The sequence below is a fragment of the Phallusia mammillata genome, chromosome 3, assembly GCF_965637545.1.
Source record: "Phallusia mammillata chromosome 3, kaPhaMamm4.hap1.1, whole genome shotgun sequence".
NCBI classification, from domain to species: domain Eukaryota; kingdom Metazoa; phylum Chordata; class Ascidiacea; order Phlebobranchia; family Ascidiidae; genus Phallusia; species Phallusia mammillata.
Window position 1 is genome coordinate 25028871 of NC_137254.1, and position 120448 is coordinate 25149318.

Sequence of the window (120448 nt, forward strand, 5' to 3'; positions counted from 1 at the left end):
TAGTATACTAACATGGTAGTCCAGCTATTGTTACCGTCACGCTTGATTAACACTGCACGCTTGTCGGATACTTGCATTGAGTTGGGTGATTGAAGAGCAGGAAAATGACAAAACTAAGCGTGTGTGGTCGGTTTTATGCATCTACCATGTGTAATATTACTACGTTTGGTTGAAATTGTGCTGTTGGAGAGTTTTTGTTGCCTTTCAGTCCTTCTTTAAACGCGTTGAAGTGATTTCAGCGTGGTTTTACTTAACATATTCAAGGGTTACTGATTTAATTAAAGTCTGGTGAAAATGGAACTTTCTGACTGCATTTTTAATGAACAGATGTTTAACGACATTGACCCCGACCAGGATTTCCGGACAGACGAAAAGTCAAGCTTAAACGAAGACCCTATTTTTCCAAAGTTAATCATTTTAAACCGTTAACAAAGGGTAGATTTTTAATAAAAGACCGGATTAGATGAGAGACTATGCAAAAGAGTGCTGTGAAATAAATTATGGCACGCTATTTGCCTTCAGTTTAAGTGTTTATTACATGGTTATGATTGCATGTGGTGTTTTATTATGTTTAATATTGTAATTAATTGCATTTAAAATGTACATTTACCCTGGCACAGCGGACTACATGTTATAGAAACATGGAAGTGAGATAAACATGCCATAGATCTTTGCAACAACATCCAGAACAATCTTGTACGATTACCAAGATGCAAAATCATGGTTTAATTTAGATTGAAACAAAGCTTTTTCGATCTAAAATAGGGAACAATAAATTTATGTGCTGGTTAATGGTCATCGACAGTTGGTGTGAGCTAAAAAGACGTATAGTAAAGCGGATGCTTTATTTCAATGCAGTTCGATGATAGAAGAACGCGCAACAACAAAAACGCGCTTATAAGGCAACAACGACAATGCGAGAAAAAGGCAAAACGCACGCTTCGATAAACACGATTGTACACATGCAAGAGAGGTCGCCACAGGACCCCCCTCCAGAAGCGGGCATGCGTCACGCTTGGTAGCGTTGCGGGGGATGCACGTTCCGTCTTGGTCGTCCTCTGGCCGGAGGATGCGCGACTGGTACAGGTGCGGTCAAATCTACGTGGGCGGGCTTTAATCGGTCAATAGAAATCGTCTGCGGACGACCGCCCATGTCTAACGTAAACGTTTTGTCCGACGTATGAAGGACCTTGTACGGACCATCGTACCGTGGGATCAGAGGAGGTCGGTGAGTGTCACGACGGACAAACACATAAGGACTGCCCTTCAGCGTTGAAGGGATGGACACGCGAGGGTTGCAGTGGCGTGACATCGGTTGGGGCAAAAGGCGTTGCAGAGTATCTCGCAACGTTGGCAAAAAAGTTGCAACGGAAGTATCTTCAGTGGCCAGAAAATCACCAGGCACCGTTAAAGGAGTGCCGTAAACCAATTCGGCAGACGAAACATTCAAATCTTCTTTGGGGGCGGTGCGTATCCCAAGCAACACCCACGGCAACTCGTCTAGCCAATTGGATCCCGTTAATCGGGCCATTAATGCACTCTTTAGGTGGCGGTGGAAGCGTTCCATAAGACCATTCGCTTGAGGGTGGAAAGCCGTCGTGCGGTGAAGATGCATACCTAAACGTTGCCCAAGAGAAGTCCATAGATCTGACGTGAATTGAGGGCCACGGTCAGAGGATACATGGAAGGGAATGCCAAATCTAGAAAGCCAATGGAAAGTAAGAGCACATGCGCAAGTGGCGGTTGTAGCATCTTCCATGGGTATGGCTTCGGGCCAGCGGGTAAAACGGTCGACGACGGTTAATAAATACCTATACCCGCGGCAAGGTGGAAGTGGACCTACAATGTCTATGTTCACGTGCTGAAAACGAGAAGTGGGAGGGCTGTACTCGTGAAGTGGGGAATGAACATGCTGTTGAATTTTTGCCCGTTGGCAAGCAAAGCATCGTTTAGCCCACAACGCAACATTCTTTTTCAGCCCATGCCAAACAAACTTGGATGATATAAGCTTCCTCGTGGTACGGATGGAAGGATGTGACAACCCGTGGATGGCGTCAAAAACTTTCCTTTGCAAAGAGCAGGGAACAACAGGACGTGGTCGTCCAAGAGAAACATCACATAGAATAGTAGTCGGCGAACCTTCGATTGGAACATCCCTAAGAAGCAACCCAGTCACTGCAGTGCGGTAAGACTGAACTTCATCGGTCTGTTGTGCTTCAGCAAGAGCCTTATGATCGAAATCGGCCAAAGAACTGTGTAGAGCATTAACAAACGATCTGGAAAGTGCATCTGCGACAGTGTTTGACTTGCCGCTGATGTGTCTGACATCTGTTGTATACTCCGAAATACACGACAGATGACGTTGCTGTCGAGCAGACCATGGTTCAGAAACCTTCTTGAATGCGAAAGTGAGGGGTTTATGATCGGTGAATGCTGCAAACTTGCGCCCTTCAAGAAAATAACGAAAGTGCCTAATGGCCAGGTGAAGTGCTAAAAGTTCGCGATCAAAGGCGCTGTACTTGGTTTCAGGTTTTCGCAGCTGACGGCTGAAAAACGCAAGAGGGGCCCAATGACCTTCTGTAAACTGTTCGAGTACTGCGCCAACAGCTGTTTGAGAAGCATCAACTGTAAGCGCTATGCTGGCTTGCCACTGTGGGTGATGCAACAGGGTTGCACGAGCAAGAGCATTTTTTGCTTGGCAGAAGGCTTCTTTCATCTCAAGAGTCCATGTGAGTTCCTTTGGTTTACCAGATAAGGAACTATACAGTGGCTTCATGATGGTTGCAATGTTGGGCAGGAATCTGTGATAGAAGTTAAGCATACCCGAAAACTCCTGTAAGCCTTTGACCGTTCGTGGCACAGAAAAATTTCGGATGGCATCAATTTTTGCAGGAAGAGGTTTAATGCCATGTTGGTCGACCAAGTGGCCGAGAAACTGTATGCTTCTTTTGCCAAACTCACACTTCTGGGGATTAACAACAAGTCCGTGATTGGAAAGGCATTGAAAAACTTGCTTTAAGTGTTCCATGTGAGCTGTCTGGTCTGGACTTGCAACCAGAATGTCATCAAGATATACATATAGAAACTGCAAACCTTGAAAAATGGAATCCATTAGTCTTTGAAATGTTTGTGCGGCATTCTTCAACCCAAACGGGGTTCGAAGAAATTCAAAGAGACCAAACGGCGTGATGACAGCAGTCTTTGCAATGTCTGCCTCTGCTACCGGAATCTGGTGATAGCCGCGTATTAAATCTATCTTTGAAAAGACAGTACAGCCATCAAGGCGGGCGGTAAAGTCGTGGATATTCGATATAGAATAACGATCAGCCTGCGTGGCCTCATTGAGACGACGGTAATCGCCACATGGGCGCCAACCACCGGCAGATTTTTCTACCATGTGAAGAGGGGAAGACCATGGGCTTGATGACCGACGAACTATACCCAAATCGAGCATCTTCTGAAATTCTGCCTTTGCCAACAACAACTTCTCAGGCGAGAGGCGCCTGACGCGGCAATGCACAGGTTGCCCTGTGGTCACAATGTGATGTTGCACACCGTGTTTGGGCAAGGTATCAGAAAACCGGGGGATTTGGGGAACATCTGCAATAGCTTGTCGTATGGAGAAAGCAAAGAATGAAGAGTGCTAAGCTGTGGCGGTTGACAAAGAGACATTTTCATGGGAAAACTTGTGAACGCTTCGGAGTGCACAAGACGTTTTTTGTCAATGTCGACCGACAAACGATTAGCACGGAGAAAATCTGCACCAAGCAGTGGACGCGATACATCAGCCAACACAAACCTCCATTTGAAAACTCCAGCTGAAAAATGAAGTGTAACAGATTTGTAGCCGTAAGTAGCTATGGAACTTCCATTAGCGGCCTTAAGAAAGAAACCCGTATGGTTGGCACGTCGGGGTCAAAAGTAAAGCGGATGCTTTATTTCAATGCAGTTCGATGATAGAAGAACGCGCAACAACAAAAACGCGCTTATAAGGCAACAACGACAATGCGAGAAAAAGGCAAAACGCACGCTTCGATAAACACGATTGTACACATGCAAGAGAGGTCGCCACAATTAGGGTTCCTTCCCGGGAATGTCTCGACGGGAAATTCCCGGGATTTCCCGGCAAAATTACGTTCCCGAATCCCGGGAAATTTGTTTTCAATTCCCGGGAAACAGACAAACAAGCAAAAACGTGTTAATTTTGTACAAAAATAATGGAAATGTTTACATTTCTGCTAGCTGTTACGAAAATACGGCGTTTTGTAATTTTAATGATAAAGTAAGTAAGCGTTTTTATACGAGGTGGCGAATTATTTTCGCGAAAATGCGCCACCCAGCGGTACTAGAAAAAGCAAATTTATTTTTCGTAATTTCTGAATCTTGTTTACCTTCAAACAAGATTGCAAATATAGTTTAATCGACAAAATCATGGCTAATTAGATGCCTCCAGCGAAAATAAACTAATTTTGCGATTGCAATGACTTAATTACCCACAAAAAATCGGCACATTTTTCAGTCGGGAATCCCGGGAAATGAAAAAATTATTTCCCGATTCCCGGGAATTAAAAAATCCGGGAAATAGAGGAACCCTAGCCACAATAGTATATTATTTAGTACGCTTAGGTACGCACCGATAATCGCAGTGTGAACGGAAGGGGTCGAAGCAACTGTTGGGGAACCAAAGTGATGGCAATATGATTAATAAGCCAATAGATAGATATGCTGCAAATACTGCACACTGTTTTGACCTGTAAGGTCTAATCAGTGCACGTGATGACAAGACACAGGCCATGTTGGCTAGTTATGTAACAGACTGAAAAACCTTGCCTCGCCATTTCGGTTGATTGCCGCAATTTTAAAGCAATTCCTACAAAAAATGCCTGTTTATAAATTTTTAAAAATACACTACAAACAGTTCATACAATTGAAAGCTAAAAACGTTTTAATACCTCTACATACATTAAACAATAAACCCGATAACTAAAAAACTTCAAAACAGACACAGATTTGTCGCCAGCGGCTTTTAAAAACTAGCTATTTACCACGTACCTCATACAAAACTTCAGGCGACGTGCAGTGTTAGTCATGCGTAACCGAAATGCGCAGGATAATAAAAGAAACGAGAGGAAAAGAGGAGCTGGACTACCATGTTAGTATACTATGGTGTCATGTAGTTTAAAGATTCAAAATTTGTGTTTGATTTAACAACAAGAAACAGTGAAGCACAGCCACCAAAACATGCGTTGACACCATAGTTTTTTTACGCTCAATAAAGAATGGTTGTCTTTTTTTGCTAACGACTGTAGCCTTACAATCCAAGGTCCTAATATATGTAATGTTTCTGAATGCAAAAATGCTTGATTTGAACAAATTGTTTGCAAAAACAGAACAGAAGTTAATGTCTCTTCGGCAAGTTGTTTTGGTTGCAGCGAATGTCTAGGCATGGTACTTTTAATTTACGGAAGTTTGGTCTGGGTGCACAGGCCCGATTTTGAAGCCACGATATAGGTTTCTGCGTTTCAAACGTACCATAACTATTGTGGGTACTGTTTCTGCATTGCCCGTTCATCATCGCAAAACACAAACTTGAGCTCCGGGGTGTGCTTAAACCTTCTTTTGTATTACCGCCCCTGAAAGTTTGGATTTGTCTTTGACGAAACCCTAAAAACAAAAAGTTGAATAATTTTTACGTTTGTGTTTTGTTAACGGACATTAGTTGATGATTTGTTTATCATCAAAAAAGGCCTTAAATCGGTGTTACGCAATTGTTTCAGGTCCCTAAGATGTTTTCCTATGCACAAGTATCTTTAGAAATGTAACGTATTTATACAGTACGCTGTTACTTTAAAATATGTGTACGCCTGTTTGAAATTATTGTAACGGTGGTGGACAATTAAAAAACGGACACGTTGTGCGACTTTGTAAACATTGCCTCAAACCATCCCACATTAACCGAAACAAAACCTTTATCGCATTAAAGCTAAATCTGCATTATTTTCTTATAGCACACAAACATAAACTAAAATGTCTGTACTTACTTTCCCTTATGTATGAAAAGTGGCTTTCCGTAATCGACAGCAACTTTTTTCCACTTGGCTCTGCAAGCGACAAACGCATCGTCGTACCCGCAAACCTTCGTTTTCGTGTAGTCCCACAGAATCCAATCCAGTGGCTTATAATTCCAGTATATCTTCAGCATTGCATCAAACTCCCGTAAGGAAGCAGAGTGAAACGCTTTCCCTGCCCCGCCCACTGATGAAAATGAGTAGTAAAGCCAACCTTTCGGTGCTTGTGCTGACTGTACCGTCTGCAAACAAGCAAAGGTTTCGTTGAGCTTGATTATTTACAGCATTTAAATAGAGATTGGGATGCTTTAATGAAAGTGGTTAAAATATGAGTTGATTTTGAACAAGATCCAAGGTATGAGATTGTTGCTCAGAAAACATTGCTGTTCCAGCGTTACTAATTAGGGTTTTGCTATTGTGTTCTGAACAAAACTATTTGTTTTAAACTCTGTTCTGGCTTTTATGGTTAGGTTTTGATCGATTATTGTCTGGGCAAAACCATTTGTGAACCTAATGGAACTGCAAAATAATAGCTTTGTCCTTTTGCAGGAGTTCTTCCTTTACAGGAGTTTTTCCTCTTACTTGTAATATTGTTGTCATGTAATCGTTACTAGCGATGACGTCATCTTCCATTAGTAAAAAGTACTCGGGTTTTATGTTGTGGTCGACGTAGGATACGAGATATTGGGCGTCCAAATTTTGCTTTGATCGCCATGACGACCGCGGATACGAATCTCCAAAGTTGACTTGAACTTTGTCTTGCCAGTTATGATATAGTTCAGTCGGTGGAGATATAACCTGGAAAAGGCGACGTTTCACTTTGTCAATTACACTAAAGATGTCGGTAGAGCTACTAACACAGGAACGTACAAGGCGCCCGGTTTGGGAATTTCCGGTAGGTGGAACAACGGAACATAGGCGTTTATGGTGACAACAGCAATTTGCCACATGCTGACTCAGCAATTATTGTCGCCGTAAACGCCTATGCTTCGTTGCGCCACCCACAGGAAATTTCCAAACCGGGCGTCTTGTGATTTCCTGTGTTTGTAGTTTTACCAAAGATGTCATTGTACAGTGAGGTTTTTCGCTTTAAAATGTTTATTTATTTCTAATGTTCAGTTTTCATAGGATCCCACATGTGTCGTACAGAGCTCCACACACAGGCTGAGAATTTGACAAAACCATTAAGAAACTTGAACCCATAAGGTATATAATAATTCCATACACTGTGTTTAGTGTACATGCTAAAACGACTTGCTACGTGAGTCATCTAATATATTTGTGCTTGCTAGCGGGTGTGTATATTGACGTTAAGGCAACTCGGTATGCAGTTCACCATTGCATCGTTTCAGCGCATTTTCGGCAGTTTGTTATGGGACAGTTCAAACTAGATTTCTCTTGTGGCACTGGTTTAAACTAAAGCAACAAAAATGAAACTAAATTGTTGAATGACACCGACAAATTGAAGTGTCTTTTTCCAAACGATTGCGGTTTTAAGCATTCAGGTATTGCCACCACGCTTTCTATTAGATCTGCAAACGCGGACATTGGTAAATGTTACAAGCTGTTCACTAATGGTGAAACTGTCGGTTTGTAGCCTACATCTGCTCGTTTCAACAACTTCCTTTAGAGTAGCGTTTGCTACGTTAGCAAAACGCGAGCCATTCAAAAAAAATGGAAGTGAGTTATGTTGTAACATAGTCTTTCGGGATAAGTTCCCAGCTTCTTAGACCGCGGTCTGTTTCCTCAGTCTTTAACGCATAGATGCATTCCGGTCTCCAATTACAACCGCACGCCTTTGACCGCGAAGGTCCCAAACAATGCAGCTTTTTCAACCGTGAAAAGCGGCCCCCGTAAAGGTATCTCATTCATTGTCGAACTTAATAAAAACACGACGCTACCCCATTATAACGTCACAACACAGCACAATAGGTACACCTGCAATATATACTTTCAGTCAACAAAATGTGCTGTGTAAAGATACTACGGCCAAGGGTATAATCATTTTTCACCTACATTCGGGGATTAAAAGTGAAATTTCCTGTTAAGTTCGTTGCACTGTGCAGTGTAATAATGATGACGCAGTGCTTCTGCATTAACACGTGTCAACAAATAATTAGTCATATGCCTACTGATTAAGGGACATTCATATGTTATATACTGTTAGTCACCTCACTGTACGTAATGACTATCAACAGTAACAGGGTTAGACTTACCTCTAACAGCTTTGTGTTAATTTCATGCGTAAACTCGTTACAAATGGTATCCGCCACTTTTCGGAAATCGTTCATGTCCTGCTCAGCAATGTACACCACAAACACACAGTTCTCTTTGTGAACGGCTTTCAATTGGCCGATCATAGATCGTAGTGTTTGCAACAGATACGACTCGTTTTGGCGTCTGATAGTTGGTATGCCAACAGCCATTGCAGGTGCTTTTTTAGCGTCCCCATATTTCAGCATTGGTTTTCGTCGTAAATCGAACATGGAAAAGTTTGTTTGGTCTTGGTTTGTCTTATTGGTGGTCGTTACGTTTTTGCAGCCCCACATGATTTCGTTCTTGTTGCGAATGGTCTCATTTGAAACTATTTCAGGAGTGGAATATATCCTCGTTGTTGGCGGTTTTAATCCGTTTTCGAGTTTATTAGCATCTACCTTTTTTAACTCTAAGTTTGTTCTGGTGCCGAGGTCCAAACTCCAAATTTCCAGCAACTGTCCCATACAAATCAGAGAGACCAAAGCTAAGCCAGCAGTTAACCATTTTCGTTTCATCTTGCCTGCGATTATATTAAAACAAAACTTATTTTTGTATGTGCTAAATGCTTCTTTGTTGGGAAGACATTTTTGTGCTTAAATTGCCTTATCTAGTTGTAACACTGCCTTATGTATACCTAAAAAAACACAGTTTACCGCTTTGCAGATTCTGACAAGGAACAGACAAACCAATATATTTCAAATGCAAACGAAACGTAAATTTTTGAAACGTTATGTTTACACATTACGTGTCTGTTTCTCGCCAAAACATTTTAGCTAAATATGAATATGAAACCAGGTTCCAAACAATAATTTAACCTTTAAACTGTTTATCCCTGCATGCTGTGCCGCGGCAAGCAATCTTTAACATTTTCGTTTTAAAATGCGGTCGAAGAAGCAGACTGCAGCGGCATAAACTTTCTTTGCTACCAAAACTGCCTTAAACATTTTTATATAAATCGCGTTTTGATTGCGAAAAATGTCCAGTCAAAATCACGTTAAATAAACTGTCTTTTATTGTTCTCAATACCAAATCTTCCTTAACTGTTAAGTACAGCTTTCTTATGGTAAAAACTCAATCGTAATCACTAATAAGATGAGACCTTTGTTCAAACATGCTGTCCTATAAACAACTACGTTTTCATGTTCTTATTATCTACCGTATAGTGCTGTCAACCATAAAAAGAAAATAATGCCCTGTACTGCAAATGGTTATGTTTTCTCTTGTATAGACTACTGACTTAACAGGTATTGAAGTGTATGGCAGTAGATACCAGTCATTCGTTCAAAAATTGCATCGTTGCAAAACTAATCCCGACGTCTGACACGCAGACGCTAACCTATACCTTGTGCTAAAGAAAACATTTTTGTGCATCAGCCTACGCTTCAATTTCCGACCGTAAACTGTGGAGCCAATGCATTAAGTACGCACTTGCTTATAATTTACAAAAGCATCTCAACCTTGACATAGCCCCTACGCTTCAAATATTTATTTTTACTTACAGGCGTACAAGCTGCAGCTATGTTTTATGTTGCCATTACGTGTAGCCCCGCTTACTGCTCTGTCAAATATGCAAGGGCCGGTGGAAATAATGATTATAGGCTTAAGTACCGTGAATTCATAGAACTGTGCTTAATTCGCCTTTTGTGCATTCACTTCCTGCTGCCTGCACCTTTTTTTAATGACTTGCGCTCTTTCTTACGTTTGGTGAGCACGCGTCGAGAAATAAAACTCTTCGTTTCAAACAACGCATGGGAAACCCCATTTCACGCTACTCCCGTCAAGTTGGCTGCGCCCGAACAATTCTGCTGCCTGCACCTATACGTTTCTTCTGTTGACATGCGCTCTTTCTTACGGTTTATAAGCACGTGTCAAGTAAGCGAGCCTTTTTGTCAAAACTTCCTACGTGAGGTATAGGTTGTCGCATTTTTTTATTCACCACTGTGTTTTATTATTACACAGGCAGTTGAAGTTTCACGTCACTCAGGTTTACTTGTTACACAACGCTTGTATATGCGGAAACAAACGTGCTGTTAACCAACCGAGTGGAACATGTCACAAAGGTTATAGTTCAATTGGACTATACTATATGAATCGCTTGTGGTTTTAGTTCACGCCGTTGATTCAATGTACATTGTATTGTATTAATTTTGAAATCGGGCATGAAAATGGTACATAGCAGTACAGAAACACTACACTATAGTGCCACAGAATCGGGAAACAGTTGCAAAACCGAATGCATATAATGAAACGTTGGTAGAAAAGATGTTAGGAGCAATACTGGAAGCGGATATTGCTATTCTGTGGCCAAAATCTTTGCACGAAGTAAAACTATGAAAACCACAATCAAATATTGGAAATTGACAAAGGCATGATCACCAACGCAAGTTCCTAAATGTTCCCACATAAACTCTGCTGTAATCCACCCTCTGCCCTTAACTATTTGGTGTATGTTGGTTAAGGCGGTATGGTATACAATTTGCTGTCAAGAACACATGCATCAGATGCTGCAGTTTATTTCGACAAATTTGTGAGCTATAGGGCACGCGGGATCAACGCACACATTCTATATGGTACACGCGATCACGGCCAACAAATAATAATCAACAAGAATTAGAAATAAAAGAAAAATCATAGTCCGTTGAAGTTCCAGTACTGACGATGGGTTTAACATCGCTGGTGTGCTTTCACAACTTTGTGGGTTCGGTCGACCATTTGCTCAAATACTGCACGAGTGGATTTGCTCACACACACTCCTGTAGACATAGTAACACCGTTATGGCACAGGTTGTAAAATCAAATGCTTGCTGTTTGTTCGAAGCTTGGATACAAAGGCAATGCAAATCATTATAGGTAGTTTGACCGATACGGCTCAATCAATTTTGTTCGTACTTAATCAACTTGGTCAAATCAACGGTATTTTTGCATTGAACATATTTTGAAAGCTCAAAGTCATTTTCCACATAAGATTGATGTGAATGGCACCGCACAAAGGCATTCTTTGAAAGTAAAATGACATGTTAAACCACCTAGAGAGCCGGTAATCATTCTAATTGTGGTAATTTTGTTTCGCCTCAGCGAAAGGCGCGTTCATTGTGTCGTTACTGTAGTGTGTTAGAACCAATAATTTTGCCCTTTGATTTGCAGGATTATTTCGCATTGTTACGTCTTTGCTCCTCAAAATAAGGGCCCCAGTGTAACTTTTAAATCAGGTGCCTCAAACATTTTGAAAATTTCCAGTTTTGTTGTAGTGGGTTCAAGTAAGTTAGTATCATGAGTTTGTGAAGAGAGTGGTTTTTACTTATACAGCGGCTCTAAACAATCAATCGTATTTGTGCCTATACGAAGGTTTTGTGGTACGATTTTCTTATGTGGGATGGTTTTGGAAACAGTGCAATAAATTGGAATCACATTTCTATGTCGCTTTACTACAACGTTCACTTGCAGTAGACACTGGTAAATCAACATGACGATTGTCACTTTTTGCACATTTGCATTAATCAACTTACCACCAGTGTTAAGGACGACGTCCACATGCATGCTCTTACACTCCCCGTGTGTCAATCCAGAATACATAAACACTGATGTAAGGTCGCCTGATAGACTTTGCACCAAATCGCTCATGTCAGACATCCCGCAGTTCTGTGAAGAAAATTTACATAAATCCCTGCCGTGTACTATTGACAAGTGAATACGGGTTTTTATTACGTTGCCCATGTACAGTGTAAAATTTACAAAAAAGTTTTTGGCCCTCAAAGCAGTTTGAGTTTGAGACCCCTGGTGTAAATGATATTCTGTAAATTTAAAGAGTGGTTAAACGAGACTTTGTTAGCTTGTTTTCCCTCAAGACCAGTGAATTCGTTCCGGGTTAGAATATTCGGCATTGGTAACTTTGCTACTTTTATTAACTTCAACCTGCATATCGCATGGCGTCTTATTTCAGATTGTTGGGAAACCGATGAAAGTTTGTTGTTCACAATACAATGCTGTTACCCCACGCAACACTACCCATTATAACTTCTTACCTCGCTGAGTTTCTCTGGGGCAACCACGACCAGTGATTTTGCGATTACCATCGCGCCAGTAGACTTGTAATGATCGGCAACGTATTGCAGAGCCCGTTCTGTTGATTGGTGGCTGTATCGTGGCCCATTTAGAGACAGATCACGGAAGATCTGACGTATCTCGCTGTCGCTAAGAGTGTTAAGTTCAATGGGCGAGGGATCGTATTTGTCTGAGACACCGCCATAAGTCACAAGAACCATGGAGTCGTAAGCCTGAAAATACATAATTACTGTTAACACCCTTATACTTACTGTTAATATCCTTATACATGGATATTGACGCATACTTTATTAATAAAGTTGCAGACATCAAACTACATTAGAAAAATCCTATAGTTAAGGATTATGCGTTTGAAACCGTGGTTGCGTTCGTTGAGACGTACTTGAGTTTAATTCTTTTTTTCCTTTGTTTGTCGTGCACTGTACTACTACGCGCATTCGGTGTTATTTACCCTGATGAAGGCGACCCGTGTATGGCGTCGAAAATTACCAAAGGGCTCCATTAATTTGATATTATGCCTGGCAGCAACAGCTTATATACTGTGGTTGTGATATTTGTGGAAGTTTTAAATGGTCGATCACAATTTTCAGACAATTGGTTGTTTTTTTAGTTAACACAAAGCTCAAACACATGGTTTGAACGTTTGTATTATTTTATCTCATAAAAATACATCATAAGTGTTTTACTGCAAAAATCACCCGTACACAAGACAAAAATAGAACTTTTTTTCTCACCATATCAGATTTCTTTGCTCTGATCGCGATTTTACGGGCAATTCGAGCCGCCGACATTCGGTTGGAGTCACGACTCAAAGACAGCAAAATGAAGAGAGATTTGTCAACATTTCTAGGGCCTGAAAAAGTATATGCTGTTGGTAAATACATTTCAAATCTACTTTAGTCATAGACTCGTGGTTGACTTAACATTTTTCCTTTTGTGGATGTTTTTTTTTAAACAATAAGCTTGGGTACCTGGGTGGCCGTGTTGTTTTAGTCTTTTAATACAGTATTAATTATATTTTGTTTTTGCTCTGCATATATTGGGCAAAACTCTTGGACTTTTGTAAGGTTTAAAAGGTAATTTGACTTTCTGGTTGGATGACTCGTAATAACAAGATACTTGTCCTTTCGGTTTTTAGCATCAGTTACCTACAAATGTTATCAGAACAAAAGCATAGTGCTTGTATTTCGCGTCCAAGGTAAATGTTACACGACCAACTTACAGCAGTCGACGAATTTGCTTCCCATCAAAGTTTGTTTGACGAGAGCTTGTCGATACCAGCATGCATCAACGGCGTACTCTCCTGCGCTACCTAGCGAGCATGCTCTCTTGAAAGAGTGATAAAAAATCGGGTACATGCTCTTTGCTGAATCAGGAAGTCGCTGGCTGCAATCCATCGCACTTTTTGACTGAATATCCCAGTGTGATGAAATGTGCTAAAACATGTAATACGATTTTGGTTAATTTGTACAAAGCTTGTTAGTTTCTAAAAAAAACTTTAGATGTTGAATGCGATAAATCTCAACCTACTCCAGTGTCTGGCTCCTAAATTTGCACTTACTTTATTTTATTTTTACACATTTGATACTTACGTTCATTGCAACCGGGCAGCTCTCTTGCAAGCGATAAGAGCTGAGCAATTCAGTCGTTGTCTGAGCTTCGTCTCCATTTGGTAAGAAACGTGTTGGCACAGTGATCTCAGCGTATGCTCCCAATGCACCCACCACGAATGGTATGTCGTTATAAAACTATCAACAAAAGCTCTTCTAAGAAACAGCTGGACACGGTGCACAGGTTTTAAGAAAGGTGTAAATTAAAATTTTATCGATATGCGTTTCTTTCACATGCAAGTGGTTAAAAGAATTTTGTCAGGAAAGCTCCAAACTTGATAAACATTCTGGTAACATATTTTTCAGCCTACGAGTCTTGTAGTGTACTGTGTTACACAATAGCTTCTGACTCCTCATACTTATACAAAGCCCTATGTCAGCCTATGAATATATTTTATGGTAAAACTTACCGAGATAGTTCTCATTACTCGGCTGTTTGTGCCAAACTTAACCCTCAGGCTCATGTAGGGGCATTCGCAGTAGGCCACGTCACCGTTGTAACGGCAGATGACGTCATCACTGATGTAGGGGAGTTTGACCAGTTCCCGAGCGTTCGTTGTAACGTAAGCGGTGCGTGCAGATGCTAGTTCAATCAGCTTTCCGGGAAGCGCTAAAACAACAGCAATCAATCCTAAAAAATGTACCTAATACATACATAAATTTTCAACAATTTTTAGCTTTTTCAGTAGTCTTAATATGTCGAGGTTTCGATGTCCCATACGAGACACCTTCAGCAAGGTAATGACATAAATTGAAAACACAAAGTTATTAAACAACAATAACTTCGTGTTTTCAATTAACTTTGTGTTTTCAATTTATGTTATTACCCTGATAAAGGTGTCACGTATGGGACATCGAAACGTCGGCATATTGCAATAAAGACTACAATAAAAAAAGACTGCTGAAAGGGCTAAAAAATTGTTGATATATTATGCCTGGCAGCAACAGTTTATTCACACATAAATTTTCTTTTGCAGTGCTAAAATGCAATAAGCCATGTGCAAGTTAACCAACTTACCAAGGATTAGGCCAGTGCCTTTGGAAATGACGCTAAAGCGGTTTCGGATAGGATCCGTGGCGTAGACGTAACTGCACGTGCTTGTGGACTCGGGAACTGGAAGTTCAAGGTACTCGCCTTTGTTAGTTATAACCTGGTTTATTGTCGGCGTCAGAATGTTGTAATAAGTTGCTTCTGAAAATGTACACGGCGTGTCAAAATTGCGAACTGCTGTTAATATATACCGTCACTTAGATTAGTTAGCTCTAAATATCTTGCAAATTTACCGAGATAAAACTGAATATTCAATTTCAGAGCGTAATGGGGTGTAACGTTCTGTTTACTCAATAATGAATTAGACAGAAAAAAAACTTCGTCTATGTTAAACACCCACCGTTGTAGTCAAGTAGGATTGCCCAAATATATTCAATGAGGCTCGAAGTTTCGTACCAATTGGGTTTAACTGACCATGATTGGTGGAACACTCTCTTTGCGGAGACATAGTGATAATAATGGATGTTCTACGGTCAGGACGAAAAAATTGTTAAAAGCGAGAAAATCTCTTAGTCAATCTAAATTATATCTATGCCAGCAATTGGTTAGCAAAACGTTAAATGCTAAGAATAAAAAATGTATGCGATTGCAATGTTAGGTACTATTCCGATACCTGAATTTGTCGCTGCAGAGAAAGTCCCATAACTATTAGGCAGTGGATAATATTTACGAATATTACATTTTTTGGAAAAATATTACAAACCTCTTCCGTTAAATTTCTTTGCAAAAGCAGATAGTTTACTTTAAACGTCTTATTTTAATATTTTTAATTACTAGCTTAACGAATCTTTGGGCAACTTTACCGTTTTCAAAGTTTTATTCGCAAATGTTGAGTAACAATTTACCTCTGTCGCTTCACGGAAAAATTGGACATAGTCTGTAAGCTCGTAGTCCAATTTCATGTAGGATGGCGTCATGACTTGATACAATCTTCTTGACAGTATTTCGACCTGCGAAGCAAGGAATTTGTTGATGTTAGTTGCATTAATTTCTATTGTAAATGCCCTTTCAAAAAGTAACTTAATAACAAAACTTTATATTGTTAAAAGAGGTTTAGTGGAAACGATTTGCACGGCTTCTAAACATATGGTACAACTACTTTTAACATTACGACAATATAACACAGAAAAAATTATTACAAAGTTTTACGTAAACACGGTCTGTGTTTGTTGTTATGTGAAGTAGTTGCACATGGATGTGCGTCTTCATAGTGTCTATGCGCTTTCGCAACGAGAATGCAAATATTTTGGCACATTTTTATGCTATATCGTAGCAGTTGATAATAATCTGTGTGGTTCGACAGCTTGGGTCAAGACGATTTGTGCTTTATCTTATTTATGTGCGAATGGGAGACTTTTTCACTGATATAGTATGCCTGTGTGATTACGTGACCTTCTTACTGATTCTTTTTTTCGGGTATTTTGTAAAGCTGGACTTGGGTTTACCTTTGAACCGTAGTGGTAGATTTGTTCTGCTCTATCGATGAGCTCTTGGGTGATGTACTCCCCAAAGTAGCTCAGTACGTCTCTTATGTAGTCCTCAAATGATTGGCTGTTGGTAAACCAGTTGGGCGCATCGCTAGATAGCAGAAAACCTTCCAGTATCATCTTTACAAGCTCTGAAATGAAAATTACAGTTAATTAAACTTGTTAAACCATGCCTATCTATGTTTATATGTCAGTTTGCCATATTAGTTAAATGTATACTACACAATTATGTCTCAGCTCATTAGTGTGTATTTTAGGCACTTGAATTCAGAATAACTTGTATTAGTTGTACTAACTTGTAACTGATTTTTTTTTAATTCAAGTAAATTTATTAGGTGCTGGGATGTCGAACCGCCAGTGAGGGTCACATGCGTTGCACTGCACCGAATTTTCAGTCAACTCAGCCCACCTCAATTTCCTTGTGTTATTAGGCGCTAGTCTGTAGGTTTACTTAGCATATTTGACCTGTTACCTTGATTGTAGTATTTTGCCACGTAGTCAACGCTGTATTTCTTGATGTAATGAGCACTCCTTTCGTTCATGTAGTTGATCATTTTGAGGCTCTTCTTGCTAATATAATCACATAGAACATCGCGGGCCTCCAAGTTGGTAAAATTAATCATCTGAAACGAAGCAGGTTGATTAGGTTTGCAGTTTAAAACATGTATGGTAAAGACTTTAAAAATCGAAGATGCTTGTAAGTGCACAAATTGCAGTTATAAACAGTCTTTCACGATGAGGACAACATGGCTTTTTAAAACGCTTACACTTCATAAGTAAGAATGGCCTTTTTCATTTTTATTTTATTGTTTCTCTATCTGTAAAACGCGCTTAAATGTAAAGTGCGTTTGTTTTTTAAAAACGTTTGTATCAATTTTTGAGTTGACTGTCAAACAACAGGATTTTACCTTTGCGATCTCGCGTTTGAATTCGATTGGTCGGTGTGCCGCCTTGTACAACATAGGTGTGGCGAGCATGGAAAGCTTTATCCAGTTCTTTGCGTCGTAAAGTTCTTCTTTGGTCCACTCAGCATTACACACTGGGCCCTGGTATATTTCCGACTAAATGCAATGAAGAAAATATTACTTAAAATTTTGGCTTCTTTTTTTTGTCGAGGCATTTCGAATGTTATCATAACTAAACATCAAGCGCTGTTTTTTGATACGACGCTATTACGGAAGTAGTTTAAGATGTATATGATGAAAAAATTATAATCGACGTGAGGTATAAGGCGTCAAGGTCCTGACGTGTTTAGCCAAGCAAATCGTGTTTTACACAAACCTCCACGTTACAAGTAAATCTGACAGTAGTTTCAAAGCTGAGTGCACAAGTGTATGGTTGAGCGTTCACATCATTAAATCGGAATCTTAGTTCGCGAATCCAGTTGCTGTCGGATGAATGTACGGCGGTGATATTAACACTTTCAGTACTGTCGACCAACGAAAACGAGGCATCAATGAATTCCATAGTCCTGCAAAACGAAGTCCAACTTTTATCAAAAAGTATCCTTATTTGAAATGTTTATCGCAGTAAACAATATATTTTTATTGTTGCTAACTTGGTTATTTTTACAAATCTTTCCCGGGATTCTCATTGAACTTTATTTTGGTAAAATACCGAAAAATCTCTTTCTCGTTCAAAGATTTATAAACTTTACATCAATTTTTCCAGTTGTTGTAGAATGCAGATGATTGAAACCACATAAAGTTAGATTGTGTTTGATTGCGCTAATAACTATCTAAAGTACCTTAGGTTCCACTTGCTACCGACCAAAGAGAATATGTTGCGATTGCGCGTGCATAGAACAGGATTGTTGGCCTCGTCGATAACAGAAATCTCCAATGCCTGATTGAGTTCAGGAATTCTGAAGACAAAAAAGACTACATCAGGAACTCTAAACAGTACAGTTCGAATACATTGTTCACAAACAGCTTTTTCCCGTTTGTTGGTAGCAACTGCTTAATGCAAAGGAAAAAAAACGACAAACTGTTGACATAGCAGGCTTTTTTTGGTTTAGTATGACAAGGCCTAAGTCTTACATCAACATAACAAGCCCTACATTTTCGAGGTTAGACCGATGTTCCAGCCAAACAAAAGGTTGTTGCTTGGGGTCATCATATGGACTTCAACAGCACCGAATGGAATGTACAGTCGACCGTCCAGAATAGATTTGCCATCTGCACAAATCAAAGCAATGTTCTTTATTCATTTTTCTATGCGAACATTTACAGACAGATCTACCTGTGTAGTAAGTGTACAACACATCATAGATATACTTTTTCAGGCTTGTAAGGTAGCTGTCCAGGTCGTGAGATGCTTTCACGGAAAGGCCAAGTTCCTGCAAAAAAATGGATGCTAATTGTGTTTATTTGAACATTGGTTGGCTGTTTGCGGTAATACCGAACTTATGCAAGGGACCGATTCAATTTAAAACAATGCATTTTAAAATAGAGATTACCTGCGACGTTCATTTTGTGGTAAAGTATCAGTCAAATGTTCTGGATTTTAGTGTTTTCCAGCTCAGTTAAGAACAATGCTATACTCGTTCGATAGTGTTGTGGTTTAAAGCAAGTATATGAAAACTGTGTAGCTGTGATGAAAGATGATGGTTCTGCTCTGTCACTTTACCTGCTTAATCAGTGTGGTAATGTTCATTAGTTTAGAGTAGGTCGCCCACTGGTTGATCTTGTTGTAAAACGAATCCATGAAAAGGATGGGAATGTTGAAGCGAGCAATCTCTGGTCCCACAGTTTCACCCTAAAACAAAGGCAATATTTTGTCTACAATCGATAGCACAAAATAATATACCAGTTGTAGAGCATTTTTAGTTGTTTTTCAAATGTCCTACATCAACTCTATGTGTAATTTTACCTCCATCTCGTTGCAAATGCATGGCATTGTCATAGCAGTTGGTGTCGTCCTTTCTGCTTGGCAGCGAACGGTTCGGCCATTTGGCATACCTACGTTGGCGGTCATGCCCATCAAGGCGTTATTGTCGTTCATTTCCATCGTCATGGTGATGTCGTATCCTCCCATCGACCAATGGAAGTGCAACGGGCGCATAGGAAGACTGTCAACCAATACAGAAGTAATGCGTGGTTCAACAGGTTATGCTAAAAACTCTCAGATGGAAGTTCACAATAAATTGCCCTTTTGAACAAATAGAAAGTCATTTATCTGCTGGACTCACCGTGCTGTAAAGGTCAGTGTCGATGTCATGATTGGACTTGTGCATGACAAGGTGGCAATTGATCGGTTTCGTGCGTCTCTTGTCAATCTGAGTTCAAATGTGGCCAGGGGACGATCGCATCTATACAAACCAATTGATGTATTAATGCGATGAAATTTCGATTAGTCAAAGCATAAGACAGGCCTTTTTTGCCAAAATCCCTACAACTTTTTGTTTCAAAGTATTTTAAAGTGTTGACATAATAGATTACATTGACAAGGCACTACTCCTTTTAAATAAAACTTTAACGGGGACGGTTCCGTTGGTACGACTAAGATTAGTTTGACCTGAACTCTTTTAGGTGATGTAAGTGCGTTTCAAATTTCAGCTTAATACCACTGTTATAAATCTCTCTAAATTTTCTGTATTTGATTTGAGAGGTCTTACTTAGGGCATGTAACTTCCACTCTGAATACATCGTCGTGGTTGATACTCTCCATCGAAAATCTTAGGTAGTCTTTGCTCAGATACGTGGCAATATTACTTGTATATGGCTCAATCAAATCGTAGTAGGGCTTCATGTACAAGTTAACGCGATGCATGGCTTGGTTCACTGCAGAGATTACAAGGTTGATGTTAAATGCTTTGTTATAATAGTAGAAAATGTTCAAATAATTAAACATACCTATTTCGGGATCATAACTCTTGTTCCATCTTTCAATCAACTTGTTGTTTTCGGCACACAAGTATGAAGATAGACGGGTACATAAGTCCGGATCATTTACATGGAACCTCTGTTATTAGATAATTTGTTAGTATATCTATAAGATAAGCTTTGGCGCTGTAATATCTATGAAGCAATAAGTTAGGTCCGGCGGTGGGGTATAGCTGGTTCGCACAGGTTCTATAGATCCGTCTCATGAAATTTTATGAGATCAGCGAACCGGTTAGCATTACTGGTTACCATCAATGGACTTTTTGTAAGAGAATTGACTGAAAAATATGACTTTTGTGACAGAACCCACTGGGAAGAAAATTGAATTCCACCACTGGTTAGGTTACTTGTATAAGCTGAAAAATGAAAACGACCTAGGACTAACCGTTCGTAAGGTTTCCGCGATCCAAGTTTCGTCCAGGCAATGACTGTAATTGAATGTGAAAAGGAATCTCATGACTTTCAGCCAGTCAGCATTTGGCATGTCATATCCGATCACATAACTTGCGTCCAACCGCCATTCAGCCACAGTCACTGGTCGTGGTGGTGCCTTACCAGAAGGTGGCTGAAAAATAATATATTACCAACCACCTGATAAACAGGGCCACATAACTTTATGTCGACTTCAACTATATACACACAACGAAACATGCGTTTTATGTAGGGTGTTAATTTAACTGTATCCGTACCTCAGTTCTGATGCAAGTAAAAGCCAAGGTGTTTTCGACCGCTGGAACTGGAGTACCGGTGCACTTGTACAGTGTATCGTTATCGGTATACGTCATCCTCACAGTTCTGACATTTGTAGTTGCGTCTGTTTCGTATCTGATGTCGACACCTTGGGCGTTGTCTGGCAGGCCCACTACCAGTTGATTCAGAAGCGCTGATCTCGGAGTCAGATTCCAGGTGCTCTTTGTCCAGCAGAATATGTTGCTAACCATCAGGTCACATGACCAGGCTTCCCTGGGTACGGTGGTTCGAATAACCACAGAAGTTATGTGGTTTAACATCGGGTACCTGAAAAAAACGTAACCAAAGAAGTTGCTTAAAATCGGCAATGCATACCAGTTGAAACACTCGAAATGGCGGAAAATGTTGATTGTTTTTAAATATATGTTGTCTTTGTTGAAAATTTCAGAAAAAACAATTCTTTTCAAAAGCAAAGCATGGAATGCAATGGTTCCCTTAATGGACCTTGTGGTTTGATAATGCAATATACGAAGGTAAAGGAATTACCTTTCAGTTGTAATCTCCCAACGGAGTCGAACTGGGTTCATGGTGTTGTCCATAATCATTGAAACGTTGAACATCATCACAGAAGGTACACAAACAGCACAGGATCTAACATTGAGCATCCAAGTGTCAGTCGTTGGTTTCCTGTATTCCATATCAATGTCAATGGGAAGGAACTCCCTCATTTCTCCCATCGTTTCAAGCTGGAAGAGAATGTGGTTGACCATGAGGATGCCTGGGAAGTCAGTAATGACGTGGTGTTTGATCCTGTACAATGAGATAAGTTTCATTATGAAATAGGCTATTGCTGCCAGGCATAATGTATAACAAAGTATTGCTCATCCAGCAGTTTTATTATAAATAATCGACGTTTCGACGTCCTATACAAGATGCCTTCATCAGGATAATGACATAACTTGCAGGACAAAATTCGTATATAGCGACAAAGTTTCATTATGTTTTAATCAACTTTGTTCTAAAAGAAGTACAAACACATTGCAAATAACTGTTGCTTCTGTTCATGTATTTTCCATGAACTATTTGGCAGGACAAATTTATCAGTTTTATATTTACTAGTTAAGTAACAAAAACTTGCCATGTAGTTGTAATTGTGTGTTCGCTCGTAAACGCCATGGTGGCAGGTGTCCACTCCCAGTTCATTATAGTGTTCCAGTGATTGAGAGTCATGTGGTAGGAACAGGTTTCGGCTGACATAGTAAGCGTGCTGTGCATTATCAGGTTGTCGGGCATAGAAGGTCCGTTCAGTTGCATATTAGTTGTTATTGTGCAACCCATACCGGCGCAATGAACGATCATGGTCATTTGAGAATGCTCCAAGGTCAGATCAAACATGCCGTTGTCCGGAACAAACCTTTTGAGAAGTGGAATTGCGCGAAGCACAGATGTAAATGGGACGTTAACGTCAACGTTTGATAGCTGCCACGTCGTGGGAATGCAAATCACGCTAACTTCCTCCAGGCAATCGGAAAGTGTAAGATCTCCGTTTAGAATCAATTCGTTCTCTGACGTTACGACTCTTACATTGTTGCTTCCCTTTACAGACGATGGGCTGTAGATTACTTTGAATTGTGGAATGCTTCCTAGGTTCAGCGTTGTGGAAATGATATTTGATGTGCGATCTGCGGTTGGTGTCATTCTGATCCCGACGCTTGTTCTAAGGTCAATCGGCCACATCATTTCTGAGGTAAAGTTGTAAACTCCAGTGACAGCATTTGGATTGGTGTTCCATTCGACGTCCATATGTTCTCTAAACATGTAGATTGGTTCACAGCCGGTTGCTGTGCGGCGGAGGATACTGAAGTCCGTAAGCACTGTCCAGTGGTTATCGTTGAATGTCCACATGGCATTTGACTTCATTAGTGGGAGATCTACTGTTGCATTAAGGATCATGCGCCGTGGGTCACAAATCTGAAGTCCGAATACATCATATGTCGCCAAGCACTCTGTGGATATTAACCAATGTTGCGTAGTCGTCCATCTGTCACCGACTTGCATTGTTGCTGTAATTTCTCTGCCCGCTATTTCATTGTTGGGTCCAAGTGTCAATGAAATGTGGTAAGGCGTCGCATGTTCTGGTGACAAAAAGTACCACCGATATACTGTCAAATCAAAGGCTCCAGTCATGATTTTTGTGGTCGGGTCTGGCGCAAAGTTCGAACGATACCGCGTCTTGATAACAGGCACCATCTTTCCAGTGTTTGGATTGGTCATTTCTATTGCCCAGGTCAGGTTTTCTTTTATTAAGGCAGTGGAATACAACGCATTAAAATCCATGTCCATATATATTGTAGGCATATCCAAGTGTATCAAACTGCCAACAGTGATTTCCGCACCCGGAGTTAGAGCAATTTTTACGGTTATCATCTTTCCGGCGATGTCCCTGATGTCGATGTTCCACTCGCCGCCAATCGAAGCTTCCGCTGATCCGACAATGGTAAAGTCGCACGCACAAGGGGTTGGAGCACCACAGTTGCATGTGCGAGTTAGGCGCATGTTTTGCATGTTGAAGCCTACCAAGCGCTGATCGATGTCGCGCAGTAGCCGTACAGTCATGCCTCGGAGTCTCCAGTCATGCCGCCAGGTAGTAAACTTGACATCGCGAACTGTGAGTTGATCTTTATTTACGTCGAAGTCCGCCATTACAAGCGCGTCCCTCGTGTCTGGGTAGCTATAAATAAAAAAATAGTGAATTGTTTTGGTCAGGGACTTATGCAACAATGTAACATCTTCTGTTCTAATCAATGCAAATAGTAACCGTTTGTTATAGTTTTACTAATTGGCATTTAAAATTCCTACTGTCCGATATTGCTTAATGGATTTACTTGGGGTTTTCTATGAAATTTAAATACTTTTTTAGTTTTACCTGAACGTGAGTCTTGCTCTAGTCGAATCAACTGCCAGGGAATAGCGGAGTGATGTTAGGGCGTTGCGCAATTGCATGCTTGACATAAGGGAAGTCGAAACTCGGTACTCGTTCCGTGTGATAAAGACAATGTTGTTTATCCCACATCCTTCACAATTCGACTGAATGTCAACTTTATAAATCGACGATGGCGCAATGTGGATATCGTTGACCAAGGACCAAACTGGACGAGCGGTTTCATCTCTTCGACCTAGAGTGATTGTCGTTGCTCCTCGGAGAAACAAGGCGGTGTTGCTCTCCCTTGGCCCAGTGGTGTAGTTCATTACGATATCTGCGGCATTAGCAAATCGCGATACAACGTCGATGCGCTCCTCATTGGTTCGGGTTGCGTCGTAATTTGCAAACATCTCAAGTGGGCCCAAGCATGTCCAACAGGTGCGAAGTGGCAAGACAGGCGATACTAATACGTTCCAGGCGCTTCCTTCCACAAATGGCCAGGCGTTGATTGTGGCGTTGATTTTCGTCGATAAAAGTCGTGCACGATCTTCTGTGAAGATGTTTACGTTCTCAAATAAGACCAAGCTGCTACAGGCACGGTAGTTCAAACGTATGATGTTTAGTTGACTAGATGCCGGTGCGGATGGAATGTGGTCTGGAATAACTGGATTGTTTCTGCCCTTGTAGTACCTGTACTTGTACGTTATCTTTCCTATGTTCATCAGCATGTCCAGGTCAGCGGCAACGTCGGGCGAAATGCGGTAGACACAGCGCCATGAACAGGGGTCGACGATTCCTGGGAGGCGAACAGACTCACCCTCCAAGTTCATTGACCTCAGTTCCCCCTCGTAAACCAGTGAGTTGGTAAACCGCGAAGGTGAGTTGAAGGTCACTGTCACGCGAACATTTTCGTTGGGTGCCATATTCAAACTGGTTCTAAACAGAATCAGTGGAGTCTGGACGCCAATAAGCAACTCGTTATTGGCCCATGAGCAGTTGACATTTTTGCTGTAGAAATTGCTGGTGATTACAAAAGTGGATGGTGAAAATGTAGCTCTAATATTACAAGGGGGATTAGGATTGGTCGCACTTCCGCACAGTACCCTTGTACTCAGGGTGCTTTCTGCCATAGCCAATTTTAGCATCAAGAGTGGCTCGCTGCTGGCAAGGCAATTGGCGTTAATGTTCCAGTTTCTGAGGGATGACATGCGTGCAATAACAGTGGTGTTGTATATTGCTTCTCCGGTCAACGGTCTGTATCTTAAAGTGCATCTTGGAATCGACATTGACATGGTGCTAGCGTCAACAGTTGTCCTGTAGGTGCAGTCAACTTCCAAGGGAAGGTTTTTGGTTGCCATAGACACAAAGAATTCTTCGTTAAGCGTGTAGCGAACTGCAAAGTCAACTGTACCTGTGTCTAGATTCACTTCCATGCGCATTGGACTGGGTTCTACCAGCATGCTGAACTCTGTTCTTATGGGAAATAACCTAGTTGGTCGTGGAAGTTCACTCAACCAGGTCATGCGTCTCCTACTTGCTGTTTGTTCATATGTAACCGCCACGTAGTCAATAAAAACCGACGGATCGTGTTTGCCATCGATGACAACGCTTCCTTTTCTTGAGCTGCCCGATTTAATGTAGTCCCATCCAATGAAGGAGCACCGTGTCGACCTGTACACGTTCGCCTCTTCGTGGCCAGCGTAGTACACGCTGAAGTCTGGACAGTTGTTCATCTATTAACAAAGATAAAGAACCATTAAAGGAAATCCATTTCTGAGAGGGTGATCAGCACATGTATTTTTCAAAACTATTTTGAGGTGTTTTAAATTTTATTCAGTTTTAACAGTTATAAATTTTGCGCCGCTCAAATGCATGTGAGAAGGGCAGCTATGTCATGTTTTTATGTGAAATACACATTTACTGAACTTACACAGTAAAAAAGTCTCTTACCTGCCAAAGGCTGAAGTTTCTGTACATACAGGTCTCAGAAGCAGTGCAAATTTCTGGGAATCGAGTAACAGGGACTGGTGCTTGAGTAAACGTTCCTTCCCATAAGGAATTCCGACCGTAGCTTAATGCAACATCATAAGCAAATCCGTTTGCTGGACTATTGGGCCGGGCGGTTACGTTGATGGCGAACGGCAACTCGATCACGTCGGTCCACATTGTTAACAACGAATTGCGGAGGTTCGAGTATTTGAAGTTAAATTTGCTTCGAAGTCGATGGAGCTTGGAGCCGGCGATAATCTCGTGTCTGAGATAAGTGTCAATTACTACCAAACCCTGGTGGTTGTGAACAAGTGACATCTCGTGTAAGTAGCCGCAATCTTGAGGTGCGAATTCAGTTAATTCTGACTTTTCCAGTTCCTTAAATTTATAGCTAAAGTCAGTTGTAAATTGGGACTCCAGCAAGGGCACGCATCGTGTACACAAGATGTTAGACGTAAAAAGGACGTTATTCCACACTTTAGCAGTTGGTGTCGCCAGGTTTGCAGAAATTTCGAATCTTCTTTCGCCCACGTAGTACATTAAATTGACATTCCACTTTTTCTCGGGGACCTGCTCCTCGAAAGACTGCAAGATTCCGAACCTTAGATTTTCGTCGGTATAGAAGTGGTTAAGAAGGTTCACAATCTTGTCTGGTAGGTAAAGGTAGGACATCACTCCTCGGTTTATGTTCACGTCCATTTGCCAGTTAAAGATTCGAGCCTCCGAATCTAATAGACGGCTGTTTATGCGTAAGTTCGGTAGGTTGACATCAAGATGATGGCACTTTGCGCATCGGTTTGGTTTTAGAGTTAGATAAGCGTAGTATGAAAGGCTTGCAGGCAGTGACCAACGCAGTATAGGATGTCGCGATGCCGTTGTAGTTATATCCATTTTGAAGTAGGTCTCATCGTCCACGGTCTTGCAAGCTGATATTGCTAAGGTAACACAAGTGGGGTTGTACTCGGTATTTGTGTCCAAGATTCTCACCTCATTTTGCACGTTGCTCTCCATTAAGGTATTGGGAAACATTTTTTCCGGGACAACGTATCTGGTGGTGGTGATAAGAGTTGTTGTGTTGGGCGACGTTATATCAATTTGCGTTTGCCATATATTGCAAGTAAGTGTAGCCTTCAGTGCAACTGAACTTGGAGCGCTTCTGGCAATGTCGTAGCGAAGGTTAACGAAGGGAACTGGTCGACCGTCACGGCGCAAGGCTTCAGCATGAAGAATGTTGTTACAATTTCCGGCAGTGTCGTTAACAGATCTGTAGTGCATGTTGATTTGGGTGAAAGGTACCATCGGGATGTTTAGAGAATCCACGGTTGCCTCCGTTAGGTATCCGCTCATTGTGCCATCAGTGACAGGCTTTGTTTTGATACTGAAGTGGCCTACTGATGGTCCTGGCGTTTCCAATAGCCCCTTGTTTAACTAAACAATAAAGCTTATTTAGGATTTAAAGTTTAATAATGTGGGTTGTTAATACGGAAAGACACAATTTTCTACTGTTTTCACTCTTTTAACGAAATATTTAACTATTCATTAACGCTTGTTTACATGTCATTAAAAGAGGTTAAAAATCAAACTTGTTTCACAAGGGGTTGGTAATCTTTTGCATAAACTTTAAATTTGCTTTCTCCAACCATTATGGTTTTTTTTAATTTTCAGAGCTGTGGAACCTTCGGCGGTTCAAACGAGCCCAGGTTAGAGAGTGCTCTAATATGTTTTAAGATATACTTTTAATGTGCAACTGACGAGTTATGTGAGGTTACCTGTACTCTAGCAGTGTAGCTGGACAAACTACTGGATTCGCTCTTGACCAAACCTTTTGCTGAGTAGTATCCTATTACCGGGAATTGGAATTTCCCAGTAACTGTGTAGGTGGTAGCTTCAGCTGTGTGCTGTAAATATATCAGAATTCAACAAAAGGTTTGCGTTGTCGCAGGGTTTATAGTGAAGCAAACAGTTTTTTGGTTATGCCACGAACGTTGGAGACTGTAGTTATACTGATAAAACTAAATTCTAGTCATTTATTTCGACAAAATCGTGGAACCGGTTTGTATAAATTGCATTAAGGGTTTTGTACTTAAACTCAATGTTGGTGAAAGATCTAGCTTATCATAGGACGATTACAGGACAAATGACTAAAAAATGTCGTGGTGAATACGGAGAAACCTTGCACTCGCAATATGTCCGTTACAGTAATCTTAGTTCATGCCATACTTACGTGTGAAAAGTAACGGAAGAGTTCCAAAAAGTTGTTGTCCGGTGTAGATTGACGAGCAATCTTAAGCTCATTGTTGTACACGATGCTGCCATCTGGCCTTGTCACTTTTGCAACAGCAAGGTAGTAATCAAGTGGGCTATCGTTTACTTCTTCATCTACAAGCTGAACGGCCGACTTCAGGCTCACTATCCAAGGTTGTCCACTGGAAAATGCGTATTCCCAGCGAACTTCGGACAGGGTTGGGATATATTTAACTGCCATCTTCAGACCATCGGCTATATCTTCCTCAGTTGGGTTGATGCTTCTTCCAAACTGAAATCACAACGTTCAGCTACTAAGTGCCAAAAAAGAAATGTATTTACCCAAAACAGTTCAACAAAGGCCTTTTGTCAAAGGAAATATGGCCATAGGAACAGATTTCAGGGTTTTGAAGATTCTAACGAGAAACAAACCATCAAATACATGCTTGGTTTTTTAATTCACTTCATTTGAAAATGACACAAGTCGTCATGTTCTATACGGCCACTTTAGTTGTATTGCAAATTCAGATTAGCTGATAACTGATACATTAGATGTGTGGGGGGCCACAAAGCCTTTTACCAAATAAATAATAATGTAGTAATTATGAATGAAGTATAAATGTGTCCAAAGCCCTGCTGGCTGTTGGTGTAAAAAAAACTTACCACAAATTCCATTCCTTTGCTTTCCACGTTTTGTTCGTTTATGACTGTGTTGAGAAGTCCTGTGGCGATTCTCATCTTGTAGTAATAGCGCTGGTCACTTCGAAGGTAGAGACCGATGTCCATTGGGTTATTGTAACAGTTCTGCAAAACATGGATTTCTTTATATTCCCATTCTACTGTAAGTTTGAGTTGAATTCAGTTTATTTCGCCTGATAAAAGCACATATCATATAGCGTGTCACAATGTCACCCAACGATCACCAAGCCGGAAATACTGGCGCAAAAATGTGAATTGGTGGATCATGACCAAGCGCGCTGCCGCTACACCGTAATTTCATGCGATAGAAGCCTCAAAAGCATGGTAAGTTATTTACTTCCTCAAAATGCCGAACTTTTCCGATCGGTTTTGGGTTTGGGCTTAAGTTGGAATAAAACAGACTTGATTAGGATCTGACTTCGTACTCGGTCTCTTTTGTTTCGCAATTTTACCAGCTTTTGTGTATAATTGTGCTTTCTGGTTTCGGTCAAGTTTAGGCACCAATTTCAAACCTTCTTGATACTCTGCTTTTGCTGCTATGTTATTGCACAACTTAAGGGATTTTAACCGACATTTTGTAATCGCGTATCGCACTAATTACCTTGTACTGAAGATATGTGCCCCTGTTACAGTTACTGGAAAGGCAAGTTTCTGCACATTCACTGGCCCTTGGAATCACCTTTAAAACACCGTTCTTCACCGCCATTATGTTGGATCTGCAAACAAGATAAAACAAATCCAAAAGCAAACAAATGTTTTTTAAATAACATGTCGATTTAAAGCAATGTTTGTTTCAATCTTTCAACAATTTGAATCATATTATATTTTCAATTTTGAAATGGTGGTCGTACTTACGTAATGCTTAGAAGTTCAGTAGACGCATGCAATGGTGCAACGTTAACCGACACCTGATTTGGTTCCACGTCGATGCTCACGCTGATGTCACTGCTATGGCCCGCGTTAAGCAAGTACCCAGCACCACAGGTTGCGCCTCCAGGGAATTGAATTTTGTGGCTCCATTCCATACTAGATCGTATGCTAAAAAACAAAGAGGCATAAATACTTGTACATTTACACTACGGTTTATGTTGTTGAAAGCGTTTAATAGTCTTTGTTTGTAATGATAATAACGAAAGGCTGTTCTGCGGTTTCTTGGGCTTATGAAATGGTGAGATTATAACAACGTAGGTAACACAAAATCTGGAATTATTGTCAGAATTTAAGACCTTTAGGCGGGTCCGAGGTTACTGCTTGTTTGAAATCAAATAATCTGTACTCACAGTGGTTTGGCCTGAACAGACAAGGTGCCCCGGTTGTAAAGGAAGATGTTCCGAATTTGTGCAGTTACGCTTGAACGGAGATTGTAGTAGTAAGTAAGACTCGTGCTTTGTACATGCGGTAAGCCAATCGAAGTGGGAGAAGCAATGTCCATTCGCAAAGGTTCGTTGGCCTCCAAACTCCGATAGCTTTTGCCACTTTCAAACTCTTGCGATAGCTATAAAAAATCCATCAGTTTTTACTTTGCGACACGACTACCATTAAGCTACATTCCATCACTAACGACATCTTTAAAAGAAAGCAACAATTTCTGGTTTTAAACAAAATGAAGTGTTTGCTTTTTCGACTAAACTAGATAAGGCAAATTTAACTCAATGAAAATCTTTACTTCTCACAGTTAAAATATATTTTTTGAAATAATGTTGCGACAGTATTTTTCATGTTTTAGACACCTGTCATGTTTTTCATGGCTTTAAGTACTGTAAAAAAGGATACGCACCCTTACAGTGTAATTTTACAATCTAACGTTTGTTTGCACTGTTATCCAGGGTTATTTATGTAGTTATCCAGGGTTTATTTATGGGTTGCTGCCTAATGGGATGTCTTTTAAGCTTGTAATAGAGTAAATATTACACACAGCCTACCGTCCATAATTTCATGAGATTCATCTTACGAAGCCAGGGCATCTCAATCAGCCTGTTGAGGTCGATCTCCTTGTTCAGAAGTTTGACGTAGACTGGCATGCTACTTTGCATTTTCAGCATGTTGAACGCGACGTATGCCTGAAACAACAACAAAAATCAACAACAAGTTTTATGTGTTCTAACTCTCGTTAATAACGTCAGAAAGGTATATTGACATTAGAAAATCCTTTTTTGAGCTTGAGTGTTTTCCTACAGGACAGTTGTTTTGCATTATTTTATAAATTTTGTGGGTTTTAATTTGTCTCGGTCGTCGTGCTGGCCTGTAAATGAATTACTGGCCTTTTGACTAAAGTGAACAAAATGGTAACGCCTTAAAAAAGTTACTAGTTGGCGCAGTGTTAGCTTTTGCGCAGTGTAAGGAATTGTGTGATATGCAATTAGATGAAAAAGATACGTTGTCTGCGTAAAATATTCGGTTTCGGCGAAACCAACTCTTTGTAAAGATCTTTGGTTCAGTCAAATAATTTCGTTAAACTGACGTTTCGGTACATCACTACCCGTACCTCATCTTGGATTTGGGCTAAGTTGCGTAGCTCTTCTTCAGTGAGTGGGGGTAGAGCGCTGGTGGCACTGTCCATAAGCTGGTAGAACGGCAAGTTGAGCAGTTGTTCGAGTCTAGGTTCAGCGAAGATTCCTTTGCTTCCGAGCAATGGCCGAACGAGAGAAAGCATGTTGTTCAAATCTGCTGTCAACTCCATAAGTGTGATGTTTCTTGAATCCCACTGCAAATAGTTGCAATTTGACTGGGGGTGCGGAAATTTGATTCTTATCTAGGTATATTACATTACAATGATTTTTGAAAAGGTGGTAATTGGTCTATTTTGTAAACCATTGTTGTTGGTTGTGTATGTTTAGCTACTTTTTGTTTGCTACTATCGAGGTAGAGCAAATGATGTTGTTTTTGGCATATGCAAACGTATGCCTTTAATACAGACAATCTACATAATCAGTTTGGTTACGAAATCTTTGAAAACACGGGTAAAACGTATTTTTACCTCACCAACCATCTTAAGGGAAGCCTGAGTATCTTTGTGGCGTTAAAAGAGCGATGCCAGTTTTTCACAAAAAAACGAAATCGCTTACCTCTCCCATGATTGCAACGTCCGCCAACAGTGGGAAAATGCTATTTTGTGGGAAAACAACATGGGATTTCACGTAGAAATTGACTTCCCGCTCGAGGTACGGCACGAAGATTGATCTTGCAAAATTGTACTCTTTTTCCGTGACTGGTGTCACTTCGTTGTAAAGGTCGATTTCCGCCCAGTTGTTTCGTCTAAGCGACTTCATAACTATATCCGCGAAACTGAGAACCATAACATACAAAAACTTACAGCTAATATTATGAACTGTTACCTGGTTCATTCGATATTAATCGGGAAAACGATTTTAACTGTGTTTACGTGGTCGATTCATGAAACAAATTTGTTCATGCTTGCATTGTAAATCTTAGTTCACGTAATCTTATTTAATTTTTGTGCAATTTAATGGCCATATGAGACAAAGAAGTTGGTTTAAACCTGACTGGTGCGACTGCCATATATACTTATTTATTTTATTGCTTATGCAAAATTCAGTATTATTACCAGTTCTTGGAGCCGCAAACCGTAGCAAAACCCAAGTTAAATGCGACAGCTATGTCGGGTATATACCATATCAAATTATCGGGCCCTGACCTGTTAACACGAAAGGTCGTGTATAACAAACTTTATTTTGACCTTAGATTTAGCCGAAAGTCATACCTTTCGCTAAGCACGCAATAACGAGTTCCTCTGTACTGGATCTGTGCTTTAATATGTTCCTTCACGTAGTGTTTCACTGCTTTTGGTGTAGGGTCCAAACTGACTACATTATGAAAGATTTATGTTTGGTACTGTTTTCGTAGTTAGTGATTAGTAAAACTTTGTAAGGCCTATATGAAAATGCGTTTTATTCAGAAAATCAAATGTTCTTACCAATGTTGGCAATGCTTCGGAATTCCGCTTCTGTTGGGTTGTTGTTGATCAAATATGCGTAACACGACAAACGCAGTGTTACCAGGCGGCTGTTGTCGGTGAAAATCGACAAAATCTTCGTCCGCATCTGGTTTCATACAAGTATTTAAATTACGCAATTTTAGTATATCTTAAATGGTGAAACTAACGGCCCAAATAGACGTAAAAAGCGATATTCTGTATATTCATTATAACGTTTCGGAAAATGCTCATGCCATCATCAGTGATATCAAGGTGGCTTACACCTCCTTCTGCGCATCTTTTATTCTATCGTTTTAAAGCATGACGTTTTTCGGGTCGTTATTTTTACGTCTATTTGGGTCGTTATTTTCACCGTTATACTTATGAACAGATTAGTATAACTGTGTTTGGATTTTTAATTAGACACCTAAACATGTTCGGAAACAACTACTGCTGTAGACTAGGGCTTCACAAACTGGGGTGCGCGATCCTTACATGGTCCCACTGAAAGTTTTGGGGTCGTGGTTACTTTGATTTAACTTAATAAAAAGTCATTTGAAGGTGATTTTTCTAACTTTCAGCAAGCACATTAAAAAACTGATGAAAAAAATCCTAAAGTAGCAGTGTAGCATGCAACTGGCAGTATATGTTACCATAGGGGCATCAGCTAAAACGTTTGTGAAGCTGTAGATCATATTTGGTAATCAGTGAATTTAGTAGCAAAACTTTTAGCTTTATTTGTAGCAATATATATTCGCTGTAGTACGAATTTTAATATTAAACTCACCGCCGGCTCAACAGGAACGTTTTTCAGCGATCTGACAGCTTCCAGTGCCACAGTAACCGGTGCATGCACATTGTACGCGCAGTTGACAAAAATGGCTCCGTTTAGTCCAGCGTTTGTGGGAAGGGCGCTTAATGATTTTATGGCCGCCAACATGATGAGTTCATGTTCTGTAAAGTAGACTTGTGTTACTTTTTTAAACATAATTCTTTGACATAAATTGACTGATTCTCTGTAGAGATTTTATCGTCCGGTTTTACTGTTTTATCGTAAAAAGAGGCAAACACTGATCTTCAGTTTAAGCCTTGCTGTTGATGGTTTTGATCCATAACTGAAGCTATAGTTGGATCATTTTAATCACAAGTAGTTTTAATATGTTGTCAAGTCAGACTTGACGTAGAGCCTTTTATCGTTAAACTTATGTAAAACATTAATAACTAATTATGCCTACAGATCTATTCAATTAGAATTTATTACTTGCTCAACTTAAGAAACCCCTTTTTCAAACCAATAACTGAGGTATATGTGTTGTATTTGTGGCTGATAATGTGCAACATTGATTTTCTAGCTTAAATTATAATTGCAACTATAAAAAGACGTTTTAGTGCGAATTCATACCGTTGTAAGTGATTGAAATTGAACAGTCGGTGTTCAGAAGGGTTTTAAGGTAGTTGATTGCTTCGATGGTCTGAGGTTCGAGCGTATCCAATTCACACGTATCCATGTGTCGAGCAAGGACTTTTCCGAGAGTCAATACCCTCAATGGTGTGGTGCGCTGAGTTGCGAAGTACTGCAAAGGGTTTTGGTGGTTAAGTCTCTTTGAAATTAATCGAAGCGTTGTGACGTACACTGTTTTCCTGATGTAATAAGCTTTAAGACATAATTATGGTAAGGCATGACTTTTTTTCCTTCTCAGGTAAGCCCCTGTGAAGAAGCTCATAATGATAAGTTGGCCTTGAGGGCAGTAACAATTCTTATTCTGAGTAAATTGCTTGTAAACGGTTAATTTCTGATTTTGTTTTCTATACCTTAAAGTGCAAAATGAAACTTACGTGTGCGGCGGCAACCATGTTAACATTTGGTTTCTCAAACGTCGTCATTGCTTTCATCACTCCGCTTTCAATTTCCACTGCGTCGGTTGTTAAGTCAATGTTGCGTAGGAAACGATGGAAACCGTTCTGGCAAGCAAGTGCTTCTTGGCAAGTCGGTAGGTGGCAGCGAAGAGACACAATGCTGCACCTGTAGAGAAGCTGCACCCACAAAATCCTGCGTTCAAAACAGCAGGTGTGTTATTTAGAGTGCCTAACTTCACAGCGCGAGCAACTAAGTCTTACGTGAGAGTTTCACGTTGTTCTCCGGTATAGGCATTAGAAACGTTTTCCCACAAGGACCACATGCCATGGTTCGGTAGTGTAGATATGTACTGAGCAAGTTTTGCGAATTTACCGGCCGTAAACGGACCGTTAGGTGTCGTGATGAGATCTCGCACTACAGCCACGGGGTCAAAGTTCACGAATAACCCGTCGATCGTTTCCTTCCATTGCGCCTCGTACATAACCGAGTGTCGTTCGTATCGCGCCTTGATTTGGTCTCTTTCCACTGAGATAAAAAATATTTGAGTAATTAAACAAAGCAAATTGTTACCGAAATGCTTTTGGTCATTTGCAGACATGTTAAAATGCTTTAACACTATATTTATTTTTTTATTTGCGCTACTGCGTGCATATTAATAGGAAACATGTAGCTTAAAGATAAGTGCCATTTTTGTACACTAAGTCCTAACTGTAAAACCATGTTCTATACTTTAAACCAAACAGCACATGCGTTCGCGCAAGATTGATATCCAATCTCATACACTTACCTGATGTGATTCGATCGCTGGGTTCCATTCTCTCGTCCGCCAATCTGTTCATGTTCAACTGAACTCTTGCCTTCGCATTCGCAGTGTTTCCGTACAGTAAGTCGCTTAGAGCCTGTCATATACAGTAGCATCGTGATGTAACAAAGTATACAAACCCTTGACAAATTAATTCAGCGCAGAGTTGTAAGCCGGACTGGGCCTTTCGGGCCGGGTTTGGGTTTAGGTTTCTTTAAATTTAAAACAAGGGGCTTGATATGGGCCTGACTGTGTCAGTATTTAAAAAAACAGCTTAGTAGCCAGTTGCTGGACCTGACCTAATGTCAAAAACTCTACATCGCCTTGTTTAAGACCAATGGTCCATCATTGTATATGCGGTTTGTTGTCTTGGTTCTTCTGGGGCTTTACTTCTAACGCCTGTCAATCAAACTTTCGGGCCTAAACTCGATTTGATTCGGGACGGGTTTCAGGCGTGTACTTTCGGGTTCGGGCTCCAATTTCAGGCTCCAATTTTTTTGACATAATTATACAAGTTCTAACAACAGGCTAAAACGTTTTCCTATGCCTGAACCATGATCAAAAACGTGGCGATCCATTTTATATAGGTTCAAATGGAACGCGTTCAAATTGCACTTGACTAGCCCTATTTCGCAACTTATAAGTTTGAGTTTGCAAACAAAGGGTATACGTACCTTGAAGTAGGGATTGTTGGTTAAGAATACCGGTTTGGTTTCGACACAACGCACTTCTTCAACCAGTCGTCCTCTCTCCAACATGTAGCTGCATTCTTGTACTGGCGGCTTTTCCAATTTGTGCGCCACACTCACTACCTGCAAAAGTATCAAACGCCTCATATCGAAAATTTGTTAATATCGATTATTTGTTTAGTTTAGCGACTAAATTAATTATGCGCTGGACATGATTAGGTTTTTGGTTACATACACCGAATCAAAAATATTCGTATTTCTTATGGTCATACTGAACCACTTTATTTATTGAGGTTAAAACCATTTCAGTTACTTTTATCTGGGTTCGCCTCCGTGTGATGATGGTTATTAGAATGTAGTTTACCAAAGTAAGACTTGGATTAATGTTTTAGGGGTCTGGAGTGTTAGCAAAAATTTACGAACCACTGCTTTACATTAACAGACGTCCGTCATGTAGAATCACAAGTATTAACTTTATCAAACGTAAACTTGTTTTAACGCACCAAGTCGCTTGCTATGGCCCTTAAATCAGAATTTTCATTGGTGGTATGAATCTCTCCATATTCTTTGATGCTCCACGGGTGTTTGAAGTTAGTTGTGTCTCTTGTTACCGTCACTTGACGTGGTGCACCGACCGCTACTGTGCTGATTCGAGCGCTGACGTTGCCGATTCCAAAGATGTTTTCCTCTTCATACTAAAAATAACACGAAATGTTTTGGATATAAGTCAAGTGGGGGGTTGAATTGTGCAGTAAAACATTGGGCGATAAAGTGTAGTTGCGTTTAAGGGTTAATACAGGGGTGCGCAACCTTTTTGCTCCTTATTTCACCGACGGCCGCAAATTGCTTTTCGATCCTTATTTCACTGACGGCCACCAATTGCTTGCTTGTTTTTGGGTCAAAAAAAAATTATCGTCTATATACGCCATCCATTGGCGCCAAAAAAGCCCAGATTAATTTCTAATTTATACACAGATTTAGCTAAATAGCCTGGTGATCAGTCGTAACTGTGTATGACGTCATAATCTATATTGTGACGCTTGTGGTACCTTTTTTTCACATTGTTTGCACATAGTAAGCGTGCAAAAAGTCTGACGCTTTTGGCTACTAAGCTGAAAGTGCTCTTTCCAGTCCCACAAAATTTGTTTAGAGCAATTTAAAAATATTTAGCAAAAGGGCTTTTTACGTCACGGCCGCCAGTACGTGTATTTGTAAACATGTTCACGGCCGCACAAACTCGTCTCGTCGGCCGCATGTGACCGTACGACCGCAGGTTGTGCACCCCTGGATTAATGTATTATCTTGCAGTCTCATAGCTTTCATAAATTATACATTATTTATCGAAATAGTAATAATACGTGTTTTTTTTCAACTGTTTAAATTACATGGACGCTAAGCGTTGCTTGTTTGAGCATGATGTTGGTGAGTTTTTAGGGCACAACTTTTACGTTGAGTATAGGTCTTGCCTAAATTCGTTTTTCACGGGCCTGGTCATATTGAGACGTTAAATTTTTGTGTGAAAGTAAGGGATCTTCATATAAAGGAGGGCAAAAGCTGACTTATGTAGCGTTTCTTTTGATTGATGTTTTACCTCCACTGGTGCGTTGAGTCCAGCCACCCTAAGAGCAGAGAAGTTGATCTGAAGAACCGAAAGCGCCGCTTTTTTGATGTTGAGAATATCCGACGGTTCGGAGTTATCAGCAAACACTTTGGTTATCTGCAAACGATCAAATTGATTTGTTCTGTCACAGAAAGTCAAAAGCAATAGCACATAGATTAGTACACCTAGTATTTGTCATTACATCTTCAATCAGAAGCTTTTAATACTTCAATAATTAAAAAATGGATTCTGTACCAACATTCAGCAATTTTAAACCCGAAAAAGGGGATTATAGATTTCGATTTGATAAATTGAAAGGAAGAAAGTTTAATTTAATCTTACCCTTCCATCAACAAAATGGAAATACACGCTATTCTGTCTCATCAGCTTAGCGACATTGTCAAGCGGCGACGGGTTGGTGTAGACCAGGGTACCATTCGGAAAGGGAGTCCCCCCAAAAACATGACAATGTTTAAAGGACATTGTCCCCGCACATTGGTAGGGTATCTTGATCTCCACAGAACACCTAGGTATGTTACACAATACCGTTTATTGTTTTTCGGGCAGATTTTCATTGCATAATAACAGACGCGTCGACGTCCCGTACGAGGCGCCTTCATCAGAATAATTGCGTGCGGTAAAACACAACACAATTGTTTATGCAGCATGCCTGGCAGCAGCAGCTTATTCATAGTGATTAGTATCATTTAGAAACGATAAAGGACATTAAGGTGCATTTTGGCAAACGTTTTACAAATTCATTTCAAAATAACATATACGGGCCTTAATCTCTCGTTGTTTAAGAACTCAAAATTGACGCGCACACAAATAAACTTTTTGGTGTAGCCTACTTGTTAGAATTTTTTTTCATTTATGTCAAATTTTATGGAAAACAATACTATTTAAAGTTTGAGCTGTATGAATCGTATTTAGACGTTTTCGTTGTTTTTTGCAATTGACACTCACAAAGGGCATCATTTTTTATTTGCGTTTTTACATTTTTTGGCGCTAATTTGGAAAAAAACGTATTCGGCGCTCATCCAATTCTGTTACTTGCATATTCTATTCGGGGTACGAATGCTGGAAAAAAATCAACTACTCCCTAATTAGGTAATATGCTAAACGCCATATTGACTCACCGTTTCGAAAATTACACCATTGAAAAGTACACAAATACTTCATCCCATATTTACGTTTCCTATATTGATGTAATACTTGCTTTAATATGCGCGGTTTAAAAAAAGTTTGTTATTGGTTTGTCCCGAAGCTAAAAAACATGTGCCGCTTTTTAAATTTCGGTTTAAAATATTTATTTCAAAAGTAGTTTACCTTAACAGTGCACCGTTTCGAATTTCATGTTGTTGACTTTCAATGATTCCTTCATACTGGTAAGTGTACTTTCTTGCGATAATGAAACTCTGTACCGCTAAAACATAAAATAAAAACTTGAAAATGGTAAAATAACGGCAAATTATAACACCCACTTCTTAAACCACACAACTTACGTTTGCATTGTGGAAAGTCAAAAAAGTCTTCTTTGATTTCTGAAAGTAGAGGATCACGTATTTTTATATGTTACGAACTTCCACAAACCAGTCTTTACATGGCGAGGCATTTTTTAAATGCGTAAAATAGCAGTTAATTCTGGGCCACAGTACGCCTGCCCCAGGCCCATTGAAGGCGCGACACCGAATCAGTCGGTCACCGAGCATTCACCACCATACGGCAAGGCGTAGGCTAGAAAAATCTAGCCTGCGATGGGATTCGAACCCACGACAGGAGCCTTTCCGGACTCGCGCTCTACTAATTGAGCTACGCGGGCTCAGTGGAGAATCCGCCGAAAGTTGTTGAAAAAGTTGAATCACAAGCACCGTATGTTCATCCTAACTAATTCTGGGCCAGGTTGTTTTAGTTAGGTTTAATGTATTTTAAAAAAATCCCTATTTATAATTTTTAAACACAAAATTTGGTTTATTCAAGTGCCATAAGTGCCATTGAGAACGAAATAGTTATTATTACAAAATGCGTAGTATTTTTAGCAAGAAAGAACTGTTGTTATTGCTTATATGAAACATCAAAAAATATCCATAGTAACTAGCTGTTTTGGTAATTCATGGCGAACAAGCGATTTCTTGTACGGGCAAAATGCGATGCACTAATTTGTATGTAGCCTACTCACGTGCTACTGGCTCCTCCAATTGCGCCTCAGTTGCCACAAAACAGATGAGCATCAAAAGCAGCAGGGCAAATGCCTGTCGCCCCATTTTCGCCGACTTGGATCTTCGTATAACAGGTTTCTTGAAATGCCTACGTTGAACAAATCAAACGCAGAATGCTCCAAGGCATCGGGGTTGATTGCTTTTATTCCCCGGGGCCAGAATCGTACCTTGACCCGCGTAAGAGGAAATAATGTCGCGGTGGCCAAATCGACGCCAATGCTTGTTCGCGCGCCAGCGTCGGCGCCAGAAAAGGAGAGCGGCTTGCCCACATGAAAATGCAAGGTAAACAAATGCTGCAATTATTGCAATATCGCGACCGTTGGTTGCAATGCAGCGTCGATTTTTATTGCTTATTTTCTCAGTCGATCCTGTTGGCGGTGTGTTACGAGTTATATACCTACTTTCACAAAATCCACCTAAAAAGAGGGCATGCCGAAATCACCTTTATATTTCATTTTCCAAAAAGCAAACCGTGGTGCAAAATAGGTAAAAGCATTTGGGTCTTGTATTTGTGCCACTTGGGATCAAAAGAATGCAGACATGCATAAAAACTATTCCAGATTTGGTAAATGTTCGCAACCAAAAATCGTGTGAATTACGTTTTAGGGACACTGAAATTAAACGTATCAGCGAAAGAACATAACACTAAGCCGGCAAAAGAGTATTTTTGAAGGTTTTTGTACGCAATATGTTTCAGTTGAGTTTATTTCGCTAGGTGAACGTCAACACAATTGCACTAAAACAATCACCAAGCCGGATTTAGCACATTTAAAGTTCCGTTTGGAGAACAAAGGTTATACGAACTCGCACAATTGGACCAAGTGTTTTTCACACTCTGTATCAAGTGCGCCTTAAATGTTTGCTGTCTGGTGCCAAGAGTCTGCCCACCTGTGCACCGCACCTGGTTTTATAACTCGTAAAAGCGTCACTTTCAACTGTGAATTTGCGACTTTACGGCTCCGCCAAAGCTGCTTGTAAACAGCAAACAAGTCGACTGTCAACCTTGCTGGAGCAAATTCATCAACAAAACGTGACTTTTAAAATTCAGCTGCATTAATAACATGATCTGCGGTTCGTTGACCCATTTGTAAACGAGTTGTAAAAAAATGCTCTAACAGGGGTAATTTGTTATTTAAGTGTAAATTTAAGCAAGAATAAATTGATTGCCGAATACTATGTAGGAAACTTGGGGTAAATTATATCATTCAAATCTATACTAAAAAATGAAAGAGAATTAAAATTGGTATCTATAAGCAGGGTTTATTCATTTTTCGTTGCGTTCACTATACACATTTTAGTGTTTTCGCCAGCCAGTACGACAAAAAAACTTATATTGTTGTGGACTTTTCGAATGAGTTAAACCCAACCGAAAATAATAACTTTTGCACATCAATGTTTTTCTTGGCTGTAAGGTTTGACATATAAGGTAGTGAATTATACATTTTGGGAATTGGTCTTGTCCCTTCCACTAAATCGTGTTCCGCTTGATTTCTAAGAAGAGTTATTTGATCGAAGTCCAATCTGCGTTCCCATACCTTGGAGAACAACAACGTTTTAACATCTTAAAGCAATAGCAAGAATATTGCCGAAACGTTTTTGTTGCAACGGACTAATATTTTTTGGTCACACAAAACACCTAAGATTTAGAAGCAAAAAACACAGGCTTGTAAATTCATGTTCTAAATACCAAAATGATATAGGAATCTGATTTAGGAGCCCTTTTTAGATACGTACAAACTAATTTTGCAGTTTTTTACTTGAGATCCAAAACCCCAATTTGTACCTTTGTACACGGTGAACCACTTCTTTGAATATCATGGCTTTTGTGTTGAGGGATATACAGCATATCGGTAGGGAAATCGGCGAAAACGAATTCGAATAACACAGTACAGTCCAAAGGTTCGTTCACAGATACTTCAACGGGTAATTTAGTCAGTTAAGGTTGAAATAGGCCGAAATTCATTTTGTTGTAGGCTATAAGGGTAACGGACAAAGTCCCTTGTCCAAACTTTTCGTATAAATTTGTGATCATCTGAAAAGGCCCTTCTAGTCAAATACAGGAAGTTTACATGATATCTTTAACTCAAATCAAATGTTATGCGTTGGTACAAAGGTCGCAGTCCGGTTTTGGGAAAGCGAAAACGGCTGCAATTTTTCATGCAAATTTAAACCTAAATCTGCTCCGACCCAGTAAAAATGCAGAAAAAAAGTGAACGCCGCACGGAGTTTCAAACCAGACGAATAATAATGTATCGCGCAGTGCACGGCCAAACTCTTTGAGAATAATAGCCGTGAAGATAATGAGAAGCCATACAAGTAAACCGGTTTAAAACGTAGACCTAACCTGAACCCGAAATTAGTTTGTTTGAAAAAATAAGAACCTAAGCCATAAAAACAATAAATAGGGAGCCTGAACCCATCCAACAACTTTTTGACTCCCACACCAATTAAAAAAAAACTCGACAGGGCGTACCATTTGCAAGGATTTTCATTGGTAGATTAGTGCCAACATTTCCATTGCAAATGTAAGATTTAGGCACAAATAACAACAATTACTTCTCAAAGTATGCATAACATCAATGTGGAAAACAAATATAAATGTGTTTGGTCCACGTATGGGTTTTAAACTAGCTGCAGTGTTATCAATTTTTTTCCCAAATCAAGATTTTAAAATCAGTTTTACCGTTTTTTTTACTTCAGTCGTGTTTTTAAACTTCAGCTATATTTTTTGTCCACCACTATTTCCTTCTCTCTGCCGAAAAACTATAGAGAAAGGAAATAAGGCAATGTCATAGCTTCCTATAGGCCTACCACGTTTAATTTGTCTCAAACAGACTACATGAGAATGAAAAAACGTACTTTAATTTTTCCGGAATAGAAATCTAAAAAAAGAATGTCGATTTAAATCATGTCGGTTTAGGGAAAGCACGCAAAACGCGGGAACGTGCTTCAAGCTTTTGTTTTCAGGAAAAAAACGCTCAAATTGCGCTCGTTGATTGTTTTTGCGCCTCCAGAAATGTCCAAGAGGCAACTTCCAAAACTTAGCCGCATCTCTGTGCTTCGGGAAATGCAATCAATGACACGTGATGTATTGGAGACCTCACCACCTCCGCCGAAGTTGCGCATTATTGGTAGTGCGACGGACATGAGGAAGGCCGATCAGGACTTGAGAAATAACAACTATTTAACAGGTCTGTTTACGAATTTATTACTGTGTTTCTGTTGTTTCAAAATTTTTGTAATGCAGATACAACAATGAAGACCAGAAAGCAAGTTAATAACAAAAGTAAAAAAGAAGCAAACCGTATTAACAACAATAAAGTTGAAAGTATTGAAGATGTAAGTTTCAGCATGCTAGTTTTATATTTGTTAAGCTTGTTTATTCATACAATAACTTTGCTTTGTTTTGGTGTTGAAGTTGTTTTTGTATATTTTGTATGTAGGTTGCTGAACATCAAGTTGCATATATTTTACACTGATGTTATAGTAGTTTGCATTTTGACAGTGGGAATATTATATATGTAGAAACAAATTGTGAAATAACATGTAAAAATCTTTTAAAAGTTGGATTTATCAGCATTGAGGCTCCTTCATGGTTATTATAGTTATGAAATTATCCACACATCTTATTTTAGAGTTGCATTGTACCTATAACCAGCAAGCTGATTTTACATGATCCATCGTAAAGATTTATATTTTTAATCAGGTTTTAATATTTGCTTGTTTACTACTTTGCTTATTCAAAAGAACAGTTTCACTGTTGTGTGTGGACCTGCTATTGCAACAAGCCCTGTTGTAAATTGAACAATGCTAATGTTATTGTCAATTGCAGGACACTAAACTAATTTTCAGCTGGGAAAAGAGATCTTGTATAAAACAACATGAAGAATTAGAAAGGTTAAGAAAGTTAACTGGACAGAGAAAGTCAGAGTAAGTTTTGCCATTTTGACACTTTGTATTCTTGTTACCTTATCTATAAATATATTTAATAGGGATGATTTGATTTCTTGAATTAGTGGACTAAGCTTTGTAGGAACAATTTAAATCTGAAGCATTTTGTTATGTACAGAAACAGTTAAAGCAAGAATAGTTTTTGGAAATAAACGATAAATGATAGAACATATGTTACCAGGGCTAGAAAAAATGCAAATTTCCCGGGAAGCCACCAAAATTTCCCGCCATTTTTCCGTAAATCCCCCAAGTTGTTATACGCAACAGGAATACTTAACTAATGCAGCTCATTTCACGTTTCCAACGTTGTAATTTTCGCACACAAAGAGTCATCCAAACTTATTTATGCGCTTTCGTTGCTTTCTACTACGCTGTTCGGAAACACTGAGATGCAGTATATTTTTAAACTCAATAATTAGTCTGTCAAGTTCTAAAAATAACTCCAGCTGATTAGTAAAGATTAAAAATCGTAACAACGATGTGTACTATTACTACTGTTCGTCCGGATTTAACTCTGTTTTTTCATTCATGTACTTGTTTTTGTTTCGCGCCATTGCTATACTTGTCGTGAAACAAATGCGTATTGTTGTGCTTGTGCACACACACACACACACGCAATGCGAACAAAGTCACTCAGCACCTTGTGTGTTGACCTATGTGTCGCAGCGTTTTAGTTACGTGACGTTTCGGTGCATCGCCGGTTGTAACCAGAAGTAAAATCTGGCGGTGTTGCGTTATTCCACCGCAAAACTTTTCGACTTTTGTGTTCGCTTTTACACAAAGAGCTAAAAATGAGTGTGACCGATTTCCCGGGATGGAGCATCCCCATTTCCCCACTTTTTCCCGCCATGTATGTTACTTTTTAACATAAGGAGAACATTATAATTTTGTAAGTGATGATGAGTATGTGACACACAAAGATTAGCCAACCCCGCGCTAATGTTTTTGTTCAAGACAACCAAGCTACCAATTGTTAAATTGTCTTCAAAATTAAGCTGGTATATTCATGAATTGTTGAATGTCATACTAACTTACCAACGCAAATCAGATTGGTCTAATATTGAACATAAACAAAAAGCTGTTAAATACGCCATCACATGTGAAAAAGGTTAATTAGAATGCTTTGAAATATGAATTTGCCCTCGTTATAATACCTAAGTATAGATAGATACTTAATTAAGGTGTTTTACCATGGAGTAATAATAACTATAACATAGTTTTGATTTGTCTTCTTAACATGTATTATGTACTTAACATACAAAACTCCTTATTTCCACTTCCCCACATCACATGTTTCAGTGTTTGTGTATTGTTTTTTATACAGGTTCTACAAGACCCTTGTAATTACTGATGCATTAACTTCTAAATATGAAAGAGTTTCTGTTGGAGATGGAGCCATCGTTGCCAGTGGAGAGGAAGGGAAAGACGATTACATTGCAAGGATAGAAGCATTTTATGACATAGGTAGGATTAAGTGTCAACAAAGTTTAACATGGTGCATATTGTATTATTTTATACTATTAATAATTCATTCAGTGTGTTTTAGGTTATGATTTTTTTGTGATATTTGAGTCATGCTGAAAGGTATTGGGTTTAAAATGTCCCAACCTGGTAGGCACAAAAGTAGTGGTGCTAACCCCTGAACTGCCTTGGCCGCAAATTAATTGCTTATTACTAAGAGTTGTTTACTGTTTTAGGTGCAACAATTGACAGCAAATATGCCTGTGTCACTTGGTTCTTTAAGCAGGATGAAATGCCCAAAACCAGATTGCCAGCAAACTGTTTTTCAAATGAGGTACATAAACGTGACATTTATCTCCTAAAAAGCTGATCACAGTGAAAACGTTTTTTTGTACTAACAGATATTTCTATGTGTTGCTGAATCTGATAAAATCATAGATGCCGAGACCATTACCAAGTCATGTAGGATTACATGGGTTCAAGAGCCCCCAGCACGATCCACTGGTAATTTGTTGTTATAACATGGCTTTAATGAAAATGTAAAGACAATAAACACATTTTTAGTGAAACACGAAAAAACACTCAACTATTACTACAGGAAAAGTTTTAATGGAAGGCATGTCAGAGTTGCTGACCCACCAATGGATAAAGGTACTGCTCACTAACAAGATATATAGCTCATTACCCACCTAAAACAATCTAACCTGATTTGTAAAAATATTAGACTGCATAAGCTTGGTGATACGCCTGAAAATTATTAAGGGTGTTTTAATTAGGACTCACTTGTCAAAATCTATTGTTTTAGTTGTCAATGGAAAAAATGAAAACAAACCCAAAGAAAAATCTGTGCAAGATCTAGCGAAAAATAAAAAAGCCAAAGAAAGTAAAAGGAAAAACCAAACAACCACCATCTCTGGTAAAACACCACTGAAGCCAACTGAAAACTCTATGGACACTAAACAAAGCAAAGGTAAATCATGCATAATACTTCAAAAACAGGGTTGTGCAACCAGTTTAAGACCTGCAGAATAGGTTATGCACCCCAAGATAATATTTTTTTAGCGAATTAGTGTGTCCAGTGCCATTTTTCTGCGACCCAACAATATGACTTGTAGCTGTACACTCAATAAGAGTGTTTGGTACGCAACAAAGTAAAGGTGCAGCTATGGTTTGATCCTGGTAAATAGTATTTCTTGCCCATAGGTTACAAAGTTACGTACTTCTACCTAACAGTATTAATTCCCTAGATAATTATGGGTTCCCTTCCCTGAAGGGGACACATATTGATTTTACTCAAAATGTTTGTTTGTTTTTCTTCTTTTTTTTTCTTCCCAAAGTTTGTCCGACTCGTTTTTCCATCAAATCCTTGATGGATTTGGCTGAAATTTACACAGATGGTAGATGTAGTTATGTAGATGTGCATCCCACTTTGTTTTTGTTGATAACCCCAGTATTTACCCCGCTAGCCCCCTAAAATGTTTTTTTCCCCCGAAGTTTGTCTGACTCGTTTTGCCATCAAATGCTTGATGGATGTGGCTGAAACTTATACAGATGGTAGATATAGTTATGTAGATGTGCATCCCACTTTGTTTGTCCGGATAACCCTAGTATTTACCCCGCTAGCCCCCTAAAAGGGGTGAGTTTGTAAACAATTTTAGAATTGGCTAAAATTTGGATAGCTTGTAAAGTATGCCAATTATCATTATTGCGCCATTGCAGTTCGGGGGTTGTTAACAGCCCTTTGATGTCAGAAACATTAACAGTTGTTGCTCAAAACACCTCTAGTGGTTGAAATTTTTAACGTTGGCAGATTGGACTGAAATTTTGCTGTACTATTGATTGAGTCATTGTGGTTTCCTACTTTTAAGTTTGTGTGTGTTGAACCTCAATTAGTTATCCTACTAGCCCCCTAAAATGAGTTTTTTAATTATTCCTTCCTTGAAGGGGACACATCTTGATTTTACTCGATTTCTTTTTTTCTTTTTTCTTTTTTTTTCTTTTTTTTTTTTTTTCTTCCCTGAAGTTTGTCCACCCCTTTTTACCCTGAAATGTTTGATGGATTTGGATGAAACTTTCACATATGGTAGATGTAGTTGTGTAGATGTGCCATCTGCTTCGTTTGTCATGATAACCCCAGTATTTACCCCGCTAGCCCCCCAAATGTAAAATGTGGTTTGTGCGCACCACAAACGTTAGTTTTGTGTGATGTTATAAAGGCAACTACATATGGTACTTATGTTTGAGGATTGCTTGGTGAACGTGTTTGCGGATAGCAGTCAAGGGGGTTGTTCACAGCCTTGTGACGTCACAAGTCATTACGGTTGTTGGTTAAAACGCCCCCTAGTGGTCAAATTGAAACATTGGCCGATTTGGACAAAATTTTACAGGATTGTTGTTTGGGTCATTGCAGATTCATATTTTCAACATTAGGGTGAAGAACCCCATCAGTTACCCCACTAGCCCCCTAAAATGGGTGAATTTTTTAAACAGGGTCGGAATTGGCTGAAATTTGGATAGCTTGTACAATTTGCCATTTACAAATGACGATTGTTGTGTTAAACCCTGTAGCCCCAATAGTCACCCTACTAGCCCCCTAAAATGGGTGAGTTTTTAAACAGTGCGCAATTGTTGGAAATGTTATGCCATTTATAGGTATCGATTGTTGTGTTTTACTTCTTTGTTTTAAACTAAACAAACTTTAAACAATGCTTGAATTGAGTCGATTTGTATAGTTTGAACTTTGCATAGCATGACTATTTAATCCTAGTACCAATCACAGTGTTTTACTTTACAACACCAATGTTTCTTATGGTTATCTCTTGAAATGCAGTATTTACAACTTTGCATGTGTGGGGACCCATGAGTTTCTGCCTGCAGAAACAACTAACGTTTTAAAAGACGGTGGCTAATATGGGACCCAATATAAAATAAGTGAAGGAATTATATTGCCGTTTTAGAATACGATTTAGTGTATGGACAATGGCAAAATGTGCTAAGCCACCCTTCTAGTTTAAATAGTTTTTACTCCATATAGCATATTTAGATATGCACAGTACCAATCACTGTGTTTGTCTTCACAATACCAAACTTACTCATTGTTATCTATTGAATTGCATTATTTTCAACTTTGCATGTGTGGGGACTCATGAGTTTTTGCCTGCAGAAACAACCAAGGTTATAAAAGATGATGGCTAATATGGGACCCAATACAAAATAAGCATAGGAAATATATTTATGTTTGAAAATAGATCATAGTGTATGTGCAAGGGCAATATGTGCTAAGCCACCCTTCTAGTTTTGAAACTATATTTTATCAATATATCTTGCCCACACCTCATAATGATATATTGATATTTGACATATATTTATCGTTATCAGCCTTTTTGTTATCAGGTAGACATTAAACAACACAAATGTTGTTTTTTTCTTGGTGCAACTGTGTCTCTGTCTTAAGCATTGGCTATTCGCTGATCAGTATCAAGGCAAATCAGCATCAAAAGCTTTGATGTTCTGACTTCGCTTTGTTAGTTTCATTGTTGGTTACAATCGCTTATACTTATAATTAGCAAGGCATAGCAAAGCACAACCTTGTGAAAACCATATCAGTCTATCTCCAATTTCTTATCTCTTGAAACAGGGGCAAGTACACCAGTTAAGTCTAATTCAGACTTCGTAAAACAAACAACCTTAACCTCTCCGCTGTCAGCTTCCAAGATGCGAATGGTTGATGTTAGTGTGGCAGCTTTGGACATTCTTGACAGCGCCAATGACAGTGACAGTTCATTGTCTACTCACAGCAGCAAAGGTAACATGTTAACATTATCAAACATGTAAGCAATGGGGCACAAATCACTTTATTTGTCTGTGTGAAAATTGCCAAAGTTATATCAATTCTATCGTGTAATGTGTATGTATATAATGTATTTGGTAAGTCTATTCCCATGTTGCATATATTACTTTTTCATCAATGCTTACAATATGTGTGTTTTTGACTCCTTATTTGTTTACTTTCAGCCAGCACTCGATCATCAAGGAAGTCTAAATCTAATCAAACTGCACAGGTGTGTTTAGGAACTCTGTGACTATTTGTAGGGCCTGGGTAAGCTTTTTTAACCAGACATTTGTAGTCATTTCTCTTGTGGACACCCATTGGAAGTCACCAGTCCCTTCTTGCAGTACACATTGTATTTTTCCTGGAAAGCAGATGTTATTATTTGTATCCAATGGTTAAGCTTTCTTTTATCCCTTGTTAACAACTTTGTTTCTCGCTGATTACATTTAAAAGTGTTGCATCACAAAAATTAGGGTCACATATTAAAAAGTTATTATTTAATTTATAGATCAAACCCAACAAGTCTACTGTAAAAAGCCTTAAAGCTCAAGAGACATCCAAGAAAGTGACTCCGATTCGAATTGACAAAAATGCAATGCTTGTAGTCCCAAAAAACAAGCAGCTTTCAAAGACTGTTACAAAACCGAAAGCCAATGACAGGGATTTAGATTCCAGTACCAAAAGACTCACTAGAACAGTGGAAAAAACAGTATCAAAACCATCTAAATCAAGAAGATCTCTTCGCCTTTATGTTGCGAAAGAAGGTACAATTTTCGTTTTTTAATCAGACCTTTATGGAACACAGTTTACAAATATATTCGAGTAAACGGTTTGATTTTAGCCCCACCAGTTTGTAATTGGTATAACAGTGTAAGGAATGCTTAAATATACCTCAGACCCCAAACAAGGTCCAAGTGCTGTCCAGTAAAAGTTAGTAAGTTTGCTGATGACTGTTCTTCCCCGTGTATGAAAACTGTTACATGCAGTATTTTTTGTTTATTTGATCAATGACTTTTTTCCAGATGTTGAAAATCAGAAGCCACTTAGCAACAAAGCAAGAAGAAAGCTGGTTGATGATGCTGAACCTAACACAGAAAAAACAGATATTGTACCAACTTTAAGTCGCCACAAGTCACTGAGGATTGCAACACCTCTTCCAAGTATGTTAAGGTCGACTCTGTCCTTGTTTGATATCAAAATATCTGCACTTTTCATAGTAAATTGATCATTTTTATCTTAAAACTTGTTCACCATGGTCTGTAAAAAAATATTTTAGTTTTTTTTCCATTTAATACAAACAAACATTTGCTTTCATTTATTTCAGGGGAGTAAATATAATGGTGTGATGATGAGTGCTTATTTGCCATTTCTAACTTTTTTAAATCTTTGTTGTTTGAACCATTTGTAAAAGAAGAATATATACTTTTTAACTTTCCTTTTTTCAGATTCCAGAAAACAGAACATAAATGGTTCTAAAGATGAGGACAATAGCACTGAAGATGACAGCAGTGAAGATGACAGCAGTGAAAAAGAATCAGATTATGATGATTTATTTGTGGCAAAGATTGACTCAGCTTCAAGGAAAAAGAAACGGCGCTCTGTAAGGTTATCTTGCAAAAAGCCAGGTTAGTGTGACTTTAGTGTTTAATAGTGATTGGACGAGTACCCGGTACTCGGTATCGAACGATTTCAGTGGTATCGATACTCGTACTTGGTATCGAAATATTTTGTCTCAGTTTTCGATACCAACGTGTGAGTACCGAAGACCAATTTACACCATAAGAATACGGGCAACTTTTGGCCAATATTTGCTTCGGACAGCACAAAATCGGGAAAAAGTTCTGCCAGGTTATACATATATTTCTTTCGCTACCACGTGGTGATTACATTTTTCGGCATGTGTGTGTGCACGCATAAGATTGGTTAAGAATAGCCTGAGCTTTAAGAAAATAGAGTATCTTGTTTTAATGCTCATTATAAGACTTAATTATTTTGTAAAATCATCCAGGTTGAAATGTGGTGGCAATTCGTGAATAAAAATAATGAAAGATGGGGCAAAAACTTTTACCATGTCATGTGTGCAGTAATACTAATCTTGAACGTGTTAACTGATAAGATGTATGTGGCATAACACTATTTGTGTTCTAACATATATAAAATTGTAGAGCAGTTTTTAAGAATAAGACATAACATGAGGTCTTTTTTAGACTTACCCAAATCTGAAGCTAAGTCGAATAAAGCAAGACGACAGCTCTTACCCAAAAGTGAAAAAACTGTTGAAAACACAACAGATGAAGATTCAAGTGGGAGTGACGAGGATATTAGTGATGAAGACAAAGATTTCAATGCAAGTGGATCAGATCACTCTAGCAGTGATGGTCAAGATGATGGTGTGGACTCTGAGGAAGATTTTAGTAAGATATGATCAATACAGTGTTGAAGAAATTAGGCTAATGTATAGATTTACTGTATATGTACACCAGGGGTTGGCTATCTCTTAGGCATGTTTTGTGCATGTAAGGCTGAATTTTAAGACTATGACATGATAAAAACTGAAAACAAGCAGTGTAACAGGTTAAATTGTTTCTTCAATATAAACACACAAATCGGTTGGCCATCTATTTAGCCATCTATTTAGTTCTTTATATTATAGTATTTTAATTAAGATGACATGTTTTCAAAATACTCGGTAAACAGGCATTAGTTTATATTAGTGATGCACTGAAGTTTCGGTTGGCCGAAACATTTCGGCCGAATACACTGTTTTCCGAACTTTTTAATTGCATGGAATTAATGCCCAAACTATCATTTTCACCAATACAAAACATCATAAATCAACTAATTGTTGTATCTATAAAATACGAGCCACGTTGTGTGCAAAATATTACAAGTTTAGTAAAGCTTCTGCATTGTGGTAATTATGGGTCCCCTTCCCTGAAGGGGACACATATTGTTTTTGTCCGTATTTTTTTTTCTTTTTTTCCGTCTAACGCGGATTTGTTCCCACGTTTTGGTCAAGAAAGAATGGTTCAAACTTTTTCAAATTTACACACATTACAGATATTGGTCTAAAGATGGTCCATGTGAATTTTGACCCCGTTTGACCCCTCGGTTCACCCACAGCCCCCCAAAACGTGAAATTTTTAGCGCAGATTTGTTCCCACGTTTTGGTCAAGAAAGAATGGTTCAAACTTTTTCAAATTTACATACATTACAGATATTGGTCTAAAGATGGTCCATGTGAATTTTTACCCCGTATGACCCAGAGGTTCACCCACAGGCCCCCGAAACGTAAATGTGTCTAACCCTCGTTTGGTCAAGAAAGACACTGTAGGCAGAAGTACCAAGAGAGTAACTCACTGGTTTACGATAGCGGGAGGGCTCAGCTTGACGTCGGACAGACGTTTTACGAGACGTCGTTTCAGTGATTAGATATCAGCTGTTTTGCACAGCAATGCTATGTCGTTTTATTCAGTTATCACTCACATTTTTAGTTTTGGCGAAGGTTTTACACCTATGACGTGATTTAAACCTAATAACCGTGCTTCGGTTTTGTATATGTGAAGAAAAACTTTGTTAATAAAAGTTAAGATGAAAAAATTAACTTGACTTTTTTGCCAAATAAATGTTTTTTTAAATGCTCGTTGTCACGTTGGCCGCCGCATGATCACGGGTTATTAAAGGTCAACTAGTCGGTATTACAAACACAGCTCAGAACTTTCTTCATAACGTAGCGTTTTTTGACAATCAATTTAGGAATCAATACTCAAGGCATGTATAAATTAGGCTTAACAGTATTGTTGAACACGAATGACGGCGTGCTATTGAAAACGGTGTCAAAAGGTCAAACAGTCGTTTGGCGTGTGCACCCTGAGAGGTTACTACAGGTCAATGGTACTCGTTTTGCGAAACAAAGTTAAATGAAAAACAATTTGTTATGTATACACTTGTAGCAAATTGCTTTTTAATTTAAAGTGTCTGTAACACAACTGTTACAGCTTTCTAAAAAAAATTGTGTTCAAAACCCGACCTTGGAGGACTATATCTCGGTCAAAGCAAGAGATTAGATTTAAGTCTTTGTTACGTTTTTTTAATGTTTTTGTAATTACATGACAATAATAGTGCAAAAAGAATATGAACAATTTTTTTTATTGTTGGGTTAAAGCTTTCTAAAAATTTGTCCTTAAGAATCTAAAAATCACCGCAACATTTGTTTACTGTAAATCCGCACAAACGGGCGTAAGGGGACCCATTTGTTTTTGTTTACAAAAACAATCATATGTGTAGATCAAATGATGTGTATAGTAAATTGGTAAATATCGTATAGAATATATAAAATGGAAGTATATCAGAAAGCCACTCTTCTAGTTTTGATTTGTCATAATTCAGTTCACTCGCATTAACGACACAAGGTTCAGTTGAAAACATCCATAAGAACAAGACTCTAGGTTCGGCCTGATTCGGCCGAAATTATTCGGCCTCATGGCCGAATATTCGGTTGCGGCCTGAACCTTTTTAGGCGGGTTCGGTGCATCACTAGTTTATATATCTTCTAATATTACTGAAGAAATTTAATTAGAGTCATTGGAATTAGACATATCATTTGCAATAAGTCCTTGTCGCATATTATAGAAGCAATTGCTTTTTTGTTTAGGTACAAAGTTAAAACTTAAGACACCTCGCCGTGTTCGCATACTCACTCCTCGTCTCACCAAGTCAGTGAAAAAAGGAAATGCAGTTACTCCAATAGTGATTAAAACACCGAAGGTAAGATTTTGTTGTTCTAAAAATTGATATAATACTGTATTGTTTTGCTTGTAACTTTCAAAAGGTAACCAAATATGGAAAAGATCCAGCCCACAGAACTAACTTAACACTTGTTCTGTTTAAACTTTAAATCATGATTTTTAATTCTGAACTAAAAGGTCAACTTTTGGTTGTTTTTGTAATATTAGATAGGCACTAGGCAGCATAAACATTAGTCATACAATTCATCACCTTATGTTTGTGGGCAATAAGGTTAGTTTTTTTACTGCATAAAATTGGTGGAAAATTTTGCAAGGCTCTAAAAAGTTCAAGAGGCTCTGGTTTAAATTCGTGATTTTATTACGTACTTTGTCTGTAGCAAATAGATGTTTTCCTCACAGAATCGAAAGCCATTTATTCCACAACGAAAAACACCCCTGCGGGCATCAAGCAATGTTTTTGATCAAGCCAGGGAAAGACTTCATGTTTCTGCAACACCAGATTCCCTACCTTGTCGAGAAGAGGAATTTCAATCTATTTATTCTTTTGTGGAGGGTAAAATATTATCAGGCACCGGAGGGTAAGTGTAAATTTTTCATATCAAAACATCTTTATGATATGTTTGTTTTGTTGTTGTTTTTTAACAATGATTTTGCTGAGCTTCCGCTTGTTCAGTATCAGCTTCCCTCTTACCAACTTTTTTGTAGTTGACTACATGTATCTTAATCTTACAATAAATTAAGACATATACATAAAGATACAAACACTAAGACAATAAACATTCTGATTTTAACAGCAGTAGAATTACTTGTGTGTTGTTTATAAACACGGTCAAAAGGGATAGGTTTGTACAGACTGTTAATGCTATTTCTGGAAAAATCAACAACCACTTCAATTTTGTGTGCTACAAATAAATTAACGGAAATTTTCATAATGGTTTAAATCTAACCTGCTCATTGTAGTGCAAACTATTCAGCACATACTAAATCAACTGTTAGAGATAAGCACTTTTTCATATATTTACTATCGTAGTGATACACCAGTGAACTACGAAACATAATGACATTTAGAAACACTCATGGACTTGAAAAGTAACCCAATCAAAAACATAACTTTCGGAGTTCTTGTGTATATAGCATACTCCATGCAGATGTTTCAACAATGTAATGACACTTAATTTTGGAATCTTCAAACAAAACTCTTAATATCCTTGTTCTTGTGAAAATACAATGTATCTGATATGAGCAGTCTGATCATTTAAGCTACACTTTTAACGTTCCTTTGTTTAATTACAGCTGCATGTACATCAGTGGTGTGCCAGGAACTGGAAAAACAGCCACAGTTATGGAAGTTCTCTCTAACCTTAGAAGTTGTGTTGATGACGGAAATTTAGAAGTTTTTAAATATGTTGAAATTAATGGTATGCGTTTAACTGAACCACACCAAGCATATGTCCAAATATTAAAGGTATGTGCATAAAAAGTAATCAGTTTGCAGATAGATTCTTAACCCCTTATAAAAGTGCAATTTCTAAATGACAACTATTTTTGAATTGTGTAAAATCAGAAGCAGTACATCCGGGGTGTCCAAAGTGTGGCCCGCAGGCCAAATGCGGCCCCCGGCGACATTTCACGTGGCCCACAGCTCTTTAAATTGTGTCGCAAAAGTTTTTGGGTTTTGCGACTTCACGCAAAAGCTTTCCATGGAACTTTATTTATCGGTAAACGGGAAGTGTGCAGCGTGCTGACGCAACAAAATTCCACAATTTCATTAAATCCCTTATATTTGTGTTCTAATTCTAAAAAAACGTTGGCCAGCGGGCGTCTTCACCTGGTAAAAATTGGCCCTACTAAAAAAAGTTTGGACACCCCTGCATTACATGATCTTTTTGTCTTTTATACTGTATAGTTTTTTGAAAGAAAAGTAACCGTTCCTTTTTTATGTAGCAACTGAAAGACATGAAAGCTACTCCAGAGCATGCTTCCCAACTTCTTACTAAACATTTTGACCAACGAGGAAAGAAGACCACTGTTCTTCTTGTTGATGAACTAGACCTGTTGTGGACTAAAAAGCAGGTGCCTTGAAAATGTTGTCATTTTTCAGTTAAGTTTCTTTTTACAACAAACAAGTAATGAACTTTTCTCTGTCTACATTTTTTGGATGAAATGTACCTCATTCTGTTCAGTAACTCTTCATTATACTTTTATAAAACAACGTGTTCTTGTTTCAGTAGCATGTATTGTGCTCAGAAAAAACTATAGCTTGAATGCTTGGCCACAAGTTATTTGGTGTCACTTGTATTCCAGTCATGCAGTACTGCTAGAATTTGGAAAAAATGCATATTTTAGAAAATACAGAATAACAGGCAACTTACAAAAAAAACATGTTGTACTGTCATGTACTGCAACATAGTTGTTTTATTGTCAGGATGTTATGTACCATATTTTCGATTGGCCTTCACATCGCCATGCAAGACTGGTTGTGGTTGCTATCGCCAACACAATGGATTTGCCTGAGCGAATAATGATGAACAGAGTGTCAAGTCGCCTTGGTCTAACAAGACTTTCCTTTCTTCCTTACAACTTCAGACAGGTTACCCAGATACACATTTCATTTTTATGATGCACTAGCTAGTTTTTAATAAACAATCAATATATTCTAAAACCTTGTTTCTGCTTACTTATTGATAAATAATGTTTGCCAAACACTCATTAAATGATGTTGTTTTGTAATGTTGTACAATGATAAAACAACCTCACAAATAATTTAAGTTTTATTTTAGTACCTGTTAATTACATATTATATTAAATTGCAAGAGGATATAAAATTAAATTTATCGGAGACTAAAAATCCAGTTTAGCTTTAAATAATAAGGTTTCAAGTGTCTGTTTTATTTTTATGTGCAGTTGCAAGCGATTGTCAGTTCCAGATTAAGTGGTCTTGATGCATTTGATTCTGATGCCATCCAACTAGTTTCTCGCAAGGTGGCTGCTGTATCGGGTGATGCCAGAAGGTGTCTTGACATCTGTCGAAGAGCTGTGGAGATTGCAGCAAGAGAAAAGAGGTCTGTTAATTTTGGGATTTTGTGTATGTGTTTTTTGTATAGGCTTTGGGTACTTTGGTGACTGTAAATTTTGTTACCTTGTGTACCCGTCTGAATTATATGATTACAAGCTGCTGCTTTTACGGTTTTTTCCCAAATCATTTGTGCAGCTTTCAATCAAGTCCAAATTACATATTTAATGTCATGCCAATATTTTTTCACTGCCTACATTTTGATAGAATTTTAATTAGTTATTATTTGCATGTAGACATAAGTTACAATGATTTATTAGTTCACAACACGCAGCTTACAATCAAGGAAATACAGCAGTTGTTAAGCTTTTAATTTATCAATTTCTGATATAGTAGTGCAATGATTGTATCTGAATGCTTGCTTGCATGTGTGACTTAATCAAAATATATTTCTACTCTTCTATGTTACACAATGATTGATGAAGATATCTTTTATTGTGCAGAAAAAACAAGAACATACAAACTGTGGGAATCGAGCATGTACATGAGGCATTGCAGGAAATGTTTGCTTCACCTATGGTCATGTTTATTAGGTAAACGTTTTTTCGTTGCAGAGTAAAAAAATCCTATTTTCTTGTGGTTGGTGTTACATAGCGCAACATATTCTGATATTGTAACTTATTTCATGTGCAAATGTTGACTGCTTCCTCAATTTTAAACTGTGAGACAGATCTAGCAAAACATTTGTAGCAAAGAACTAGTTTGACGAGCAATTGACGAACTACAGGTGTCTTTTGTATTGTTTGAATGTGTCTTTGTAATCGTGTGAAGAGTTGTTGTATGAAAAGCATGATATCATGTAGCATTTAAATAGTAATATTGCTTTGTAATGTTTTTGAGTAGTAAACCAATGTAGCACAATTATTGGTTAACTTTTTCCTTTAACTGAGTGGCTTATTAGGGCTGGACATTGTTTTATCCTGCAGGAGATGAAACGCAAACTTTTCGAAGTCAAAAAACATATATCAACTCACTTAAAATTTGCTTGAAGAAAGTTGAAAACCTAACTATGGTGTCTAAACTTAACTTTGCTTATCAAATTTAATTCTCAAGCAAGAAGTCAATCTTCTACATCATCAGTAACTGTGAAAAGCATAAAAAAACATATCGCAATAAATACCAATGTCCTATTGTTTTCTATTAGTTTAAATTTACAGACATGACAATGGACTGCATGATTCTATTTTTTACCTTGGAACTATGAGTAACGACTGGACTTATATTTAGGAATTGCTCAACCCAAGAAAAGCTTTTCCTGAGGGCTACAGTGTCGGAGTTTAGAAGATCAGGATTGGAGGAAGCCACTGTGGGTCAAATCCTTCAGCATCATGTGACACTTGCAAAACTTGACAATCTTCCCCCTGCCACAGTGACATCCTTAATAAAGGTAATAGTTGATATATTTATGGGCATTTTTTCAATCGCAGCCAACGAAGCTTGTTTACCTAGGGTTTCTTGTTGAACTATTCAATTTGTTTTGAACCAATTTTGATCTGTGCAATTTAGACTTGACTAATTTGAAAATATCTCATTTAACTGAATGTGATAAAACCCTTTGCTACAGTTCATTTATAACCCAAAATGCACATCAGTTGTCTGTTTGTTGAACAATATGTAAATAATGCTAAGTTAAAAAAATGATCTTGCTTGTGGTAAGTGAACCTGGGCTGTACTTCTATTTAAATTTACTTTTGTTTGAATAATTTTGAGCACATTTTATGTTGGCATGAGTTTTTATAAGGTTCCTGCTTAATCAAAGGAAAAAATGGGTGTTTTAAAAAATATAATTGGTTTGGTATTTGCTACTTTATACCTTAAGAATCAGTAAACTCTCAAATTGCATGCTTTGAAATACTTGAAACGTTTTTCAGGTTTGCAATCAACTTGCTGCTTCACATGTCCTGCTGATGGAGATGGGTCGTCATGATTTGTATGCTCGTGTTCGATTAAATGTCAGCATTGACGATGTTTTGTTTGCGCTCAATGCTGATTCTTAAACTGCTCTTGCTTGCTATGAAGGTGACATTTTTAGCAAAATATCATGTGCTACGTTGTTGCTTACTGCTGTGTAAGCGTATTTTTAGACAAGTGCTTTTCCTAATATCACAAAATATGCATGTTATCTGCAGTTAGTGTTATATTGCTTTGGGTTCGTTATACAGTTCTATGATATTAGGCAATAAAAAATATGTTTTGTGTTAAGTTCGAAATACATTTTTACAGCTTTAATTTGCAAGGTGGAGACTAAAGAGTCAAGATAGAATAGCCTGAGCATCGTTTACAAGTAAGCCAGTTTATTACTTTCATAAACAGGGCAATTTTGACATACAAACATGGGTTTAGTTACAACAAAGGCCTTTTTTGTTGCTCTGTTTCACCTAGCCCACCTTATCCTAATTATTTTGCTTGTTTGCATAGAGGTATTTTGAAATGGCAGTACCATTCATCAGAAAGGTTTTTGTAATGTATGACAAAATAATGTGACTGCTTTCTTTAAACCAATGAGTCCCAAAACTGGTACAGCGAGATATTCCATAACAAGTTCAAAAAGTCAAAACAACATGTGATCGATCTGTTAAAAACAAGTGGGACCCATCCAATGGAGGGAACGGGAGCTTTTCTCCACATCCATAAAAGCGATATCTAGTTAAGCTTATTATCCGTGAGAAAACAGCGATATAGGCTACAAACAGACTCGCAATGTAATTTTAGAAACAAGCTTCTTAATAAACTGGATTTATTTGGAACAACCTTGAAATGAATGACAATCATACTTGCATCAGAAAAACATCAATGGACCAAAAAGATTCCCTGCCCAATATTGTCAATACAGTAAGAATGACCACTGCATGCACATAAGTTCAATCTTACTTTGCACATATACACACAATTCATGCTTCTGAGGTCTTTTCGAAATGTATCTTTCAAAATTGCACAGCCTTTTTCAAAAACACAATGTTTTCTACATTTATCAAAGTAGTTGTACAACACCAAGGGTACCACCGTGTGCCAAACAAACCTCAATATAAATTGAAAATTACAACAAATATGAAATTGGGTTAAAGAACACTTTGCAACAAAAAGGAAATCTTATCCTTGTAAGGCATCCTTGACTTCCTGAGGAACTAGATTGATGATAGTATTGTGTTCTCTGTATGTTGCTATTACACCACCAAGATTTGGCCATTTTACATCAGCATCATACTGAATTTTCTTTCCTGAAAATATAGGGGAAAACAGGATAAGGAAACAATTACGAGGGGAAATGATCATTCAGGGCTTTTTTGTTGTATGTTTGGGATCAACCAATATCCAATGTTTTGGATGAAAATGATAATGTTGAAACTAACTTGTCTTGTAGTTTTAAACGGACGTCATTAACTAAACACCATTATAATTTTTTTTGAAGTTTGTCTAATTGAAACACTTTGCCAAATTCAATCTTTCTTTTTACTACCGTTTTTAATTATCGAAATACTTTGTATGACAATTTTTCTACTATGAAATGGTCTTGAATCAATTTTCATTCACCATAACTAAAAGTGGGTGAGTGTTTTGATTTGACTTATGACTCTATACCAAAGTCTTGTTAGAACACCAGCATATAGGAAAACAAAATGCCAAATTTGAATTTAACTAATGCTTTATGAGATAAGAAATAGGAAGGGGTGTTACCGTGGACATCAGTAAGCTGTCCGCCAATCGCACACAGTATTGCTTCTGGTGCACAAGTGTCCCATTTTTTGCATCCAGGTGAAGCAAAGACATATGCATCAGCCTCACCTTCAATTACCCTGATGACCTGGTAAAATGTAAAAGCACTTATGTACAGAAAATACTTTTTTTGTATTAAGGTTGGGATTTAATGCTGCTTTGAAAGCAAACACTACAACAATTTATTACTTTTCCTTTTTGCTCAATTGGCAATTGTATGTAACTGAAAGAGACATCATTACATCAGATAATGAAATGTCAAGATGAGTTGCTGGTTGAGCAAATGGAAAAGTTTGTGACATATGCCTGGCAACAACACTACACATACTTACCACACAAATTTAGTGCTTTGTACATACATCAAACATTATTTAAACTGACAGCTACGCCAATATTGCCAATGTACAACTTTTTAACTACAATGTGTGTAAATGAAATAAAATATTTTTTTCTGAAAAACATGGGAACCAAGCAAAGACAAACAATAAAATGTCACTATTGTACAAAGGATTCACAACAAGGCATTCTCAGGTTACCAGGTGTGTCCAGTGTAAAAGCCAGTGGTCACATCAACATGTTTATGGTGATTACAGAGTCTTATTTTTATCACTGGTCATTTGTTTATCTCTCACTTTTACTACTGTGTACCAAGTAATCTTTTCAAAGCCCAATTGCTTGACATATGTTTGCCCACCTAAACTTATGAGATGCTTGTGAAAGTTTTAGTATGACTTTTGTTTATTTTCTCTATTAACTCTGCCAAAATTTCATATGGCCATACACCTATAACCAACAATGCCTGGACAAAGCACTTCTTGTGCTTTATATTGGACACAGCCATATTGCAATGAGCCTGGCATTAACTTACCTTGTTGCCGGCACCTCCTTGTCTTTCTACAGCAGTTGGTGACATACTTTCCAAGCAGAGGTTAACTAGTTTGTTGGAGTGGGATCTTGTGGTAATTAGAATTCTTCTGCCAGTTGGAGGCTCCGCCCGGTTCCAACCAAATGCCCCAAGACCCATTAGGCCCCAAATCGACCGGCCGAGCTGGGACTAAAATTTATTATTAAATGTTTATTGTAATTTCATATACAAATAAACATCAGTAGTTGACAATTTCGTACCAAATCTAAGCTTTATTTTCACTTACATGGGAATTAACTAAGTAAATATGTGCTTTGAAATTACTATGTAGCATGTTGGACTTGGGGCACCTGTATGTCACAGACTAGCACACAATCTCATAAAGTAAACACAAGTTAATATTTTACTAACATCCTTGGCACACCTGAGATCCGGATTGGTAATTGTAAAATGGTTGGTTAACAACCCCACCCACAGCCTTTCCATTGACAGCCAACCCAATCAGGATTGTAACATGATCAAGAAGACCTGCATACATGTAAATGTTTTTAAGTTCCATCAACAAAGGCATACATGTTTTAGGTCAGCGTGGTCCAACTGCAGGCCCGCGGGCCAATTGTGGCCTGCGAGATCTTTTTGTTGGCCCGCGAACGTCCAACGTTTTAATGACAACTATAATTTTTGTTTTCAATTTTTTAAAATGTGATAATTAAGCAACACAAAATGCTGTAAAATATCCTATTGTGACGCATGACCGGACATTGTTATGTGTAATAAAGGGTTCTTGCATCAACAAACCGTTTGGGCATATTTTGCACCAGAGTAGAAACTGAATGTTTGTAACGGCTGCTACTTGGTATATAACTATAAAAGATACAAAATAAAATTATCCATTGATTAAAAACAGTGTATAGTCACCCTGGTGTTTGTGCCAGAAAACAAGTTTTACCTGCGAAAATTTCAGACCTTGGCATGCGAAGTAAGTTAACGATTTTTAATGGCCCGCAACAAAATAAAGTTGGACCACACTGTTTTAGGTAATGCTTGATATCTTATGGCAGTGGTTTCCAACCTTTATCGACAAGTTCCTTACTTAACAATCCAAAACACTTTCACTTACTCCCAAAGCAATGTGTCTATTTACAAAGCACATGTGCAAGCTTAGTAAATTTGTTCCTCAAGTTTTAAAATTCCTTTTTGGTTGCGACGTTTTAACTTGTCAACTAAATCATGCTTGTTTGCATTTTAAAGATTTGCAATATTTTTTGGGAGATGACAAGAATCCTTGTCTGTTTATGTTCAAACTACATACACCTATTGAAACCTGCATTCACACACATTTCGCATGTTTGTTTTTTCTATCACATTTATAAAAATGGCATACCACATACCTTCAGTAAATTCTGCAGTCCCATCCAATGGATCAACCCATACTACGATCTATGCAAAAGAAATCAGTTTCGATACAAATCACATATGGTGTTTAGCAAAAGCTTACATTTTCTTCATTAACAGTGGAATAGTTGGCTGGGCATTCCATCTTCATGACCTCTGGGTCCAAGTCCACTTTCGCATCCGCACTTGGGTCCAAGCCCTCATCTTCTTCACCAATAATGACAAGTTTAGGGAATTTGGAGATCAGAGAAGCCCTGATTAATTTCTCGACAGAGCGGTCGGCTTTTGTTTGCAAATTCTTTTGACCACCCTACATAAAAAACAGCAGATTACACCAAACAGTTTGAAGATCACTCTTAAGAAGTTATAGTTCAAATGGCTTTATATTCAAGTTTGTAACTGGCTTTATATTTCTTGTAATTGAACCTGAATTGCTATAATCAGGGATAATTAGTGGTCTATAACTGAACAATGAAGAACTAAACATATGTCAGTAAATGAAATCTTACAATATCAATTCTCATACCTTGTCGACAATTCCCAAATCACCAGATGTCATAATTTGTCTAACAAGCTCTGCAGCTTTGTCAGCAATTCGCACAGATGCAGCCAGCACTCTATGTATTACAGGTCCACTTGCCATCTTTTATCACTTATGTACAGTGTAATTAACACAAAACCTGCAACGAATCTCATGGTATTGATTGTAACCAGTAAAATTACACAAATCTAATGGAACATTTTAACAAAAGAAAATATTACAAGAGGTATCAGTTAGGAATTGCAAGCCAGTAATTCACAAACTATGTGCAATAATATACAGTACTGATGCACTAAGAGATCATTAAGGGTGCCCACTTGCACGGTAAAAATCTTTATAGGGCTGTACAGAAAATGCGATTGTGCAAGGCTAGAGCCATATTTTGATCTGTTTCGTTACCAAAACAGCCCCGCCCCCAACTATATATTTCGTGAAACATAAAGATCTTTTTTTTAAGAAACATTAGTCTTTTACTAAGTTTTCCACTAAAGATATATAAAGAGATAGTGTGCCACAAAATCAAAACTTAAACACTCCACAAAGTTGTCTACAAACAACACAAAACAACATCTTTATCATTGACTGTCAGTTCCAAAACCCCTATTGTATTGTATTAATTTTAAAACCGGGCATGAAAATGGTACTTAACAGAACAGAAACACTACACTAGTGGCACAGAATCTGGAAACGCCTGCAAAATCTCGTATTTAGTTACACTTATAGATCTTTTTCACAACTAAGTTGCCTACAAACAACACAAAACAACAACTTTATTATCGACTGGCAGATCAATTGACTGGACACTGGGCAGTAAGAAGGTCTACGTGACCACTTCAGCAACACAATGAGCATTGATTTCGCAACCAAATGAAGTTAGTGAAGTTCCAACGTGTATCTTTATTTTCCAGGTGGGGCTTTCACTTTTAAATCGCTGCCTCAGCATGACGCTAACAAATCCCTTGAGCATTGCGGTGAACGTTCGCTCGAGCACGTGCACAAACCACTCATGCGTGCAATGACCGGTCAACTGTGACGTCAGATTGTTATCGCTGATTTAAAGGTATGTTTTTGCTTTTCTAAGATTTATAGTACAAAGGCTAGCCACTAAACTTGTAGACTTTTGTTTTCATTGATGACCAAGTAAATACAAAGTAAACTGGGCACGTTCAGCTGCTTTTCGTGATTGTGGTAACGTAATGTCGTGATAGACCTCATAAGGCCTTCACGGCATATTTGGCATGGGTTGCTGGTTTAGTTTATTTTTTGTGTTGTTTTGTAAACTTAATCTGCTATCTGTTCTACTAAACTTAACCCACACTTTGTGCCAACAATCCCCAACCATAGGCAGATGCAATCGTAAAAAAACATCCTTAGCGTTTTACTTAGATTATTAACTTACTGCTAATCAGTAAAATCTATTGGTGTATTTCCTGGCTACTGTAAAACGGAAAAGCCGCGTAAAATTAACTTTGACTTTAGGTAACAACAGTTTTCAGAAACTTCCAAAATAACACTGGCATACTGATCATTTTAGTGTGTGTTCTAGTTGTTGAAAGCAGTCGTTTATGATTGCATTTTCCTCGGACCTAAATAACTTACTAAGTATGTATTCAAATCTTGCTGACAAAACATATCATATGTACGTTATTTTAATACGCCAATCTCCGTATATGCGGGTAACACAAAGTTTAACCAGTCAAATGGAACAATTGAACAGGCAGCGCATAAATAAAGGCCGACGTTGTTAGGGGTTAAATAAAAGACAAGGATGAATACAATTTGTGCAGACTAGAATGTATGTACAATATTTACACAGAAAAATGAGAAATTGCAATTACATACAAAGCGCAACTCTAAGCAAAAAACAACAACACTGCTTAATTTAGAACATAATTTACGTCACTAAAATTTTATATTTTTTGCATATTGTTTGTATCTTTTACAATGTTTATTGCACATTTGTTGCATATATTGCAGAAAAACTTCCCCTATCTTGAAGTATGCAGAAAAAGTTCACCTATTCTTGAAGATAGCGGTGTGAAAATGTAAATTAGTCTTAAAATAGCTTTTTCTCTACATCTACACCGCCAGTATAGTCTTTCAAAATGTTGAAAAAGTGATGCTTAGATTTCGATGTTGATAGATGGTATGGTAACAACAGTTTGGTATAATGATGAGACTTTGCAGTCCATTACATAGAACTGTTCCTAACTGTAGATGAACCTCTTTGTTATTAGTATTCGAAATCTTCTTCATTTTCCCCTGCTTCGTCTTGAGTCTCAGTTCCCACCTCTTCGTAATCTTTCTCCAACGCGTCGAGATCTTCTTTGGCTTCACTAAATTCTCCCTCCTCCATTCCTTCGCCGACATACCTGTGTTATTGACGAAATGGTTAATGTGTTTTCCGCAAATAGGTGCGTTAAGGTGAAGCTTGACGGTTTCAAATGTGTTACAGACTTCTTAGATCGTATCCATTTTGACCACAATATCTTATGAGTGGTTATGACAAATGACAGAGCTGGTTATAAACATTATAAGCTTGTAGTGGTGTAATGGTACGTACCAATAGAAATCCTTAACAATTTTATGCTTGTCTGAATTCAAGACATGGCAATATATTGCAACGGTGTAGGTCAGTATACGGTTGAGAAACAGGCGATGTAAGTGTAGACGATATTGATTAGCTCATTTTGCTGTCAAACTTATTGGCTCTGGGACAAGCTTTTTGGAAAACTTGCCACAACATTTTTGGCGTGTTTTGTTTTTAGCGTCCAATAGACTGGCAATCTCCAAACTTTTCCAGTTTGTTTTTATGTTTTTCATTGATTGGTCTTTGCATATACCGGACAGTGGCTTTTAGGTTTAAAAGGTAAATAACGCCGCATGAACTGACAATAGGATGACGAGCTTCCTTTCGAACTAAACAATACTGTCCCAAATGAGTCATATAACTTTTTGCGTTCGGTTTAATCGGTTAGAAATTCTGTGATCACATCGTTTTACTAACCAGCAAAATTTAAAGCTTTGAAATTAGTTTAATTTGCGGGACATCCGCATTCTGCATGAATCACAGTCAGAATTTTAGCAGGGCTGTTTGTATCCAAATTAATTTTGCGCAAATATAGGGTTTGCGTTTATACGGGATTTTGCGTTTTATAGGGTCTTGTCTTTTTGTTAAGTCAACCAAATGCAAAATAGCGTTCTATTAAGTTGACTTCTAAACCGCCAAAATTTACTTTAAAATGTTTACAAGAAAAGGCTTGATTCGGTCATTCTGTGTCTGTATTTTTTTTATCTAAGATATAGATTACCAAACTAAGTAGCTAGTTGCTGGATATAACCTAATGCCCATCGTCTTGTTTAGGCCATTGTTTATTTTTGACTTATTGTCTATTGTGTATGTATGCTTTGCTATAGGCCTGTCAATCAAACTTACGGGCCTAAACGGGCTTCTCAAAAACGATTCGAGTTAGGCCCGGGCTTCTTGTTTATTGTTTCTTGTTTGGGCCCGGTTAAAACTCTGGTTTGCACAAAAGAGATTGAAACTGTTTGATTCCTTAAAGTCTTTACTTACCAATGGACGAAAGCTCTCTTGTCGTACATCAGTTGAAATTTATGGTTGAGTCTCGACCAGGCTTCCGCAATGGCAGTTGTGTTGCTGAGCATGCACAGAGCGCGTGGCACAGCAGTCATGTCGCTACCCGGAACCATGGTGGGTGGCTGAGAGTTTATTCCAACTTTAAAACCGGTCGGGCACCAGTCTACGAACTGCGAGTAAAAACAGAATGTTATGCTACTAAAATTACAATCGAACTCAATTTAAACTTTATGTGTGCAAACAGTGGAGCCATCTATAGACTTGTACAAGCTGGAACAGTTAACTTATTAAGGCTTTTAATAAAAGCATAATGGCTGTTTAAAAGTAACACTCTTAAAGGCTATTTTACAGTTAGTGGAAGGTGGCAGCGCTACGTTTATAGAGTAAACTTAGTATTATTTTTAGGATTTCGTAGTTGGTTTTGGTTACCAAGAAAGGTTAACGTTTCTTAATTAACGGACATACTACTAAGTGTTCGTGACTACCCAAAACATGCGAAAACTGCAAAAATAGCAGAAACACAAGCAAATCATCGAACTACAGTTTTTTCATCGTTTAAGCACTGTGTTTGAACCAGTTTTCCCCCTTTTGCATCCTGTATGGTCTAATAAGAACGTTTGTGTTAATAGTGTGTCATTAGCCTGATGTAGACGCCCCAATTGAGACATATTTGTACGTTTGTGTAATAATTCTGGAAGAAAACTCGGCGGATCGCAGTACTACTTTAGAGGACCATGCCTATTTTTTCCTTTTACCTGAATGGTTCGTTTGTTTTTTATGTTGGAAATAGCCACATTCACATCCTTCGGCACAACATCACCTCTGTACAACATACAGCAAGCCATATATTTTCCAGTACGTGGGTCGCACTTTACCATCTGGTTTTCTGGCTCGAAACACGCGCTCGTGATATCGCTCACGGTGAATTGCTCGTGATAGGCTTTCTCGGCTGATATCACGGGAGCGTACGTCGTGAGAGGAAAATGGATTCTAGGATACGGAACCAAGTTGGTTTGGAACTCAGTGAGATCGACGTTAAGAGAGCCTGAGAAGCGTAAAGACGCGGTAATGGATGAAACGACTTGGGCAATTAGATGGTTAAGGTTGGAGTAGTTGGGTCGTTCTACGCCAAGTTTCTTCATGCAAATTTCGTAGATTGCTTCGTTGTCAACCATAAATGCACAGTCTGTGTGCTCGAGGGTTGTGTGAGTTGTGAGAACTGAGTTGTAAGGCTCTACAACTGCTGTTGAGATCTGCAGAGAAGGAATAATGCATTAGGGTTAATGCTGCTTTGATAAAACCCTTTCTACGCTTCTAAATGTGCTGTAATGTCACATTTTTTTTGCTTTAGTTGTTTTTGTTTGGGTAAAAGCTAGCTTTTTAGTGCTTGAGTTGTGTTTGTATGAGAAGCCAGTTTTTTTCATGACCAGATAAATAGTCTGACAAATGTATTCAAACATTGGTCATTTGGATGCAACTATTATATAAGCGAGGAAAAAATGGCCAAAATTAACTTGACTAACTCTTCAACCTACCCTTGGTGCTGGGTACACTGCAAATTCCAGCTTTGATTTCTTCCCATACTCAATGGAAAGTCGTTCCAGGAGCAAAGATGCGAATCCTGATCCGGTTCCTCCTCCGAATGAGTGGAAAATAAGGAAACCTTGCAAACTGGTACACTGGTCGGCGAGCTTCCTGATTCTGTCCACAGTTTGGTCAATTTGCTCCTTTCCTGCCAAAGAAATGTCGATTTATACTGGGATCAGCCCCGAGGCGTTCATGCAGACCAGAGATCAGGGCATGCAACGATGCTTGTGATTCGACTTTCGGCGGGCTCACCTCAGAGCCTGTGTATCCCAGTTAGTAGTGCTTGAGTCCCTAAAAAGGCTCTTGTCGTAGGTTCGAATCCCACCGCAGTCTAGATTTTTCTAGTCTTCACCTTGCCATATGGGAATGCTTGCAAAACCGGCTTGATTCGGTATAATGCCCTCAATGGGCTTGACGTACTGTGTATTTAATTTGCGTCCTATTTGTCTCATAATCCTATAAGCCAACAACCACTTACCGACGGTATAATGTCCCCTGGCGTAATTATTAGCCGCATCTTCCTTTCCTGTTATCATTTGCTCCGGATGGAAGAGAGCCCGAAATTCCCCGGTCCGTATCTCATCTGTGAAGGGGATTATGTTGGATTATTTATTTGGACTGTTAGTATAGCTGTTGCAGAAATACATAACAACCTGACAAGGCTAATTGATGTCTTTTTGACAGTATAAGGTTGTCATAAAGACCTAAATGTAACTACAATGCATATTAAACGGTTCAATTATCCGCACGAACTTTAGATAAGTTACTATGACTTTAGCTTCGAAGAAGCAGGTTCTAATATTCTTTGTGTATTGAAGACTACAGCTTCACAGTGTGAAGAGTTCCACAGACTATTACCATGGAATGTAGTAAAGCCACGTTTAAACAAATATATGCGTACTGGTTTAGAAATGTATTAAAGAAAAAATTCAAAAAAGGGGGGTGGGGGGTTAAAGACTACCAAATAACACCTTCTGCCATTGTTCCAAACCAATTTTGATACTCTTTTATACAGTAAATTTCCGTTTGAACTCAAAAAATTGTCCAGTTTAAGCGAAGGACCGGATTAACCAATGTCGATTGGTTGAAGCTTTACCACATTACAAATCATTTGTACCTCAAGTTTTTGTCCGAATTAGGCGAAGAACCGGATTAACCGAATCCTGTTTACTGTATTATATTTTTCGGTTTGTATGTTGCATCCCACTTACCCACTACGGTTGGCTCCAGATCGACGAATATGGTTCTGGGAACGTGTTTTCCAGAACCAGTTTCGCTGAAGAAAGTGCTGAATGAGTCGTCCTTTTTGTTCGATTGGGCCGTTTCCATCATCCCACTTTTGTCAATTCCATGTTCCAGACAGTAGAGTTCCCAGCAAGCACTGCCGATCTGGGTCCCGGCTTGACCAACGTGAAGTGAAATGCATTCGCGCTGCGTTAAAAATGGTTGGTTTTGTAACTTCATGAAGGCATCTTATGTAGAGTTTCACAGGCAGAAAACGGGATATATGGAACGTTAACTTCACAGATAGATTTTAATTGGCTTTTTTGGTTGATGACGTGGCCCTCTCTGTAGCTTGTGCAACAAAAGGTTATGCGCAGAAATGATAAGGAAATGCTTTCAAGTGCAATACCGGTCATTTACTAGTTAAAAAAATAACTGTCCAATTTCTAGTTGCAAATTAAACAACTGCGACATTTTGGGTCAGTTTTTCAGGTTGTTCCCTTGAAATGTTTATCTTATGACCTGATACACATTAGGTAGCAATTCCTGTTTTGCATTTTTTAAATAGTAAATCTTTACAACACTAAGTTTTATGTACTTCTAACCTCATGTACTGACATAATGTTGCCCTGATGAAATAAACCTATATCTTAGCTGGATCGTAATTCTCCCAGAATGCATTTACAGCTTAGAATAAACCGTTAGAAATGTAGCTAGTTTAATGTATTGGGTTTGCCGGTTCGCAGAATTGAGACCGTTTTTGGCATTTAATTCCAACACGTTGGCAAAACACGAAGCGGTAACGCCCAGTAGCTCTTTGTCTGAAGCTAGTCTCATCCTGCCTAAGACCATCCTTGTAAATACCAGTTAAAGCGTGACAAGGCCAAGCTTTAAAGTTATAATAAACAATACCTTTCCAAACATATTATGAAAACACCTACCATGATTTTAGCTCGAAGTTGCTTTTTCTGTCTTGCAAAGTGTTGAAGCCTGTTTAAAGTACCTAAAACTCCGCACAGTAATAGCGTTACGGCTTACCGGCAGACTGTAACAATTAACACAGCGTTTGCCCGCACACACTGCAGTCACACCACAACCGGAAATGACGTCACTTCTGTCGTGCTCTCGACTTCGCCGTCCTTCCTCGTGCAGCCGCCACGAATGCAAGTCTGATGCCAAAGCATTTCATCCTCAAAAAACGTGCAATGAAAATAGTACTTAACCGCGCGACCTAGCGTTATTGATTGTCCTGACTTTGGTCACTGTTGGTTTGATTAATTGATTTGGCTTGCAAAGTTTCGATTTTTGGGTAACTTCTCATTGTGTTGGGAAAAAGTTAACCTGGGTTGTGTATACACTCATTTTTTTATGCCTACAATAGAGTTTTTACCGTTAGGTGGTGCCGGTATTTGAGTTTATATTTGGTATCGACATTTGTTTAATCCCACACCTGATTTGATGCCATTTTGAATCGGGTTTATTTTTTACCTATTTATTGTGACTTGTTTATGGGGCAATATTGCATCCTTGTTAAAACTAACGGGAATTAAACGAAGCGTCTTTTATATCTTCAAGGGGGAGATCGAATGGTTATTTTGGATAAATCGAAAGGTGTTTTTACGTCGATCGGATGGTGTTTTTTAGGTAATGCAAATTCTACACGTGATTGAAGGACTTAAAACGCTTCCCGCAGACGTTTTCGCCTTTTTTACAGACGTTTTTTCGCTTCTTTCTAACAATACACACCATTCATTGTTCTGAACTCTAAATTTATTGATCGTGAAAATAACGTATTTATATATTTTAAAACTCGTATTCATATGAATGATGCGTATCCAGTTATAAAGGGTAACATCAAAAGGTCGCGTACACGCTGTTGTTGGTCGATGACGTCGGTTGACCTCATCAAACACATACTACAATTATGATGACGCAGCCATAAATCTTAAAACGGTTGTGACGATTAGATAGCATTGAGAAATGCTAGGCTGCCACCTGAAGTTTATCAACGTGATCTCATGAATTATCCCCTCGTAGAGATCATTCCTCAAGCGTTTGTGACGGGCTCTTGGCTCATTTCCTTTTCTGGTTATTTTTGAAACCTATACCTTACGATGCAAATCGGATGTGAGGTGTTGTATCACTTGGGCGGCGCAGCACGCGAGAACATCAGAAACTAGTGCACTTTATTTTGTGAAAAGAAAACTCTGTGTTTTAACTTTTAAGATGCATGTTAGGTTTTTTATTGCAAATGTTATACTTTTCGGTTTTGCGGAGAAGCGGTTGCCAGATTTTAAAAGTAGTTGCACTGCCGTTCTGTTTTAGACTGCTTAATAAGATTGGTTTTTTTAGACCACTTAGTTGTATTAAATTAGGACCTTTCTTTCACGCTGCAATGGCTGTGAACGTGTCTGATCTCCCAGCAACAAGCAATCTTCTGAATGACTCGTTGTCTTACCCGGTAAAAATCGGATGTAGTGTGGCAACTGGATTGAGCCTTGTTATTTCAGCTTTTGTCGCTGTCTCCTTAGTCTGCTATGGACTGACACACAGGAAGTTTACGAAGGGAATTGTGAGCGGCCGTATTTTGTATATTCTGGCGTGTTTGGCCAGCTTTATCAATTGCATATTTCCTGCCCTTACCCTGGCCGTGTACGAAATTCCTAATACTAGTCACTCAACAGTCCAATGTGCTATTCTGGTAAAGCTCATTCTTGGGATCCTGGGGATAAACGTCTTGACAATCTATACGTTCCTGTGGTTGAAACAACGCTGTCTCTACACAAGTGCTCTGCTTATTCACGCCAGAAAACCATGGATAAAAGTTCTTAGTTACTTGAGCATCGTTGGTATGGTAGCGGGCTTTCTGACCGCCACTGTATTATACAACATTTTCCAGGATTATGACTACATTGGAAACGGTTGTATTTATGCAAACGAAGCCTTCATTTTACCATTGCTGGTGGCTTCGTCAGTGGACGCAATCGGCCAGTCTGTGTTGTTGTTTCTGTTTATTTACCCCTTCCAGTGCGCTCATATCGAAATCGAGGCGCGTTGTGGCATGAAATTTCTAAAACGAACCGCGTTTATGTCCCTTGCGTGCGTTGTTACTGATCAAGCTGTGGCCGCCATGTCGGTGTTAATGAAAGCCCGCTATGTAAACATCCCCCTAGCTGCTTATACGTGCGGTGTAACGTTCAACGTAGTAGCTGTTTTGTTAACATTTGAGACCTGGCGAGATATTATCGCCAGTCCGCTGAGATGTGTGTCAAAGCGTATAACAGACCAAGGTTAACCTGCCTTACTGCGCGTTTTTTATGTGCCGTTTTGTAACCTACGTAGTTAGTGTGTGGCTCAGAGTTGTAAGTCGGGCCGGGTTCGGGCGTAGGTTTTTTTTTAAAAAAAAAACAGGGTTGATTTGGGCCTGACTTTACACTCAGTGTCAGTACAAATTTAAGTAGCCAGTTGCTGGACCTGACCTAATGTCAAACAGGCCTAAAACACAATGTTTAAGACCAATAGTCTGTTGTATCTTTCGTGAGGCTTTAATGTATAGGCCTGTCAATTAAATTTTCGGGCCTAAACGGGCTTCTCAAAAACGTTTCGGTTTTGGGCTTGTACTTTCGGGTTCGGGCTCCAATTTCAGGCCCGTTTACAACTCTGGTGTTGCTGCGTTTTTAAAAAAAAAAAAAACTTGTAAAATTATTTTCCTGTGTGCCACATTAAAACTTCAAACAATTCCATCTTTGTTGATGTTTAAACACCTTTTTCTTATTGCATTGTTGGCGTAAAAGATTTTTGTACAGTTAAAAAATAAATAAATAAATGAAAATAATACAGTGTTTGACAACGCTGTACAAGCAGTTGATGTTTAATTTTTTCCTGGTATGTATTCTAAACACGCGATCCAACCAGAAGCAGCTACCAATTTTTTTTTGTTAAAAAGTTTTGTAAAAAAATCATAAAAAGTAGACATGGTACCAATAAAAAATTGTTGTTGTTATTGTAAATCCAACTTAATAATTTTCATTCGGAGAAGCATTTACAGTAAACTCTACTAACAAATAAAACGATGATTCATACAGTGTTTGAAAAATAGTTTGCTGTATTTAGCAGGTTTAATAGTTCGTAACATTTGTTAACACTGCAGATCGAGCCATGTGTAGTTCATGGCTCTTTATGAGTAATTTATATCCATTGGTGGTATAGGTAAGTGCGAACAGTGAAGTCGACATGAACTTCCCATGTATTGCGCTCATTTATGTCCGTGGAAGTGTCCTTCCTATGAATTGCGCTCTGAATTATCATGCTTCTGCTGTCAGAGCCTTCAGGACACTTGACATTTTTTGAAAAGGATGTCAATATCAATTTGAAATGCTTCGGAAGATTATATTGTGAAATTGATCTTTGATATTTGAAACGCAGATCAGTATAGAGCACTTTGCAAATGTCAAACGCTTTGTTTTGCAAAATATGGAAATGCTTCTGTAATAGGCTACCTAATTAGTCCAGAGGTTCTTAACCTTTTTATCATGGCCGAACCCATATGATATTCTTTAGCCTTTAGTCGAACCCCAACAAGTTACATCCTAGGTTTCTAGCTCATTTTGTGCTTTTGACCATGCGTTTTTGCCCCCAACAAGGAATCATTGTTTTTCTGCTTACCAACAATGCGCACAGTGTTCTTTGTTACGTCAAATAGAACACAGATACAACCTTTCAAAGTTTTGCCATCTATAGCAAATAAAATTGCTATTTTTAGCGACTTAATACTTCTATAGTTTGATTAAAACGCTTAAGTATTTGTTGTTCAAAATACCTTCGTCGAACCCCTGAATCAGCGTTACCGAAACCCTGGGGTTCGATCGAACCCAGGTTAAGAACCACTGCCTTAGTCCGATACACGGACAAGGAAATTTGATGTCTGGTTTATCATCAATACACTCCAAAAGGTTGATTAAATGCCCTTAAAACCAGTGGTTTTCAAACACAGGTCCTAAAGCTATTGTTGGATTGTTTTGTAGCGTCTGTCAATGCAAATATTGATTTCAAATAGTTTTTCAAAAAATTTTTTAAATACCACCCTACAAATGTTAACTTTTAATCCAAAATGCTTGACAACTTTTGATTTCTGATTTCTTACCTTCTTTTTTATAAAAAATGCATAAATTACTTTTTTCATAACAGGAAATTTGACGCAAGGGACGAGTTTAAAAAAGTGGTTCATTGCAACAAAACTCTTTGAAACCTCCGCTTTAAAACAAATATTTCAAAACGTATATCTTTTGAATGCGTGGCACCGAATTTTTAATGTTTTCACTAAGCAATTTGTTTTTCAGATGCCTGGAGTGGTTTAGATGTGCATTCACGACTCCTGGTTAAAGAAGGGTTTTCCTGGGACAGGATCTCTAGTTCTGGCGACAATCCCTGTGACTCTGGAAAAGTCTTGAATGGAAAATGATATGGTATGCAAACTTGTCGGTCACTTCCCCAAAAGCAACGTATTTTTGACTAACAAGGGGTTGTTATTCCCTTTTGGTTGGAAAGGAGTCTCAAAGCCTAAATCTACACACGGGATAGAAAGGTGTCTGAAATTGGCGTTGTAGATTTTAAATTCGATTCACCCTTAGACCATAAAAATTGTAAAGGTAATGTTATCCAGAGTTGTAAACGGGCCGGGTTCTGGCTTAGGCTTTTTCAAAAAAAACGGCTTGTTTCGGGCCTGACTTTACATTCTGTGTCAGTATTTCTTTTAATTATGTAACTAGCTAAGTAGCCAGTTGCTGGACCTGACCTAATGTTAAACAGCTTTAAAACTCTGTGTTCAAGAACGTTTGTTTATTGTGTTTGTTGTCTTGGTATTCCCAAGGCTTCAATGTATAGGCCTGTCAATCAAACTTTCGGGTCTGAACGAGCTTTTTAAAAACCATTCGGGATAGGGCCGGGTTCGGGCTCCAATTTTTAGCCGGTTCACAACTCTGATGTAAACTTCAGGGAGCTCTCCAGTCAAGGGAGCTTAGCGTATTGGCGTCAAATGACGAGTAGAATGGCAAGTCAAATGAATACAGGTTCTGGACCTCAAACGCCCTTGTTTTAGTTCGTTTTCATATGGAACAACAGGAATATGTGGTCTGGCCAATGGGTCGATGACAGCGTGAGCTGAGATAACGCTTGTCAGTCCAGGAAGTACCTGGTAACTAGGTGAATAAAGTAGATAACATGGCGGATAAAAAAGTTAATACGTTCGCACCGAACGCGAAGGCAATAATTCAGTTTGTGTAAATTCCTATCTAAGGAATAATTAAATTTCACCTAAGAGTTCAAAAAGGTTGCGAATGTGGCCATTAACTTTAGTTGGCGTTGTATGAGAATTTAGCCTTCTTAACAAACACTTAGCGTTGCTGTAATGAAACAACATTGTACAAATACACAGTACAACTTAGTTGTGACCGCTCAAAGACTATTTCACAACCTCGAACAACTAGAATAAAAAAACACATTTGCAACAAAGTTAAAACTTGAGCTTGCACACAAAAGCCTATTTGGCAGAGAATATTGCTAAACCAACTTTTGGCTTTTTTATAGTTTCTCTGTTTAAAAATATTTTGGCTTTTTTATAGTTTCTCTGTTTACAAATATTTGTCCAATTCTGACATTTAAAACCCTTGTTACTTTGATTTCAGCTCTGATGAATAATGTTTCCACCACCGCGTATGGATGACAGTGTCCATGGGCAAAAAATCGAAACACCTGCCCTCTAGCGCTTTACTCGGCAGACCTAATAGATTAGGTTGTTCTCAAGAGGAATATTCGAAAAGGTAACGTGACATATGCAGTTGATATTAAAACGCGAACGATGCGCAACTTTTAGCGATCACAAATCGAAATGTTAATAGTAAACCCACGGTGTAAAAACAATGGTACGAATACAATGTTAGCTTATAGCAGTGGTGTTCAATCTTATACGGATCGCGTACCACTTGACAACTTTTCCTATTGCTGTGTACCACCTAAACCAGTGGTTTTCAACCATTTTGTAGCCCCGGACCCGCTTTATAAACTGTGTAGGTCTCTGGCCTCCAACGTAATTTAGCGCAGGTTTTTGGTAAACATATTTGCCTCCATGAACCCCCTGAACCATCTCACGGACCCCTTTGATTCCGCAAACCCCAGGTTGGGAACCACTGACCTAAACCCTGTTTGAATAGGTGGACCAAGAAATAGATCTATTTTCTCGACCTGGCTAGCATATTAGCAGTTTCAAAAGATTGTCTAAAACACGACCCAAATCAGGGCTTGTCAGTTGGGTCAGTTGACTTGCAATTTTAGATCGGACTTTCATTGAGTATCACACAAAGCTACTCGCGTACGACCTGAAAAGTTCCGTCGTACCACTAGTGGTACGCGTACCACAGTTTGAGAACTACTGGCTTAAAGTGACCGATGAACTACAATACGAAAAAAGTATTTAACACCCAATATGAAAATATGGGCGTTGAGAAACCGTGCTATCTAATAACCACACAACTGAGTTAACTGTGAAAACGCTTTGTTATAATATTGATGATCGTGTCGCTACATACATAAGATGCGTTCTAATCGTGCGCATTTGCGGCTTAGGACATTACACGCCTTGAGAAGAAAAGAAATAAATCAGAGTATGAACACCTTCGAAAATCAAATGTAAAACAGCAATGTACCAATACACCTTAATTTAAAATGTTTTTTAAAATGATTAATTGTGCACAAAGTACAAATTGTCTAAGAAAAAGGGTTATCCTTTTTGAATGTGCTCGACTTATTTAACGCCTATGTAAGTGCAACTGCTCTTGGAAACTGCATGTAGAAAAGAAAACTTTCCATGTTTTAATCTGGGAAACAACCCATGAAAATAGATAACGCCGGCCTAAATCGGCATGTTGCTCTTTCCATATCACATTTCGCATGTATGCTTTTATTTCAGCTTTGTGTATGCGTTGTGTGACGGGTTAAACCACCGTAAAATATTGTTTTAGTTAAAAGTCTAAGCATTGCCATAAAGTAACATTAACTTGTTGTTTAAAAGCCATCCTGTAAGTTAAAAGGCAATTTACCGCAGGCTCAATTGCAACACCATTTTCAGTTCCAGAGCACACCGACGCAGGTTGCCTCTCGAAATCTTTGAGCATTCCGGTTCAAGACCTGATGATTGACTCACTCGGCACTGTCATTGGACGGTTTGTGCGCGCTAGTGACGTTGGAAAATCCAGCATTCTGATTGGCTAAGAAAAAAAGAAAAAAATGAAACGGTTGTGCCTGGACTCGTGGTTTCTTTCATTTGACTTTGGACGCCAGTGAGGGAGGCTGTGTTTTTTTGTAGTCGTCATTTATTCAAGGACTTCCGAGTTTGCAGGTAATAGCTTTGAAGCATTTAGAGGTGTAATCGCTTTTATGTTTTCAAGATAGTGTGAAGTATATTGTGCGTTAACTTTACTAAGTTTAACGATCCTAAGTAGTTTCTGTTCTATGCTGCGATGAGATTCAGTGCTGATCAAGTTCATAATTTTAAATTTTAGTTTATTGGTTTAGTTATGTAAGATAGTTCATCTGCCATTTATTCTGTGGTGACCGCCGCGCCGCACAAACGTAAAATGTCTGCTCATATTGTATGACTGATCGTTGAAATCAAAATGCCAGTAAAGACTCCTTTAGTTTATAGTTTTATTAGACAGTATGTTTAGTTATTATTTTATTTTTGCTAATTATTATATATTTTTCAGAACAAAAATAAAGCGGCGCTTTGTGGATGGAACTGGACCATGAAGTAAGTTATCGATGATTTACTTTTTTATTTATTTGCTTTTTTAATAATTTTGTTGCGCTCTATTATATAGTACTTTCGCTGAAGCCTGCTTTCTCCGTCAATGTTGTTTTTCCAATAGACTTCTTGTAATACTATATGTAATGGATGTCACTTGCATTACTCCATGTTTATTTTAAAGTTCTTTCGTTTATTGTATCAGTATGTAAACAGTTCAGCTATAACTTATATATATGGGTTGTGTGGTGAAGGCCGCGCACCACAAACAATAAGTTTCTGCTATTGTTTAATAACTTACCGTTGCAATTAAGTCAACAAAATAGTATCATTATAGTATTACGTAGACAGCTTTTTGTTTGTTTGTTTTTTTTATGTTTTTTTATTTTTGTTTGTTTTTTGCTGATGATTTTGTAATATATTTTAGAACAAGAAGAAATAAAACAGGACATCGAATGTCAGTTCAACTACAATAAAGTAAGTAATTGTTTTATTGCGTTGTGTTAAAAGCTACTTTTTCTGTATTTTAAACACTGTGTAATGCATGTCACTTGTGCTATGATATCATACTTTACTAATGTTCGTATTATTATTTTAGAACAACAATCTATTTGTGCTTTAGATGGAACTCGACAATGTCTTCCAGTTCTACTACAATGAAGTAAGTAACCCATTGTTTTTTTACCATGTATTAAAAGACACTTTTGGTAGATCATGCGTCATCAATTATGATTTTTTAATTTAGTTTTCAATTAAATTAGTGAGACACCTAGTGTGTTGGGACATATTGCGATACTATGTAATGGTTGTCACTTGGCGCTAAACGTTAGGGTCTTTGAACTACTTAACGTATCCACTTCGTATTAAACAAGTTATGATAGCGTTGCTTTGTTCTGTGCAAGCAAGTTTATGTCGTCGTTACCGAAGTCTGACTTTTTATCTCATATTTTGTACAAATTGTAATTCTTACTTGACTTGCAATCGTAGCATGACTTAAGTGGTGCGCTATAGATAATAAGTGTTGTATTAAACTTTGCTTTGTAGCAACTACCATACGAGTGGACAATAATAGTCAACGCTTTTAAATCAATACTTTACACGAGCAATACTGGAGCTAATTTTTAGTTATTCTTCTACATTAAACTTTAATTGTGCTTTAGTTTATCGTAGTTCCGAATTCACGCTACAATCCATCTAGGAACGAACGGGTGAAACACTCTTCAGAAAACGAAATGACATCCAAGCCATCAAAGCCAACTGTAAGCAAAATAAACAGCATACTTTATTGTTACTTATGTTTTATACTGTTGGTAATCCTATGCCTCGAAATAGCATGAAAACCACGTTAATGGCGCTTTATGTTAAATAAATGTTAAGTTTGATTACCTTGCCATTCATTGATTATAATTGTAATGTCGTTAACATTAGTATATTACATCAAGTAAATTGTACAATAAGTAATGTCACATCCTAGCTTGCTATGTTATTCACATTGGTATATAGCATTAAGTCAATTATAATTGTGTTTAGTTTAATAAGTGATTTTTAACTGGATGTTTGAGTGTTTTGCAGGTGCTGATGAAGACAAGGCACTATTCAATCTCTGTCGTGAAGCTTGCAACAACACTGTTTTCGTTTAACACCGCAATTGATAAGTTCATGCATATATGTAAACTTCAAATAGGACTTATTTTTTGCATAATAATTAAGGATATAATTACAAGGGTGGTTTTCCAAGTTACCACATATTGTAGTTTACACACATTGTAGTTCATGCTTCCTACAATAAATGCTTTATAATTCCAACATTGGAGCGTTTATGGTTCCGCCTTTACTGAAACCTACTGCACTCCCGTGAAAAAGAAAACAAGCTTTTGCCATGTACCGATTTGAAACTTATAGTGTTAATTAAGTCCATTAAGGAATTGGTTTGCGCGTAAATGGTCGGTTTAATACGTAGGTATATATTTTACATCTTTATATTTAAAGATTTCCTTCTCAATTTTTTATATAACAAATATTATTAACATAATGTCCTGGGGGGATTGTTAGTAATTAAACAGATTTTGAAACAAGTAGTGTTCTTCTATTGGGTTGTAAACTGTCCCAAGGAGTTGCACCGATATTCGATGTCCCGACGGATCTTGGAACACATGAACAAGTGTGGAAATGAACCATTATGTAATAAAGTTTGTTTAATAACGTATAAATTGAATTGAGATTATAATTCAAAACTATGTTTCCTTAAATACCCTTATGGTGTAAAAATAAACGCCTAAATATATGCAAAATTTAAAGGTAAGTAATGTAGAACGTTTTTTAGTGTACTGGTCATACCGATCGTCTCTGAGAAGGTATTCTGCATGGTACTGGAGAAGAGTGAAGTATTCAATCGATGAATCGAAACGGACACCATGATCGTACGCCCAAACTTCAGCACTCCTTCTGGCCCAACGTCGGGTGTTTTTGTTTCGTAACACTGTTTTCGTTTTAATGCTTCGTCGTTCATATCGCACACACATGGAAGTCACGGAACCTAGCTCTCTCTCACATATGGACAATGGATCGCGGTGAGGAAGTACGCCCAATCGTACAAATCGGAAGAAGACCCCCTGGATCACAACATATCACACACAAGGAGCAATCAACTGGACCACAACATATTATATATGGAACGTCTTACTGGAGCGCAAACATAACACACAACATACCCAAATTTTTGACTGGTGCTCATTCGCCCTGCACAATAAAATTATGGAATTTACACATTGTGGTGAATTGCAGTTATTCCAGAAACTGAGAATTACGCATTTTATGAGTTTTTCAAAAAATTTGCAAATAATCTGTAAACGGAAAATACGTATTTTATGTATTTTTAAAAAAATTTGCAAATAATCTGTAAACGGAAGATACGTATTTTATGTATTTTTTATAAATAATCTGTAACCGTAAAAAACATATTTTAGTTAAATGAAATAATGCCTATGCTGCACTTCTTTTTAAATTGTTCGTAAATACGTATTTTAGTGTTTTTATAACTCTGAAAAGGTAAAATACATATTTTAGTGTTTCTTATAACTTCAATCTGGAAAAGTAAAATTCTGAAAAACGTAAAATACGTTTTTTATATGTTAATGTAAATTTGCGTATTGGTGTTTTTTGTTTTGCAAATGTAAAAAAAATCTGTAGGCCTAACCGTAATAATACATCCAGACTGGCTGATAAGGTGGCTTTAGGGTCTTTTGCCACCCTCCAGCGCAAATAAACTTACTATCCTACTTCTGTCTTTCTTTACATTTGTAGATAGGTTAAGCTGTAGTTACGTAAATACGTATTTTTGTGTTTCTTATAAATTGGTAGTTAGGTTAAGCTGTAGGTACGTAAATACGTATTTTTGTGTTTCTTGCAAATAATCCACAAAATACGTATTTTGCATTTTTTAAATAACAGGCATTTTTTGTATATTTTCCATTTTTTGTATATTTTCCCAGTACCGGTAAAATGCAAATTCTACATATAATGTCTAAAACTGTAAAACATTCACAACCGTCTTTTGTAGTTAATGCATTTATTGCACCCGAGCAAGTGTTCAACGTTCATGTGATATCATGACCGTGGAAGTATGTGTTAAATATGGTGTTTGTTTGCGAAATCCAATGTGTAATATGTGTTCCATTGTTCCCGCGTAATGTGTGTGTCTTGTTCCATGTCCAAGCTGTTCCCCGGCGACACTCCATGATCGGGAGGTTTCCGTCTGTCCGGTAGGTGTGTGTGAAATAATAAAGACTTAAAATACACAACGAAGCGAAAATATTCAACACAAGAAAAATAAGACTAAACCGATCATTTGGTTCAATTTAGCTTAGCTAAGGATTAAAGGTCCAAGATTAGTATTAGCATTAGACTTACCGTCGTTAGCATTAATTCACAATTGCCAAACGATATCCATATAGGCCTACAAAGTGGGTATTGACAAAAAGCCTTTTTATTTGTGGCCGTCATACCCATAAAGACACTTCTATTATCGTTTATGCAAAGGTTCCCAACTAAATACCCTAAATACGTTGAAAGTTATTGATAATTCTATATTATCCAAAATAAATTAACAGAAGAGAACATTACATCACTGGTTCCCATTGAAGTTATTTTTCGTTAAAAGTTAGGGGAATTATTAATAATTCTATATTATCCAAAATAAATTAACACAAGATATCATTACAGCAGTGGTTCCCAACTACATAACGTTTAGTTTGAAATAAAGTCGCATTTCAAACACAGAACTCTTCATTTATCATATTAACGTTGAAATATTTTTATTGTAGGCTACATCGCAGTTCTTTAAACGATTGAAGAAAGTTGGGAACCACTGCACTTGGCATTAAAGACTGCTGATCAACTAAGGTACACAGAGCATCTTGTCCAGGTAGTGTTGAGTGACGCCTTCTTCCACGAACCTTAAGAACAAAGCAACGTTAAGTATTGGATATAAAATGGTGAGCAAGATTTGTTTAACTTATCTTTTTTCGTTTCTTGGACACGCTTTTCCTGCAAAATAAAGGAAATAAAATCAGTTTACGACGGCAGAAGGATTATTGTTCAATGTAACATCTATCAAAGTTATGACACGCGCTGTGGCTCTTGTGCTCGCGCCGGTGTTGCGCTGTGGTCCTCTGTTTCCGTGGCCCCAAGTTGTCTGCGAAGTGGTGCTGGTATGTACCAGCTGTGGTCCTGTTTACGCGCCGCGGTGATGCGCTATGGTCCTCTGTTACCGTGGTCCTTGTTTTAACTTACACACTTTATCACGACTACATTTTAAAAATATACAACAAGAACTTATCTTAGTCATGTCTTGGGGTGGTGTCTGCATGATGCTGCTCGATGTTTCTGTACAATAAAATACTAAGTGTCAGTCATTTGCGACTAAAGGAATAATTTTCAACCAATAACTAATAAAGTTATGACAGGCGCCGTGGCTCTTGTGCTCGCGCCGGTGCTGCGCTGTGGTCCTTTGTTTCCGTGGATCCAGTTGTCTGCGAAGTGATGCTGGTAATGTACCAGCTGTGGTCCTGTTTACGCGCCGCGGTGATGCGCTGTGGTCCTCTGTTACCGTGGTACTTGTTTTAACTTACACACTTTATAACGACTAAAGCAAGTTAAATATGTACAACAATAACTTATCTTTGTAAATTCTTGGGACGATGCCTTACTGCGGGTTTCTTCAGCACCAGGTTGTCGAACACGATGTGCCTGTACAATAAAACAAGTAAAATTAATTATTTACGGCTAAAGAAATAACATTCAGCAAAGCAATAAACAAAGTTATCTAATGCGCCGTGGATCTTGTGCTCGCGCCGGTGCTGCGCTGTGGTCCTCTGTTTCCGTGGCCCCAAGTTGTCTGTGAAGTGGTGCTGGTAATGTACCAGCTGTGGTCCTGTTTACGCGCCGCAGTGATGCGCTGAGGTCCTCTGTTACAGTGGTCCTTGTTTTAACTTACAACACTTTATCACGACTATAGCAGGTCAAATGTACAACGGTAACTTATCTTTAAAAAGGTTTTCCATCAAGATGTCTTTTTCGAATCTCCATCAAGATGTCTTCCTATTCGATGATATGAGTATACGATGTCCCTGTGTAGTGATAAAACAATAATAGCTTTAGGCTTCGAGTAAATAGGTTATACTACAAAGTAGCTATGTATCCCGTGCTAAGTGGTTAAGGTGAATATTAAAATCTTATGAAATTAGTAACAAAGGGGCAGTGCACCATGTTCATAAATGACTAGCCAATATATTTAACACATATCATTAGCACAAATGCGAATTAAAACCGAATAAACGATAACTTTGCACGTAGTATGTATGTATTTAGTATACCGCTTAACAAGTAAACTAAATGCGTACCGAAACATCGAAAAAATGCCTTGTTTAACCTTCATTAATATACAAATGTTTTTATAGTTTACTTACATTTGTGTTTGATAAACTGAAACCTGTCCAACCACCACCTGCCAAAAAGAACAAAAAATGGCGATAAATTACCAGCTTAATGTACGCGTTAACATAAGAATTACAATAAATCCTTGCTCAATTTACTTACTCTAGGCATCGTTGGCTTCTAATACATCCATATTTCTTTGGTTAAGGCCGGGTATAATGCTGTTGGATAATTCAATCAATCTATCGTGTTAAAATAATTTTGTTTAATAACTTAAATAAAAAATTAGGTATGCTATATTTCTAAGTAGTCTGTATGTAATTTAATCTTTAAAGAAAATTATATGTAGACGATTAACAATCATAACGAAACATAACACAAGTTTCAACACTAAAAAGTACAAACCTTCCATATTACAAGTTATAAAACATTATGAATGAACAAGATCAACGTATCTAATGTTATGCTTTTAACTAAATGAGAATAATTAGTAACATTTACTTACCCTTATATTCTGAGAAATGTATGTTCAAATTCTTTTTCCAGAGGAGGGGTTACTGTTGGAAAACATATAACAAAACCTCAGTTTCAAACTTAAATCATGAAATTCATTAACAATGTGATACAGATATGCCTACCTAAGTTAAACGGTGAATCTTTCCTACAAGCTTGTTCGCATAAGCCACGTCCGACCTTCGCAGCGACTGTAAAGAAATGAGGAAAAACGTTGGTCAAGGCACGTGGTGTTCATTTTTTTCTTTTTTTGTTCGACTAATCACAACGCTTGCTAGTGCAACGTCACAGGCGCGGTTCAAAACCAGCCAATCACAGGGCTCATTGCACCAATCAGCGGGTTTTGCCTTGGAATTTGCGTTCGAAGGAAGTTTAAGGTCTGCGGAAAGTAAAATAAATGTGAAATTGAATTGAATTTTACTTGTTCTTTAACAAAAAAAGTTAAAAGCAGCGAAATAGTCGTATAATATCTGCAAAAACAGTGACCTATTTTTAAAAAATTTAGGCTCGCGCCTGATTTTGGCGAAAATATTAATGTATAACCAGCTATTTTGCTCATGTAAATTAAAATGCATTTACTAATTGTGCCCTAGTATGTTAATGAACCTGAGAATAAAAGTCACTGCCTTAAAATGGGTCGAAATGTTGCGGTTTTATTTAAAGTAGGCCTACAAAGTGTTAGAAACCCTGTTTGTGACACCAAACCCAAATACTTTATTAATATACTGGGTAACGTTTAGGCCTATACTTTTTAAATACTTGGTAAATATCTTAGGAGAGAGTTTAATCGGCAATAAAAGATTAAATATAATTATTTCTTAACTAACAGTTTCTACGTAGTGTTGAAAATGGCTGAAATCAAACTAAGCGGCAAGTGATAACTTATGCTATTATTACCCAACATACCCTCGTATTAATTGCAATAAAACTCAAAACCTAAGCATCTTTTACTTACATTGAACATGTATATTCCAATCACGTTGCCTTCATTTAAGATTCATGTCCAACAAACCTCAATAACCAGGTAAGTGTTTTACTATGGCATTTTTTGGGTAATTTTCGGCAAAGGAGCTGTCACAAAGCTCAATATTCAAAATGGGCCAATGACGTAACGCCACGCCGTGTATGACGCAACAAAGCAGGTATGTGTTGGACAAAAAGTAGTGGCGACGTCACAATCACCAATAAAAATTTATTCGCCAAGTGGCAGCAAAGTTTTAAGTTATAACTTGACCATGTTTTTATTTGAAACGCTTCCAAGAAGAAAAAAACACAAACAAAGGAACTATCCTACGAGCTGGTTTTTCTGTGCATTAAGTTAGGAAGACAAATCAACAAGTATCAAATGCGTCGAAAGTAAGATGTTACTGTGTGCAGTAAGACGTATATTGAAGAAAACGTTTGGGCCCACTGCAAAACACTTTTTTGCTTACTTCAACAACAACAACAAAATGCATCTTCAGAAATGTTCAAATAAATAAAATTGTACTAATGTGCAAGACAAAACAAATGCAGGACTTGGGGGCTGTGGTGTGTTTCATCTAATTACAGGTAAGAAAACCCTGAAGTATTGTAAGAGCACCTAACCCTTTATCTTAGAATACAGTACAAAAGCACGGCAGGTTTGCTATTTAACATGACTACACACAAGACAATAGCTTGAAAATGTGCTTAATTAAGAACAACATTGCCATTAATGTAGCATACAGTAAAATGACTACATTATGTAACATCAGTAGCAACTTTGTTCTTAGTTAATATTTGCAAATAAGGGGATGTAAAAAAATAAAATTTATCAGGACGATTGTTTGTTTGATAAGTGACACAACAAACTTTTGAGTAAGGTTACAGACTTTACATAACCAAATCGTATTTGTGAATAATATTTTTTACAAAACGTTCCAAGGTAACAGTCAAAACACGCAGTATCACACCACAGCACACAGTCTTGAATTTCCTAGTTTTTGCATAAAGAAAGTGAAAAAGACAAAAGACAAACAAAGTAAACAAAATACAGTATAAGTACAGAAAAAAGTTCATCAGTTTCTTGCAGGTTCTGTTATTAAACTTGGGTTATTGATAAATTCTTGGAGTTCTTCATGTAGACTTTCCTCCCATTTTTTGCCCATATCGCCAATGCTCTGCTGGACGTTGGTTAAGGTGTTGGTGGCAATTTGTTGCATTTCACCGATTGCTGGAGATGAAGTAAGACGATCGACCTCCTCACGAACTTGATTTATCACAAATTCGATTCCCTGGCGACCCTGTAAAAAGTAAAATTAAGTTCACCGCTCTTACTGATTTGCTTACAAAAATGTGTTGCAATAACTATATTTGATTGATATGATTTGTTTAAATACAATTTTGTAAAACAGATTAAACCAGGGGTGCTAGACCTGTGGTCAAAAGGCTCAAGGAAGCTTAATCGTTATACCTTGACAAAACTGGGTATTTTTTGAGAACTATTAAGCCTAGAGAACTGTTTGGTGATTATATTTTTTATTTTTGGTGAAAGAACACATAGCAACACAATTGCACTAAAAAACATCACCAAGCCAAAAATAGCTGCACAATGTTATTGATGTATAAAACATTATTGGGCATAATTGGTGGATGAGGACTAAACGCAGCTACACAGTCAATACAAGGCACTATGTGACTGGGTCTTGCTAAACCGGAACTGGTACATTGTGAGTAAACATGACTGGGGATGGGCCGTTGGTGGACCATTTAAGAGGGGCCTAAAGGAACATAGGTTAGGAACATAGGGTCGGGGTAATGGAAAAAATAGTACAAATATGCATGTAATTGTTAACCCTTGACAGAGTTCACAAAACAAAGACTCAGAATACATTGCAAAACTATTTAAACAGATTGGACTGCATGGTTTTTCAATGGTAAAAAACTATTTGTTACAGTATAAACATTTTCAAAAGTAGCCAAGCAGTGAGGAAGCACAAACTGTTTTTAAACTGGAAATTTGGTTTCAACTATACTCTATACATATACTATTGCATATGTACTACGGTCTTATATATTACAAGTATTTTAACTTGTTATTTTCAGTGTATTCCATATTTGCCAATAATTTGTTTCATAGCAATGTTATTATTATGGGCAAAGCTTGTGAATGAACCAATAACACAGCATAACAACATTCTTATTTGTAAAAATTGTACCAGGTCGAAAAATGTTTAATTTATAATTATTTACTCCCATTTTGGATACAAGCGAAGTAACTTTTGCAGCTGCAGTAAAACACTTTAATCGACATGACACCATAGCATAAGGGTAATCACTGGGCCCAATTAGGCTAAATTTAAACCACTACGTCAATTTGGGTGAAAATTGACAATGACCAACTTCAGATTGATACCTGTCACATGTGTCCATATAAAAACTTGGACCACTGATTCAAGACCAAACGACCGATTAACAAAGATTTACGCAGTACATACAAAGGAAAAAGGCAACTGATAACCTTTTAAACACATGCTCCACATATCAAATGGTGGATTTTACTATATTAAGCAATAAATCAATGTGTACTTAAGGTTTGGTTTGCTGAATTTGAAGCATTACTTTATTGAAACAATGTAATTTGACTACTTTGCATTTGTTACTTTAAACAGCATTTGGTTAGATCAAATAAATCAAATAGCGGTCATTTGACAAGTTGAGGTCAATACATTTCTGTGCTTGCAGAAGCGGTATACCGAATGAAACGGTCACCCCATAGGCGCCGAATTTAAATTTTTCCCGGGTATGCCATATTGTATGACGTCACGAAATGCCAAATTCAAATCCTGTGGCCATATATGGTGGAATGACGTTAATTCTTGCAGTATACGAGTTTACACAACAACATTCCGTCGCCAAACCATTTTGCTATTATTGCAATTCAACGCATGTTTGTGCACGGTAAAGCGGTAACATTACAAAAAAAATGGGACCCACTTGCCAAAATTACGGGGAGGCGGAACAATTAAGATAAAAAATTTTAGCTCGGACAACACCTTACGTCACAAATTACTGTAATGTTTAACATATATTTTCTCTGTAATAAATATCACAAAAAAGATTTGTTTTCACGCAACAAAGCGCACATACTTTTGGCCTATTCATTATAAAATCGTTTTATACGTTTTAAAGTCGCTTGTTTCGTTTACAACGTGTCGCATATTTAACCAAGTGAGTTGTTTGTGACGCATTATTAAATTTACAGTTTAGTGTACTTCGATCGATGTTCTAAACTGCCAGAAACTTTCGATAAGATAACACGTTAATTTTGGGAAAAGTACCAACCTATACGTTTGTTACGTAACAATAAGCGTTGTTGTTTTTTCGGTTAAAACTAGACAGTTGTTGTGCTGGCGGTAGAACCTGTCAGAACAAAGATTGGACTGTATTCTAAAGTTTTTTATCACATGGTTGTTGACGTTTCACCCGGGACAGTGGCGTTTCCCCTCCTCCTGCAAGCAAACGCCAACCTTTGTTGTGCTTTTTACCACTCTTTAATGTTTAAATTCCAATGCTTTTTGAAGACGTTACAATCGTAATCAATCCGAAAAATTCATGGGCCGTGAAACAATGAACGCGATTGAAATCAATTGTTTATGCTACATATTCGTTCGTATCACAATAATTTCCATAAACGCACGACTAGCGTTGGTCCAATTCTCAGGTATGCGGCATACCCGAGGTTTTTGTCCCGAGGCATACCCGTGTTCGGCGCCTATGGGTCACCCCACATTCCCATATGGCAAGGCGTTGGCTAGAGAATTATAGCCTGCAATGACTAGATGATTTGATGTATTATGTGCCTGGCATACTATAATTTATATGAGTGTGCTGTGATCACTGGTCTGCATGAACGCTTCAGGGCTCATCCCAGTTTTATGTTTATCTTAACTTATATATATATGTTATGATATAAAGCGGCAAGTGCCCACATTTGATTTACTTCAGACTTATATTGCAGACGTTGAAACAAACCGATATTATCAGCACACTGTCATCTAGCTTCTATTGTCATTCTCAAAGGGTGGTTTAGAATTTCATGCTATATCTGGCAGCCATTCTATATGTACCAATGTTCCTAGCAATTGTTCCTTAGAGGGGTTGCTGGGAACAGTACAATCGACAGTGTTAAGCATGTCACAAAAGCATAATGTACCAGTCCTTTCCATAAAATTAATATTTTTCATGTTAATTGCTATACTTGTATATGATGGGAAGATCTTGAGATAAAGCTGATTATCATGGTTATTTACCTTAGAGGCCGTGGACATCATTGTTGTTCCCATCGCATTTTCAAGGAACCCAGTAAAAGAAAGATTTTTACAAGTTACTTTCCATTGTTGCCTTAGAAGCGTTCTGTTAAAAAAACAATCATCTGTGAGCGACAGTCTAAACATTGGATGATTTATTCCTGGCTACAACAAAACACGCTACTTTGACATTTAACACAAATATCAGCAAAAACCAGATATTTTTCCCAAACGTAGAGCAAAAAAAAAATACTTACGAATTTGGGTCTTTTTCATCTGGAGTGTAAGTTAATGTTTCATCCACAACAATATAATCCAAAAAGTTATACTGCAACAAAAATACAGTTAAATTCAATTGAAACTAGAAGAACAGTTTACCAAATGTAAACTAACTTTGTACACACAGTGAACCTCAGCTAATCCGGAACTGTTTAGACTACACAATTTGTCCGGATTAGGCAAAGATCCGGATTAAATGATGTCGATTAGTTCCACGCCTTACCACACTACAAACATTTGTACTTGAGTTTTGTCTAAAATAGGTGCAAATCCGGATTAACTGAACCAAGGTTACTGTATGTTTAACCACAGTTAATGTATGTTATACACCAATACTAAGGCATAGTTCTTAGTCATCTAAACCCAAATTTTGCTTGTGAGATTGCTAACTGTTGCATTTAAATATAATAATCATAAGTTTTGCCATGTTTCATGGTTTTAGAAGTGATTACATAATTTGTTCACAGAAAGCACATAAACAAACTAATATGTAGCCATAAGTTATTACAACGTCTATTAGTTTGTTGCGACGTCGCATATAAAAACACAGTATATAAATGTCATGCCTAATAGTAATAATATTGTCTGTGGTACCCACATGCCATGTCTTGCAGTTAGTTGGCAGTGATATGTCCAAATTACGCAAAGGTTTTTACACAGGTGTTACGAACTACCTATCACCTCTCTGTTATTTTATTGCGGATGGTCTGCAAATTACTTTTGTGTAACAAGCCAATTAAAAAAAATGCAACTAACAGTTATATACTCTTTATTGAGGCCAAGTACATACACTATGGGCTGTTAGTGGCAAGACCAAACAAGATCATAATATGCTGTAGCTTTCAATGAACAAAAATATCTGCACATTTTTAAATTAAAGCATACCTGCAGTCAAGGGTAATTTTACGTGACACAATCTACTTACATTCTTTGATGACAATTTGAAACTCTTTTCTTTTGGGTCTAGCACTGAGCACTCAATGGCATGAACTGTTTTGGTAAAGTCTATTCCCACAAACTGAAAATAAAAACAGATTGTATCAGTTTTATAACATTTGTTTTTATAAGCATAACATATATTCAAAAGTCAAAACTATGCAAATACTAGAAGAGTGGCTTTCTGATATACTTCCATTTTATATATTCTATACGATATTTACCAATTTACTATACACATCATTTGATCTACACGTATGATTGTTTTTGTAAACAAAAACAAATGGGTCCCCAGACGCGTGTTTGTGCGGATTTACAGTAAACAAATGTTGCGGTGATTTTTAGAATCTTAAGGACAAATTTTTAGAAAGCATTAAACCAACAATAAAAAAATTGTTCGTATTCTTTTTGCACTATTATTGTCATATAATTACAAAAACATTAAAAAAAAATGTAACAAATACTTTAATTTAATCTCTTGCTTTGACCCAGATATTGTCGTCCAAGGTCGGGTTTTGAACACAATTTTTTTAGAAAGCTGTAACAGTTGTGTTACAGACACTTTAAATTAAAAAGCAATTTGCTATAAGTGTATACATAACAAATTGTTTTTCATTTAACTTTGTTTCCCAAATTGAGTACCATTGACCTGTAGTAACCTCTCAGGGTGCACACGCCAAACGACTGTTTGACCTTGTGACACGGTTTTCAATAGCACGCCGCACGCGAGTGTTCAACAATACCGTTAAGCGTAATTTTTACATGCCTTGAGCATTGACTCCTAAATAGATTGTCATAAAAAAAACGCTACCTTATGACGAAAGAAAGTTCTGAACAGTGTGAAACGACGTCTCGTAAAACGTCTGTCCGACGTCAAGCTGAGCCCTCCCGCTATCATAAACCAGTGAGTTACTCTCTTGGTACTTGTCTACAGTGTCTTTCTTGACCAAACGAGCGTTAGACACATTTACGTTTCGGGGGCCTGTGGGTGAACCGCTGCGTAATTCGGGGTCAAACTTCTAGAGGATCAAGTTCAGATTGATAACTAACATATGTCCAAATTTAAATAAATTTGAAGCACTCCTTCTTTACCAAACGAGCGTTACAAACCAGCGTTAAAAATTGTACATTTCGGGGGCCTGTGGGTGAATCGCTGGGTGATTCGGGGTTAAACTTCTGGAGGATCACGTTTGGATTAATAAGTAACATATGTCCAAATTTGAATAAATTTGAAGCACTTTTTCTTTACCACATGAGCATTACAAACCAGCGTTAAAAATTTTACGTTTCGGGGGCCTGTGGGTGAACCGAGGGATCAAACGGGGTCAAAATTCACATGAACCATCTTTAGACCAATATCTATAATGTGTGTAAATTTGAAAAAGTTTGAACCATTCTTTCTTGACCAAAACATGGGAACAAATCTGCGTTAGAAAGAAAAAAAAATACGGACAAAAACAATATATATATGTGTCCCCTTCAGGGAAGGGGACCCATAATTACTTAGAATCTCAGCTTTGTTTGTAAATACACATGTGGTGTCAAGTTTTCTTTTATCAAGCTTAGGTACATTTCATAAACAAATAGTGACTAAGCTAAATGGTTAACAGATACACAAAACTAGACGAGTGCTTTTCCTATATATTGCCAGTTTATATATATATCATATTTAACGATGTATCACATATACCACTTACTATATTTATAATGCATATATATTTGGCACCTACATTTCATTGGGCCCTATCTTTTTCCTGGCACTTTATAACATAATTGTTTCTGCAAGCATAATCTAATGGGTCCCCACACAAGTGCATATGCGATTTGGTAACAGTAAAAATAGGACACAATCATAGTTAAACTGGACCATATTTCAAGTTTGCCTATATATTCCATTTTACAGAAACTGTGCCATATTTACGCAACATTCATTATAATTGTAAGGGATATATATTTGATGGTTAGTGTCGATTTTTCACGGTTTTATTTCCGTCAGCGATCATTGTCTCGCTGCGTGCGAAAGTTGTTAGATGAAGAAATGGCACCGATCGCGGCAGGAGGGACCTGTCGTTAACCGCCATAAGACACAAAACTGCATGATACAACAATTGCATAACTAACGTTTTTAAATGATCTACAAACATATCTTAGGACAAAACATGGAAAACAAATCCACGTTAGATGGAAAAAAAGAAAAAAAATACAGACAAAAACAATATGTGTCCCCTTCAGGGAAGGGGACCCATAACTAGTATAATGTACCTTGGCCATAAACTCAGTGTACGAGTTGGACCAAATAGAAGAAATAATTCGTTTGGAATGCAGTTTTCCATCAGCATCTAATTTTCTTTCATAAACATCGGTTCCCAAAACATTTGGTGTTTCTGGATTCGGATATTTTCTTAACGCTGCTTCAACAACTTTTTCCCAAGGATGACTACAAGAAAAAAATGTATGTGTAAAATATGTTTAAAGAAGGGTTTAAGAGTATGACATTATTAAACACAATTGAAATACCATTAAACCTATTGGTATATATAATCATATGCCACATATTTAACATTGTGGCAAGTATAAACATTCTTAAATCAAGCCCTTACTTTAAAAGTGCTTAAATCAAACTGTCACATGTAAACTCTTTTAAACCTTTCGAAACCATGTACGATTAATGTACAATATTAGCCAACAATTTCCTACAACATTCCTGTTACTTAGCCATCATTTTTCTAGTCTACTGTTTCTCACAATGACATAATTCTAACAGCATTTTGTGTTTTTACTTATTTACAAACTTTTCTATGATTAACAGTTTCCAAGTACAGAAACCATACTCTTAAAAGACGAAATAATGTAATATTATAGTTTTAAGAATTACAAGTTTTTTTTTAGGAAAAACAACTTCTGTCTGAACAAGGCTTAATTCAGTTTAATCAGGAGTGAGATTTGTTAAGAGTTTATTTTATTACAAAGCTACAAGTTCACCAAATCAAATGAATTGGCCATTTCACATGCACAAACATGTGAATATATATACAATAGTGTTATAATTTTAATTAGAACAACAAAAGTGTAATACTCACTTGAATAAATGTTCATCGAATGATAAGAAAACCATTTTTTACTTTATTGTTTCAAGTTAACACAGCCCTAATGATAATTTCTTAAAGATGAAAACCTCAGTTGCACCAGCTTTTCTTTTTTCACAGTTCTATGATCAAATTTGGGTTGTTAAATTCTCATAAATTTAAAATGAATGTAGTCTTTTTATCATTCAAAAAACAAACAAAAATACCTCACTCAGAAGACATAGTATTGCAATTGTTATAATGATGTGAATATTAAATAGTCCGCAGTGCCAAAGTTTACAAAATATTCTGAAACAAGTTTTTTATTTCCATTGTACGTCAACAGACAACTGACTAAGCAGTAAGTCTGTCTACTTTTTAGGTCCTGTAACACATAAATTCATTACCCAACCCTTCCCTTACACAAATTGCACACAGACTAACTTAATATTCTTGCTTAACACAGTCAAAACTTTGAATTACTCTCGACGAAATTCGACCTACCCACGTTAAAACCGCGCGGGACTTTGGACTCGCCTCTTCAAGGACGATTTCGCAACAGGACGAATGACGCAAGAGCATGCCTCGTTGCGTAGAGCCGCCACTACGTCACGGTTCAACTAAATCAGATGCTGAGTCATAAAATTAGATCAGTAAGCCGAACATCTATTTACCGAGTAAATAAATGGCGACTGATATTTGCCTTGTTTAACAACAAATGGCTCAAAATTCAATATGTTGGCTTTATACAGATCTTAACAAACAGCTAAGTTGATCGAATGGTTTGCTGTTTGATAAATCAGAGAGACAATAGATTTTCTAATACAGGAGTCCAAACAAACGTCACGTACCGTCAAATGACGCACAACATCGCGCCCTGCCCTGCTTCGTGTTACTTTTTGAATTATATGTGGGAAGTGCAGATGCTAACATAGAGTAACTAGCCTGTCATTAAATCTATTTAATAATAAACCTTGGCGAAGCCCGTTAAATTTAAACGTTCAGCCCACAATAGGCCTACACTATTTTTCAGTCCCCATTACAAAATGATTTGTCCAAACATAATCGATATTAAGACTAATCCGAATGCGGGCCGATACACCCTGAATTATACAAAAATGTATTTCGTAGAAAAATGAAATAATTTGTTTGATTGTCAATAACATGTTTGAGTTTGAAGTAGGCCTACAGTGATCATGCCCCGAAGAGATTTCGAAGTTTGGGAAATTTTGCAATTGTTGCAGTGCTATAGTACGACAGTAGGCGTATACATCATGAGGAAAATCAGAGAACCATTGGGCCCTAAAATCGAAATTAAACTAGAAATGTCGAATGTCGAATGTCGTTTCATGAAGAAGGGTGCTTGATTTCAACTAACATATTTTATGACATTGCGCAGATAAGTCAAAGTGAATTATGTGTAGTGTATACGATGGGATTGCACATTCTATACTTGGCAACAATAAATAGTAAGCAATCTCAGTGAAAATCAACAACTTGAAAAACAATCAACCTAGTTCAACAACCTAAAATGTACTGACGAACATAAATACTGTAGCCAATATGAAGTAGAAGATCATTAACATAAAAATATCGATTTCTCTCAACGCTTCAAGAACAGAAAGGATTCTTTTCCTTGTCGTAAGCTGTTACGTCATTTGCGAATGGGTTTGTTGCGTCATCATAAGCGCCCTCCTCGTCACCAGACTCCAAAAAAGGATTAATCTCTCGTTTTGCCTGCGAATTTAAATCAACTGGACTACCAGTAAGAAACGGGTTATTTGCCTCAACTTCACGCGATTTGGTGACGTCAGGCCGCGATAGTCTCTTGGATGACGTATTCGTGACGTCACTATATTCCAGAAAGTCCGAAAGCGAGGTTGGATTGTTCTGTTCATGTTGGTCAGGCCGTGTCCTTGCGTTTGAACCGAACTGTGATGACGTCGTATGTTGTATGACGTCAGGAGGGGCCTGGGGTTGATAGGTCGGCTTTGTTGACGTCACAGATCGATTAATGTGTAAACCGGTCACTTCTGAATCAATAGAATTGGTTGCTGGAACTCTTTTACCCCATCGCGTGTTGTTATTTACTTGATTAACTGGAGGTTTTGTATCCGACATTTGGCGCCCTTCTGAAGCACGTTGCTTTCCGAGAAGCTGACCTCTTTTACTTGTGTTCAAGTCGTCCATTTTTTTAGTTTGCTGAGATGCAATCCATGAACTGAAAGGCGAAACTATGGGAGTGAATGAGTCCCTTTTCTCTACCCTTGCTTTCATTTGTGTTGCATTTGGTGTTTCATTTTCCTGTTTGTCTGGTGGTTTTATATCTTCTATGTTTCTAGATGCGGAAATTAGGGAAGATGATCTGTTGGGTGCATAAATTAAATCTGTAACTTCCAGTGTGTGAGTGTCCTCATCCGGATATTCTTCATCAGAAGACATGGATATTGAGAAGGATGCGAGTCTTTTGCTTTGTTTTCGTTTGCAGCGAGGACACATGGTGTCAACACAACTAAAACAGTCACTGGAAACAGAAATAGTTTTTTAATATTTGTGAAAAAGTGAAATGCTACCATTAAATCACTCAACCTTAAGATTTTAACAAATATATATTTTGCCCTAACAGCATCTCATTCAAAATATGGTTCTATTTGAATAACACATGGAAGATGCTGTCAACATATACATATATACCGTGAAATTAAGACTGATCGTTTTTTTATAAATTTGGACAAAAGGTTCATTATAGTCTTCATTTACCAAGCATTAAGCTAGGAGATTTTAATTTTAGGTTTAAAGTTGAATTTGGGCTTGAACCTCTAAAAGTAGGAACAACAGAAATAAGGCCCTGTATCAAAACGCTTAAGTTCTAAATCAAATCATAGTAACTACATTGAAAATGCTGCCTTGGACCATAGTAGAACCTTGTTTCATTATATTAACACACACACAAAAAACAATGTTGCAGAAAATTTTTAGCAAAATCTTACAACAACTTACACATGGAACACAGCGGAACAACGAGGACAGATAGACACCATGACATCAAAAGGAAAAAGGGTTTCGCCGGAATTGCATATTTCACAAATAAATCCTTTAGCTTGGCAAAACTAAAAAAATTAAAATGGTTGTCATGTGATGAAATCCTGGCTAAAATGTAAAGTAAAATTATCCAGTTATCCATTTGACAAATAAAAAGCATCTTATACTTACTGGACAATCAAGTTTTATGTGTTTAGCAAATTCTGCATGAATTTCAGCTAATTCAGCACTAAGAGATCCACTTTTGGTTTCCATTAGGTCTCGCATAGAATACATTCGCGACCCATCCACAAAGTGCTGCCTATCATGAAGCTTTAAAGCAAAACAAAATGATAAGACTAAGCCACATCAGTCAAGTATGTGTATACACATGTTTCTGGTGCAACAAGAAATTTTCTGCAAAAATCTAATGTACATCCATAAGAAACAACTGGTGTGATTTGGGTTAAGCATCTTTAAACATGTTTTTGTATGCTTTGGGGCATAAAATCAGTGTCAAATTCATCATAAAAAGCTGCCAAGACAAAAATTTGTTGAACCATTCTATAATGAGCACCGAATTTTCAAAGGCCTTGTGAACAAAGGCCTTTTATTAACAGACAAAATTCAGTATGAAATACAGTACTAAAATGTTACCTTCCACAAAAGTTTGGAATCCAGGGCTTTGGAGCAGGTTAAGAAATACAGCTTCATCTTTAGTATGTCCTCTCTCATTTTCTGTTTAAATATTAGGTTTTATTTAGTAATGGCCCATCTTACGGCATTGGCAAACTCAATCGCATATACATTAAGTTTTCCATTCGGCAGTGAATGCCATGTTCACATAACCTAAAATTATACATTTGCATTACAGAAAATCACTTACCCTGATTTCTGAAAGTTCTTCAACATAATTGAAAAGTAGGGGATTGACATCTTGAATATCAATGAGAGGTTTATTGAAGATTGCCTGCAGTAGTTGGAATGCTTGTCTGCTAACCTACATTTAAAACACAATTCACAGGATATACCTGCCTTGCTGTATGTATAACATATTGTTTTTATGGACCAGTATTACAAAAACAAAATGAAAATGTGTGGGCCATTGCTGCTGCAGCCAGATTTTGTACTATATTTTTTAGGATTTATTTAGTAGAAAATCTATACACAAAATACAGTACTATTAGTTTAAAACCCTATGCTTGCGATATATTTAGCATTTATACAGATATTGAGTAGATTAAATCAGTTTTATAGGAAATGACTCTACGCACACACAAAATGGTGCCTGGTTACATTTATGACAAACTATTTTTTTTAGCTTTTATTGAACTCAGCTTGCAATGATATATAATTTTAATATGTCAGAGGACTGGTTAACCTTTGCCATTTGTAATGCACAATTATCGACATATGCACTGTGGCCTCAAAATGGTGTTCCAATTTACATACATTTATTGACAAATAATGTTAAGTCAAATACAGCAAGTGCTGCATGTCCCCAAAACCACAAGCACACACGTACCTTGTATGGTGTATGGTCCCAGTTGTGCATTACCCTGGCAGGCATGACTAATGTATCATTCCAGTGACAGTTAGAACAGTAATATAATCCACTGTAATCACACATTCTGGCTTCTTCTGAACCTGCATGCAGCAATAGAACATTTTTTGGAGAAATATCATTCTCAATACACACAGTCATTTCCACATAACAATAGATTTTTTAGGGAAGTGTATCTGTAACCTTTAGGAAGTGCATCTGTCACAACAGGCCAAATACATCACATTTCATGCATAGTGAAGCACCTACCATCAAACACAACAAAGCTTGCTACCAAGTACTAACTTTGAGCACTCTATGCAAGACAGATAATATACAACTTAAAGGTGGTTAAAGTTAGTCACATATTTAACTTCCAAAGATTTGTATGTGATATATATTAACAGAATAGTTTCTACCAATAGGCTATAATTTTGGATTAACAATAAGCTATTTGTTACGAGAAAGTTTAGTACAAAACAAAAATGGAACAGGCTATTAACTACAATATTCTTTGTTTACAAAAATGATATTAATGTTGACATGTGAAAAGTATAGATTAACCTGTAATTTCAATGCGGCTTTTGCATTCTGCACAACAGTATTGCTGCTTTGACAGGCCTACTTCAGGACAGATCTTTAGTTGATATGAGATATTGCCCTTTGCTGTCACCATCACACATGTCCTTCGTATGTTGTTGACACATTTCGAATGACAGCTGAAACCACACTCCCTGCATTTGTACCAGACCTAGACAGTAAAGAAAAATAGACTTAAATCATAAAACATAAAGCAATAGTCTTGCTGTTAAACCAATGACCCTCATGTAACAGTGTTGGCATAGGCGCCCACTTGCTAAAATAGGCGGGGAGGCGGCTCGGTAAAGACGGAAATATTTTCAGCCCGGACGTCACCTAACGTCGCAAGTTACACCCTTTACAGTGTTTCTGTACTGGTATACATTAGAAGCTGATGCCGACCCAACTATACAGTAAACATTTTTTCTTTCCCCGGAACAATTATTACAAAGCATGTTTTATTTTTACGCAACAAGGCGCACATGCGTCTAAAAAGCCATTATAATAATCGTTTCTAGGTCGTTTGGTTGGTTTCAACCATGTTTTCTATTTACACAGCAAATTGCATGTAACGCATTTAAGTTTAGTTTATTTTAAATCAGCAATTACCAAAGTAAAGCCCGCGAAGGTATTTGTTCTAAATATATATCTTGGAAAACAACGAGTTAACCGTTGAAAGTTAATTTGCTACGAAAGTGTTCCCACAACAACATGTGGTCTTAAGTTTACCTAGTTCTGCACTTCACAGGACGCATAAAAATGATCCAAAAACAGTTTGTTACATCACAGACAAGACTTAAAGTACCCATGCGTTCGTTACTGTGCGTATACAGTTGCCTTTCTTTGTTAATTGTGATGACATAAGTGAGAAGTTAGTAATTTATGCCAGATAATTTTATTGTTCGACAGTAGCGCTATCTCTTAATAATATTGTAGCTCCTGCTGGTCCCACAAAAGCGCTTTGTAGACCACAATTGCGGAACGGGCGCTGCGTTTTCGCTTGTAAGCTATGTGGCCGTCAATGTCATTTTCATGCTATGCGGCTCACCCTGAAAAAAATTGGCTACCCCCTTTCTAAACGATGTCAATTTGTGTCGATGTTACTGACCGAGTTTTCGCAAACACTCCTTGCATGTTTTTATCCAATGGCTCATTGCATATAACCAGGGTTGCCATCGACATGGAACTCGAAATAAGGACACACGAACAATTCGACTTTCATGTCAAACGAAACAAACGTTTTTGAACAAATCTTTGCATGAGCCTTGACATATCACATGTCATATTTCTTTTTGCCAGGAACATTCTGTTCCAACTCCTTGTTCGTAGAAAACACTTAGTGCATCTCACGACAGCCCAGGTCTAGGTTTAGCGGGGATTTGACTTGTAATTGTTAAAAATAAGACAAAATAAGAACTTAAGTCAAAAACAAGGACAGTTGTTGGAAATAAGGACAAAAACTTTTTCTAAGACATTGCCCTTCAAAATAAGGACGGTATGGCAACCCTACATATAACACTTCAAGTATACGTTTGTGACGTAACAATATGCATTGTTTGATTTTTCAGAAAGGTTTGTCTGTTCAAACTACCGTAAGCAGTCGTTGACTGTGCAGTAGTACAGAGTTACTACAAAACTGTATGTGCATAAATTAACGCAAAACTTGTTTATGACGTAGTCAGCGACGCAAATACCCGGGGAGGCGCCGCCTCCCCGCCTCCCCATAAGTGGGCGCCAGTGAGTGTTGGTATAATTTAAGCCAGACATGATCATTTTAGCATGTTTTCTTGAAACATATGACAAACCCAAAAAATGAGTAAATCCTTATTTGCCTGGGCAATATGAGCAGCATTGCATATGTAATCCTAAGCCACACAGCAGTATTACACCTTAAAAATCAGGAGTTTAAGCAAATTAAAACACTTTAAACAATCAAATTCACATCAACATTTTCAATTTCAAAGTCCCTAGATGATTTGAACTAATCAAACAGAAAGAAAATCATTGCCATTCATGAGTATACAGCTAGGTGATTATCTTCATGATGCAACCAGATGCAGTTACACAGTACAAATGGTCCAATATATTTACCGTTTGTGCTGGAATTTAATGTGCCGTATGGTCTTTTTGTGTGTGTATATAAAGTCCCGACAATACACAGTTGCACTATTATGACTTATGAGGAAACATTGACAGTTACCTGTATCATTCCCCATATTAGGTTGCTGCAACAATCACAATGGTTCTTCATGCTACGACTGGTCTTTTTCCTCAGTCTGTGACCAAATATGTGTTTTGAGCGAGGTTCTGCCACCTCAGGTCCTTCCTGCAATTAAGTTTTATTTGTTCACTGAAAATTAAACAATACATAAACAAAAAACGTTTTTGTACTAGCAAAAATGTAAAATGTACAAAATTACTTACACAGTGCCTGCTTAGCATTGAAATTAGTGTCCAAACAGTTATGAAATGGGTGTACAAAAGAGGTATGTCATTTAAATGGTACCTTGATGTCTTGGAGTTTCATCCTAAGGTCTACCAAGTTTTTCACAAGCTTTTTCCTTCTTCCTGAAGTCTCTGGGACTTTAAGAATCATCTCTTTGCATTGATCAATAGCGATTTCTATTTCCTCAGCAGTATACAGACGAAGGTGGCCCTAGAATATGCAACAAAACTGAAACCTTTACATCATAATATTTTTAAACACACCAGGATATGACAACATATGACAGCAAGTAAACCCCAACACTTTTGAGTCAGCAATGTTTAGAATAGTGTTTGGCAGTTTACAACAAAACAACATTCATGTGTGAGTTTGTTTTTGAGTGAACACTGTTTCGACCTATTAGTTTTCATCATCAGCTGGTGACAAGAGATAGGGCGCTAGTGTAGCCATTGCGAGCCAGTTAGTATTGAAAAGAATAGCTGAGGCATGACTTTTAACCTGTTATTCTCAACAAACTGAGTGCTGTTGGATGGCTACACAAGCCAATACGACCTATCTTTTGTTACCACCTGCACCAATAGGACTTTATGGGTCAAAACAGTGTGCACTGTCTGCAGCTTATTATTTATTACCTTGATGCTGTTACACTGGGGTCGTGTTTGTCAATAAATAGAGATTTCAAAGTTTTAGCTGCAAACAAAGTTTAAAAAGTACTGGCACTACTTCTCAATGGCCTTAAAACATATTTCCGAAAAGGTTGCTTTAGTTGATTACCTCTGGATGAGAAAAATAGTCTTCAGTAAGGCCTAGTTCAGCTAAGCTTGTGTCCAATGAACTGGAACTTGCAACTGATACGTTTTCACTCTCAGCAGTCGTGTTTGAGCAGCTGTTGTCTGAATTGGCAGGACTTCGATTAAATGGATTAAATCGATTTGATTTGTGTGAACTAGAAACTGCAAAAAAACTGCTTTTGTAAATCTGCTTCTTCATTTAAAAAATGTTTTATTGGGTTTTGGCTGTGAACCATAATTGTTTTCTGTACCAACTTTTTTTTTCATGCCAAATTTTGATGAGACCACATCACTACATTAAAGTTTGATTAAGATGAAACATTGGGTGTGTATCACAATGAATTTGGACAAGATATAACTGTCAGCTAGACACTTGTGTGATCCAGGATTGCGAGGTCAGAATAAAAGTTCTTCTGTTTGGAATAGATGGGGTACAATTACTGTGTCCCACTCCTAAAGTTTGATTATGTTAAGGACATCACTTAATTTCGAGAATAAACATTACTAAAATTTTGCTAAATTTTGACTTTTGTTTTGTTTCAACATCCAAACTTCAATGTAATCTTCAGGAGTACGAGTCATAAATTTGAAAATACTAGAAGTTGGATTTAAGACCATACAGCTTTCACCTCTTAGCCCTGGTGTGAACATATATGGTTTCCAAAACAAAACATTATACATCTTGGAAGTTGGTACTTGGTAGTGACATTTTTAAAGTTTACGTCCTCCAAGCTTTATTGTATGTGCTTGAAGGGGATAAGATAAAAACAACCAAAGGTGTTGGTGTTTATTGGCAAATAATATGATAGTTTGGCATGTTTATGAAGGCTGACATCTACTGTGTTGGGTAATAGAAAAAATTCAAAACTTACGAGCATCCACTAGGCTTGCGGAACTTGTCCTAGATGAAAGACCAGACAACATGTCTGAAGATTGTTGCTTTAATACAGTTTTGCTTTTGCTGACAATATCACTTTTTTCAGCAATGTTCGGTGAAGAAAAGCTAACGATTGCTATGTTGTTGGTTAGTGAGGTTTGTGACTGGCTTTTTACTTTCGATTGTGAAAAATCTGCTCTGTGGGTGAGACTAGCTTTTGCCAGTTCTGATGACGTTATCAGCTTACGTTTTTGAATAGTGTCGGCCATATTTATTAAGGCCCGACACTGGAAATCTAATTTGCTATGTTTATCTGTTGAAACAAAAATGAGGAAATTGTAAATTTGACATCAAGAAACCACCAAGAGGGAACAATCCTGGTAAAATAAAACACATACCAGCAATATTATTAAAAAAAATCTATTTATGCAATAATTGGACGTAAATCATCCAACAAAACACGCGAAACAAAAAAAAAAACAATCGGTAAAAATCAAAAACCCTTGTCCCTATTTTTTATCAACAACAAACCGGTCACGTGCCATGAGTGCAACGTCATGGTTCAACGCTTTCTGAAATAGCGGTTCATAGAAATCAAACCAAAAACGTCTGATAGATCAAGTGATGGATAAAAACAGTAGAACCGAATGAAAAAGGAAAACGATTACTTAATCGCGTTTAGAAGGATAATTTAGAATAATTTCCACGAGGTTTGTTCTTACGCTTTTGCATAAGACCCATAATTAGTTGCGAATTCTGCGTAAATTTCGATGATACGAGTTGCTTTGTTGACATATATTTTATAATATGACGTTACTAATAAATCATACCAGTGGTGGGATTCAGCCGGTTCGCGCCGGTTTTATAGAACCGTCTTGCGAAATTTTATGAGATCAGCGAACCGGTTAGCATTAATGGTTACTGTCAATGGACTTTTTGCAACCGAACCGGCTGAAAAATATGACTTTGTGATAGAACCGGCTGACAAAAAATTCCTACCACTGCATACGACCATAAAGTTTTGTGTCCGAAAATACGCTAATCATAGTGGTTACTAAAAGTTGTGTCATGTTTAAGTGTACGACATTCGGGGCCATGTGCAAGAGCCTGCGTTTTATTTTTTCTGCGTGCTGTGCTTTAAGGCAGATATACATGTCCAATCAAAGCGTTACATCACCACCGGATTGTTGTTTATCTGTGTTTGGTGACTGCACGCAGCAAAATCATCACTACACGAGGCATGACCACACGGACCGATGACATATCGCCTGCCATTTAATGATGTTGCTAGAACGTCATATCCTAGTAGGCTGTAACCCAGTGCTATGTATAGTTGGTGGCAGAACAGACTATATTGTGGGTCCCCAAAGTTTACGTAGAATGTGTTGTTATTGTTGGGGGAGAAATATAAGATAGAACGCATTTAAATGTGGTAATGAGGTTTAGGTAGTAATTAGTGATGTGGAAAATGTAGTAAGTTGTATTCAAAGCAATTTGGGTTTACAAAAACAAAGACAATACCTTTCGGAATTAACCAGAACAAAACGACTTCCAGGCTTTTTTCGCTGTTCAATTATTTATTTCTGTGTAGGGGTAACTTATTTGCATGAAAGGTAAACAGTAGGCTAAATAGGAAACACCTTCGCGTGAAATGATAAAGCATTTTACTGTAGAATAATGGCGCATTTGAAACATCTTGTGTGAAATATTTGTAAGTAAATAATGTTTAAAAAGTTATTATGTTATACTTTTCTAACCAGGAGATGATGTTTCAATAAAGCGTTGAAATTTAAAACGGCTGTAAGCACATAATTTGCGAGTTTCCTGTGATATGTAAACCTAATTTTGAAAAACAGGACATAAATTATTTAAAAAAGTAATAAAAGAGGAAGTTGGCTTTCACACAGACTGTAAAATGATTTAGTTTCCAAAATAATATGTTCTGTTTCATCTGTGCAACTTTGATTTAGCAACGCGTCTCTCTAAGCTAAACAATAATATAAGTTATACGTTTTAGTGAGATAACAGGAAGAGCATAAGTGGTTATGGTGGGTAGTACGACAACATCAACTCGTGTTGTTTATAGTTAGGATGTATACCTGTTGATGCGAACATTTGCTTGTAAAAAGGATGGAGACTCGATATTACGCATAATATGCAAACACAGCAGTTTTCACGCGCGCCGCCACATTTGACAGATGGCAATGTTTGTTCTGTTTTCGATGACATTGAACATAAGGGTCAAATAGGTTTGTGTCTGTATAATAAATCCGTTTTTATGTACATATGGCTTGATTTTTTAACAATGTTCTAGGCGCAAGACACACGTAAATACAAAGTGAGGTGACACACGTAAATACAAAGTGAGGTGACACACGTAAATACAAAGTGAGGAGTCGCAAGAAGGGATTTAGAACAATTTAAATATCCTTCTCAGAAAAAAATTAAGGCATCCATTTGCAATTATGTGTGAATGCTTAGATCACCTTACTATTAATATAATTGTTCTTAGCTTAATTTTGTAAATGCTGACAAGTTGATAACACTGTAAGGGCATTATATTGTGATGAATTGTACAAAAAGTTTGTCCAAAAAGAAACTTACATTGAAAAAAAAAAGGTTAAGAACGACAACTTTTTGACAATCGAGGTCCTTAAAGTCAGTTGTTGCCACACTCTTGAATGTACTCGACAGGCCAAATCAGACCTTAAGCTTTATAGCTACTTTCATTTGTGAATTAAGTAGGCTATGTTTAAGTATGATTTGGCATGAAAAAAGTACGCTTTGTTTAAGAAAGATCGAACGAAGCTCAACCAAAACCTATTTATACATATATACAGTTTGCTTTTGCAGGGTTAAGTCATCAACTTTATAAGTATTAAAACTGCGTTGAAACAGCATAGCCAACGAACATGCCGTTCCTTCACGTTTTTTGCAAGAAATCGCAATTTGCCTTGGAAATTACCCATTACATAGTCACGTGCGAGCCAGGAATAGACGATGGCATTAAGAAGATCATAAACGAAATTTTCCATCAGTTCTGCGATGGAACAACGGCTAGCATGACAGGCGAGAGGCGCTTGTCGTTGGCTTGCAGAAGTGGCAAGCTGCCAGTAAATGTAGCTGAAAAGTCAATCGTGATGCTCATGTTACTGGAGCGATTTGAAGAAACGGGTTGGACACTTGTAGCGGGAGAGAGCGTTCACGATGAACGTGGAATGATTTTTAAGAAAGTGAAGCAAGTTTAAATATTGCGCAATTTGTTGATAGTTTTGTTTATAGGCGCACAAGGGCTTGATTTTAACAAAAACAGACTTGTTCACACTTGCCCAGCTTTACCCAATAGTTCGATGTTTTTTTTGTACATCCAATCCTGTATTGCATTTTATACACAATCTTATGTACATCAACGCCTATTAAGGATTTTGCTGCGAAATGTATTTACCATTGTCAAAAAACCAAAATATTTGCAGCAATTAAGCATGGCCGCGTAAAACCATTGTTGCGTCTTGAGTATGTCTGAATATACATCTTTCAAAAATTGTAAAAAAAAACACCAGCAAAAATGTCTACGATAGGAGTAGATATTGCAAACAGCGTTTCTTAGATATCGAAATCAGAAGATAGCGGGGCTGCGCAACCGCAAAGTTATGGGTTCGAATCCCACCTCGAATTCTTAGACCACTAAACAGTTTGCTACTCTTTCATTTGCGCCAACAGATTGTAATAGATGATAGACAAAAACAGTATTATCTTTTTTGATATCAGTCTTGTGTGTGTTATATGCCTCATGTGTTAGTTCAACTGTTTTGTCGCGTTTGTGTCACCTTGAGTGTTTCATTTCATTTAAGTTCGCGTATTTTGTTGCGTAAAACGTCAATTTTTATTGCTGTCTGCACATTAATTGTATACACATATTATGTTTATGCGAGTCGTTTCATTTTAAATGTACCTGTATGTTTTTTGCCGCTAACTGTCGCTATCGATTTATTGGCTAAAAGTCTAATTTATGCTTTTTGTGTGTGGGTGTTCAAAACACTTCAGCACCGTTTCACGGGGAACCTTTTAGCCGCCATTTCACATTTATTTTACGAACAGTACGTTTGCGATCTGTAAATTGAAGAGTTGTGTAATAAAATAGATAGCAAAGCCAAAAATAATGTGATGTCTATCTTTGCTGTATGCGATACAATTGCATAAGGTTAATTTCACCCCAAACCGTATAGTTTCCTTAGGCAGCATATTCAAAAACTGGTCAAAAATATAATTTACTCTACACCAATTAAAAACGATGAAAATACAAACCTAAAAGACGGGGCTGTGATTCATACTTAAGTTAAACGTGGCAAACAACATTAACTGGAGTTTACTTTGACGCTGGTGAGTTGGAAAGGAGAAAAGGATGATTTTCCAATGCTTGAAATTGGTTAATATTTGTCACGGTGTCACGGTACAACGTGGTGCGCACCAGGACGTGTATTAAACCTTTGTGGCGCAGCGCTCCTACTGATTTCCTAAGTTGGCCTCTTTGTGTATTAGGGGAATGCCAAAACGATAACAGGTGCAAACGACTTGGAACTATGTGGCCTGTTGCGATGCGCTTTATAAAACATTCCTGTGCAGAAGAAAAACACAAGTGATTGCTGGCAGGGGTCCCTGCGGTCTATAAAGGCTTTGGAATTCGGCTCCTCAAAGGAAAAGTATTTAGGCTTATGAGCCTTTTAAAGAATATTTCGTAAAAGCAAAAACAAACATACAAAATCGTTTAATGTTTATGCACATTTAAAGTTTGGTTTATGTAGCTTAAAGTTTTATGCTTGCTTATGAATGCTAAAACATGTTTTAGCATTCGTTCCTAGTTACCACTTATATTTTTCCATGTAGGCTACATTAGGAAAACAACGGCTTTACTATTTGAATTTCCTTGAACTGTTGCTGTGAACACGATTTTCGAGTGTCGAGTGAGTTAATAGCGCATAGTAAAAGCGGCATTTATTGGGGGTCATTTTAATGCGAAAGCCATATACTTGGGACGGCGTGAATGTTTAAAGCACCGCTCTCACCACTATTTTTCTCTTTTAAAACAATTTACAACATGCGTGGATTGTTCGGATCTTTGCAAAGCAGTTTAAAGTTTAATGTGTTTCATTTGTTGACTAAGATCCCAACGGGGGTTGTTTTTGAAACAAGCCTGGTTTGAACTACAAGTCAAAGTTGTTTACAATGACTATTCTAACATGTGTATTCGACAACAAATATGTGTTTAGATAAGCCAACATCGGTTTAGATAAAGCTAAAGTGTGTTGTATAGAAAAGTTTAAGTTGTATGCAAATGAAACATCGATGTGTGTAGATTATTACTTACGTTACAACATATTTTGGCTGACAGCTTATGCAATGCCACATAGTAATTACCATCAATTTTTAAAACGATTCTGGTCCGGGCAGGGTTTCGGGCTTATACTTTTGGGTTCGATTTTCGGGCCCGCTTGTAACTCTGACATGCCTTGACATGCATTTAAAAAGATTAAATATCCACACTCTGTGTATAAAAGGTATTGTCTTACACAAAATTACGGATATTAACTGAAAAAAAGCCTTTATTTTATAAATTGCAAATTTAATCTCAGTTATATCATGGTTTAGGTCAGTGGTTCTCAAAGTATGGGTCGCGACCCAAACATGGGTCGCGCAGGGTAAAAAAATGGGTCGCGCTATGATGATACAATTGTGCCCAAACGAACTATTACAGCGTTAAGAAAAGGCAAACGAAAATTTTTACATTTGGGATTCACTTCTATCAATTATCATGGTGCCACAATGTGTGCTATGTTATGCGGTGTTGTGGAACGTATCGAGCTCGTTAAGCCTGCAGCCATTGACATGGACAGACTCCTATGCGGCGACGACGTGGCCTCGTAATTGCAGTCCGTCTCGTTATCAAACAGCACAGTTAAAAGTCGAATCACAGACCTTTAACTGAATGTAAAGTATCAAGTGGTCTCCCGAATAAAAAATAGAGCCGTGCATTTATGATGACAAAAGTTCGGTTTCATCAATCACTTTAAATAAATTATCATTTGTTTGTAATAAATCATTGTTTCATTGTACTGTGTACTACTGGTTGTCTGTGTCTTTTTCTATTTCATGCATATCGGAAAAAAATACATTTTTTGATGTTTGAGACTTGGGTCGTGAGATGTTCATAAAACTCAGATTTGGGTCGCGGTTAAAAAAGTTTGAGAACCACTGGTTTAGGTTAAGGTATAGGAAAGTAAAAAATAAATATTCTCAAGAGCAAAAAACATTGTCTTAATACAGCTTCGTGTGTTTGTGATTAAAATGTTACATTTTCAAGTAGGCTACGCAAAAATAGCTTCAGGTGAGAAAGGCGTCACTATGTATAACAAAGCCTAAAACGTGATTACGAATCGGAAACCATCTCCTTTGACGCAATATACTTGGAAATGTTATTTCTAATCGTCAATATGTTCATTAGACAAGGTTGGACAGGATGTCACGGCTAAGTTGGTCTTGTACGACGTAGATGAGTAAATTTCTGCCGTACGCAAGTGATCTTGGGAACTAAATGAGTGGTTTAGCGTAATTGCTGGGTTTAGGTGATGATGGGTTTGGTTGAATCGGAAATACAATATATTTAAGTGTGCAGGTGCAAAAGTGGCTATTGCCTAATTTTCATGATGTCAGTTGATACAATTAAACTCAATATTCGTTTGGTTATAGGGTTTTTTTGCGAAATATTTGCGTTGGTTTGTAAATTGCCGTTATAATTGACCATTAAAGATGACAATATTTTTGTTGTAACTTGTTTAAGTCGGCGATATCAAACAAAACTTAAAAATCTGGGTTGAATCAAAGCGAAGCGAAACTACCACACAAGACACAGCGCTTACTGCACGACATAGGGTAAATATTGACATAGTAACGTTTCAGGAATTAAAAAGGTCAAATTAGTCCTAGACGTATTGTAAATACCAAAGCCCAATCGCAACCTTAATAGTTCCCGTCCATAAACATTACTAGACACAAAAAAGTAGTAGGACTTTTGTCTCGTATAAGTTTTGTTGAAAAATAAAAACCGTAAAAAATGTGTTTTGCAATAACACGCGCCTGGAGGTATGTGTAACATCGGAAGTCAATAGCCATGCAACACGGAATTTTCTGAGTAAAAAATCTATTTTTAGCTCAAAAACAAATCTTTTGCTAGCACAATTTTATTTCGGAGAACCGCTTGCGGCTAAAAGTTTATGACGTACCGGGCAAAAGGTGTACAATATTCAATGACGACTCTATTTTCGTGACTCATATGCTAAGTACAGGAAGTCAAAACCTTATTCCGTGCACTAGCTGGACGGGAACAGCATTTAACATTTTTGGTGTTAACTACAATACAAGCGATTTTAATCAATTGTCAGAAAACAGAATAAGCTTAAATAAATATCTGATTTTACTGTAAAATGTACGCATGATGGGAGTTTACATGCGAAAACAAGAATAACGCGAATATTATTCGTTTGTGTAGAATTAAACACCATCTGACATATATAAATAACAAAAACAAAAAAAATATTATTGACAAAGTATACATATCGAATATTTCTACACTATGTACAGTGAGAGGTTAATTCCACTGCATTCTGTGTTTGTTTTTGCTTACATTTCTTTTGGTGCCTATGCTAATGTTGCGTATGTTATAATATACGACTTTGCATTTGATCGTACTTGCAAGCATCTTAACTATGTGTTGTAAGGTCATATCCCTATTAAATTGTAACATTATAGTTTTATGTGCTTTTACAACCGTGGCTCTTACTTACATAATCATGAACAAAGGTTAAGAAACACTCAGACACAAAAACAAGCGTGTAAAAAGTGAAAAAGAAACAATGTCAAAACGTGATTAGTGACAATCAGTGTTTTGTACCAGCATTTTCATTCGTTTGGAATTCTTTTGGCGTTTTCCTTTCGGCCAATTACAGACGAAGTACCCAAAGATGCAGCCAATTACAATACTGAAAACGATCCAAACGTTGTAGGTCATCACAGCAAGCATTATAACGTAGGAGAAGATAAGTTGCACTCCGTGAAGAGCTGTGTCGATGAAATGAAATGGAAGACCACGACGCGTGTTTTCACTAAATTGAAGGGTGATTGTTATGAAAATAAAGTAGAATTTTTTTTATATATAATGTCAGTGGTGGGATTCATCCGGTTCGCACCAGTTCTATAGAACCGTCTCACGATATTTTATGAGATCAGCGAACCGGTTAGCATTACTGGTTACTGTCAATGAACGATTTTGCAACAGAACCGGCTGAAAATATATGACGTTTGTGATAGAACCGGCTGACAAAAAAATTGAATCCCTCCACTGTATAATGTGTACTCGTTTTAATGACCACTTTTACTATGAATAACATTATCGCCACAGGCTGGTCAAAGGCACAATAAATATATGTTTTACATCAATTTATTCAGCATGAAAATATGTGTGACTTTTGTGGCAAAATTAGCAACAGAAGTTTAATTGTCTCACTTGGCAATGCTTTCGATTTCGTCATCGTCGCTTAAATCGACACTCGTGACGTAGGTTTCGCTGACGTCACCAGAGCTGCAGCATTTTGGGGTTTGGCTTTTCAACTGTACAAAAAAAAATTGAGTTTGGTTGCCAATCCAACGCTTATAAAATCGTTTTTGTGTTATAAGTGCGATTAAAAAGAACAACTTAAAAAAAAACGACGATATGCGATTTACAGTAGCCTAAGTCATTTAACTTAGCATTTGATTGTAAAGCATAGCACTTTATAATTGGCATTAATCACACAATCAAACCTATATAATAAATTGTTTAACATGCCACTGATGCGGCCTTCATATTACTGATGATGGCATAAGCATCTGCCGAAACGTTTGAGCAATAAAGCATGTCGCTTTTTAAGGTCTATTTGGGCCGTTATTTTCACCATTAAACTTATGTGTCAATAGGTTTAGTAGTATAGTGTCGAACATTTTACCTTGGTAACACACTTTTCTCCAGTGTTTGGTTTTTTGATCGAGCATTTGCAGCAACTGAAGGCACAACAAGACGAATCAAGAATACGAAGACGCATAAACTTCACGTATTCATAGGCAATGCCGAGAAAAAACACCAAAAGACATCCCATGAACAGATCTAAAAAGTGCTATGTTTAGCAAAGAACCGACAATGGTACCGTAACACCGCACATTAAAACAATTGATTACTTAACACCAAGACCGTACAATAGTACTTTTGTTTCATGGCGATTTATTTAAATACGTAAACGGCAAGAGGTTTGAATTAGACACTATCCTTACAAACCAAAAAAATTCAGAATCCTAAAGGTCCTACATGCAAAATGATAAATGCTTTAATGTTTATTTAGAAGTAGAAGTACAGTAAACCTCGTATAATTCTGTCTCGTTTCGATCCAAAAAAATGTACGGATTAGGCGAAGATCTGGATTATTCGAATCCGGTTCAACCGAGGTTTACTGTTATAAATTTCCATTGTTACTAAACTACAGACAACACAAATAAAAAGAAAAAACTACCTGAGCGAGATTTTATTTCAGTCGCTTCAAAGAGCAGATGAAACGGCAGTTTGTTGTTAAACGTCATGGTCATCACCATCGTCATCATTGATGACGTCATACCGTTTTCCATGGTGGAATTAGAATCCATACTGTCCATGGACCCAGCTGACATACTTATATCTGGGGTTGTTGCCGGCTCCATTGCCCCCATATGGTGATGCCCGGACATATGTTGCATAATTTTACCTCTTTATTCTTTTTTAAACTTGTTTCCAAGATCTGTAGATTGTACGTATAAGTTTAGTTTACATAAAACTAGTAATTACCTTTTTACTAACAAAAAGCAGAGTGGACAAGGCATATGTCTAACCCGCTAATGCGTGGTCATGAAATCAAAAGCGTTTGAATCCCAGTAGTCTATTTACAGTTTATATCACGAGAAAACTCTGACCTCCAATATATAAACAGTTTTTTGAACAGTTTACAGTATTAACATTCTGCTTTATTTCCACGTTACGGATCCACGACTTGAATATTTCGCCAACGGACTAATTAAACACGGTATAATATCGCTTGCTGTCAAATCAAATTTCCGCATTATCCATTAACATAACGCGAAAATCCTACATTTATTAACCTTTCTTCTAGTTACACTTTTAGTCCGACAGCAACGTAAAAATTTAAAACCAACAATGTATAAAACACGTTGATTCAGAAGAACTGGCTCCTTTTTTACGATTGCAAAGATTTAAAAAGCTAATTGGTCAAGTATGCTTAGTCTGACTGACTGTTTGCGGAGACACGATAATATTACTACACAGTTGACGCGGGACAGCTTGTAAAATCACGTCTCAGACGTAATGAACTTGCGAGCTTACAAACTTACTTCTTACGCTCGGCGCTTTTTTCACAATGCTTCCCAGATAGCCGGCTTAAAAATAGACGCCTTATTCATTCAACTTTCAGGCGCTTTCACACCCCGGGAAAAAAGCTTTTTGTGTTGGGCTAATTGCCTTTGGGTGGAAATTAAGCAAAGGGGTAATTGATTAATTTCTTGTCAACACTTGCTTGGTGATGAATACACAATAGAAAACATGCTATGCGGAGGTTAAAGTTATAAATAGCAATAGAGGGCAAATATTCGGATTGGAGACATTTTACTTAGAGTTCCAACAAGCTCTAACATATACATATGGATTGTCGTTGAACCGTTTTCATCGTACGAACAAGTTCATTCAATTACCTTTTCTCCATGCCCAAACGCTATACCTATTGTACCGATCATTTTTGCGATTTTGTTTTTTACAAACTTGGTAATTATTCTATATCTCTTACGTTGCGAATCTAATGTGAAATACATTTGAACAAATAGTTTAAAACCGTAAACTGTTCAGCCAAGTTTGATTAAACACACGTGTAGGTAATGTAAACCATTTAGCCCTTAAAAAGAGGAAAAATATTTGAGCGGCCTATGACCAAGTTACGCGAGGTTTCATTTATCGCATGCGCTTAAAGACCAATTTAAATACAATGGAAGCCTTGTTTGAAACTGTTTGCGAACCCTTAAACTTTTTACTGGGCAATATTTTCCCACTATTTTTCTTTTTGATGGATCGTTATGTATTTTGAGTTGGCTGCAAATAAAGCAGCTCGACCCAACCCGTCCTCATTCACTGTCTCCGCGCAAACCCTGAATGAACGCAGTGTACACATGAATCGGAGCGAATAAATCTAGCCTTAAACCATCTTGGCAACCTGTCAATTATCACGTATAGTAAGAGCGCGCACTATCTGCATGATTTCAATCCAGTCGTTTTATTCAAAGGAATTTCTGGGCTATTGCGTTATCTCACTCACTTGCTTTTTCGAAAATCGCCCAGTTGATGAAAAACTACCCAGACTGTAATATTTAGTTTTTTCCATACACTGCTTAAGCCGACGTGTTTTCCGAAAGTTTTGGAATCAGCGACTTTCACAAACTCAATGTAAGCGACCACAAAGTTTCATGGGATTTTTCGTTTTAGATTTATCTGTCATGAAAACGATGATGAAATCAGTTCGAAACCATAACAAATGCTCAAGGCAGAATAAGATATACAACACTGGACTCTAACTTCAGAAGTAAAGTATCTTCATCGTTCGCTATTGTTTTTTGTGTGCTGGTAATAGAAACAAACCCTTGTTAAAACTTAAACGTACTAACAACCATTCTTGCGGTTTAAGTTTTTAATCAACCAAAGACGAACAATCAAACTGAAAGAAAACTGCAGAGCTAATGTAATTAAATCTAATTAAAAAGCAAATATCACTTGGCGACCGACTCTAAAACGAGCAGTTACGCCTTACGCCAGGCCAAAGCTTAACATACCTCTTTGGATTAATTAACCACTATTGGTCAACTCACCTTGCCAACTATACGCTGCCAGGACACTGACCAACACCGAATAGCGGTTAATGTTATCAAGGACTACTTATTGTTCAATGAAACACCAGCTGTCGTGCTAAAAAATAACACAATCATCTTGCCTTGCAGTGGTTTGTAAACTCTTTAACCTGTGACCAACTTGTGGTCTCCGACAAGGCAAGTTCAGGGAAGGACAAGTGCTACAAAATGCTTACATTAGGCGACGTAATGTAAAAAGCCCTTAGGCGCAAGATTTTATAATTAGCCCGGTGCACTAAAATTGCATGGTTGCAGTGGAGGCTTAAGTTGAAGCCATAACAAGTGGTCACTGTCTAAACACGTATCTGGATAAAACCAAATCGTTATTCAAAATAACAAAAATCGATCAGAATGGCAAATTTGTTTTCGAACTACACATAACATTGTGATATTATTGCCAAAGCAGCGGTGCTTCATTATAGTGCCTTAAGAAATCGTCCTTGACCGACGCACGCTCATTACAGACGAATCCAATTGCGAAAATATGCATTAAACGGAACACTTAAATCTCTTGTTTAGAACTAAGGATTCCATTCATTGGCGATTTCGATTTTTCTTGCATAAAGAAAAACACAAGACTGATTTCAGTGTATACTAAAAACTTTAGTTTAGTACAGGGGTCGGCAACCTTTTGCATGCCGCGGGCCACATTCAAAATTAAATAGTAGCAGCGGGCCGCACTAATCTTCCACGTTTAGTTTCGTTTCCTTAACTGTTTTGTATGGTGTCAAAACTCACGAGTTTAGCGTTTTAAGATTTTGTTGCAGCATATGTTAACGAAAACACAAAATAAGTTTACTGACAACTTTAATTAATGCGATATTTGATGTTGTTTATTGTTTGAGAGTTTTCGAAGTTCAGGTTGGTGGGAAGATCAGGCTAATATCATAACATCTTGAAGGTGTAAACCAGGGGTGGGGAACATGGGCGCCGCCACGTAGGGGCAAGAGGGGGCACTTGCCCCCCCTTGGAATTTCAGTGTACCTCAATTTAACATATTTAGCAGCAAACCTAATTAAATTGGCAGCGCGGGGATTTGTGACATCGTTCAATGCTTTAACTTTTTGGCAACTCAATTGTGAAGTACGCGATTTATGGCTTCATATGTAACAAATTCTTGATGCGGTAAAGTATCAGCCAAAATTTGCCCCCTCTTGCAAAATTTTCTGCCGGCGCCCATGGTGGGGAACCTTTTTGTTTGTGAAGGCCGCCAAACGGTTTATCGACACTCGTTCAGGCCGCACAGACTATTTCTCAGGCCAAGGACAGTGGCATTCAAACTTTTTGACTTACAGAATGGTTGCTAACTTTTTTACTTACAGAATGTGCTATTGGACTTACGGTCCAAGCTAAATAAAATTCGTCACTACATTTCCACCCTCACTACAACATTCAGGATTTTAGTAACATAGAAACTCGCTTGTTTATCAATATCAATCTAAGAACAGCTTGTGACATCACAGACGAGTTTAAGAAATTCGATTATGCGCAAATAATTGTTCTTTTGCAACACAAGTGAGATTGTAGAACCTTGGTCTCTTGGCAGTTCTACGGATATCGCTTTGTGTACCAGTACGCAAACATTTGGCTCCATAGTTTCAAAACCGCTGCCCTAGAACCAATCAAATAGTAATGTGGAATAAAGGTAAAAGAATACGTTTCTGTCTAGTTTTTAGCGCCTGGTGCAGTGTGTATTATTTTAGGCCACAGGTTCCCCACCCTGGTGTAAAACAATAAATTTAGAAAAACTTGCATGCTTGGTGTCATAATAGCGCGTTGCAAATCCAACACACCGGGTTACCAAAATGGTAAACGAAAAGATACTTGTTTTCCCATTCGTCATTAAAACCTCTGCACTCAGCAACAACTTTTCTACGTTTTGCCATGATTTTAATTAAAATGTGACAAAGATTCGGATTGCCAACTAACGTAAAACAACCTAAGTGAAACTTAAGAGCACAATGCTAATTGCTGGTTGCTTGAATTTACATACGTGAGTTGTCTGTGGTGTCAGACGCACGATTGTGATGTAAACGTTTCATTACATTTAACCAAAGGCTATGTTTTATGTAGACTTTGTCATTCACAAAGCAAAAATGGTAAATGGTAGCTTTGTTCTCACATTTTTTGTTTCATAGGCAGCAACTTTTGAAAACCGCTGCGGGCCGGATAATTTTGCTTGGCGGGCGGATCCGGCCCGCGGGCCGTAGGTTACCGACCCCTGGTTTAGTATATAGTAGTAAATGTAGTTTAAAAATGAGATTTTTGCTGAAACACGGTTATTAATTATAATTTTAGAAAAATGTAGAACTATTTTAATTTTCAAGGTGCGTTGGAAGAAGGTTTACGCAAATCAGGTCACGATTTTAAGAACATTGCGTATTAGTTTGCATATTCTACCACAGAATGGCTGTATTTTAAATAAAACACTTACAAATAGTCTCTTTTCGGATAACTGTGTTAAAGTTACATCATACCTCGCAGACTAAATTTAAAACCTTTTAAAACCCGGCGCCTTCACAAACCGTTGCAACACCTAATTAAAATTCAAAACGTTTTATTCACAATTGTTAAATTCTCATTGGTGCTTTGGAATTTTTGCTTTTTCGTGTTTTTTTAAAAATATATCCTCACATGTTACATGGTGTGGGTTAAAAGTTTATGGTACTTTTCTTTTTATTTATGTTAGGGTGTGGGCTTCCCCAGACGGTTATATAACAAGGCGCAGTCTTTGTTAGCTGTAACGGTGCCTGTCATTATTAAATATAAAACCGTCACGATTTAATGTGTATAGAAAACTGCGATAGTCTGATGTGTTTTTGATAGGACAAGCCAAACACGAGCAAGCCCTGCGACAACGTATTTTCTTGTCAACTTTTCACGTCGGTGGTTTCCAACCTTTATTGACGACAATTCAAAACAAGTTTCCTCTAACAATTCAAAACATTTTTTTCATCACAATTCACCACATAAAAGATGCTTTAAGTTTCAAATTTCCTCCCTCCCCGGTTTGGAACCACCGGTTTAGATCCTTGCCATGTGAGAAACCGTTTATTCTTTACTATGTTTTTTAGTAAAGTTTTGTAATGTTTTCTTATCCTGTGTGAAAATCATATTGCATCGCTTCTATCGTTTAATGTTAAGTGTTCTGCTTTGTAATGATAATAGGCAGATGTCATATAACGCTACATACAACATCGACACTTTACATATAGTTTATAGGGCCCCCACGACTGGTTCCACCAACGTCCCAACCCCAATCGGGTTTACCCACAATGCGCTAACCTCACTTTCTTGTGAACCCCAGACACTTAACGCCTTGTAATGACGGTGTAGCTGCAGCGCGTTTTGGCTCTCATCCACCAATTGTGCCCGACACTTTTATGCGCTCCATAACGTTTTAACGTTGCGCAGCTATTTCCGGCTTGGTGATTGTTTTAGTGCAATTGTGTCGCTATGTTGTCTTTCACCAAGCGAAATAAACTCAACTCAACATGCATTTCATTACCCGGTGCTTAAAAAAGTCTTGTCAAGAGTTAGGGTTGTTGCCATTAGACAAGGGTTTTCAAGTACTTTTTTAAGTTTTTTTTAGTAATGTTTCGTCACGTTTTTCTTATCCTGTGTGGCAAGTGTATTACTCCACTCATATATGGTTGTTTATTTACAGAATGATAATTATGGTTTTCTGCTTTATTACGGTGATAAGCAGATGCCAAACAATGTTACAGAAATCTTTGTTACTTTATAAATATGCATTTTAATAGCTGATGCTGAAAAAAGTTCGCAAGAGTAGAAAGCAAAAAAATGATAAACAGTGATCAAGGCACGAAAAAGACGGAAGAGTTAATCAAAACATTATATATGCACGGTAAATACAAACATTAATTAGGAAAAACATATTTGCGTCGAAACAATTTAGCAATAAACAACAAGCATTTTTGTTCACAAAAGCCTGCACACAAGTCGCAAATCTGTAAATATAATAATTGAATGTAACTTTTCTCATCAACTAAAGCTCTTATTTTTTTAAATTTGCTGGTCTTTATTAAGGACCCGAAAAAAAACGAAGCAATCCAAAGGAGGCACAAAATAGAAGGGGCAAAGAAATATACATGTTTTGCCGGATAACCAAGATTAGAACGAATGGACCCAACAACAACAGTTTATTTACCAATCGTAAAATAACACTACCATCCCGTACCCAATTTAGAGTCACTAAACAAAGGTTAAAATCACGCACGGACAGCAGTTGATGTACATGGTTCAGAATCGTAGGAAGGTCGGGGCGCTAGATTGTTTCTCAATACAACAGCGTGGCCGTCTTG

At 37.7% G+C, this 120448-nt stretch overlaps 9 protein-coding genes and 1 long non-coding RNA gene across 16 annotated transcripts; 2 read left to right on the top strand and 8 right to left on the bottom strand.

Annotated features, from left to right (window-relative positions):
- Positions 1–3915: 3915 nt before the first annotated feature.
- LOC145218696 (alpha-1,3-mannosyl-glycoprotein 4-beta-N-acetylglucosaminyltransferase A-like) lies at positions 3916–8994 on the bottom strand. Its single transcript, XM_080086102.1, has 4 exons — positions 8285–8994; positions 6651–6866; positions 6042–6310; positions 3916–5664 (listed from the first exon to the last, which is right to left on the bottom strand). The coding sequence occupies exons 1-4, from the start codon at positions 8837–8839 to the stop codon at positions 5625–5627; spliced, it is 1080 nt and encodes a 359-aa protein (XP_079942228.1). The 5' UTR covers positions 8840–8994; the 3' UTR covers positions 3916–5624.
- A 1827-nt stretch (positions 8995–10821) lies between these two features.
- LOC145218006 (uncharacterized) lies at positions 10822–40467 on the bottom strand. The gene is made up of 51 exons (XM_080085406.1): positions 40026–40467; positions 39352–39390; positions 39176–39272; positions 38189–38372; positions 37838–37963; positions 36750–36941; positions 36232–36369; positions 35543–35654; positions 35016–35280; positions 34734–34947; positions 34300–34471; positions 33685–33851; positions 32898–33024; positions 32685–32787; positions 32029–32248; positions 31449–31667; positions 30886–31023; positions 30244–30458; positions 29819–30001; positions 29565–29679; positions 28928–29068; positions 28245–28556; positions 27790–27918; positions 25982–27448; positions 24035–25764; positions 22247–23839; positions 21655–21918; positions 21108–21435; positions 20804–20983; positions 20389–20497; positions 20151–20316; positions 19725–19844; positions 19406–19604; positions 19163–19291; positions 18776–18872; positions 18594–18711; positions 18282–18398; positions 17816–18005; positions 17443–17595; positions 17007–17157; positions 16493–16665; positions 15893–15997; positions 15388–15514; positions 15015–15188; positions 14407–14606; positions 13979–14134; positions 13609–13822; positions 13121–13239; positions 12347–12598; positions 11831–11963; positions 10822–11077 (listed from the first exon to the last, which is right to left on the bottom strand). Exons 1-51 carry the CDS (start codon positions 40108–40110, stop codon positions 10989–10991), a joined length of 12546 nt encoding a protein of 4181 aa, XP_079941532.1. The 5' UTR covers positions 40111–40467; the 3' UTR covers positions 10822–10988.
- A 2578-nt stretch (positions 40468–43045) lies between these two features.
- On the top strand, positions 43046–59332 carry LOC145219182 (uncharacterized). The gene is made up of 23 exons (XM_080086570.1): positions 43046–43256; positions 43313–43404; positions 43898–43995; positions 45341–45480; positions 45714–45811; positions 45879–45981; positions 46042–46128; positions 46283–46447; positions 49115–49282; positions 49492–49538; positions 49818–50073; positions 50332–50469; positions 50755–50934; positions 51517–51723; positions 53964–54076; positions 54457–54635; positions 55351–55522; positions 56002–56130; positions 56483–56647; positions 56962–57119; positions 57574–57663; positions 58358–58517; positions 59002–59332. Exons 1-23 carry the CDS (start codon positions 43082–43084, stop codon positions 59125–59127), a joined length of 3246 nt encoding a protein of 1081 aa, XP_079942696.1. The 5' UTR covers positions 43046–43081; the 3' UTR covers positions 59128–59332.
- Positions 59333–59355: 23 nt separating this feature from the next.
- On the top strand, positions 59356–81615 carry LOC145219185 (uncharacterized). Of its 6 annotated transcripts, none has more exons than XM_080086574.1 (11): positions 59356–59414; positions 64554–64705; positions 75394–75519; positions 76738–76872; positions 78177–78446; positions 78814–78857; positions 79279–79328; positions 79450–79512; positions 80012–80110; positions 80424–81032; positions 81175–81615. In XM_080086574.1, exons 8-10 carry the CDS (start codon positions 79474–79476, stop codon positions 80619–80621), a joined length of 336 nt encoding a protein of 111 aa, XP_079942700.1. In that variant the 5' UTR covers positions 59356–59414; positions 64554–64705; positions 75394–75519; positions 76738–76872; positions 78177–78446; positions 78814–78857; positions 79279–79328; positions 79450–79473; the 3' UTR covers positions 80622–81032; positions 81175–81615. The 6 variants fall into 6 exon arrangements, 5 of the variants coding, with proteins under 5 accessions (XP_079942700.1, XP_079942701.1, XP_079942702.1 ...); XM_080086575.1 differs by having other exon boundaries at positions 80050–80110; XM_080086576.1 differs by having other exon boundaries at positions 79474–79512; positions 80414–81032.
- LOC145219184 (3'(2'),5'-bisphosphate nucleotidase 1-like) lies at positions 59851–63815 on the bottom strand. The gene is made up of 7 exons (XM_080086572.1): positions 63631–63815; positions 63208–63414; positions 63101–63149; positions 62134–62237; positions 61713–61898; positions 60806–60932; positions 59851–60348 (listed from the first exon to the last, which is right to left on the bottom strand). Exons 1-7 carry the CDS (start codon positions 63745–63747, stop codon positions 60221–60223), a joined length of 918 nt encoding a protein of 305 aa, XP_079942698.1. The 5' UTR covers positions 63748–63815; the 3' UTR covers positions 59851–60220.
- LOC145219183 (tubulin alpha-1 chain-like) lies at positions 65279–71123 on the bottom strand. The gene is made up of 7 exons (XM_080086571.1): positions 70996–71123; positions 70042–70261; positions 69309–69413; positions 68779–68975; positions 67999–68496; positions 67220–67413; positions 65279–66017 (listed from the first exon to the last, which is right to left on the bottom strand). Exons 1-7 carry the CDS (start codon positions 70996–70998, stop codon positions 65879–65881), a joined length of 1356 nt encoding a protein of 451 aa, XP_079942697.1. The 5' UTR covers positions 70999–71123; the 3' UTR covers positions 65279–65878.
- Positions 81616–82402: 787 nt separating the features above from the next.
- Positions 82403–85484, bottom strand: LOC145218407 (uncharacterized). Its single transcript, XR_013857595.1, has 5 exons — positions 85424–85484; positions 85291–85342; positions 84948–85027; positions 84818–84855; positions 82403–84478 (listed from the first exon to the last, which is right to left on the bottom strand). It is a non-coding gene; the product is annotated as an uncharacterized LOC145218407 (long non-coding RNA).
- Positions 85485–86513: 1029 nt separating this feature from the next.
- On the bottom strand, positions 86514–94991 carry LOC145217940 (PRELI domain containing protein 3B-like). The gene is made up of 6 exons (XM_080085315.1): positions 94864–94991; positions 94046–94220; positions 91773–91865; positions 90826–90896; positions 90572–90674; positions 86514–87562 (listed from the first exon to the last, which is right to left on the bottom strand). Exons 1-6 carry the CDS (start codon positions 94896–94898, stop codon positions 87338–87340), a joined length of 702 nt encoding a protein of 233 aa, XP_079941441.1. The 5' UTR covers positions 94899–94991; the 3' UTR covers positions 86514–87337.
- A 956-nt stretch (positions 94992–95947) lies between these two features.
- Positions 95948–104445, bottom strand: LOC145217939 (uncharacterized). 2 transcript variants are annotated; one of them, XM_080085314.1, is made up of 11 exons: positions 104101–104445; positions 103212–103330; positions 102498–102647; positions 102192–102317; positions 99977–100163; positions 99395–99516; positions 98756–98869; positions 98527–98607; positions 98062–98202; positions 97849–97958; positions 95948–97372 (listed from the first exon to the last, which is right to left on the bottom strand). In XM_080085314.1, the coding sequence occupies exons 1-11, from the start codon at positions 104372–104374 to the stop codon at positions 96460–96462; spliced, it is 2337 nt and encodes a 778-aa protein (XP_079941440.1). In that variant the 5' UTR covers positions 104375–104445; the 3' UTR covers positions 95948–96459. The 2 variants fall into 2 exon arrangements, with proteins under 2 accessions (XP_079941440.1, XP_079941439.1); XM_080085313.1 differs by having other exon boundaries at positions 103212–103390; positions 104101–104444.
- A 6466-nt stretch (positions 104446–110911) lies between these two features.
- On the bottom strand, positions 110912–113866 carry LOC145217735 (protein SLC31A2-like). Its single transcript, XM_080085075.1, has 4 exons — positions 113699–113866; positions 113141–113298; positions 112663–112766; positions 110912–112261 (listed from the first exon to the last, which is right to left on the bottom strand). The coding sequence occupies exons 1-4, from the start codon at positions 113850–113852 to the stop codon at positions 112027–112029; spliced, it is 651 nt and encodes a 216-aa protein (XP_079941201.1). The 5' UTR covers positions 113853–113866; the 3' UTR covers positions 110912–112026.
- Between the last annotated feature and the right edge of the window lie 6582 nt (positions 113867–120448).

What these genes read in the sequence shown, in the direction of transcription:
- LOC145218696 (XM_080086102.1), bottom strand. Translation starts at nt 8,839, where the DNA reads ATGAAACGAAAATGGTTAACTGCTGGCTTAGCTTTGGTCTCTCTGATT. An exon ending in TTAACACAAAGCTGTTAGAG is followed by an intron (nt 6,867 to 8,284) that starts GTAAGTCTAACC and finishes CGCCTTTTCCAG; the next exon opens with GTTATATCTCCACCGACTGA. An exon ending in ACATGACAACAATATTACAA is followed by an intron (nt 6,311 to 6,650) that starts GTAAGAGGAAAA and finishes GCTTGTTTGCAG; the next exon opens with ACGGTACAGTCAGCACAAGC.
- LOC145218006 (XM_080085406.1), bottom strand. Translation starts at nt 40,110, where the DNA reads ATGGGGCGACAGGCATTTGCCCTGCTGCTTTTGATGCTCATCTGTTTT. An exon ending in CCGAAGCATTGCCAACATTG is followed by an intron (nt 32,788 to 32,897) that starts GTAAGAACATTT and finishes TTCATAATGTAG; the next exon opens with TCAGTTTGGACCCTACACCA. An exon ending in ATCGGTCTAACCTCGAAAAT is followed by an intron (nt 18,399 to 18,593) that starts GTAGGGCTTGTT and finishes TTTTGTCTTCAG; the next exon opens with AATTCCTGAACTCAATCAGG.
- LOC145219182 (XM_080086570.1), top strand. Translation starts at nt 43,082, where the DNA reads ATGTCCAAGAGGCAACTTCCAAAACTTAGCCGCATCTCTGTGCTTCGG. An exon ending in TGACCCACCAATGGATAAAG is followed by an intron (nt 46,129 to 46,282) that starts GTACTGCTCACT and finishes CTATTGTTTTAG; the next exon opens with TTGTCAATGGAAAAAATGAA. An exon ending in GATTGCAACACCTCTTCCAA is followed by an intron (nt 50,470 to 50,754) that starts GTATGTTAAGGT and finishes TCCTTTTTTCAG; the next exon opens with ATTCCAGAAAACAGAACATA.
- LOC145219184 (XM_080086572.1), bottom strand. Translation starts at nt 63,747, where the DNA reads ATGGCAAGTGGACCTGTAATACATAGAGTGCTGGCTGCATCTGTGCGA. An exon ending in ATTTGGGAATTGTCGACAAG is followed by an intron (nt 63,415 to 63,630) that starts GTATGAGAATTG and finishes TTTTTTATGTAG; the next exon opens with GGTGGTCAAAAGAATTTGCA. An exon ending in ATTACCAATCCGGATCTCAG is followed by an intron (nt 61,899 to 62,133) that starts GTGTGCCAAGGA and finishes AATAAATTTTAG; the next exon opens with TCCCAGCTCGGCCGGTCGAT.
- LOC145219183 (XM_080086571.1), bottom strand. An exon ending in TCTGGAGCCAACCGTAGTGG is followed by an intron (nt 69,414 to 70,041) that starts GTAAGTGGGATG and finishes TCCCCTTCACAG; the next exon opens with ATGAGATACGGACCGGGGAA. An exon ending in CAGTGTACCCAGCACCAAGG is followed by an intron (nt 68,497 to 68,778) that starts GTAGGTTGAAGA and finishes CCTTCTCTGCAG; the next exon opens with ATCTCAACAGCAGTTGTAGA.
- LOC145219185 (XM_080086574.1), top strand. Translation starts at nt 79,474, where the DNA reads ATGGAACTCGACAATGTCTTCCAGTTCTACTACAATGAA. An exon ending in TCCAGTTCTACTACAATGAA is followed by an intron (nt 79,513 to 80,011) that starts GTAAGTAACCCA and finishes ATTGTGCTTTAG; the next exon opens with TTTATCGTAGTTCCGAATTC. An exon ending in CCAAGCCATCAAAGCCAACT is followed by an intron (nt 80,111 to 80,423) that starts GTAAGCAAAATA and finishes AGTGTTTTGCAG; the next exon opens with GTGCTGATGAAGACAAGGCA.
- LOC145217940 (XM_080085315.1), bottom strand. Translation starts at nt 94,898, where the DNA reads ATGGTTTTCTTATCATTCGATGAACATTTATTCAA. An exon ending in TTCGATGAACATTTATTCAA is followed by an intron (nt 94,221 to 94,863) that starts GTGAGTATTACA and finishes TTTTTCTTGTAG; the next exon opens with TCATCCTTGGGAAAAAGTTG. An exon ending in ACACTGAGTTTATGGCCAAG is followed by an intron (nt 91,866 to 94,045) that starts GTACATTATACT and finishes TTTTATTTTCAG; the next exon opens with TTTGTGGGAATAGACTTTAC.
- LOC145217939 (XM_080085313.1), bottom strand. Translation starts at nt 104,374, where the DNA reads ATGGCCGACACTATTCAAAAACGTAAGCTGATAACGTCATCAGAACTG. An exon ending in TGAAACTCCAAGACATCAAG is followed by an intron (nt 102,318 to 102,497) that starts GTACCATTTAAA and finishes ACTTAATTGCAG; the next exon opens with GAAGGACCTGAGGTGGCAGA. An exon ending in AAGCCGCATTGAAATTACAG is followed by an intron (nt 99,517 to 99,976) that starts GTTAATCTATAC and finishes TGCTGCATGCAG; the next exon opens with GTTCAGAAGAAGCCAGAATG.
- LOC145217735 (XM_080085075.1), bottom strand. Translation starts at nt 113,852, where the DNA reads ATGTCAGCTGGGTCCATGGACAGTATGGATTCTAATTCCACCATGGAA. An exon ending in TGAAATAAAATCTCGCTCAG is followed by an intron (nt 113,299 to 113,698) that starts GTAGTTTTTTCT and finishes AGCACTTTTTAG; the next exon opens with ATCTGTTCATGGGATGTCTT. An exon ending in GAGAAAAGTGTGTTACCAAG is followed by an intron (nt 112,767 to 113,140) that starts GTAAAATGTTCG and finishes TTTTTTGTACAG; the next exon opens with TTGAAAAGCCAAACCCCAAA.